The 144,179-nt window shown below is 40.5% G+C and overlaps 1 protein-coding gene and 1 long non-coding RNA gene across 2 annotated transcripts; one reads left to right on the forward strand and one right to left on the reverse strand.

The window, feature by feature from the left end:
- Positions 1–27,381: 27,381 nt before the first annotated feature.
- ACTR3 (actin related protein 3) lies at positions 27,382–88,506 on the reverse strand. The gene is made up of 12 exons (XM_062185529.1): positions 88,245–88,506; positions 64,704–64,759; positions 59,106–59,230; positions 55,600–55,710; positions 53,869–53,964; positions 51,593–51,700; positions 48,340–48,483; positions 45,894–46,067; positions 32,512–32,604; positions 32,208–32,333; positions 29,325–29,408; positions 27,382–28,222 (listed from the first exon to the last, which is right to left on the reverse strand). The coding sequence occupies exons 1-12, from the start codon at positions 88,286–88,288 to the stop codon at positions 28,127–28,129; spliced, it is 1,257 nt and encodes a 418-aa protein (XP_062041513.1). The 5' UTR covers positions 88,289–88,506; the 3' UTR covers positions 27,382–28,126.
- Positions 87,581–118,374, forward strand: LOC133755472 (uncharacterized). Its single transcript, XR_009865410.1, has 3 exons — positions 87,581–87,666; positions 92,172–92,260; positions 117,726–118,374. It is a non-coding gene; the product is annotated as an uncharacterized LOC133755472 (long non-coding RNA).
- Positions 118,375–144,179: the final 25,805 nt, after the last annotated feature.

The raw sequence follows: 144,179 nt of genomic DNA on the forward strand, positions 1-144,179 counted from the left end.
GATTTTTATTCATTTGAAAGGCAGAGCAACAAAGAGAAGAACAGAGAGAGAGAGAAAGAGAGTCCATACCCTAGTTCACCCCCCAAATGTCTGCAACATCCAGGGCTGGACCAAGGAGCTTGGAATTCCATTCAGGTCTCCCATGTGGGTGGTAGGGACTCAGGTACCATCATTGGCTGTCTCCAGGGTGCACATTAGCAGGAAGCTGGATCGGAAAGGGAGGTGGAACTGGTGGAGCCCAGGCCCTCCTGGGTTGCAGGCATCCTAAGTGACAGCTTAATGCACTGTGCTGCAATGTTCACCCCCAAACTTACCTTTTAATTCTGATTCCCATGCACTTATTGAAATACCCTTGTTCTTGACCAGCAAATAGGGCAAGGAGATCTAGTTAGAAAATATCACAAATAAGACATTAATAACGGGGCCAGTGCTGTGGGGTAGTGGGAAAAGCTGCCTCCTGAAGTGCTGGCAGCTCATATGAGCACTGGTTCAAGTCCTGGCCACTCACTTCCAATCCAGCTCTCTGCTATGGCTGGGAAAGCAGCGGAGGACAGCCCAAGTCCTTGGGCCCCTGCACCCGCGTGGGAGACCCAGAGGAGGCTCCTGGCTCCTGGCTTCAGATCAGCCCAGCTCCTGCCGTTTTGGCCATTTGGGGAGTGAATCAGTGGATGGAAGACTTTCTATCTTGCTCTTGCTCTCACTCTGCCTCTCTGTAACTCTATCTTTCAAATAAATAAATAAATCTTTTAAAAAAGAAATCAATAACTTGAAAATAATCTGCCACCCCCCCAAGTTGTTCAGTTCACTGAGCATGTGTGAGACTCTAGCTTTGTCCCCTGTGTGTACAGGCTAGTGAGGAGGATCGGTCAACACCTTGTCTAGATTTGCTTTACCTCTGGAGCTAGAAGCGGAAAAGAAGCCATCCAACCAGGACACGAAGGTCACCCTACTGCAAACTGTAGTTATCTCCCCAGTCCCAAAGGACAAACAACCTGGGGAAATTGTGAAGATTGTGGCCCAGGATTAGGATCCGAAAGGTTGAACATGAAGTGTCTCTGCGAAGATGCCATTTCCAGAGTAACTGGCTACCGTTTCAGAAAACTTGTGCAGCACTGTACAGACCCACAAGGCATGTGACAACCTGCCAATTGTCAGCTTAAGGCGTCATAGGGGATCCTGTGGCCCTCTCAGGAGCTGGCATCATGGTCTTTCCCTCCCTCCTGGCCTTTTCGATGTCTCTACAACTCAACACAAAAAGGACACTTTAAATAAATCCTGTTTCATATTCTGGAGATTCAAAATGTTACAGGAACTTTTTCTGTGGCAGCTTTTTCCCCCTTTGACTGTAGCCAGGACAGGCATCTAAATTCTGTAGCTTATCTGTGGAGTGGTAAAACAATTTGGATTTCCACCGTCTGAAACCCAATTCGTGGTAGGAAGGTACCATCTGGTGGATGTTTGTGAAACTGCTCGCAGCCTGTGTTTGAACGGGCAGCTTACCTATCAGAATGCACATGGAAATGTGACTCCAGGGACCAGTGAGAGGGCAGCATTCAGTACACACTGAGTCCCTTAAATATGGGACTCCGTGTGCCAACATTTCTTCTTAGAAACAGTGAGCAGCCTCAAGCAGTGTCTTCGCTGATTGCAGTGTGTCCATTTCACCATCAATTCAAGTTGCCATGCATTGTCTATTCTCTTCCTCTCTTGTTCCTCTATGTAAGGCATGTTTACCCATAGACAAGGGTTACCTCTTGAGAAATCAGGGGAGCCGTTCCTCATTCAAAGACTTCTCCATGGATGACACATTCACCCACTGTCACTGACACTTTGTGGTCCTCAGCTCAGCTCACCCCAACCCCTGTCTCAGATTCTGCACATACAATGGAGGCTAGGGGAGTCTTCCTTTTCTGTGCCAGAAGTTCACCCATGGCTGCTGGAGTAGAGATGCTCATCCTACCCAAGCTCTCCTGGGATTTGGAGCTAGGTTTTAGAAACCACAAACTAGCGCAGCTAGAACTCAGTGTGGTGGACTCCTGCACTCAGGGGCAGGTGCTTCTGCTGGGTAAACAGGGAGGAAGCAAAGCCAGGCTGCAGAGCGTGGCACCCACTTGGACAGAGGGAGCAAGAGAGACCTTTCTGCCAGAGCTCTGGAGCATTCTGTGCCCCCAAGCTGCATTTTGGACCTTGGACTTCATGAGTCACTGTGTGTCATGACTGTACTGCTGGAGCAGACTCCAGGATGACTCACGGTCACACACACACACACACACACACAGTCTAAATGCAGATGATATAGCCTGACTAGCCAAAGCTCACAGAAATGAGAAGTCTCTTCTAAACAAAACTTGCTAGGGACTTCATGCTCTACATAGCATCTTCAGTCAACGATGAGATTAAATCAAGTTGCCCTGAGCCAGATTGAAGATTCTGGCAAGGGAGGTGGCTAACCCTCTTCCCCAGTGCAACAAGAAACAGTCATTTTCAATGGGAAACTTCATCTTCCAGGAAGCAAACAGCTTGAGGAGCATGAGGCATGGGGCTGAGGGAAGGAGGCCCTCTGCCTCTCAAAATTGTTGGAGAATAGTGGCATGGAAAAGGAGGTGTCCAGAGGTGGTCTCCACAATTCTGGCTGGTTTGGTAGACAGGATGTTTATTGGGGAGTGCCCTGGGGATACATCCCTGTGGAAAGAACAGGAAAGAGCAGGGGTGTGGGTGGAGAGAGAAGTCCAGTTGTGATACAGCCAAGAGCAGCTGAGGCCAACCCCATGGGGACTGGTGTTTTAATGGTCTGGCAGGGCTGCCCATGCGGGGCTAAAATCATCTGGCCTTTATCCTTCTGTGACTGTCACTGAATGTGGGTCACCCCACAAAGGCCAGGACATTGGACTAGGAGGATCTCTTGTGCGCTTCTTTTTTTTAAAAGATTTATTTATTTATTTATTTGAGAGGTAGTTACATCAGAAAGAGAGAGAGACAGAGAGAGAGGTCTTCCATCTGCTGGTTCACTCCCCAAATGGTCACAATAGCCAGAGAGAGGTCTCTCGGAAGCCAGGAGCCAGGAGCTTCTGCTAGGTCTCCCACATGGGTGCAGAGGCCCAAGCACCTGGGCCATCTTCTGCTGCTTTCCCAGGCTATTAGTAAGGAACTGGATCAGAAGTGAAGCAGGAGGGATTTGAACAGGCACCCATATGGAATGTTGGCACTGCAGGTAAGGTTAGCCTACTACGCCATAGCACCGGCACCAAGGAGGATCTCTTGAAGGCTGTGGGCTGACAGGGGTCCTGGCAGGGACGTGACAAGTCCTCCCCTGCCCGAGTCCTCAAGCTGGTCTCACAGTGTTATCTGTCTGCCTTGTGAAGGTCTCATTCCCAATAGGAGATGGCATCTTTCTCATTCTCTTTCTTCTTGCCCTTATTCAATGAGAAATGAACACTGACATTCACCAAAGGTAAATTAAACTGCCCCCCACAAAGTAAGGACTATGATAACTTAGTATATTTGTCTGGCTTCTAGTTTGACATTTTTGCCCCTTTCTTTTACCATACAAGGGGACTTCAACAAGTTCATGGGAAGATGGAATTGAAATATGTTTACTTTGGTACAAAAAAATTGAAATTCATACATACTTTTTAATGTCTATTTTCCAAAAACTTCTGATATATCCTCATACTATTCACCCCACCTGTCTGTTGTTTTCTATCCTCTCTCCATTCCCTTTGTCAAAGTTTTTCTTTTACCTGAGGATAAGCAAAGGACCAACTACAAAGTAAATGATTCATACTATAGAGTAAATGATCGCCAAGCAATCATTCTAGTCCAATGCAATAGTCTCCATTCATGCTGCAGTCTGGCTGTTCACCTTAACGGGACAGTTCTACCCTGCCTCCCTTCTCCATGTTGTCTCTAGTCCCCTCTGACCACAGAAGCTACTCCAGGTCTCTTTAAGTATCACTTCTGTTATGTCACTCCCTTGTTCAGGGGCATACAGTGTCTCCTCGACCCCACACATGTCCAGTTCAAGGACAAGCAGCTCTGGGCAGGATTTGGAAACCTGAGCAGCAGTGTAGATCAGAGGTTAAGAGCACAGGCCAGGACCAGAGCTGTAGTGTAGCAGGTAAAGCCATTGCCTGCAGTGCCAGCATCCCATATGAGCGCCGGTTCAAAACTCAGCTGCCCCTCTTCTGATCCAGCTCTCTGCTATGGCCTGGGAAAGCAATAGAAGATGGCCCAAGTCCTTGGGCCCCTATACCTTCATGGGAGACCTGGAAGAATCTCCTGTCTTCAGATTGGCCCAGCTCCGGCCATTGTGGCCATTTGGGGAGTGAACCAGCAGCTGGAAGACCTTTCTCTCTCTGCCCCTGCTTCTGCCTCTCTCTAACTCTGCCTTTCAAATAAATCTTTAAAAAAAGAAAACACAGGCCCTGGAGCCCAACTGCCTGTGTGACTTTGGCCAAAGAATGTGTCCTCTTCTGCCTCAGTTTCTCCATCTATGAAGCAGAGGTGAGAACAACATAACCTGCTGTGAGGATCACATAGTCACTATGCCTACAGCAGTTAGAATAGTGGCCCACGCTAGTAAGTGCTTGATAGTCTTAGCCTATTCTTAAGTACTGAGTACCAAATACCTGAGTGACCTTGATCTTGGACAAATCACTTGATCTTGCTGGAGAGCAGTCTGACTTTCTGCGTCTTTAAGTTAGGGAATTACCTCAATCATGGCTAGCCTCCCCACCTGCTCCAGGATTCAGCCTCTCCCACCCTCATCCACCATTCAAGGCTCACCTATCAACATGCATTTCCACACTGGGCTAATTCCACATGGTGTCTATAATTTGGGTGCCTTTGTTCTTACTCCCTCCTAGTCTAGAACTCTCCCTGCTGCCCTTTGTGTGCCGTCAGTGTGACTGGGTTATAGGCAGAATGCAGGTCGTTCATCTATGTGTGAGCCTACAGGGTCCAGGACAGCTTCTTCTATGTAGGTTTTTACAAAGAGTTCACAGACCAAATCAATGTTGAGCATGGACAGTTGCTGGTTGCTTTCCTGCTATTTATCTTCCCAGACTCTCCCTCTCTGGAATTGCTCCTCCAGAGAGGCCCCAAAAACACTCTGGCTTTTTCAATTGCCAGTGTAATTTGCCACCATCTGTCATAGCATGTGAGTTCCCAGAGGCCTGGAGCACATCTCCTCCCAGGGGGTTAGTGCTGTGCCCTATCTGACTCTAGGCAGAGGTAGTTAACATACAAAAAAGACCAAGATCAAATGGGAAGAGAGAAAGGAGACTGAAATGGAAGAATTGTGGCAGCCTCCAGTTTCTAAAATACTCCTCAAACCCACTTTGCATTGTGAGAATTTTAGGAATAGATTTTTTTTTTTTTTTTTTTTGACAGGCAGAGTGGACAGTGAGAGAGAGAGACAGAGAGAAAGGTCTTCCTTTGCTGTTGGTTCACCCTCCAATGGCTGCCGCGGCCGGCGCGCTGCGGCCGGCGCACCGCGCTAATCCGATGGCAGGAGCCAGGTGCTTCTCCTGGTCTCCCATGCGGGTGCAGGGCCCAAGCACTTGGGCCATCCTCCACTGCACTCCTGGGCCACAGCGGAGAGCTGGCCTGGAAGAGGGGCAACCGGGACAGAATCCGGTGCCCCGACCAGGACTAGAACCCGGTGTGCCGGCGCCGCAAGGCAGAGGATTAGCCTAGTGAGCCGCGGCGCCGGCAGGAATAGATTTCTAAACATTTTGAAAAGGTAGCATCCTTGAGTACACCAGTCTTCCAGAAAACGAAAAGCCTCTTGGATATATTGTTTATTCTTTTGTATGTTAACATCTATCCTGCCCACTAAACGTAGTTTTGAAGATAATCCTCTGCCTGCGGCGCCGGCACACCGGGTTCTAGTCCCAGTCAGGGCACCGGATTTTGTCCCGGTTGCTCCTCTTCCAGGCCAGCTCTCTGCTATGGCCCGGGAGTGCAGTGGAGGATGGCCCAAGTCCTTGGGCCCTGCACCCGCATGGGAGACCAGGAGAAGCACCTGGCTCCTGGCTTCGGATCAGCGTGGTGCGCCGGCCGCAGCAGCCATTGAGGGGTGAACCAACGGAAAAGGAAGATCTTTCTCTTTGTCTCTCTCTCTCTCTCTCTCTCTCACTGTCCACTCTGCCTGTCAAAAAAAAAAAAAAGATAAGGAAGGAACAAAAAAAATTCCACAAGATCCCAGTAATGGGAAAAGGAGGTGAACAGTGACATTTCTTCCTAGAGTTACAAACGATAAAAGCTGTAATACTGAACTAAAGCAGTCACTACAATGCGAAGGTGTAGGGCAGCCCTGGAGCATCCCCCTCTACCTAAAAAGTCAGCAGATGCACCTGTACTCGTTTCCATTGGGGTATTTTGGGCCTGTTACGTGGAGATGCTAAGAACACTTGCTGGAGTTTTAAAGAGCTATAACATCCCTTTAAGAGGTAACCACACTTCTGATGATTTCAAGCCTCCAGAGACAACAAATATCGTAGAGATCAGGCGAGAACATCACAGCATCACTGCCTCCCTCTACCACCAACTGCAGTGCACCCAAGGGGCAGAGGATAATTCTAGTCTGAGCAAACCGTATGCTCACAAGCATGCTGTTAATTCAGAAGCCAATTCAATCAGTCTGGAGTCCCCTTTGTGCTGCAGATATAATTCTGAAAATGAATGCAAATAAGAGCTGCTTCTGAATTCCAAGTCTGGCATCTCCCAGTTTGGCCTTGCCAACCTACCCAGCCAATGCTAATCTCAATTGTTAATGCCCTGTGGTTCAGTCCCTGATTAGTCTGATCAAAGATCAGAGCCCAGTTTTCTTGTTAACACATCCTAGTTTGGGTCGTACTCTACGGCTTGCTGCTACTTGCCAGAAACACAACAGCAGAGTTACAGATGGCCTCAGGGGGTGGAGGGGGAGATGCCCTCCACCAGCCAGCCTGGGGCTGCTCGGAAAGGCCTCCTGTATGTGTGCAGCTTTTGGTCCTTCATAAGGTTCATACAGGCAGAGTAAATACAGCAAAGACATCTCTTGAGGAGTCATGGCCATGCTGAGACAACTGGAGCTGGGAATCCTTCTGTCCCCACCCCCGAGCCCTGAACGTCTCAACCATCCTCTCCTCTGTGACTCTCCCAAAAGAGAACAGACCCCTTCAGTTTCTCAGAACTAAGCCACCCCTCTCTCAGCCCATCAGCTCTTACCTATTCTGAGAAACTGAGTCAAAATCAGTCCACAGGCATGTTCAAAGCATCCCATGTAAACAAACTCCGGGAACTTGTTTCAAACCTTTGCCACAGCCAATGAGCTCTTTCTTTTTTAAGTATACATTTCTTGACAAAAAAAAAAAAGATTTGCAATGATTGCATCTGTCTCAACACCCTGTCATACAGCTCCTTGCAATCTGCTTTAAAAAAAAAAAAAAGACAGTGGAATACTTTTGTTCCTTAAAGATTTATTTACTTATTTATTCAAAATACAGAGTGATACAGAGAGGGAGAGGGAGAGAGAAAGAGAATTTCCAACCTCAGGGCTGAGTCAGGACAAAGCCTAGAAGTCCATCTGGGTCTCCCACACGGATTGCAGGGGTCCAAGTACTGGGTCATGTTCTGCTGCTTTCCCAGGCACATTAGCCGGAAGTTGGATCAGAAATGGAGCTGCCAAAATTCAAACTTGTGTTCTGATATGGGATGTTGGCATCCCAAGCAGTGGCTTAACCTGCAGTGGCACAAAGCCAGACCCTGCAAACTGCTTTAGTCCCATTTCCCTTCTAAAGTTGATGTCTCAAAGGTCATCAGTGATCTTCCAGTTGGGAAATGGAATGACCTTTTAGTCAGCCTCTCGTCTGTCAGTGCTGAAGCCGTTGGCATTCCTGCGAGGTATTTCCTTAATACCCTTTGCTCTCAAGACATTTCACTCTGATTCTCATCCTAATTCAAGACCTTCCCCTTCTTCCTCCTTGGACTCTTCTGTGCACCACTGGAAGGCATTCTCCAAAGCCCTGTCATTGGCTTATTTCTCTCCTTTACCATTATTTCCTGCCCCAAGTTTTGGTGTATAACTTAATCTTCACTTTCAGTTCTGAAAATGCTATGGATCTGGCAATCTCTATGTGCACCTGCTGAGTGGAGAGTTGTATTGTTATCTTATAAACACCCTTCAAAGTCCACAGGTAGCAAACAACTTATCATTTCCCCTCCTAAACATGCTGCTCTTCCTATTACTGCTACTGAGCCCAATATCCATCTCACCTTCACCACATTCCTCGCAGTCATCATGCAGGCTAAACAGCATGGTCCTTCCTCCACTGCCTTTCCCCAGGCCTCATGAGGTACCAAATTCCATCATTCTCCCTGCCCCCTTGCTCCATTCTATTTTTGTTTGTGTTTCTTTTTTAAGATTTTTTTTTATTTATTTGAAAGGCAGAGAGAGAGAGAGAGGTATCTTCTATCCACTGATTCACTCCCCAAATGGCTGCAACAACCAGAACTGGGCCAATCCAAAGCCAGGAGCGTTTTCTGGGTCTCCCATGCGGGTGCAGGGGCCCAAACACTCGGCCATCTTCTACTGCTTTCCCAGGCCATAGCAGAGAGCTGGATGGGAAGTGGAGCAACTGAGACTCGAGCCGGCACCCATATGGAATGCTGGCACTGCAGGTGGCAGCTATACCTCCCACTCCACAGCACCAGCACCTCCATGTTCCATTCTAAGGGTCTCTTCTTGGAATGACCACGTGGCAGCCAGTTTACTGAGATGCTAACTTGTTTCCCATGTTATCTTTTCCCTCCTCTATTCCAGGTGAAACACCCTGTGCATCCTTAGTTTCAGGAAAAGACGTCCTGGCTTTTATTGAAGAAAGCACACTTAGTGCCCTTAGTGCCTTTGAAGGCAGCAAGAGGAGAGAGAAGACACCTTTAAAGGAAAGAGGAGGAGAGGGAAAGACTTACAAATGAGGTAAGTGGAAAAACATTCAGGATGAAAAGGTGATACTAAACAACCAAGTGAAATGCATAATTGATTACAGCAATGTGGGTATGTCTTGCACATGAAGGCACTTCAGAAAGTTTGTGGGATATGGAATTAAATAAGTGCATTTTGGTGTAAAGCCTGTGACCCATGCAGATTTTTTTTTATTTTTTATTTTTGACAGGCAGAGTGGACAGTGAGAGAGATATAGAGACAAAGGTCTTCCTTTGCCGTTGGTTCATCCTCCAATGGCCGCTGCGGCCGGCACACCGCGCCGATCCGAAGCCAGGAGCCAGGTGCTTCTCCTGGTCTCCCATGCGGGTGCAGGGCCCAAGCACTTGAGCCATCCTCCACTGCACTCCCAGGCCACAGCAGAGAGCTGGCCTGGAAGAGGAGCAACCGGGACAGAATCCAGCGCCCCGACCGGGACTAGAACCCGGTGTGCCAGCACTGCAGGCGGAGGATTAGCCTAGTGAGCCGCAGCGTCAGCCGATGCAGATTTTTTTATAACATGCACGTTTCACGGACTTTTTGAAGCTCCTTCCTATAAAATGTTGGGTAAAAGAAGTGCATGGAAAGAATACTATGGCACCAGTTTTTTTTTTTTTTAAGGTTTATTCATTTACTTTGAAGGAGAGAGAAAGAGAGAGAGAGAGAGAGAATCTTCTATCTGCTGGTTCACTCTCCAAATGGCCACAATGGCTGGGCTGGACCAGGCTGAAGCCAGGATCCAGGATCCAGGAGCTTCATCGGGGTCTCCCACATGAGTTCAGGAGCCCAAGGACTTGGGCTATCTTCTGCTGCTTTCCCAAGCACATTAGCAGGGAGCTGGATTGGAAATGGAGCAGCCAAGACTCAAACCGGCACCATATGGGATGCTGGCACTGCAGGCAGAGGCTTTACCAATAATGCCTCGATGCCGGCCCCAGCATCAACTTTTGAGAAAACAAAGACTTTAGGGGAGACATTGGCTTAGTGGTTAAGCTGCTGCTTGTGATGTCCACATTCTCTATCAGAGGGCTTGTTCAAGTCACAGCTCTGTTTCTGAGTACAACCTCCTGCTAATGCATGCCTTGGAAGGCAGCACATAATGGCTCAAGTAGTTGAGCCTCTGCCACTCACAAAGGAGAACTGGATTGTGTCCCCAGCAGCCTGCTTCAGCCTGTCCAGCCCCAGCTGTTGTAGAAACGTTTATTGCCAGATCTATCATTAAGGAGACAGGAAGTAAGGCTCCAATCTGTCCCCTCCGCCTAGGTCTCAGGCAGGTTTCATGTATTAATGAGGACAATGGTTAATGAGTGGAAGCACTGTCAGAGCAAGTTCTGAATGGGGAAATTAGCCCTGGTTCTTCCTGGCGAACTTCTGAAAGGGCTGCGGTGTTCAGGTTTGGGCCATGCTCTGGTCTTCTTGGTTCTACAGGAAGCAAAGAGTGTTTATTTAAACTTAAACGTTTCCTCCTCTGCACATGCACAAGTTATCCAGAGGGTTAGTCCAAAGCTGGTCATCACTGGGTGGGAGAGCCGCACTCCACCTGCTATTAACAGAGTAGGACCAAATTTGAGCAACACATCTGGTCTTAAAAATTGGAAGCACTCCCTGGAAAAAGACTGGGCCAGGCAGAACTTGGCCCTTTGTGTAGAAACAGACCTAGCTAGCCAGGAAGAACAGCACCCCGGAGACATTCGGGAATCAGAATCATGAAACTCTGGTAGCAGACCCCTGAGATGGTCATCTATAGAGCAGTGGCTCTCAGCTCGGGGCGGAAACAAAGCCAGCTGCGGAGGAAGAGCCTGTCACCACCTCGCAAGGATTTCTTCTCGACAACGTGGTTTCCCTCTCCCTTTTCTCTGGACAGAAAGAAGTGTTCAGTTTGTCCCTAAACTCTCAAGAGGACCTCAAAAGAATAGTTCCTGAAGTTTGCAGATGTCTCCATCCTATCCCTCATGTGTGTGTCTGGTTACCCTGAGTTGACGACACTGGGACTTTGTAGACTCATGGGGCTGCCACAGCAGGAGCACACATGTGCCAGCTGCCTCTCCCAGCAGCTCACCATCAGAGAAGCAGGCTCCTTGTCAGTAGGGACCCCCTAATTGGCCATGACAAACTGACAGGATCAAGATCGAGATTGTCAGCAACATCTCATAGAAGACAGGACAGCAAATTCCCCAAGCTCTCACCCCTAAGGAGGCAGGAACTTGGAGCAGGAAAGACAGGTGAGGCTTTGGTTTGAGCCTCTTAGCCCCAGGTTGCTGGAGCAACTCCACCTAATCTGAATTTGTGGAGAATGGCAGGAGTTATGAAGACCTGAGATGCAACTTGAATAACTAATCAGATTACAGCAAATTTAACAGAGGAGGCTGGGGCTTACTCCCTCCTGGGGCCTTCTTGAGTTGTGGGGGCTGGCAATAAAACTGCTCTGTGTTTATCTTACTTGGGTGCCATGACTTCATCAAATCAGTTAGAACATGGGAGATATGAGAGATACTTTTACCTGTATTCCTGTCCATTTTTACTGGCTCAAAACATAGTGACATTGGTTAAAAGCCAAATTCCAGGCAATATAGCTTCAGAATTGCACCACCAAATGAGCAAGAACTGGGAGGCTCTGTGTGTGGAAATGCTAGGCAGGCATATAGAATAAAATTGATCAGAAGAGCACAGGCTAATTCAGAATATGGACTTTATCAAATCCTTTTGTGGGCAAGTCAAAAGGCTTTCTCTATTACTTTCTCTTTCTGCGGGTTTTATGAATAGATGCGCTCACTGCATACCTAACTTTCAAGTATGGAAAAAATGTCACCATGGGTTATCATGGTCAATGACACAGATCCCCCATTAGCCACTGGGAGGCAGACTTCTGCTTCCACATAAGGGACGTGGCCCATCTGAAAGGCACATTTAGTAGATCAAAGCTGCTTTCTGCATGCTGCTACATTGAGATCCATTGATTTCTTCAGTGGCTTTCCTGAGCTACTTTAAATTGAGGTTTATTTCATCATGCTTTAATCAAAGTAGATGTACAAAGGTAAACATGCAAAGACTTGAAAAACAAATTGGGTTGGGATGAGGAATCCTGCATTTACTTCTGCACATTTTCAACTGCAAATGACAGCCTGCATTTCCTAAGAGTGCAATCTGACAGTTTATCACCTCTTTCAGTTCCTGTGGGTCTATTTCACGTCTAATGATACTACTAATGGGAGTTTACTTGCATTTGCCACACATTATGACAAACACGGCTACCCATTGACATTTAGGGGACTGCAGACAAATGGGCTATAAAAAAACTTGAATTGCACAGCGCCTCATTGCCTAGGGGTAATTTGTGCTTTATTAGGCAGAGGTGGGGTTGTGATGAAGAGGCCACCACAGACAATCTGTTAGGCTTCAAACCTGGGGAATGTCTCAAAGAAATGGTTAAGACAGAAGCCTGGTTGACTTAATGTGGAAAGTATTATGGGACATCTACTGCATGCCTAACGCTGGCCAAGACAATGAAAAATAATTAAGTGAAATTTAAGTAGGAACTCCACCCTCCAGGAACAGCTATTACTTTGTGGAAGAAAAATGCCTTTACATAAGACCACTAAAAGTGACAAAACAGGATATAGTACAGGAGTATATGTACATTATGTGTGTGTTATATATATACACATATGTGTAAATATACACAATATATATTTAAGGTTAAATTGAAAATTAAAAAATGGAAAAATCAATACAGACCACTTTGGTCTCACGTATGCAATGTTAAATAAGCTTAGAAATGGTGACAATGTGTTAATATAACTGACTTCAAGAAGTGTTTCTGAACACTCAGGTAAAATCAGTTTCTTCATTCTTTTGTACTTTATACACACAATGCTCTATCCTAGCCCAATTAGCCTAAGACATCCCAGGGAGAAACTGTAGTCTGACAAAAATCAAGTTTATTGACCCATTACTATGAAGGAGACTGTATATGAAGGAATCATGGAAAGTGTACGATTTGAAGAAGGGTAAAATCTACATGAATTGCATTTCATAGGCTCAGAACCAACAGGACTGTGTACCAGGTCCTGTGTCCTTGGACTATAAAGTTTAGATGTAGAATGTCGTTTCCAAGAACTTCTACCGAAAGTTCTGCATTTCCTTTGGAATTAGAGACCACTTCTCTGTGTCAAAGTGAATTATGTAAACAGATGTTTTCTTCTTACTAATTTCAAAGAGCAAAATTTCTCTGATAGTCTGTAATTTTGGAGAATAAAATTTCTCAGTGACTAAGAAAGGAAGGAAGTGGAGACAAGTTATAGGGGCCAGCATTGTGGTGCAGCTGGTTAAGCCACTGCCTGCGATGCCAGCACCCTGTAACAGAAAGCGGGGTTCAAGTCCCAGCTGCTCCACTTCTGATCCAGCTCCCTGCTAATGTGCTTGGGAAGGCTGCAGAAAACAGTCTAAGTATCTGGGCCTCTGCCACAATGTGGGAGACTCAGATGGAGTTTCGAGTCCCTGGTTTTGGTTTCCTGGCTGTTGCAGCCATTTGGGGAATCAGTGGACACAGGATTCATTTTTTTCTCTGTCTTTCCCCCTCCTTCTGTGTCACTCTGCCTTTCAAATAAATTAATTAAAAAACTTAAAAAAAGAGACAAGTTATAGTTGCCAGATGTCCTTCAAAGAAATTTTGTGTCCTGTTAATTCTGCAGCTGGCCTTAACTATGTCTGATGAAAGACAGGAAGATTGATACCTTCTCATTCTGAGCTAGCTTTTATTTTCTCACCTCCATCACAACATGAAACACACGGCCATGTGTTGTGGTTAGCAACGGTCAGAACTGTCTCCAAGCTAGGCTATAAATACAAACTGCTCTGTCTCCCCACCAAGGTCTAGTACAATCTCCCACCATTGGTGGATGCTCAAAACATTTCTTGGACTGAATCTGATTACTAAGCAAAACCAGGGTTTCAAGTTCGTCAAAGGCCCATCAAACCCAAGAAAAACTACGATAAGGCCAAGTGGCAGATGAGGGGTTCTTCTAAACAAAAAGTTGTTTGTTGTAAAAGAACTCCCTACTTGCTAGACTGAAGTATGCCACTCTTTCTCAGCTGGAAGAAACATTATTTTAACAGGATTTCCATAGGAAACCATTCAACAAAGCTGTTCCTATTAAGGGAATTTTTCAAAGGACACAGCTATGCACACAGGAGAGCTTTCTGTGTAAATCCTGCTCACACAAACAATAGACTTTCAAAGTTGGATCCTTCAGACTTTCTCCTTTTTGTGGGTGGTGACAACCAAGACTTTTCTGTCTTATCCTTCCCTATGCATACATTAATTGCTTAAAAAGGCACAGCCCGTTGTTTTTATTGCTCAAATAATGTATGTTCAATAATCTCAGTTTAAGTATGTCATCATTAAACAATCACATCCATTATAGAGAACATAATGCAACCATTTGTGCTGGAAAATTGTTGTTAACCCCACAGTACCCCTTAAGTAAAGGGCTTTTGTGTCACAGGAACACTTTCTACTCGATCACAACATGAAAGGTTAACACACTGCAAGGAGTTGTTTGTAAATGGTCTGGTGGGTGTCAACCACACCACAGATAGTACAAAAAGCTGTTGTTCACGACTGGAAGACATGAGACCAGAATTTCTCTATGTACTTCATGATTCTGCGGTAAACTCACACTGGGTTTAGCAAAAATGAGATGCAACTTCCCATCTGATAGCCTAGTTGCACTGTGCACCAAACTGTAATCAAGAGTTCACCAGCCAATGTTTGTGTGACTAAATGAAAACTTAGACGACTTGGGCCGGCATCGTGGCTCACTTGGTTAATCCTCCGCCTGCCATGCCAGCATCCCATATGGGCGCCGGGTTCTAGTCCTGATTGCTCCTCTTCCAGTCCAGCTCTCTGCTGTGGCCCGGAAGGGCAGTGGAGGATGGCCCAAGTGCTTGGGCTCCTGCACCCGCATGGGAGACCAGGAGGAAGCACCCAGCTCCTGGCTTCGGATCAGCACAGCGCGCCGGCCATAGCAGACATTTGTGGGGTGAACCAACGGAAGGAAGGCCTTTCTCTCTATCTCTCTCTCTCACTGTGTAACTTTATCTGTCAAATAAAAAAAATTTTTTTTAAAAAAAGAAAACTTAGGCCGGCGCCGTGGCTTAACAGGCTAATCCTCCGTCTTGCGGCACCGGCACACCAGGTTCTAGTCCCGGTCGGGGCGCTGGATTCTATCCCAGTTGCCCCTCTTCCAGGCCAGCTCTCTGCTGTGGCCCAGGAGTGCAGTGGAGGATGGCCCAAGTGCTTGGGCCCTGCACCCCATGGGAGACCAGGAAAAGCACCTGGCTCCTGGCTTCGGATCAGTGAGATGCGCTGGCCGCAGCGGCCATTGGAGGGTGAACCAACGGCAAAAGGAAGACCTTTCTCTCTGTCTCTCTCTCTTACTATCCACTCTGCCTGTCAAAAAAAAAAAAAAAAAAAAAAAAGAAAGAAAAGAAAACTTAGATGACTAAATGAAAACCATTATAAAGACCATTCCTTACTGAGTGCTGGACCGTGTCTTATTCATCAGCTATGGTGAAACTGGCCTTCATCTTGTAGATGACACATCAAGCACAAACTCAGAGAGCAGTGATGACAACTTTTTTTTTTCAATGTGTGGATCCCCTTAAAGCCAGGGGTCTACCACGTCTTAGAGCAAGAGTCTCACTTGGTAAAATGTGAGCAGCAGAGGGAAAGCATGTGACATGCTTTTGCATTGTCAGACACCACACTCTATTTCCTTTTTTTTTTTTTTTTTTTTAAGATTTATTTATTTGAAAGTCAGAGTTACACAAAGAGAGGAGAGGCAGAGAGAGGTCTTCCATCCAATGGTTCATTCCCCAGTTGGCTGCACTGGCCAGAGCTGCACAGATCCGAAGCCAGGAGGCAGAAGCTTCTTAGGGGTCTCCCTTGTGGGTGCAGGGGCCCAAGCACTTGGGCCATCTTCTACTGCTTTCCCAGGCTATAGCAGAGAGCTGGATTGGAAGTGGAGCAGCCAGGACTTGAACTGGCACCCATATGGGATGCCAGCAGTGCAGGCGGCAGCTTTACCCATTATACCACAGCGCTGGCCCCACCACACTCTATTTTCAAAATCCTTAGAAGTCCTCATTTGTATTAACCCGAGGCAGCTTTTATCTCAATCTGAAATGCTATCCTCTACCCTCAAAGAAAGCCTGGAAGGGGGATATTCCTTCAGTGAGAGCTTTAGGCTTGAGTTATGTATTTTGAGTCCATTTCACAGATTTTATCAGAATACTCTGGAAGGAAGAAAAATCAGCATGCGCAGGAAAGAAAAATCTTTCTTTTCTGATAAATGGTAACTTCAGCTCATTCTTTCATTGTGACTTAGGCTAAAATGGCCCACAATCATGCACTTCAATTGTAACCACTTCCTTCTGCTAAGGTTGTTCATTTCTGAGCTTAAAGTATCTTAGCAGCAGAACTATGTGGAAATGGAAAATTACTCAAAGTCATAAGTAACAGAGTGTACAATGCCTGGATCTCAGAACACACATATTCTGAGTAAGTTCTTGGTGTAATTTTATGCATTTGCTCAGTTAGAAAAAGTTTCTGATATTTTTCTGTGGGAAATAAGTAATTTAAACAATTAGAATACAAAGAAAGATACATTGTGAGTGAATATATTGCAGGGCACAAAACCAAAATCACAATCCTCTTCCATGCTAAAGCTCACCCTTAGAAAAGTATTTCAGGGGGCTGAAAATGTGGCAAAGCACCTCCTGTGACGCCAATATCTCATATGGGTGCAGGCTCATGTCCTGGATGTTCCACTTCCCATTCAGCTCCTTGCTAATAGCCTGGGAAAAGCAGCCGAAGACGGCCTAAGTGTTTGGGGCCTGCCACTCACGTTGGAGACTTGGATGGAGCTCCTTGCTTCTGGTGAGTGAACCAACAGATGGAAGATCTCTGTCTCTCCCTCTCTCTTTAAATCTTTCAAAATAAACACATCTTCACACACACACAAAAAAGTTATTTTAGGGTTAGGATATCAATGATCAGTTCTGTGCTAAAATATTAACAGCAACCAGTTAAACCAATCTGTTGGTTCACCTATGACTCAGTTCAACTCATGTAAGAAACGCCATACTTTGTTCTCAATCCCATGTTGAAAATACGGAGTTTCTCAACAGTTTCCAGGGAAGAAACCTTCATTTACACTACATATAGTATCAATGAAAGAATATGGGACTGGAGACTATGGGTGCCTCAAATTTATATCGTGAATTAAAGATGATTATCATGTCCATGTCCCTTAACATTAAGAGAAAGAAACTTATCCTACATTTAGTTTACTTTGCAATTTACTATGTATCTTGTCAATTATCTATATCATTAGAAAAATACACACAGGCAGATTATAAAGAAATGTAGAGAACACTAGAAAATACTGTAAAAACCCTTGCTTTAAGAATGACCAAAAAAACCCACAGAATTACCCAATCCTTTACCTCTCATGCCATTCCTTAATGCAAGAATGTAAATGATTTGGGTTCTGATTTTTAAATTTTAACATATTTTGTACTGATTTGAAATACCACTTTAAAGTTTCCTGCTATGGATTGAACAGGATCTGGTCTGATTTCATACAAAACTTTAAACCCCAAAGTCTTAAGGTGGGTCCAACATTGAGTTCCTATGGAGGTCCCTAGAGGTGTGCCTTGGAAGGTAGTTCACCCCAAGGTTGAGTTATAAAAACCAAGTAGGCTTCCTGACAATATGATCGTTTCACACACTGGGTCTCCCACAAGGGTGGCAGAGGCCCAAGTATTTGCACCATCTTCTGCTGCTTTCCTAGGTGCATTACCAGGGAGGTGGATCAGAAGTGGAGCAGTCAGGACTCCAATTGATGTTCATATATGATGTGGGTGTTGCAGGTGGCAGCTTAACCCCCTGCACAATGCACAATGCACAACCCTGGATGAAAAATCGTTGTACTTTAAAGTCGTCATTTCCTTCTCCTTGAGAAAAAAAAAGTACATAATTTTATTTATGCTTCCAGTGCCCTGAGGGACACTGTCCACAGTTTCAACTTTTTATAAAGGTGAAGCGAAATGAGAAAAAAGCAGTCCTGTTCATCCCAAATAACCGTATCTCTCTGGAGATATACCAATAGCATGTGAACCCAGACATAAAATTCAAATGTAATCTCAACATCACTAGCACATTTTTGGTCCTGAGCCTGTTAAAATATATCTACAGTTTAAGACCTGATTCATTTTCTGAAGGACCATATAGATGAATAAATTTTAAGACACCATAAACAGATGTGCAAACAGAATTTCAATTTGTACCAAATATGTGACCTATTTTAAAAAGAGACATCACTCTGACTGATTTCTAAGTATTCTTTAAAAATACAGGATAAAGAATGATAGGATGAGAAATACTATTCCCCCAAGTCCTTTTTGATCCAGGTAATTTTATTCAACAAATATTTGAGCATCTGCCACATGCCAAACATTGTGCATTATCACAGCTTCGTTGTGTTGTAAAAAAGTTTTCCAAGTCTTTAAAGGGGCTGGTGCTGTGCCGTAGTGGGTGAAGCCACCACGTGCAGTACTGGCACCCCATATGGGCACCGGTTCGAGTCCTGGCTGCTCCACTTCTGATCTAGCTTCCTGCTAATGTGCCTAACAAAGCAGTGGAGGATGGCCCAAGTGCTTGGGCCGCAGCATCCACGTGGGAGACCCTGAAGAAGCTCCTGGTTCCTAGCTTCAGATTGGTCCAGTTCCAGCTGTTGTGGCCATTTGGGGAGGGAAACAACAGAAGGAAGAGATCGATCAATCTCTCTGTAACTCTTTCAAATAAATAAATCTTAAGAAAAGCCACTTACAATACTTTTTTAAAAAACTGAGGGGTAGGCTTCAATGCAGTGGTTAAGATGCCACTTGGGATGGCCAGATTGCACACTGGAGTGCCTGTGTTCAGTCTCACCTCTGCTCCCAGTCCTATTTCCTGATAATGTAAACCTCAATAGGCAGCAAGTACTTTGGGCCCCTCCCCAAAAACTCATTTCCATGGGAATCCTGGAGTTCTGGGCTTCTGGCTTAAGTGTGACCCAGCTTTGGCTGTTGCAGGCTTTGTTTTTTTTTTTTTTTTTTAAAGATTTATTTATTCATTTGAAAGTCGGTGTTACATAGAGAGAAGAGAGGTGTGTGTGTGTGGAGAGAGAGAGAGAGAGAGAGAGAGAGAGAGAGAGAGAGAGAGGCCTTCCATCTGCTGGTTCACTCCCCAACTGGCTCCAACGGCCGGAGCTGCGTTGATCCGAAGCCAGGAGCCTGGAGCTTCTTCCGGGTCTCCCACGCGGGTGCAGGGGCCCAAGCACTTTAGCCATCTTCCACTGCTTTCCCAGGCCATAGCAAAGAGCTGGATTGGAAGGGGAGCAGCCAGGACTCGAACCGGGGCCCATATGGGATGCAGGCACTGCAGGCGGTGGCCTTAACTGCTACGCCACAGCGCCAGCTCTGTTGCAGGCTTTTGAGAAGTGAACCAGATCTCTTTCTACTTTTAAAATATATTTTTAAAATTTTAACTCTTAGAAGTTCAAAACTTTAAATAAAGTCATTTGAAAGGCCGAGAGAGAGAGAAAGAGAGAGAATGAATCAATCTTCCATTTGCTGGTTCACCTGACCCACCCCATGCCTGCAACAGCTGGGATCGAAGCTGAGGTGGGACTCAATTCAAGTCTCCCAGACGAGTGGCAGAAACCTACTTAAGTGAGGCATCATTGCTCCATTTCAGGGTAGGCAGGAACGTGGAGTCAGGAGCTGGAGCCAGGTATTAAACCCAGATACCCCAAAATGGGATGTGGGTGTCTTAATCACTACACTAAATGTCTGCTCCTGAAAAATTTCCTAGTTCATAGAAGATCCAGTCATGTCACTGGAGTTAAATTTCCAATAGTAGTGAGATGTGAAATGAGGCCAACTTAGTACCAATTTGTAGATAGATAAAAAATGTGAGAGTGTCCAAATATGACCCTTGGTCTCACTTGGGCAGTTGGAAATCCAAAAGATTATTCTGACTATAGTATTTTTTTTAAAGATCCTCACCTCATAAAGTGTAATCCGAGTTTTGGGGTGTTGTTAACACTTTAGCCTGGTAATTATAGTCTCACACACGACTCGGTCATTCGATACTTCAGTCTACCAATGTCTAGCACATTCATATTATCAGCCTTCCCAACAGAATGGGTCAGAGTTAGAAATGTTGACAAATCAGATTTATCCAAAAAATCCCTAATATTAATAAACCACATGCTATTCAGTATAAAACATAAAGAATCATTACCAGTAAGTCCGTTTCTGCCATTACTTACATGGCCTTTGGCCAAGTCATTTAAAATATTTAAAATATCACATTCTCTCACTGTAAAATGTGAGGTAGACTAAATCAAAATCTAAAAATTCCACAATGTTATTGATGCCAACTCTGTGCATATGTGATTTCAATCTTATTACATCAATTTTCAAGTTTCTCAGCCACTGAGAGTGACAGATACCCTCCAATCTTACCGTTCACTCTTCTAAAAACCACAAGTTCACCCCTACTACAATTACTAATTGTCACTCAGGCTGCTGCTCCCTCTCTTAAACATCTCTACATACTCCCCACCTACCAAAATCTCTAACTTTCAAGATAGATCTTGGGTTGAGAGGAAGGTTATTTCAGCAGAAATTGCCCTTTAAAGTGCATGTAGTCCAACCATGAATATGGCACCAAAATACAAGCCTCAGAATTTCTTACTGCCTAACCTTCTGAACAGTGGATTCGTAAGAACTTGGAGATCCCATGCACCTCCAATAAGAAAAAGGATATATCTTCCAGGTCCAGTTACCAACTTTCTTACAAAGTCTCAAGATCAACAATCTACTATATCATTGGACCTCTTGTTCAAAATTGAGAAATTATGAAGCATGATGAAAGAAAATAAAAATTGAGGCTGACATTCTGGCATATTGTGATAAGCCACTGCCTGAGATGCCAGCACCCCATTATGAGCTTAAGGCCCAGTTGCTCCACTTCCAATCCAGTTCCCTGCTAATGCTCCTGGCAAGCAGCAGATGGCCCAAATGGTTGGGTCCCTGCTACTCATGGGGGAGACTCAGATCAGAGTTCCAGGCTCTGGGTGTCTGCCTAAACTTTGTGTCTGCCTAGGCCACTGCGGCCATTTGAGAAGTGAACCGGCAGATGGAAAATCTGTCCCTCCCCCTGTCACTTTCTCAAGTGTATTTTTAAAAATCAAAATTGGCCAGCGCCGTGGCTCAATTGGCTAATCCTCCACCTTGTGGCGCCGGCACACTGGGATCTAGTCCCGGTCAGGGTGCCGGATTCTGTCCCGGTTGCCCCTCTTCCAGGCCAGCTCTCTGCTGTGGCCCGGGAGTGCAGTGGAGGATGGCCCAAGTGCTTGGGCCCTGCACCCGCATGGGCGACCAGGAGAAGCACCTGGCTCCTGCCATCGGATCAGTGCGGTGCGCCGGCTGCAGCGTGCTGGCCGCGGCAGCCATTGGAGGGTGAACCAACGGCAAAGGAAATCCTTTCTCTCTGTCTCTCTCTCACTGTCCACTCTGCCTGTCAAAAAATAAAATAAAATAAAAATAAAAATTGACAATAGCCAGAGGTATAAATCAGTAGTGTTTCCAGGCCTAATACTGAATGCTACAAATTTTGGAGCATGTCAATTATCTGTACAATGCTCTTACAGTACCAACAATTTATACTACGGAGATTTCAAAATAAATGAAAACTTAGACTAATACCTACTTCAAAAAGTTATAATCACTTAATCTCTATTTTACATAGAATGTCACTAATTTTTACTTTTAAGGCAAAAATTAGTCTTAACAGAAAAAATGAGTATTTTAAAGGAAAAATATTGTATACTGACACCTGATTCCAAAATAAAAAATAAATTTCATTCATTCACTTATTAAATACAACTACTAAACTACTATTGTATGCTGGAGAATATGTAAGGCACTAATTATATAAAATAAGACAGCCCTGATTCTACAAGTTGGGTATAACATTTATCATTAAGAAAGAACTTCAGAGGGCTGATGCTATGGCATAGCAGGTACAGCTGGCGTCTGCCCTGCTGGCATCTAATATGGGTGCTAGTGAGTCCAGGTTGCTCCACTTCTGATCCAGCTATTTGCTAATGGCCTGAAAAAGCAGTAGAAAATGTCTACTTGGGCCTTGGGACCCTGCACCTGCGTGGGAGACCCAGAAGAAGCTCCTGGCTTCGAACTGGCCCAGCTCCAGCCATTGCAACCATCCGGGGAGTGAACCAACGGATGGAAGACTCTCTCTGCCTCTCTGTAACTCTACCTTTCAAATAAATAAATAAATCTTAAAAAAAAAAAAAAATTTCAGGAGCACTCAAAATGCTAATTTTAAACCAAAGCCCTTTCCTTAACCTAGCTGGGGTTCTCCCAAACCACCACATTTATGAAGAGAAATCTTACTAAAATCTCTCTCAAATCCTATTCAGGCAAAATATACCTCATTCCTCTGACAGTGCCTTTTCCATACACTAGCCTCTAAGCTCAGAACGAAATGTTCATTTACCTTTATGTATAGTGCTTGAACTACACAGTAGGTAGTCACTACAGACCCAAAACTTGATGCAATATACACAGCAGTATAATATTTACTATTTTAATAAAAGTGAAACCTAACCATGATTCAATCTTTTAGTGTAATGCATAAAAGTAAATAAAAAATGATGGAACACTATAAACCAGTAATAATCATTGCTAAATCGAAATAAACAGAGTAATACTCTTCTCCTTTCACCTTTTCAGTTGCCTTTTCTCCTAAATCACTTATTTCTGTATTGTTCCTTGTCCACTGCCACTGTGACCACTGGAACAACATTAATACAATCCTTAAACAGGTTTCATTTTTCAGCTTCCAAGTTCCAAATGTGTAACAGTTCTGTTGGGTTTTGGCAGGGAAAATACCCAAGATAACAACTAACAAGACTACAGAAGTTATAATAAAAGTTCTGGTATACTAGGTTACAAATTACATAGAAAAGGGATATTTAATAAGTATTGAGGAATTATCAACAGTAAGCAGCAGAAATCCTTTTTCATTGATGTATAAAAAAATTCCCGACTTCCAGATCTACAAATTCTTGTCAATTCACATTCAGACCTAACACAAAAACAGGTATTCACTTTCAGGATTTGCTGTGAAAGTTCCACATCACATCTTGCTAAGAACTCTGTTCTTGGCCATCTGCTCTGCTATTATACTGAAATATGCTCCAAGACAGAGTCCAATCTGAATGGAAGAATGCTTGTCTCCAAGAGTTTGCACACATTTTGGGGTGCATGTATTCTAGTCCTTATGCTCGGTAGCCACTGACCTGAGGTAGAGATTTCAGAGGGCAATCTAGAGGTACTCCTGCATAGTGATATGATCTACAGAAGTTCAGGGAATAGCTATGGGTCACAGGAGTCAAAGCTGGACTGTCAAGAACAGAGAACACTAGGCTATATTACGGACAGATTAGCCCAGTGTGAAGAGGTACAACGTTCCTTATGATGAAATAAACAAGCTTTTATATAATACAAGTAATTTCTTCAATAATTTTGTAGGTGCTTTGGATGTCATCTTTAGAGTTATATGAAAGAAGTTTCCATTTATCTTTGAGGGTACCTAAAAAGTTCATGGAAAACAATTCAAAGGTGAGTTTACCGTACTGCAAATTTTGAAATTCATGCATACATAGGTATTCTCTGCAACATCTCTGTAGAAACTAAGTGAAATAATATATTATATATCATATATAATTATATATTAAAATTAGTATATTATATAAATATATATTATATAATAAATATTATCCCTATATTCCATATTATTTTAGTATTTCCAGAAATATCAGGAAGAACTATTATTTTGTTTAAATAGCTTTAAAAACAAGCTAACAAATTGTATTAGGGACCCAAATAGATAACCACCCTCTCTATCATCATAAGGTGATAACTTGCAATATATACTATAGGTTAATGTTCAAGAGTTAAGGTGTGAAAGTTTTTTTTTTTTTTAAAGATTTATTTTATTTATTTGAAAGACAGAGTTACAGAGAGAGGTCTTCCATCCGATGGTTCACTCCCCAGATAGCCTCCAAGGCTGGAGCTGCGCCGATCCGAAGCCAGGAGCTTCTTTCGGGTCTCCCACATGGGTGCAGGGGCCCAAGGACTCGGGCCATCTTCTACTGCTTCCCCAGGCCATTGCAGAGAGCTGGATCAGAAGAGGAGCAGCTGGGACTAGAACCAGTGCCCATATGGGATGCCGGCACTTTAGGCCAGGGCTTTAACAGGTTGCACTACAGCGCCGGCCCAGTTTGTTTAGCTTTTAAAAAGTAGGTATCAAGTTAGAAAATGATCATCTCTTATTTTTGTCCATTACTGCTTCCCAATTAGTCCTGCCTATTAAAAAAAAAGGAGACATGGTATATTTGCTCACAAATAATCAGTAAAAAAAGGCTACATTCTTACAACTCATAGAAATTGCTGCTAATCTAACCTAACACCTTGACCTTATAAATAAATTGAACTGAAGCCCAAAAAGTTTAAAGAATGTCAAAAATTAGATATATTTTCCTAATTTTTTTTAAAGATTTATTTAAAAGTCAAGAGTTACACAGAGAGAGGAGAGGCAGAGAGAGAGAGGTCTTCCATCTGATGGTTCACTCCCCAGTTGGCCGCAATGGCCAGAGGTCAGCCAATTCTAAGCCAGGAGCCAGGAGCTTCTTACGGGTCTTCCATGCAGGTGCAGGGGCCCAAGGGCTTGGGCCATCTTCTACTGCTTTCCCAGGCCATAGCAGACAGATGGACCGGAAGTGGAGCACTCAGGTCTCGAACTGGCGCCCATATGGGATGCTGGCACTTCAGGCCAGGGCATTGACCCGCTGTGCCACAGTGTTGGCCCCCCAAATTTTAATATAAAATTTTAATCATTGGCTCAGCTTGGTGCTTTTCCAATGTACTATGCATAGGATGCTTGACAATGAATCAATGTTACAAATCTGCAACTGAAATTAGTATAACTGAAGAAATGGTCTGTAAGTATAGGAGGGATATTTAGGAAACAAAAGTATTGCTTCTAAAAACTGAGCAAAATGACTACCAAGAAATACTCACGAAAGGTCAGAATTTTCTTGTTTCTCCATGTATGTATAATCTTGAAGATATTTTTTAAGGTTTTTATTTAATGAATAAAAATTTCATATTTTTTAGGAATATAGTGTTTCTTCCCCTCATTCCTGTCTTCCCACCCCCACTCCCATCCCACCTGCTACTCCCTCTCCCATTCTATTTTTCATTAAGATTTGTTTTCAATTCACTTTATATACAGAAGATCAACTCTATACTAAGTAGAGATTTCTACTGTTTGCACCCACATAGACACACAAAGTACAGTTTGAAGACAGGTTTTATCATTAATTCTCATAGAGCACCTCATTAAGGACAGAGGCCCAACATGGGGAGTAAGTGCACAGTGACTCCTGTTGTTGATTTAACAATTAACACTCTTATTTTTGACGACCACCTGAGGCTCTTGACAGGAGCTGCCAAAGCTATGGAAGCCTTTTGAGTCCGCAAACTCCTTTGGTATTTAGACAGGGCCATAAGCAAAGTGGAAGTTCTTGCCTCTCTTCAGAGAAAAGTATACCCTTCTTTGATAGCACCCTTGAAGGTTTTTGCCCTTCATACTTTCATATCAAATAGCAAAGCACAACTTCATACAAATATGCCTGAGGTTGTAATCAAACAAGTTTATAAACCTTTCTAGCTTATTCATATATAACTCTTGCATCCCAAGTGGAAAAGACGTACTTAGGAACAATGCTAACAGTGTTTTATTGGTCCAGGGGAACAGAATCTTTACTGCCTATCAAGGTACTTCTATACCAAAAGTTCTTTGAAAAAGCAAGGTATAGAATACTATGTGCAATAAGTTCCTGTTCGTGTAAAACAAGGAAGCACTATTTCTATATGCAAAGAAAATGACTAGGACACATGAGACAGGTGACGGTGGGAGAGAAACCTATGTTCATCATCTACTCCTTGATACTGACTGAATAGTTTTTTGCAATGCTCATGAAACACTTTTCCAAATTGAGGGAAAAAAAAAAAAAACAACTTTGATACTAATACTGCTGATATTACTACTATAAGATATATTGTTTCTTTACTTCCATATAGAGAATTTAAATTCACATAAATGACTAAGAAAATGTTAAATATCCAAATTTACTCTAAATACAAACTAATATTTACTCTCAACTTTTTTTTAAGATTTATTTTATTTATTTAAAATATTGAGTTACAGACGGAGAGAGGTCTTCCATCCGCTGGGTTCACTCCCCAAATGGCTGCAATGGCCACAGCTGAGCCGATCCGAAGCCAAGAGCCAGGAGCTTCTTCCAGGTCTCCCAGGTGCGTGCAAGGGCCCAAGGACTTGGGCCATCCTCTGCTGCTTTCCCAGGCCATTAACAAGGAGCTGGATTGGAAGTGGAACACCCAGGACTCAAAATGGCATCCCTTATGGGATGCTGGCACTGCAGGCTGGGGCTTTAACCCACTGTACCACAGCACTGGCCCCCCTCAGCTTCTATCTTTATAAGAAAAATAAACAAAAACTTCAATGTTCTGTAACTTTGGGACAGAGGCATTGTAAGCCATATATTATTTTCATAAATAACAGTTTCCTTGATACTACTGCTTATATTCTAAAAAGCCAATAAAACCTTTTCCATTTTATCCTATAAATAACTGGTAAAATTTTAAGTTCACAAGAAATCTTTTAACATACACATTATAGAGATTTCAATCTCTATATAATCATTTCAATAGAAATGATATCAAAAACATGTAGACAAAGTATAGTTACATTGTTTAAAAAGAAAACATATTAGAAAAGGTAATTCAATTTTAATTTATTTTCAACACTTTTTCTTCATGATCCAGATATTTTAAAATGCAAAGAAATTAACTTTCCATGATATGTCAGGGACAGGCACTAAAAAAAATTTTTTTCAGACTGCAAATGAGTTATACAAATGAAAATATCAAATGGAGATCCAGTTATCAAAACGAATGCACTCAACATATTAAAAGTTCACAATTTTTTGTACAGAGCACATAAAAAAGTCAGCTTTGCTAACCAACTGTTGTGTTTTAAAGAACTGTTGCAGAAGTTTGAAGAAAATAGATGCATTAGTTAACTTATAAAGAGATTAAAGAGCTTGAAACAAATATTAAAAAGAAGTTTGTGCCTTTATTAGAATTGTGTTAGGCTTTAAATATACCAATTGTTGTAATCAAATTATTGTGGGTTTGGGTGTTTTTTTGGGGGTGGGAGTAAGAAATGACACTAGAGAACTGCAACACTGGTCCAACAGTCTTGTCTTTACTTTTCTTTTAAGCAAGAAACAGAATGCAAGTATCAGAAAGCACTAGCAGGCATCAGTTAATCCAAGATACAGCTTCTTAGTTCCAAAAGCACTTGCAAAGAAAACCACTGGTAGGGAGGGAAGGGAAAAGGAGAGGGGAGCAATTTGTAATAACTGGAATCCCATGAGTGTGTACACCAAGTCTCATGAGGTTATTTTTTAAATTTATCCTTTACTTGGTCACTTTTTTCCTCAAATACTACAGTTTTTCTTTGACTTTTTTTCCTCAAAGTATAAAAAGTATGAAATATAAACAAGCTCTTGCATTGTACATTTAGAAGTGTACAATTCAAGCATTATAGAGCTATCTACATACCGATAAATCCCATCAAATCTTGGATAATTCAATAATATACAAAATATCAGGGCACAGAAAGAACTAAAACCCACTTCTTTTGTTACACATAAGAGTCAAATATTCAATCTAAAGAAAAACACTTAATCATTTTGGCTCTCTTCTACATGTGCATGTTGATACACTTATTAAAATATTCCTGTATAATCATGTTTGGTCTTAACTATTTCAAGTCAGGTTTAAAACCTCAAAATCAGCCATCCAGACAAAACAGGTAATCAGAAAGATTATCTCTTCTCCACCTCCCTAACCCCAAGAACTATGAAGTCAATTTTACGACATGACTCCAAACACTGGATTGTGACGACAAATGCTAGGTCCAATTTCTTCATAATCCTTTTTGGTATGGCATACTTGGTAGAACTCAGGCTGAAAACAAAAATACATATTTTCATAAAGATCAAAAACCGACCATCTTTCAATATGTTTTAAAAGAGATGCTTAAAACAGATGCTAAATCTAAATCTAAAATATTTATTTATCCATTCATGGTACTTCAACAAAACTTAGAAATTCTAGCAACCATGATTTAAAAGTCAGCTGTAAATCTTCATCAGAATTGAAAAGGAGCAATTAACTCATGTCTCCCAAACCTCCTGCCCAATAACTGTTCCTACAAAGATTTTGAAATTTTGAGGAATGGCAGGTTGAGTGTCAAATGTTCAGTCTGTTCACTGTACACTGACCCAATAATCTACAGAAGCAGTATTAGCCTAAGATACAGATACACTTTCTAATCATACAAACACATTTCTAGATCTTCCTGCCTTCCTCACTCAAGGTCTGGTAAATACAGACTGCCAATGCTCTCTGTTACCTCATTCTTAAAGAGCAAAGTCAAAAACTCAATTAGGTCATATGCAAAAATTGAAGATGATTAAAGTTACAAAAGAAAATGTTTGATTGTCTTTTTAAAAATTTTTAATTCTTTTTTAAATGTTCCTATTTTTAAATGATTTTAAGTCTGAAATTGTACAGTTATTCATTAATTTAAATAAGCTCCTTTCAACAAGACAAAATGCCATATTTACAAGGTTAATGGTATTAGAACATCTTTTAAAGGACTCCAAAGAATTCTGATTTGGGGATAGGGTTTTATAAAGTTCATTTACTCCGTTTAGGTCATCACACTTCCTATGCAATAAAACAGAACTTTTTCCTTAATGTTTCTAAATATCTGCCCAAAAAAATGACCTTCTTCTGATGACTATACATATTACCAGAGGCTTAAGAAAATTTTTCCTACAGAAATTTAAAATATGGTATATAAAATGCCCATTCCTCAACAATGACTAGCAAGCTTAAAACTACTCGAACATTAGTTGAAATGATTTTCAGTTTTTAAAAGAGTATGTGCATATTTTTAAAGTCTCTTACACTATACCTAAAGGATTGTTTTTCTTCTATAAATACTGACAAATTCTTCTATTTAAAAAAATCAAAATTTAAGAATAAGCTTCATCACACTCACTGTGGAAGCCAGCATCGATCCTCCAAACCAAACTGCATATCGTTGCATGTGGTGTGTAATGACTTGTACATCAATAGGTTTTGGCTTGAAAAAAAAAAAAAAAACCAGCAAAATTATTGTGATAGTAAATTCAAATAATAATTTCTGTATTATTTAACCTTAAATGTACATACACAAAAATAACGTTATCTACAAAGGACCGGGAACACTGTGGAAGGGGAAGGATAGGGTAGAATATAAGGAGAGGAAAGAATGAGCATTCATTTTATACAGTTCTGATTTTTAGAATCATGTTAATGTTTCACATAACTCAAAAATGAATAAAAATCTTAAAGTAGAGAATTGCATGGAGCAAGACAAAGTACAACATAAACAGGAATAATCGTATTTTTAAATAACATAACCCAGCTGAAATGAGGAAAGGGACAGTATCTCCTGAACAGACAGTTTTGATACTACACCCTCAGGCTAAAGATAAAAATCAAGCAAATATTGAACTTCAGTCAATAGGCCTATTTTTCACAATGGTATGGTTGAACAATTCCGAAGCTATTACAAATAAATTCCAGGACTGAGCAAAAAAAAAAAAAAACAGATTGTGGATAGCAGCAGTCAAGTTTCTCACTGTCAGAAAATGGCAGTACAAACAGGGGAAAGTAGAAAGCTAGAATGGGGGCCGGGCACCATGGCTCACATGGCTAATCCTCTGCCTGCGGCGCCGGCATCCAATATGGGCACCAGGTTCTAGACCCGGTGGCTCCTCTTCCAGACCAGCTCTCTGCTGTGGCCTGGGAGGGCAGTGGAGAATGGCCCAAGTGCTTGGGTCCCTGCACCCACATGGGAGACCAGGAAGAAGCTGCTGGCTTCGGATTGGCATAGCACCAGCCGTGGCAGCCATTTGCGGGGTGAACCAACGGAAGGAAGACCTTTCTCTCTCTCTGTCTCTCTCACTATCTATATCTCTACCTGTCAAATAAAAATAAAAATAAAAATAAAGCTAGAATGAATCCTCCCTCTGGTATTCTGGAACTGAAGGGTGTACTCATCACCCATGCACACATTCTAGCTCTGACCACTAAGATGGCCTAGATGTAGTATTCCACTAAAAGCTACCTCAGTGATTACCACTAGCCAGACATGAGAAAATTCAGCATCAAAATTAATGTATTAACATTTTATCACAACATTAATGATATAGCCCATAAAACAATGAAAAACCTAGAGTTTCTATAAGTGAATGAATGAATAAATGAGGGAAGAAGAGAGGAGGGCACTTTATAGCAAAATGAGACTAAAATACATAGAAGGAATGATAGAATTTGCTAAATACCATTTGGCAACTACTATATTAACAAGTATTTCAGGAAGGTTCATAATAGATGCCAACACCAGTGGTTAAAAGTTTGATGAGCAACAGGAATAATCTGAAAGTGTTTTCCCATAAGATTATTATTTAAATACAGAGAAAAAATAGTATGAAGAAATCTGGTAGTAACTTTAACCAAAGTAGCCAAAGTTAACACATGGAACAAATCACGTTTCTACTGATACACTGCACTAAAAATGATACAACATAACTTCTGCAGTATTACTAAAGTGCATAATCCAAACCCAATCGCATGAAAACATTAGACAAACCAAAACATGATATTCTACAAAATAAACAGACTGTAATACTCAAAATTGTTAAGGTCATGAAAGACCAAAAACTTGAGTAACTTTCAGATTGAAGGAGCACAATAATTAAATCAAACATGTGATCCTAGACCAGAGAGAAAAAAAGCCTGTTTACCTTTGGCTGTAGGACATTAGTGACACAATTGTTAACATCTGATTTAGATTCACAATCAATGTAACTGGCATGACTCCCATTATAGAGAACTTAAAATTATACTTGTAAAATTGAGCAATTTCTTAGCTTTTGTTTTTGTAGGTAGATAGGTGGAAGGGTGGATGAGTAGATAATAGATGGGGGATAGATGTATTGGTTAGTAAGGAAGAGGGTACAAACAAGTCAACATTGTGAAAAATCTACTACATGAGCAGACTGAAATGTGAAATCAGGCCACTATTAGTGACAGAACTTAAAACATACTTTTTATTACATTCCAAGGGATAGGTTTCTTTAAGTTTTATAGGAGTGGGAAACGTCTGGCCTACAGGCCAGGTAAGGCCCATGAAATCACTTGTATGACCCTGCTAAGATGACCACAGGAGGGACTCAAAATTCAATAAATCAGGAGCCCACATTGTGATCTTAAGGGTAGCCTGTGAAGCTGGCATCCCATATGGATAACAACAGTTCATGTCCTGGCTACTCCACTTCCAATCCAGCTCCTTGCTATTGTCCTGGGAAAGGCAGCAGAAGATGGCCCAAGTCCTAAGGCCCCTGAATCCACACAGGAGACCTGGATGAGCTTCTGGTTTTGGCCTGGCCCAGCCCTGCCTGTTGTGGCCATTTGGGGAATGAACCAGTGGATGAAAGATTTCTCTTCTCTTCTCTGTCTTGGCCTCTCCCTCTCTGTAACTCAACCTTTCAAATAAACAAATGAATCTTAAAAAAAAAAAAAAAAATTGTGGTCCCATAATGAATTCTGCTTCTGGAATATGCAGAGAAACCTACTATATAAGCTATCTGTGAAACAAAAATGTTAAAAATAAAACAGAAGGAACAAAAACACCAAAGCTTTCAGAAATGCAGACACTAAGACTCAAATGACCCAGAACATCATGGATATGAATGCACGATATTAATCACTTTCCACTAGAATACTTTAATAGGTACCCTTATTTTTCTTAAATAAAAGTTGGAAAGCATTTTTCATCCTCATTATAATAACCAAGGCACCCTTAACTTTCCCACCAATAATTAAGAAAACCAACCTTCAATCTACCGCCACTCAATTCTTCACTCAACTTCAGCCTGGCATCTACAGTTCTTTTCAAATCTCTTTGCAAACGACGTCCAAAGTCCCTGAACATGGTTGAACCTCCAGAGAGGACAATATTCTGTATTAATGGGGAAAAAAATGACTTTTATTTTAAAAGAAAAAATTAAGGATCAAAAACCCAGTTAATAGTAAAACTATTATATCCTTTTAAAGACATGTTTAATAATCAATAATGGGCAGAAAATAAGGAAGTATTTTAAAACTGTGATCCTGAGTAACAATTTTGCTATAAATACCTTGTAGAGAGGACGTCTAACATCAATAGGACAATTCTGAATTACTTCATCTACAACTTCTGAGATAGGCTGCGTAAAGTCTGGATTAGCAAACTGAAAAATAAGTTGTAGAGAGATCAGATCAGAGCACAAATGAAATCCAAGTGAAGCGTCTCATAATGTGCATATTCCAAAAACTTTGATGACCCTTCATAGGCAAACATTTCAAAATATTATGCACCAAAATAAACTTATTTTAATTCTATTTGATATAAACTTTTTGTAGTACCTTTTGTATATTATAATAAGCACTCTTTAAACAGAGGTGCATATAAGGGGCCAGGGCTGTGGCGTAGAGGGTAAAGCCACCACCTGCAGTGCTGGCATCCCATATGAGTGCCAGTTCATGTCCCGGCTGCTCCCCTTCCAATCCAGATCTCTGCTATAGCCTGGGAAAGCAGCGGAAGATGCCCCAAGTCCTTGGACCCCTGCACCCACATGAGAAGACCCAGATAAACTCCTGGCTCCTGGCTTCAGATTGGCACAGCTCTGGCCGTTGCAGCCAATTAGGCAGTGAACCATCAGATGGAAGATCTCTCTCTCTCTCTCTCTCTCTCTTTGCTTCCCCTTCTCTCTCTGTAACTCTTTCAAATAAATAAATTAATTTTTTTAAAAAGTGCACATAAAACAAGGTTATATACTGATGAGATGATGAAAATGTGACCAGTCTTGCAGGAACCTGATACCATATTTCTCCAGGTAACAATGGTTCAAAATTAACCAATTTAAGGTCCTCAGTAACTTACTGAAATATTTACTCTGAATAATGAGAATCAACTGTCTATTTCTATGATGATCTACCATAACTAAAACAAAACTATTTTAAAGGAGATGATACTCAAAGGCAAAACTTGTTTTTTAGAATTGTAAAAAAAAAAAAAAAAATTGAATGATTCATCTTTTAAAATATGCATCTCTTAGGGGCCGGCGCTGTGGCGCAGCGGGTTAAAGCCCTGGCCTGAAGCGCCAGCATCCCATTTGAGCACCAGTTCTAGTCCTGGCTGCTCCTCTTCCGATCCAGCTCTCTGCTATGGCCTGGGAAAGCAGTAGAAGATGGTCCAAGTCATTGGGCCCCTGCACCCACGTGGGAGACCCGGAAGAAGCTCCTGGCTTCGGATCGGCACAGCTCCAGCCACTGCGGCCATCTGGGGAGTGAACCATCAGATGGAAAACCTCTCTATGTCTCTACCTCTCTCTGTAACTCTTTCAAATAAGTAAAATAAATCTTTAAAAAAATATGCACCTCTTGAAAGTAGGTACAGGAAAAAAACATGGACTGGCTATACATTAAATTAATTTTCTTTAGGAGAAAAAGGGAAAAAGGATGAGAAGCAGAGAAAAGAGAGGGTCTGAGTAGGATACTCTTTCTAGATTTTAGTTCTCAAAAAAATTCTGAATATGATACATGTCTTAATATTAGGATGTATTTGAAGTGAAAGGTACATGCGTGTCATACAGCATATTTTCCAGATTTTTTTTTCAAGCAGATTTGGTAGGTAGGTAGGGAGATTTGAGATGAAGGAAAGGTATTTGGACAAAACAGTTATGGAATGGAAATAAGAGCTTAAAAATAACTTTTAAAACTTAAAATTAATGGATAACATTAATACATATAACAAAGAGGCCTTATGCACAGAGACATAAAATTAGAGAAGGCCTCCTTTCTTCCTGATCATTTATTTGTGTGTGTGTGCGTGTGTGTATATATATACCTTATGCCTCTCCTAAACGATCCTGTGTATTTTCTGGTAGAAAGTACAAAAAGGAAGACATGGTTTTCAAATGCTAGCTCTGATAATTAAGCTTATATTCTGAAACAAAGATCTAACTCTAATGAAACTTTTCAAAATTACTTAAGTGACCACATATTACTCTTTACAAAGTAAAAAGGAAATTCTAGCAGAGTTTTCCTAGTTTAAAAATAAAAGGGTGAAATCTAGTTCTAATTAAAAAATAAACAAATTTACTTTATTAAAATGAATGAAATTTGAAATATTTTCCACCTCTCTTGGCTTCTCATTTATGAATTAGGTTGACCAAATGAGACAGCATTCCTTTATTTACTAAACCAATTCTATAATTGAATAGATGATTTTTAAACTTTGTGTCAATGTTTTCTAGTTTTCAAGATTTTTAAATTATTTAGAGCCTGGGTAAACAATGAGGAGAGATTTAATGTTAATGATGACACAAAATCCATTAATTTAGATAAACTAAAACATTAACAAGAAAGATTCTACTGATCTCTATTATCATAGTAAGAGAAAAGACTGGCAGCCAAAATCTGTGTGAAACAAGCTAGGAATTTACAAAAGGAATTCTAAGAAGGACACAGAAATGGAATATAGTGGTTCATACTGAGCCTGTACAGACCAACTACAACTAAGGTGTTTTCTCTCTCAAGAGTAGCCCATATTGTATTACAAGAAGAAACCAGGAAATATAGCACAACTCAGATGACTCTCATTTAAAGACAAGTTCACATGCCAACACAGAATGGCTTAGTAAATGATTAAGTAGAATGTGCAGCATAATTGGAATATTGAAAATTTTATTTTCCATGATCACATCTGTAATACTGGACAACCTCTCTTGGTCTGTGAACTCTCCAAAAAACTTTTAGTTCTCGAAACATTATGCTCTTTATGATCCCTTAGCAATACTTTAACCTTAAAACATGTCATTTGCTCTAACTATAAAAAAAGAGATCTAATTCCCCCAAATTTGGACAAATATTAACAATTTGACAAAAGTTTCCTATTAATTCATTTTTAAAAGTATTAAGTTGATAATGTAAAACTTGCCAATTCTTTAATTGTCCCTTTGTTAGTCATATCCTTCAGTGTTTACCAAAAACAGTAATACACACACACACACACACAAAATTAACCTGTCCATATTCCTTTCTCTACTTTTAAGACAAGTTTGCCTACTGTATGTCTGTAGACTTTCCATAATGGTTTTTATTCAATACCCAAAACAAAAAAACTTAAATATCCTTTCATCAAATCCTGAATATGCCCACAGAAATTCTGATGTAGAAAGAAATGAAGGGGTTGGCATCTGGCCTAGCAATTAAGATGCCTGCATTCCATACCTAGGTTGGATTCATGGTTTTAGTTCTCTACTTCAGCTTCCAGCTAATGCAAACTCTGGGACACAGTGGGGATGGCTCAAGTAGTTGGGTTACTACCACCCAATGTGTGAGACCTGGAATAAGTTCCTAGTTCCAGTCTCTTGCCCCAGGATCAGACCTGTCTGGTGAGGGCATCTGGGGAGTTAACTAGAGGATGGGTGCTCTGTGTACCTTGTGGGAAATCCAGAAACATATACTGAGTTCCCAGCTCAGGGCTCTGGCATCCAGGCAGGTGTCAGCATTTGGGGAATGAATTCTGCCTATCTCTATCTCATATGAATTTTTTAAAAAGAAGAAAGGTGGAAGGCACTGTTCAGATGAAATCTTTCTATTAGATCTCTCTTTAACAACAACAACAAAACAGAGGTGCTAGTGCTGCAGCACAGCAGGTTAAGTTACCACCTGCAACTAGCATTCCAAACTGGAGTGCTGGTTCAAGTCCTGCCTACTCTGTTTCCAATTCCACTTCCTGCTAATGCATCTGGGAAAGCAATAGAAGATGGTCCAAGCACATGGGCCCCTTCCACCCACAAGGGAGATCCAGATGGAGTTCCTAGCTCCTAGCTTCAGCCTGGCCCAGACATGGGTGTTGTGGACATTTGGACAGTGACCCAAATGGAAGATAGAAGATTGATCTCTCTGCCTCTCCTACAAATAAATCTTAAAAAAATAAATAAATAAATAAATAAAAAATAAAAAAAAAATTGGGCATGTGAATTATATTGAAGATGAAATATATTGAAGAATAAGGAAATATATTTTTGAACTGAGCTCATCATAAACACTAGAAAGAACTATTCAGCACTTTCTTCTTAATGAAATTAAAATTTTAAAATCTTCCAGGGCCTAGTGGGTTAAATCGGTGCCTGAGACACCAGCATCCCCTATGGGTTCCAGTTGGATTCCCAGATGCTCCACCTCAGATCAGCTCTCTGCTAATGAGCCTGGGAAAGTAGCAGAAGATGGCCCAAGTGTCTGGGCCTGGACAAACCACAGGAGAGAACCGATACAGCTGCTGGCTTCTGGCTTCTGCCTGGCCCAGCCATAGCCATCGCAGAGTTGGGGGAGTAAAACAATGTATGGAAGCTCTTTTTCTTTCTCTGTTCCTCCTCCTCTAACTCCAACTTTCAAATAAATATATCTTTAAAAACATCTTCCTAGGTTTTAAAATCTGTATAATAAAGTTCAAGGTATAGGAAAAATTTGGACTACTGTGTTTACCTGGGTATGTTTGCTATTCTCTATATTTTTTGAAGAAGAGTAAAGATATTCCTTCCTTAACAACATCTTCTAATGTCCTCAACAATGGTATCTTAACATATGATTAAAGAGCCAGAGATAAGCAGTCATGAAACAGTAACAAGGTAGCAAAAATATTCAAAAGCAGGTGAGGAGGAGCTCTTGAAAATTAAAGACACTTTCAGAAATTTTAAAAATTAAATAGAAAGCTCAGTGGATAAAGCTGAAAAAGTCACCTAGAGAATAAAACAAAAGGACAAGGAAAATAGCACACCAAAACATCAGAGGACAAAGGGAAGATCCTACAAATATCTGTAGAGGAAAAAACAGTTCCTATACCCAGAAATCAGAACTATTTTTTTTAACTTCAAGTTATAATAAAAAACAGTGGTTTCAAAATGCTAAAGGAAGATGATTTTTGATCTAGGATTCTACACTCAAACTATCAAAAAAGTATACACACAAAATGAATACACTTCAGACACGTAAGATGTTGTAATTTTCATCACCTTTTATCAGGAACCTATTGGTAGATGATCTCCAATACAATAAAGTAGACAATGAGAATAAAAAACGTTCCGGATATCGGAAAAAGAATTCCCAGAATGATGAGGGAAGAATAGAGAACCTCAATATCAGATGTAAAAAAAAAGTGGTTTCATATTGGGAGATATCACATAATCCAGATATTTAAATTGATGGAAAAACAACAAAATCTTTGCATCTGAATATTCTATGAAGAGATTTATAAAACTAGTAGAGAATCTGGAAGCCAATGAGTGATATTTTTAAACTATAAAAACTTAATAACTCTATGAAAAATAAATATAGGACAAGAAGAGATTTCATGGCTAACTATAAAGCTCCTATCTGAACAGAAGTAACAAAAAGTATAAATACTTCCCCTAAGTAAGCAAAATGTAACCACAGGAGTTAAGATAGATACTACTGTGCTGGGAATAGAAGCAGAGAAAAGGCAATCCTCCTCTTCCATACCTGGAAATTGATAGAAAATACCTAACACTGATAAACAAAGTTGCATAATAACCAAGCAATTCTTAGGTATAAATGCCATCATAAAAAAATCTCAACTAAGCAGAGTCTGAAGTAGTTACCTCTAGCAACAGAAAATAGGGAAAGAAACACACAGGATAAATCTGTTTTAGATTTTGCAGAACAAGGACCTCAAAAAAAAAAAGATTTACTTATTTGTTTATTCAAAAGGCAGAGCAGGGGTGTTGGTATAGAGAGTGAGCAAACTATGTTCCATCTGCAGGTTCATTCCCCAAATAGCCACAACAACCAGGGATGATGGGCCAGGCTGAAGCTATGAACTCCATCCCAGTTTCCCACACAGGTGGCAGGGTCAGGTAATTAGCAGAAGTTGAATATCTTTTTATGATGGCATTTATACCTATGATAGGAAGCAGAGCTATCTGGGACTTGAACTGGCACTCAGATATGGGATGCCAAAAATCACAAGTGGTGACTTAACCCACTGTGCCATAACCAGCCCAAAACCAGGACTTTTAAACACTATGCATATACGTAACTGACTTTAACGCAGAAAATATTGGCATGCAAATAAAGGTTATTTAAAGTAAAAACTGATATATGAAAACATGAGCAAGACAAATTTTAATTCAAATAAATATCCATTCCTTTCCAAAGGAATATTCCCAACCCAAATTTAATTCATTTACCTATCTAAAGTTTCAGTGTTTTTAAGACATCTAAGACACTAACTAAACAAATTTTTTTTAATAGTCCACTAGGGGTGGGTGTTGAGGTGCAGAGGCTTCAGTTACCACTTGGGATGCCCACATACCATATCAGAGTGCTGGTTTGAGTCCTGGCTACCCTGCTTCCAATCCAGCTTCCTGCTAATGTGCCTGGGAAGCAGAGGATGATGGCTTACGTATTTGCATTCCTGCCACCCTAGAGACCTGGATGGAGTTGCTGGCTCCTGGCTTCAGCCTGGCCCAACCTTGGTTATGATGGGAATTTGGGGAATGAAGTACCAGATGGAAGATCTCTCTTTCCCTCTGTCTCTGTCACTTTGCCTTTCAAACAAAAATCAATCAATCAATATTAAAAAGGCAATCCACTCAAATGGAAGAACAGATATCTCCTACTTCCCATGCAATGCTATTATCTATCCTGGAGAGGATTCTATTCATCTAGGCCTCTGGATCAGGATTTTCCACAATTCTCTAGTTACTGTTCTCAACTTAGGGTTTTAATCTTTCTCCAACATTTTCTTTCTTTCTTTCTTTCTTTTTTTTTTTAAGATTGTTTATTTATTTGAGAGGTAGAGCCACAGACAGCAAGAGGGAGAGACAGAGAGAAAGATCTTCCATCCGCCATTTCACTCCTCAAATGGCTACAACGGCTAGAGTTGAGCCAATCCAAAGCCAGGAGCCAGGAGCTTCCACCAGGCCTCCTGTATGGGCATAGGGGCCCAAGTGTTTGAGCCATCTTATACTGTTTTCCCAGTCCATAGCAGAGAGCTAGATCAGAAAAGGAGTGGCCAGGACTAGAACCAGTGCCCATATGGGATGCTGGCACAGCAAGTGGAGGATTAACCCACTGAACCACAGCATTAGCCCATCTCCAACATTTTCAACTTCAACACAACTGATATTTCCTAATTCAAGTGATCCTTAATCCACTTCTGTTTCAGCCACTTACATATACCTGACCCCACAGATAGATCTGCCTCAACATCCAGCCACATGTGGTTATTTATTCACCCTCTTGAATCTCCATCAAAAGAATAACAACAAAATTATAAGAAAAAGTAAACGTCCAAGGACAAAAAGGAAATACCACATCCTAAGTTCCACCAGAAGGGCATAGTGTTAAGAATGAAATCACTTCACATTGCAGTGTAGAACACTCCAAAGTCTCAGGAACTGACAAAATAAAGGTAGACTCATAAGCAGAGGTAAAACCAGCTTTAAAAAAGGGAAACAAATTTTTCTATATGGAATGAGACACTCCAGATTTCCTTCCAGGTTTTGTACAACCAAGCAGTTAATTCCAACCTAAATACACAGAAAATGAAGGATTTGAAACAAGACAAAAGTTTATGAAAAGGTGAATTTTAAGAGAAGAAATCATATTATACTAACCTGCCTCAAAAGTGAACAATAACCACAGGTATGATACTGTAATACTACTGATTTACCTAACAATAAACTAATATGTGGGAAGGCTGGGAAGAAAGAAACTCTAGATAAAAATTAACCAAGAGGTTAGACGAACTATCAAACATTAGCATATCAATACATAGCACGAATAAGTACAGTATTTTGGAAATCTAGAGATGATTATTCAAGAGCAATTTACAATAGCTATTGGCTGCTCTGTAGGACACAAAGGGGAGTAGAAGGTTATTTGACCTTTTAAAATTGTGCTGTAGTAGGCATTTGGCATAGCATTAAAGACTCTGCTTGGAATGCCCATATTCCATATCTGAGAGCCTGGGTTCGAGTCTTGGCCTCACTTCCAATTCCAGCTTCCTACTAATGTACATCCTGGGAGGCAGTAGTGATAACTTAAGTTCTTGGGTCCCGATTACCCACATAGGAAACCCGGATGGAATTCCAGGATCCTTGCTTCAGCCAGGCCCAGCCACATCTATTGCAGGCATTTGGTGAGTAAACCAATGGATAGAAGATCTTGCTGTCTCTGCCACTCTGTCTCCCAAATAAACAAGGTTTTATTACTTTCAATGAAAAACAAAACAAAAAAACAAAACTATGTGTATACTTCAATTTTTATTCTTTTTATTTTTAAAGAAATTACAAAAATTTGTGCCACTTAAAACCTTAAATCCAGTAAACTAGTAAAACCACAAGTACTATCTTTCTGTTACTCAACTCCTCTGCCACCAGTTTTTAACTATATACCAATTCATCATGATCTATAATCCATGCCTGCATTCCTCATTATTGCTAAATATTTGACTTTCTGTATTCACTCCATCCTCTACCCTATTAACAATATAACTTTTTTGCCTTGTCAAAACCTTTTGTTATTCACCCACAAATGCCTAGAAAAAAGTCTACTATGAGCCAAGTAAGTTTTAAGCATCTAACATCACTGCTGTGGGTAGAAAATGGATGCCCCACTACTATTAATTAGATACTCCTTAGTGACTAGAAGTCATTATTCTCCAGGCAGGGTCTTCAAAAAGTTCACAGGAAAGCATGTATTATGAAGAAACTATTAATAGATTTAAAAAAATAAACTGGTACTAACCTGTTACAACATGTCTGAGTAGGATCTAGTTTAAGGCTGGAAGTAGGATGATGCCAGTTTAAAAAGTTTAAGGTTGCCCCTATCAGAGCAACATGAATACTGCTAAAATGGAAGCAAGAACAAACACCAAACTTATGGTGAAGCTTGGGTGGAAGAATGGTGAAATCACTGATGATTTACAAAAAGTTATGGGTACCACACTCCAAAGAAATCAGCAATTTACAAGTGGATAATTCATTTTAAGAAGGGACAAGAAAATGATAAAAATTAAGTACACAGAAGATCACCTACATCAATTTGCAAGGCAAAAACTAATCTTGTTTGAAAATTGCCAACAACTGACAGCATACACAACAGCCAACACGACAGGCATCTCAACTGGTTCAATTCACATAGTTCTGAGTGAAAAATAATAGGAGAACAATTTTCTGCCAAAACTATGCATGCAGATCAATTACAGACTAGAGAAAACTGTCAATGGAAATTTTAAACAAATGCAATCAAGATACTGAAGCATTTCCTCAAATAATTGGAAAAGGGGATAAAACACAGTTTTTTCGGTATGATCCTCAAGACAAAGCAATGTTGAAACAAGAGGTGGAAGTGATCCAGTCAAAGCAGAAGTGGACTAGTCTAGACCAAAGGTCATGGCAACACATTTTGGGGATGCTCAAGGCATGTTGTTGACTTTCTGGAGAGTCAAAGAACCACAATATGTGCTTACTAGGAGAGCATTTTGAGAAAGCTGGCCAAATATTTAGCAGCAAAATTTAACCAGAGTCCTTCTCTACCACAATGCACCTGCTCATCTTTCTCATCAAACAGGTCAATCTGGCCAAATACTTCTATGGAAAATCACTAAGTATCCCCTTTAGTCATTGATTCCTTCTGACAGCATTTTTTTTCCCCTAATCTTAAGAAAATCACTTGGCCAGTGCCATGGCTTAACAGGCTAATCCTCTGCCTTGCGGCACCGGCACACCGGGTTCTAGTCCCGGTCGGGGCGCCGGATTCTATCCCGGTTGCCCCTCTTCCAGGCCAGCTCTCTGCTATGGCCCGGGAAGGCAGTGGAGGATGGCCCAAGTCCTTGGGCCCTGCACCCCATGGGAGACCAGGAGAAGCACTTGGCTCCTGGCTTCAGATCAGCGAGATGCGCCGGCTGCAGCAGCCATTGGAGGGTGAACCAATGGCAAAAAGGAAGACCTTTCTCTCTGTCTCTCTCTCTCTCACTATCCACTCTGCCTGTCCCAAAAAAAAAAAAATCACTCAAGGGCACCCATTTTCCTTCATTCAATAATATAAAAGACTACATTGGCATGGTTAAATTCCCAAGATTCTCAATTCTTTAGGGATGAATTAAAATGGCTAGTGTGGTTTACAGAAATGTCTTGAATTTGATGGTGTTTATACTGTGAAATATCTTATAGTTTTTAATTCTAATTACATTTTCCACAAACTCTTTGAAGTCCCCTCATGCAACCAACTTTATGCCTAATACCTTCCCCCCAACACATCAGCAAGATTCTCCTTTGTGAAAAAAATTTAAGAATTATAAATGATGAACATGCTTAACTACTTCCTTACCCCTCTGTCCTTCCCAGTTCTGAAGACTACCCATATTAACTTGTAATTTCCTGTCACTGGAGTAACCTATCTTTAAAATAAAAACTATCCTCAGCCTTACTCTTGCAACTGACTTCTTACCAGTTCCAGCAGGTACTACTCTTTCACAGACCCAGGATGCTCATATTGGCAATTTCTAAACTTTTACTTCTCATTGAGGTGTCAAGCTGCCTCTATCATACCATTCCACTGAAACTACGCCCTTAGGATCACCAATAACCTGATGTTGAAACACCCACGAGTGCTTCCCAGGTTTTTTCTAACACAGCTCCACTGCAGCAACTGGCACTGCTTAACGTCCTCCTTAAAACATTCACGTATCTCCCAATTTTATGGCCATAATCATTTCTGTAATCTTTCATTTTCTTCTTACTTACAGTCTTTCTATTCTGTCCAGTGTTCATGTCCACTAAGGCCTGATTTTTTTCTTTAACCTTCATTTCACTCTACAGCCTCTCCCTGGCCAATTTCTTCTTTTGCCACACATAGGATGATGACTTTACACCCATCTTCACTCTAGGACACTTACCCCAGACAAAAACTTAGAAACAAAGTGTCTGTTTCTGAACCTTTATAGACACACATATAGCATAAACTCATTTGTTTCTCCTCCCCTCCAGAATTTCTAATTTTGCTGGCTGGCACATCTGTTTGCTCATGTTACAAACCAGGGAATCATCTCAGATTCCTGGTTTTCTTACTGCCCCTCCACATCTAGGCAATTACTAAGTCACGTTAAGTCTATTATTTTTCATTCACCTCTTTTCTCGTTATTCATTTTTAATCCAAAAAACTGTAATAAACCCACCTTTCCAACATAATACTCCCCTGTCCCAATCCATCCAACCCCGTGCTGCTGCTAATCTTTCTGAAACCTTTACATCCATCCATGTCACTTACAAGCTGAAAGCTTCTGCATGTCTTTCTTGGGAATCCAACCAATGCCCTTCTATAGTGTGTCTGTCATTCATGAGCTGGCCCTTGAATACCTATCTGGATCTATCTCCTGCCACTCCTTTAACACACGTCTGTCAAGCTTATCTCCTCTGCCAAAAATATATTCCCCTAACACACCTGCCTGACACATACCCATTCATCCTTTAAGTCTCAGTTTAACTGATATCTCTAAGTTTCCTGGTACTCCCAAGCAGACTTAGATGCTTTTTGCTCCCATGTCCTCACCAGACACATGCATTCATTGCAGCACTTATACCTATTTTAAATATGTGTATCTCTTTTTCAAAACTGAATTTTTATTTACTTATTTGAATGGTTGAGACACACCTATGCATGCGCGCACACACACACACACACATACATAGAAAAAGAGGGAGGGAGGGGGGAGAGGGAAGGAGAAAGAGAGATTTCAAAGGCGGAGTGACAGAAAGAGAAGAAGACAGATCTTCCATTCACTGGTTCACTCCCTAAATGCCTGCAATAGCCAATGTAGGTCCAGGTCGAAGCCAGGAGCCCGGAATTCCCATCCAGGTCTCCCACATGAGAAGCAAGTGACCCAAGTACTTGAGTCATTACCTGCTGCTTACTAGGAAGAGCATTAGCAGGAAGTTGGACTGAAAGCAGAGCCAGGACTAGAATTTAGGAACTCCAATATGAAATGTGGGCAATTTAATCACTGCACCAAACCCTTTCTTACTGTTTGAGCTTGATAAGAACAAGATAAAATAATTTTTAATCTTCAAATACTCAGTACTTTAAGTGAGACCATAGGGACTGGCATTGTGGTACAGCAGGTTAAGCCACTGCTTGGGACATCTACATCCTGTATCAGAGAGGCAGTTGGCATCCTGGCTCTTCTGCCTTCAATCCAGCTTCCTATTAATACTACATAGCAGCAGATAACAGTTCAAGTATCTGTGTTCCTGTCACACATGTAGGAGATCTGGATGAGTTTCTGGGTCCTGGATTCAGCCTGGCCTAGCCTAAGCTATTGTGCCCATTTGGAGAGTGACCGATATTGGAAGATATTTGTTCCTGTCACTCTGCTATAAATAAATAAATCTTAAAAAAAAAAAAAAGAAAGAAAGAAAGAAAGAAACCTGATGCACTGACGCTGTGGTGCAGCAGATTAAAGCCCCAGCCTGCAGCACTGGCATCCAATATGGGCGCCAGTTTGAGTCCTGACTGCTTCACTTCTGATCTAGCTCTCTGCTAATGCACGTGGGAAAGCAGCAGAAGATGGTCCAAGTGCTTTGCACCCCTGCACCCACATGTGAGACCTGTTAGAAGTTCCGAGCTCCTGGCTTTGGCATAGCCCAACCCTGGTTGTTACAGCCATTTGCAGAGTGAACCAACAGGTAGAAGACCTCTTTCTCTCTCTCTAATTCTGCCTTTCAATTAAATAAAATAAATCTTAAAGAAAAAACACCCGAGACCTAGGGCAGGTGTATGGCATAGAAGGTACCATAGCCGGAAACAGAGGCATACTATATGGGATATGAAAAATCTCTTTTTCAAATAAATAAATCTTAAAAAAAAAAAAAAGCACTAAGACCGTGAAAATTGTATCAATATTTCTTAGTGAATAAACAATATGAAAAAATAACTTTCTAACTGAGCAGGAATTTAACACTAGTAACATTATTAAGTTAAACTTCTGATACTAAATCACTGTAAGAACTGTGCATAATTAATAGTAGGCATTTTGATAATATAACAATTTTTATGTTGCTAAAATTTCATATAAATAGAAAATTATTTTGCTACTAGTCAAATATGCTATGGTCAATTGAAGGAAAGTTCTTTGTATCATGATCATTTTACATGGACACAGAAGTTGGGACTTGCTAGAGCTTTCCCAAAATATTTTACACAATCATTAATTTTAAGGGCCCCTCTCTTCCCATTATTCCCCATAATTCACAAATATTCAAGAAACATGTTTCATTTTTCTAAATGCATAAAACATATTAACAGTTAGCCTGTTTTAGCAAAAGCAGTTTTTCCCTTGAAATATTACTATGGCATTTTAGTATACTAAAGAATGTTTCTGAGATCCTCCTGAAGATCTTCAAGTTCATACTTTCTGCTGAATATTTCAAAAACATAAAAAAATGCTTACCTCTGGATGAAAAAAGATTTCAGGTCCTAGGAATCTCTCATAACCAACATCAATGGAAAATTCTTTCTTAGAGATAGCATTGATTCCAGTATACTGCTTAATCCACTTTGACCCATCTGTGTCATACTTGTTAAATTCCTTTACTAAATCTGGGCAGACATAACTATAGCGCTCCTAAAAAAAAATAAAGAAAAAAGAAACAAAAGAAGGGAAGTAAATAAAGATGGCATATTATCAGTAAACTAGAATGGAATTTAAAAATGTCTTCAGAAAAGTAAAAATAAAACCAGGAGAAAATTTAACATCAGGATACTGTCATATATGTAATACAAATAAACTGCTCAACTGTACATAATTCCCTCTTCATATATGAACAGAATTGAGATTTGAAAGACCAAATGGTCATTTTCTACTACTTAATGTTACTTTCTCAAAACATTAATGTTCTCTAACAATTTTCTACTGTTTTAGTAAAGAATTTTTATGTCCTAGAAAGAAGAAAGCATAAATTACAGAGAAGTTAAAAATAAAAAACAGTGACACAACCACACAAATTACTCCTTAAACCTATCTGGAATAAAATCAACTATGGTCTAAATAAATGAGCAAAGAAAAAAAGCTAAAAATGTAAGTTACTTTATTATCCTAAATAAAAATTTTCATAAAAATGTAATTTGGGGTGGGAGTTTGACTTACAGAGTATGATGCCACTGGGGATACCCACAACCTATACTGGAGTGCCTGGTTCAAGTATGAGCTCTGCCTGCAGTTCCAGCTTCCTGCTACTGCTTGGGAGGCAGCAGATGATGGCTTAAGTACTGTCACCCACACTGGAGGTAGGAGGCCCAGACTGAGTGCCAGGTTCCTGGCTTTAGCCTGGTATAATCCCCACTCTTCTGGGCACTTAGGGAATGAACCAGTAGATAGAAGATCCCTTTCTGCCTGTCTCTTGGCCTTCCAAGTCAATAATGTAAATAAATAAAAGTGAAATATATACATAATTCAAAAATGTTATAGGTTATACTATTCTTTTTGCAATTTATGGACTCCTGACTTTCCAGCCTCTTCTTTCCCTATTAAGAAAAATGGGGGTGGGGGGGGGGTGGACGGGACAGCATCATGCTGTAGCGAATAAAGCCATTGTCTGTGAAGCCAGCATCCCATGTGGGCGCTGATTCATGTCCCAGCTGTTCAACTTCTATCCAGTTCCCTTCTAATGGCCTCAGAAAAGCAGTGGAAGATGCTTAAGTGTTTAGGCCCCTCACCCATGTGTGGAGAACAGGATGAAGTCTTCCCTGGAATGTTTATATCCCTAGTACTGTTTTCTTTCAATTCTACAGATTTCTCAGAGAAACTGAAATAGTAGTATTCCATTAATTTTTAACATATTTAATTTTCATGCCAGCAAGTTAGGGTAACTTTTGTCAACCCTTTAGTACTTTCTTAACTACCTAGGAAGCAGTCCATTTGTCTTTATTCTTAAGCTTTGAAGGGAAAGGAAAACCCTATAAACATTCAAAGGCAAACAAATAAATTGTGATTATAGCAAGTTAACCCACTGCTTGTGATACCAGCATCCCGTATCAGAGTACTATTTGAGTGCCAGCTGCTCTGCCTCCAATCCAGTTTTCTGCTATGCCTAAAAGGCAGCAGAAAAGTACTTGGGACACACCTGAGACCAGGATAGAGTTCCTGGCTCCGGGCTTTGGCCTGGTCCAGAACTTACTGTTGTAGTCATTTGTGCGATGAACTAGTAGATGAAAGATCTCTCTCCACTCTTTCAAATGAAAGAATGTTTAAAAAAATAAAATGCAATTTTTTTATATATATTCAAAACACTATCACTGAAACCCTTTAGTAATGGTGGCAAATGATAAATTTGAAAAGTAATTTTAAATATTTTGATAGTTTATATTATGCACAAAAATAATAAAGAGCTACATGCATGGCAGGAAACTAAATACCTAACAATCTCTTCACATTTTTCTTCTATTGACGTACATTTGAATCAAATATTCCCTCTTTACTATGGCACAATGAATCAATTACATCAAAATAATTATAACAAAAAATTTTAGAATTAAAATAATTCACTGAAGAAACTGAGAGCCAAGTACTATCTAGTGCAATAATCACAATAATCACTGCAACAATCATTTCTTGTTAATAAAGTGAACAATCACAAAAATATATGTTGAAGTCTTTTGATAAAATGTTTTTGTTAGTCCTCTCAAATGTGAAATACAGAGAGAAAATATGCAAAGGGTTGACTTTCATCAGTAATTTCTTTGCAAGAAATACAGAGGAAAAAAATAAGAGTAATGATTTATAACTGGGAAACAAGAGACCTTATGTATTTTTCTTCACTTAAGAATTGTTTACATATAAACATTTTAAATGTGGTTTTAATTTTTAACTGAATTCCACTTCTATCACCACTTTTTACCTTTACTGCCTTAGCAGTTTCCAGGGATTGTTCTGGAGGGATTCCTACTTCTCGGTCTCTCAGCAGTTGCTGAATAAAGTATGTTATATCTCGTCCTGCGATTGGAATGTGTTTAATACAGCTGCCGATCACATACCCTTCAGCCTATGTGGGGGTAAAAAAAGGTGCCAAATTTATTTTCATTGTTTTGAAAATTAATATAATCTTAAAAAGAAACATTTAACCATCATTATCTCAAGTTAGTATAGCTGTATTCTCAAATATTGCTTTATTCCAGGAGAATGCTTCATGTTTTTCCTGCAATTGTACGCCTCATATTGTACTTATCACAGAACTCATAAAATCATAGACAAAGTATGAACAGCAATGGCCAGAAACGTAACATTTATTCTCCCACTGTCAGTAGTTTGTAACGATGACTAAAATGACTGAACATAGAAATAATGAATTTTAAAAGATATGCATCAAATCACAGATTTTACAGAAAATAAGGTATTTTTGCTATCTTTTATAATTTCAGTTAAAATTTCAAACTGCATAAGAAATCTGTTTACAAATAAGAAATTAGTTTACAAAATGGTTTTCATTTTCCTAATGAAGTAGGTACCAACTGACAAGACTGACATATTCCATGTACAATCACAATGCCAAAATAACTAAATTCTGTAGAATGGAAACATGAAAAAATCATGTAGCAAAATTAACTTTATTAAGAAATAATACTAAAGACATTTTCACATGACCAGCAGTATAAGAAATGATAAAGAATATCATTTAGGTAGAAAGAAAATCATACTAGAAGGAAATCTGGACCTTTACAAAGAAATACAAAATACTAGATATGGTTATGGGTAGGGTATAAAAAAAATTATCTTTTTTAAAATCTATTTGAAAGATTATTATTATGGACTGAATTGTGTCCTTCTCCAACCTCAAATTCAAGTCCTGTCCTTAATATTTCAGAATGTGATAGTATTTGGAGATACAGTCTTTTTTTTTTTTTTTTTTTTTTTAAAAAAAAAGGTTTATTTTATGGGTCCAGCACTGAGGTATAGAAGGTTAAGCCACTGATTGCAATACCAGCATCCCATACAGGGTCCTGGCTGCTCCACTTTCTATCCAGCTAATGTGCCTGGGAAAGCAGTGGAAGATGGTGCAAGTGTTTGGGTCCCTGTACCCACGTGGGAGACCCAAAAGAAGCTCCTGGCTCCTGGCTTCAGCCTAGCTCAGCCCTGGTGGTTGAACAAGCGAATGGAAGACACCTCTCTTTCTAACTCTGCCTGTCAAGTAAATAAATAAATCTTAAAAAAAAAAAAAAAACTTTTATTTATTTGAAGGGCAGAATTAGAGAGAGAGAGAGAGAGGAAAAGGCAGAGAAAGATCTTTCATCTTCTGGTTCACCTCCCAAATGGCCGTCATGGCCAGTTCTGGGCCAGGAGAAAGCCAGGAGCTGGAGCTCCATCTGGATCCTCCATGTGGAAGGACTTGGGCCATCTTCTGCTGCTTTCCCAGGCACATTAGCAGGGAGCTAGATCAGAAGTGGAGCAGCAAGGACTCAAACCAGCACCCATGTGGGATATCAGAGTTGCAGGCAGTGGCTTAACCTGTTTTGCCACAATGCCAGCTCCAGGAGATAGTCTTTTAGGGGGTAATTAAGTTAAAATGAAATCATTAAGGGCATTTTCCTTAATCCAATATGACCTAAAAGACTAAGACACAGACACACAGGAAAGACCATGTGCAGGCAGAGAAAGAAGATGGCCATCTACAAACCAGAGAGAGAGAGGACACAAGAAATCAACCCTGCCAACACCTTGATCTTAGACTTCTAGCCTCCAGGCTTATGAGAAAACAAAATTCTATTATTGCTTAGTTGTGAAAAATGTTCAGGAAAAATCAGAGTCAGGCAAAGTGAGTTCAAATTCTGTTGTTTTATTTGCTGACCTTACAGAAGTTGTTTATTTGCATTTTATTAATGAGTAAACTGAGGTGCTCAAAAAAATAATCTACATCACAAAGGGGTTTTGAGGTTTAAATGAAAATTTTAAAGTTAACAATTATTTTATGCATTACTAAGAAAAATAAGTTGCCAAATAAACTATAAAAGAAGCTAACAAATGTTGAACACATCCTAATTTCATTATATTAACATATCTCCTAATGGCTAAATCAAATGCTCGTACAATGAAATGCTATTTGGCAATAAATATAAATGAAGTATTATACATGCTACAATATATATAAATCTTAAAAATGTTAGCCTAAATTTTTTAAGTCAGTAGACCACATAGTCTGTATGATTAATTTACATGAAATGGCTGGGACATGCAAATCTACACAGATAAAAATACACTAGTTGTTGTCAGGAGCTGAAGATAAAGGAGGGGAAATGAGGAATGACTATCAATGGACACAGGATCTATATTTTGGGTAATGAAAATTGACTATGGTAATAGATGCACTTGTGAAGATATTAAAAGCCAATGAATTGTATGTTCTAAATTGGTGAGTGATATGGTATGTTAATTATTTCTCAATAAAGCTATCATTTAAAAAATGGTAGTTATTACTACAATTATTCTGGTCTATCAGAAGAGTAGGAATGATAGAGAGGAATCAGGACACTCTAATCCAAAGCAGTCACCCTGAGGATGAAACTCTCAAGAGGTTACCTGATATATTAAAATTAGGTGTGAGAATAATGAAGAACTGAAAGTTCCAAAATAATTTCATTCCTTATATGTTATTCAGTATAATATAAAACATAAAAATGTAATATAACTCATTTTAAAAGATAAACCTCTCTAAGCAGAAAAATCCTGTCTCTGACACATCTTTCTTATTAATGTGCTTTAACTATACCATAAAGCACAATCATTAACTTTTTTACTCAATAATAGATGCCCAAAAGCCATTACAGTTCATGTGCTTACAACTTTTGTAGTTAACATAAACATATATACCCAACTATAAAACAGACTTATATATTTAAGAAAAGACAGTCATAATATATTTCCTTTCCAGAAATCAGAATTCATAATTATCCTCATTGCACTGCAAACCTGCAGCAAAAAAAATTTAGAATTTTTAACATTTTAATAATTTGAGAAAAATGCAGCTGTAAAATGGCCAAATTGCCATATAATTTTAAGGTCTAATGCTTAAAGTTTTTTCAAAATAGTATTAATTAATATAAATAAGTTTTCCAAATGTGAAATTCGGGCTTTGTTCAGTAATGTTAAAATATCCTTACCACAGGAATGACATGAGTGACACCATCTCCACTGTCTATTACCGTACCAGTCAATGTCCGTTCTCCTACTTGTCTTGAGGTCCAGGATGCCGCTAAGGCAAGAACAGCCTTGAAAGATAAATATGACAAGCAAACAATGAAAAAAGAGTCAGTATCTATGGTAAGAAAGTACCCAAAATTAATTTTGTATGTCCAACAAAAATGTTTACTTTCTACATTTTATATATATGTATATGTTATACATTTTAGTGAGGACTATTTTTCTCATAAAGTCAAAAAACTGTGGAAGAGTAACATGAAACACTATTGTATTAAATGACTAGAACTTAAATTATATCCACTTGGGCTGGTCTGCTGCAAACCACAAAGTTAGGTAAAAAGTACAAAACCACCCAACAACCAGTTAGTACACAGGTGGTTATAAAACAGTATCACTCTTAAAAACGTAAGCTTCAATTTGTTTAAATGGAACATGTATTTAGGACTATGTAACAAGTACTTTTGCACACTTCCAAATATTACTACTGACTAATTAGGAAGCGAAGTTGATGAAAATCATATTTTTCAATAGAAAAAATCTTGGTGTATGATAATTTTTTAAGTTTAAACATTAAAAAATTAACAATTCATTTTTTTAAAAAAGATTTATTTATCTGAAAGGGAGGGTTACATAGAGACAGAGAGATCTTCCACCTGCTGCTTCTCTCCCCAGAGGGCCACAATGGCCAGAGTTGGGCCAGGATGAAGCCAGGAGTCAAGAGCTCTATCTGGTTCTCCCATGTAGGTGGCAGGGGTCTAAACCCTCAGGCTATCTTCTGTTGCTTTCCCAGGCCATTAGCAGGTAGCTGGATTGGAAGTGGAGCAGCTGGGGCAGGAACTAGCACCAACATGGGATGCTAGTGTTACAGGTGGCAGCTTAACCCACCACACAACACTGAACCCAACACAGTTCATTTTTTAAAAACTAAAGTTTCTTACAATCCAAGCCTCCAAAGAAGGTATATGACTATTAATTTAAAACAGAGCTAACCTGGCTTTATTTTATCTACCTGAAATGCAATAATAGCTGAAAGGGATCTATAAAGATATGTAGGCCATCTTCCTAATTTATATAAGATCACTTTAACACAATGACTACATATCCACTGTAATAGCGCTAAAGAAATTATACAGTATTTTGAAGGTACTACAATGAAAACTTCCATACTAATATTAGTTTTTTTGAAAAAAACTCCTTTTAAAAGGGCTGGCATTATGGTGTAACTGTGGGTCAACCCACCACCTGTAGTGCCATATGGGTGCTGGTTTGAATCCCAGCTGCTCCATTTCCGATCCAACACCCTGCTAATGCACATAGGGAAGCAGCAGAAGATGGTCCAAGTACATGGGCCTTGGTCACCCACATGGGAGACCCAAACAGAGTTCCAGGATCCTGGCTTCAGCCTGGCCCAGTCGTCACCACTGCATCCCTATCAGAGCCAAAGCCAAAGCAAAGGCAGTCCTAAAAGAAGTACTAAAAAGAAGGCAATACTAAAAGGTGCCCAAAACCACAAAAAACCATCTGCACATCACCCACATTTTGGTAGCCTGTGGCAGCAGGCCAAATATCCTCAGAAAAGTGCCCCCAGGAGAAACAAGCTTGACCAGCATGCAATCATCAAATTCACCCTGACCATTAAGTCTGCCATGAAGAAGACAAAAGACAACAATACACTCATGTTCATTGCAAATGTCAAGGCCAACGAGCACCAGATCAAACAGGCTGTAAAGAAACTATGACATTGATGTGGCCAAAGTCAATACCCTGATCAGGCCTCATGGAGACAAGGAGTATGGTTTGACTGGCTCCTGATTATGATGCTTTGGATGTTACCAACAAAACTGGGATCATCTACACTGAGTGCGGCTAACTAATTCTAAATACATGTTTTTTCACCACAATTTTTTTTAAAGGCTGCTCATTTAGGCAAGTGATATATTAACTGTGAAGGTCTTGGCATGGAGTAAGCATTCAATAAATGTCAGTTTCTTTATTTTTGTCCCATGAAAGCCCTTGAAATATCTACAGGCCATTAACTTCCTTAATATTTCTCTGACTAAATTATCCCCCAATTCCTCTAATACTGTATCTATAGTCTCAGTTCAGGGGAGAATTATGATATGCTTTGAAGCTATGTTTTAAACCTTTATGGAAAAATAAAAGCTTTCATGTGTTAGATGCAAATTAAGCCAGATTAAAACTTAAAATTAAGCTTAAATAAATAGAACTTGCTTACCTGTACAGCAATGTACAAGCCTGGAACATTGAAAGACTCAAACATTATTTCAGCAGTATATTCCCTGTTTTCTGGAGTATTCAGTGGAGGTTCAGTCTATTGAATAATAATTTTAAATAGATAAAATCAGACTATTTTGATAAATTTTTAAAAATAAACCATTTATTCAAATATTGTATTTAAAAGGCATTAAACTAAACAGGTACAAAGACAATGACCAAAAAAGTCAAACAGATCTATACATACTTAAAAACAATATAACTATTCACAATATAATTATTTATAGACAAAAACTGAAACTTTGTATCACACTACTCATCTGGATTAAAAATTGAGAAAGAGAATGCAGGGGGAGGAAGAAGTGAGAGCGAAATGATGATCCAATCAACCCATCTTACACTTGTGAAGACAGGTGTCCAGGCAAACACACCAATAGCACTTTTGCTATAGGAGAATTCTCATCTAAGTAATGTTTTCAGCAGGATGTTCTTAGTTTGGGGATGATTATAATAAATAACTCAAGATTGGATGGATGTAATTGGATAACCTCCTAGAAAATTTAAGTTATACGATGGCTAAAGGAATAAAAAAGACAGTCACACAACTCTCTTCTACTTTAGCTATGTGATGGTAAATATCACTTAGAAACCTCATAGGTTAAGTCTGGGTCAGAACACATCTACGGAGGTGAAGTAAGGACCTAGGCAACACCAAAGGCAACCCTAGACTTCATGTTTCACTTATGCCTCATGATCACTTAAAGTGGTTTACATAAACCCTGACACTAGTAAGACCTTGAATTCTTATGAGTCTGATCTGACAATCCAAACCTCTGTGGTATCTCAAATACGTTTAAGTGAAAGGCAAGGACAAACTGCATTATCTTTTGACCTTCAAAAAAGGAATGATTCCTTAAACACTGATTGATGACATGCATGCTAAAGTATTTAGGGGTGCAATGACTGCCATCTGCAACTTACTTTGAAATGACACAGAAAATAAAATGAGGTGACAGATGGATTAAACACAGATAGATGTCATAAAGCAATTATAGTACAATGTTCATTGTGGAATCTAGGTTGCAGGTGTATGAGCATTCATTGTACAGTTCTTTCAACTTCATAGTGCAGCCATAAACACTCATAAATCACCGTAACAAAAGACAATAAACATTTTAATTCAAATAAATAAAATACAGAATGTTGGTTTATTCAAAAATTGTAATATCACTATAAGGCAGGGAGGGTGAAAAGATAGCCATTTTATGTTGAAGGAGAAAAAGGAAATCATCATTTTTCCCACTAGAAAACTAGTAGAAAGTGTATAATGTTAAAAAACAAGAAATAGAAGAAACATATTATTTAAATTTATGAACTATCAGGAGAAACTTAAAAACTGAAAAGGCTTTTCATCTGGGGACTATAAATCAAGGGCTGGGAGAGGTAAAAAGTATCAGAGTTTTCTAACTTTTGAAAAATATTACTCTCCTTATCATAAATATTACATATTAATTATCAAAAGCTCCTCTTTGATGCTAACACTTTGCTACTTCAACATACCACTACTCTACTGTCTTAAAGACAATACAGCTTTATTACAAAGTCTTTTAGGTATATGACAATTTAATATACAATAAAGTATGCCCTAGCGAATACAGGTATGATGAAAATGTTCATTAGGTTTCTTCTTCCTAACAAAAATTTCCTCAGCAAAATTATAATTTATACTTACCAAAAGAAAATAATGGTCTTCAGGTTCTGCCCTTAAATATTTAAAGATCACTTGTTCCATAAACCTTTCCATCAAATCCCAATCTTCAACTATACCATGGCGAATTGGCCACTATTAAAACAAATTTTAAAAAATTAATTTCACTAAATATAAAAAATAAGTAAAAATACCCACAAAAAAGCCCACAAAAACAGAGAATGTTAGATCTTTAGTGGATATTAGACAAGTATACATTTTCTTAGGAGTGACAATGATAATGTGCCTGTCTTTAGAGATATATAAAATTATTTCTACAGCAAATTTTCAGATGTATCAATAAGATATCAAAATTTTACAAATTGTTAAATGTAGATTTAACTTTTTCAGACTTCTTAAAACTTTGTAATGAGGAAACCTGACCAATTAAGTCTATGAAAAAAATTTATCACAATTTTAATTTATTAGCTCTTTTAACAAGTATTTGTGCTAAGTCTTTCTAAGAAAAGTTGTATAAATTTATACAGAACTGTGTTCCCAAAACTGTGTACCAAGGGTAAATATTTGTACAAAAACATGCTTCCAAAACTGTGCCAAGGTACTCCAATGTGGTAAAGAAAATTCATATGGATATCACAAATATTTTAAAATTTCCAGGGATACTCAATCATCAGTTGGACACTGCATGATCTGCTGTCGTAAGGTAGTTCATTTTCAACATCAGATCATACTGTACTCCCTTCAATGACAGCATTTATCTGAAAAGCTGGGTTGTGTGCCATTTGTGGGTGTAGCACACAAACAAAATCCAAGTAAAATTAGTAATAATAAAGGTAGAAATGTTTAATTGGATTCTAGTTTTGAACACTTGTGCTGTGTCTATCAGGTATATAAGCATCCTGATAATAATTATTCACTAATAAATTAAAGGAATTTTTTTTAATGTGTCATTTTTTTCAAGCAGCAACTGGACTATTTAATAAAAAAAAATTGTTAGATATGAGTATACTTCAAGAAGTTCATGGAAAAACAGAATTAAAAGATAAGTTTAGGGCTGGTATTGTGGCACAAGGGGTTAAGCCACCATATGGAACACTGGCATCCCATATGAGCCCCAGTTCTAGTTCTAGCTGCTCTACTTCCAATCCAGTTGCCTGTTAATGCACCTGGGAAAGCAGTGGAGGACGGTCCAAGTACTAGGGCCCCTGCACCCACCCACATGGGAGACCCAGAAAAAGTTACTGCCTCCTGGTTTCAGTGTGCCCTGATAATGCAGCCATTTGGGGAGTGAACCAGTGGATGGAAGATCTCTCTTTCTCCCTGTCTCTCCCTTTCTCTATAACTCAGCCTTTGAAGTAAAAAATAAAACATAACAAAAAAGGAAGTTTACTTTGGGGCCAAAAACCCTGAAATCCACGTATGTATTTTTTCTTTATATATACCAAAATAAACTTATCTTTTAATTCCATTTTCCATGAACTTTTTAAAGTACCATCTTGTATTAAACTCAAGAGCCAGGGACTAAGCCAATGACAGGCAGCTGGATTGGAAGAAGAGATCTAGATTGTGGATAAAAAGATTGTAGAGAAAGAAGAAATAAGATTATCTAGAGAAAAAATTTTAAGAGAGAACTCAGGACAGTACCTAAGAAACACTAACAAATGAGTAGTGAGTAAAGTATTGGAAGAACAACCAGTGACAATAGGAAAAAATACAAAGAATCTATATTGGGAAGAAAACCAACAGAGTAATCACATGATATAGCAGGATAAATCAACAAGGATAAAGACTGTTATATAGAACTGGATTTAACAAATAGCATTTTGAATAATCTCAAACTCAGTAAAAAGTTTTGTTCTAAAAGGAATGAGGAAATAAAATAACAACTAGTTTGCTGAAAACAGAAGGTAGAAATAAAGACTGAGAGATGTTGTGCTATTTAGGTTTGCTGTACCTGGAAGACTTGAAAATTATTTAAGATGAGAACAGAATCAACGGAACAGAACCCTGGCCTCTTAACTCACCAACTTTATCACCTTGGATGATTTCTCTTTTCTATTTTGGCCAGTTTAGGTATTATCATCACTTCATTTCTACATCCCTAAAATGCAGGTATGCTCCTCTCTAATCATAACCTCTTATTTTTCTAACTTATTCTACCACTTCATTATTCCTTTTTTTGATCACAATAATTTTAAGTCCACTAACTTCTAATTATCCTCCAGCCAACAACACATAGTTTAGATTTTATGCCCCATCGCTTTGACTATTCACATTTCCTTTTGCCACCCCATCTACCAAAATTCAACTCAGCATGACCCCACCCTAACCTTGCCTATATACAGAATGCTGACTGAAGAAACAGATGTTAACTGGGTTGATCAAACTAAAAATTCAGTTCTTTCAGGGATGGTATCTAGAGGCATTCAGAATCCAACATTTTATATGCCATTGTAGGCTTTCCTCCTCAAACTCTTCCATTAAGGTTTACAAATGATCTCTGTGTAGCCAAAGACAGCAAATTATCTTTATGCTTCCAGTGATTTACTCCTTGGGGCCAGCCTTGTGCTGCAGCAAGTTAGAGTTAAGCCAAGGCATCCCACAATGGAGCACCGATTCAAATTCCAGGGGCTCTGCATCTGATGCAGCTCCCTGCCAAAGTGCCTGCAAAAGCAGCAGATAATGAATGACTCAGGTATCTGGGCCGCTCCCTGGTACTTATATGGAGTTTCAGGGTGCTTGCTTCAGCCTGGCCAAATCCCAGGTGTTGCAGCCATTTGAGGAGTAAGCCAGAAGATGGAAGATATAGACAGAGATGTATCTGTCACTTTGCATTCAAATAAATATATCTTAAAAAAAAAAACTGACTTTTCAAGTACTTTCTCGAATCACAAACTATGATGGCTACTTCTGTGATATACGCCCCAAGTATCCTGCGCTTTCCACCCCGGGTTCTAATCCCGGTTGGGGCGTCAGATTCTGTCCCGGTTGCTCCTCTTCCAGTCCAGCTCTCTGCTGGGGCCCGGGAAGACAGTGGAGGATAGCCCAAGTGCTTGGGCCCTGCACCCGCATGGGAGACCAGGAGGAAGCACCTGGCTCCCGGCTTCGGATCGGTGCAGCGCGCCATGGCCAGCTGTAGTGGCCATTTGGGGGGTGAACCAACAGAAAAGGAAGACCTTTCTCTTTCTCTCTCTCTCTGTCTAACTCTGCCTGTCAAAAATAAATAAATAAAAATAAAAATAGGAGTGAAATGTCTCTATATATGAAAATGTGAAGACAAGACAAGTCCAATCCCTCTGAAATCTTCGGAGCTAATGGAATGGAAAAGTAAATAATGTCCAACTGGAATAAAATTTTCCTGCTGGGGGGAAAAGAGGCAGAGTTAAAGTAACAAGGAAGAAGAAATTTCTATTGTGAAGAAGTTAGGCACATTAGGTCTATAATAAAGTGAAATTTCAGAAAGCACAATCATTGAACAAACTTGTTTTTTGAAAGACAAGTTATGTATTTATACAAATCATAAAACATACCTTTGTTGCATATGTAGGTTTTTCTATTGCTTCATCACCAATGAAGAAGTCTAGGTCATCAACACCTTTCATCACCCTCCTTTGAGCTTGATCACCGACTTTTGCTGACTCCTTAATAGCAATACCTTTAAAATAAGATATTTAGACATGTCAAAAACTTCATTTCCTTCATAGAAAGCAAACTTTTAACTTACACTCTTCCACTATGAAACAAAATATGAACTACTATATTTAAATTGTCAAGCCAGGAGCTGGCATTGTAGTGTAGTGGGTAAAGCCACTGCCTGTGACGTCAGCATCCCTATGGGTGCCATTTCATGTCCTGGCTTCTCCACTTCCAATCCAGCTCCTGTTAATGGCCTGGGAAAAAAGTGGAAGATGGCCCAAGTGTTTGGACCCGTGCCACCCATATGGTAAAAACTGATGGAGCTCCTGGACCAGCCTCTGGAGTTAAACAGCAGAAAGAAGACATTTCTCTCACTCTCTCTTTCCCTCTCTCCCTTCCTCATCTCCCACCACGTTCTGATTGTTCCTCTCTCCCTCTGCCTTTCCAATACATACAAACATACACAAATCTTTTAAAAATAACCAAAATAAGGCCACAAAAGTACTTCATTTTTTGCTTTTTGCATTTAAGATATTTCTTTGAATAGCGATTGAGATTTTATTGTGTAAAATGAATTGTCACAGGTTTCTTATGGGACTCATAAATACCTGAATCATCATCTGCTGCTTCCCATGTGTATCAGAATGATGGATCTGAAGGGAAACAGTTGGGACTTGAACTGGCACTTTGATAAGGGATATAGGCATCCCAAGCATCAGTTTAACCCACCATACCACAACATCTGCCCTCCCTCAATTACAGTTTTAAAAACTAAGCTCTATTTTGAGCTAAATAAAACTACAATCTCACCAAATCTACACATGCTTAAAAAACAACCAAACAGGAAAAACTGAAAAACACTAACAAAAGGTGAGGAAAATTACAAGGTAATTTTTAAAAAACCAACTTTTTTCATGTTTCTACCCTATTCACTACTATGATCTAGTAATTTAAATATAATAAGTATCTATTAAATTTTAATCACATACACAAGATAACTTCATTCATTAGATAAAACCCACACCAATCCCCTTTTAAATTATTCAACCATCCAGGATCTGGTTCCAGGGATAAAACCCTTTATGTATTTATAATTAAGTTATACATTTCTGAATCCTTCAAGTTAAGCAGTTCTTAATTCAAAATAATTATCTAAATACACTGAACTTAATCTGGTATTCAATTATTAATTTCACATAAAACAGTTATTATTCTCAATGTAGGCAGATGCAGCTCAATTCACAATAGCTAAGATATGCAATCAACCCAGATGTATATCAACTGAAGACTAGAAAAAGAAATTATGGGGGCAATGCTGTGGTATAGCGGGTAAAGCTGACACCTAAGTTCTGGTATCCCCTATGGGCGCCAGTTTGAGTCCTGGCTGCTCCACTTCCAATCCAGCTCTCTGCTATGCCCTGAGAAAGCAGTGGAAGATAGCTCAAGTCCTTGGGCCCCTGTACCCACGTGGGAAACCCAGAAGAAGCTCCTGGCTTCGGATGGGCCCTGCTGCGGCCATTGCGGCCATTTGGAGTGAAACAGTGGATGGAAGATCTCTCTCTTACTCTTTCTACCTCTCTGTAACTCTGCCTTTCAAATAAATAAATAAATCTTAAATAAAATCCTGTCGTTCGCAATAAAATGGATGAAACTGGAAAACATACTTAGTGAAATAAGCCAGTCCCAAAAAGATAAATACTATATGTTCTTCCTGATCTGTGGTAACAACAGAGTACCTAAAAAGTAATCTATGGAAGTGAAACAGACACTTTAAAACGCGATAACTGAATGGCCCATATCTCGACTGCTGAGGAACAGTTGTTTGTTTGATACTACTTGTTAAACTCTTTACTTAGTATAGAGTTAATCTTATATGTATAGTTAACTTAAAATAGATCTTAGTAAAAAAAAATAAAAATGGGAATAGGAGGGAGGAGGAAGAAGGGTAGGAGTGCAGGTGGGAGGGATGGCAGTATGGGAAGTATCACTATGTTCCTAAATCTGTATATATGAAATGCATCAAGTCTGTATACCTTAAGTAAGTTTCTAGGTTAAAAAAAAAAAAAGCAGGCAGAAAACAACTGAAGGAAAAATGGTTTAAGTTTATAGTTCACACTTTCTAAATGTTAGAAATTTTCTTTGGCAATTTATTTACAATATGGACATATATCCAGATGGCTTACTATTAATTTCCTGGAAAATAAAGATACAAACCAAATCTGTAAGCTTGCCAGGTCAAATATCTATATTCGTCATAAGAAAATGGCAATGTACCTACCAGTTATAAATACAACATCTTCAAAACTGCATCAAAATTGAATGAGTAAAAAATTCAAAACTCAAAAGTCTTGCAGTAGATAAATATATTTTTTTAACTTATAAATATTTGTTTTTCTTTTTTTAATAAATAATTTTTTAAATTTTTTTAAATTTATAAATAAATTTAATAATTTATTAGACAGTGAGAGACAGAAACAGAGAGAAAAGTCTTCCTTCCGTTGGTTCACTCCCCAAATGGCCACTACGGCCAGCACTGTGCCGATCGGAGCCAGGAGCCAGACGCTTCTTCCTGGTCTCCCATGTGGGTGCAGGGGCCCAAGGACCCGGACCATCCTCCACTGCCCTCCCAGGCCACAGCAGAGAGCTGGACTGGAAGAGGAGCAATTGGGACTAGAACCGGCGCCCATATAAGATGCTGGCACTGCAGGCGGAGGATGAACCAAGTGAGCCATGGTGCTGGCCCTGGTAAATGTATTTCTAACACACTATAGCTACTCATAAAAAAAGACAATGAAAACAAAAACTGTCTATTTTTCAGAGTTGAAATAAAGAATAAATTCAATGGTGATCAGATCTTAAGGTTCAAAACATAAAGACTCATATGGGTGTCCAACAGAGATTTAATATAGCCCTTTAAGATATAAGCAAAACCAAATTTTGCAAAGATGGCAATAATGTTTCCAGTCTCTTAAAATAAGCAATCATAACATAATGGGTTACAAGAAACCACATAATTAGCACTGTTATGGGTTAAGCTGCCTCTTAAAAATAAAAATAAAAAAAGAAGAAGAAGACAGAAAGTTGAAGTCCTACCATGTCCCTCAACCTCAAATTGTGACCTTGTATGGAAATGGGTGTTTCAAATTAAAATGCAGTTATCAGCTTACTTCCATATGACTGGTAACCTTACAAAAAGGAAAAATTTGGACACACAGGGATAGGCAGAAAACAAAGATGAGAGGCCAGCACTGTGGCGTAGCAGATAAAGCGGCTGCCTGCAGTGTTGGCATCCCATATGGTCGCTGGTTCGAGACCCGGCTGCTCCATTTCCAATCCAGCTCTCTGCTATGGCCTGGGAAAGCAGTAGAAAATGGCCCAAGTCTTTTGGCCAGTTATAAATACAACATCTCCAAAACTGCATCAAAATTGAATGAGTAAAAAATTCAAAACTCAAAAATCTTGCAGTAGGTAAATATATTTCTAACACACTATAGCTACTCATAAAAAAGACAATGAAAACCAAAACTGTCTATTTTGCAGAGTTGTACCCACATGGAAGGCCTGGAGGAAGCTCCCGCCTGGCTCCCGGCCTAGGATTGGTGCAGCTCCAGCCATTGCAGCCAATTGGGGAGTGAACCAGTGGATGGAAGACTGCTCTCTCTCTCTCTCTCTCTCTCTCTCTCTCTCTCTGCCTCTCCTCCTCTCTCTGTGTAACTCTGACTTTCAAATAAATAATTAAAAAACAATTATGTGAAGATACAAAGCAAGACAGCCCTGTAACAGAAGTGATCAATCTATCAGCCAAGAAATATCTAAGACCATTTGCATGTTAGAATCAAAAAGAAGCATATAGAAGAATCTAGAAGAAGCAAGGAATATTTCTCCCCTAAACCATCAGCAAGAGCATGGCCCTACTGACATTATGTACTTCTGGAGCACAGAGTTGTTAAGTTTATGTTGTTTTTAAGATACTTAGTCTTCAAAACTTTATTATTGCATTTTAGGAAACTACTATGAGCATAAACAATGGGTTTAACGTTAAATTAAAATATAACTAAGTACTAGTCTTTTGAAGAATCTCTACATAAGCAACAGTCAACATTTGTCACCAATTTTTTTTTTTTTTTAAATTTTTGACAGGCAGAGTGGACAGTGAGAGAGAGAGACAGAGAGAAAGGTCTTCCTTTGCTGTTGGTTCACCCTCCAATGGCCACTGCGGCCAGCGCGCTGCAGCCGGCGCACCACGCTGATCCGATGGCAGGAGCCAGGTGCTTCTCCTGGTCTCCCATAGGGTGCAGGGCCCAAGTACTTGGGCCATCCTCCACTGCACTCCCAGGCCATAGCAGAGAGCTGGCCTGGAAGAGGGGCAACCGGGACAGAATCCGGCGCCCCGATCAGGACTAGAACCTGGTGTGCCAGCGCCGCAAGGCGGAGGATTAGCCTGTTGAGCCACGGCACCGGCCACCAAATTCTTTTTTAAAGATTTATTTATTTATTTGAAAGTCAGAGTTACACAGAAAGAGAAGGAGAGACAGAGAGAGAGAGAGAGAGAGAGGTCTCCCATCCACTAGTTAACTTTCCAATTGGGTGCAACAGCCAGAGCTGTGCCAATCCAAAGCCTGGAGCCAGGAGCTTCTTCCGGGTCTCTTATGTGGGTACTGGGGCCCAGGGACTTTCTCAGGCCATAGCAGAGAGCAGGATTGGAAGTGGAGCATCCCAGACTCAAGCTGGCACCCATAAAGGATGCTGGCAATGCAGGCGGCGGCTTTACCCGCTACACCACAGCACTGACCCCACCAAATTCTTAAAACAGAACAAAAACTAATCAATGTAGCAACATATAAATGTGGGAGGAAATATTAAAAAAAAAAAAAAAAAAAGCAAACCAGTTCGTCACTGTAGATAATAAGTATGTATGAACAGGGAGCCATGATGGCTAACACAAATAGGAAAGAACAGAATAGGAAAAAACCAAAACTATAGGAAAGAACAAAACTACCTGAAGACATAATGTATAAAAACAGTATGACTGCAGGATATTTATTAGAAACAACTGGTATCAGCATTTCTAAAACTGAGATAACCAACCTTATTTTGCAACATGAATGGTCACTGGAGATGTCAACAGGCACAGGCCATACAAACAGTCACATTCACAATCTAAAAGTCAGTCTCAGATGTGTGTTATGGAGGATGCAATCATTAGTTATACACCTACGCAGCAATACCCTCAAAGCAAGCTGTTTCATTAACAACTTATTCATCTTTTTCCTTAAAAATACATGCTTGATGGATTAGGCAAAGAGAGAGCTGAACTGAGAGCTGAAATGAAAGGTCAAACGGACAGAAATGAGGCCAGAGAAAGACCTTGAAAAAACATGTTTTTAAAGAACTAAACCTTATAGAATGTCAGAATTGAATGCTTAATTGCTAAAGAAGAGTTCTTTAATTTATGAGAGATCTTTAACTTATGACCTAAAAGAAATACTTACAGGAAGGGATGATAAACTGTGGTTCTGTATTTCCAGCATATCCTAGTTTTGTATACCTGCAAACCAAAAAGAAAGAAATTATAAAGATTTCGCTAATATCTCAGCAAATATAAGTTTAATTCCTAGATCTCTATTTGTTATGAATCATGATTCCACCGCTGGCAAATAATAAACAAAATTCCAGTTTGAGTTTATTTAACATCTCTACTTTCAGAACAATATCAAAATTTCAAGAGCCCAGTTTTTTAAGAGAAATTTTACTTTAAGAAATAGATCCTAGAGGCTGGCATTATTAGAAATAACCCTAAATATAAATCAAATAAAAAACTAGCTAATATGCTAAATTTATACTAGAGAACATTATTCAGTTATAAAAAAGTGTCTGAGAAAGCTTTTTATATACAGATACAGAACAGCCTCCAAAATGTTAACTGAAAAAACCAAGGTACAGAATAATTTGTCAAGTATGGTACATTTGTATAAAAGTAGAGATAGGGGTAAGAACATATGAGAAGTATTTAATAAAGGCCAGTGCTGTGGTGGAGTAAAGCTACCACCTGTGATGCCAGCATCCCATGTGAGCCACCAGTTTGACTCCCAGCTGCTCCACTTCTGATCCAGCTCCCTGTGAATGTGCCTGGGAAGGCAGCAGAGGATAGCCCCAGTGCTTGGGCCCTTGCACCCAAGTAGAAGACCCAGAAGAGGCTCCTAGCTCCCAGCTTCCATCTGGCCTACCTCTGACCATTATTGCAACCATTTGAGGAATGAACCAGTAGATGGAAGATCTCTCTGTCTCACCCTCTCTTTTGTAACTCTGTTTTTCAAATAAATAAAATAAATCTTTAAATATATATATATGTATGTATACATATATATATATATATATATATATAGAGAGAGAGAGAGAGAGAGAGAGAGAGACAGACAGACCGACTAGCACCGCGGTTCACTTGGCTAATCCTCCGCCTGTGGCACCTGCACCCCGGGTTCTAGTCCCGGCTGGGGCGCCGGATTCTGTCCCGGTTGCTCCTCTTCCAGTCCAGTTCTCTACTGTGGCCCAGGAAGGCAGTGGAGGATGGCCCAGGTCCTTGGGCCCTGCACCCGCATGGGAGACCAGGAGGAAACACTTGGCTCCTGGCTCCAGATCAGCGCAGCGCACTGGCCACAGTGGCCATTTGGGGGGTGAACCAACAGAAAAGGAAGACCTTTCTCTCTGTCTCTCTAACTCTGCCTGTAAAAAAAAAAAAAAAAAATGTATGTGTGTATATATATATATATATATATACATAAAATTGTATAGACACAAAGTATCTCTCAAAGAATATATAGAAAAAGCAATAATTTTGGCTGTCTACAGGGAAGGGAACTGGGTTTGTAATAGGAATGAGAGGGAGATTTTTTTGTTATACACATTACCACACCATTTGAATGCATTACTATTTAAAAGTATTTTTTTTAAGTTTTATTGCCATTCTCAACAAAACAATGAAAACGATCACTATAAGGCAGGCATTAGGTACAACAGGTTCAGTTGCTGCTTAAATCACCCACATCCCACGTTAGAGTGCCTGCGTTCCAGTTCTAGCTCTACCTCCATTCCAGTTTCCTATTAATGTGCACTTTGGGAGGCAGTAATTGATATCTCAAGTAGTTGGGTTCCTCATATCCACTTTCAAGACTGACTTCCTGATTTTTAACTGGCTTCTATGTGGCCCAGCTCTGGATGGTACTGACATCTGGGCAATGAACCACCAGATGAGTGGTGTGTGTGTGTGTGTGTATCTTTGTTTTTGTCTCTTTCAAATAAAATTTAAAAATTTCTAAAGTACAATGATAAGTAGAAAACATAAAAAGCTGAGCACTGAAAAGCAACATGTTGTGGCTATTAAAGGTGGAGACTTTTTGGCTATTTAGGAAAAACTAATGACTGTGAGCAGATTTCAAAGAGAAATAATATATTATTCCATATTCAAACCCACCGCTAAACACAGGGCAGGTAAATTGCTATGGCATTACTGGACTCAAATAGCATCTACAGGGGCCGGCAATGTGGAGCAGCAGGTTAACACCCTGGCCTGACGCGCTGGCATCCCATATGGGCACCGGTTCAAGACCTGGTTGCTCCACTTCCAATTCAGCTCTCTGCTGTGACCTGAGAAAGCAGTGAAAGATGGCCCAAATCCTTGGGCCCCCACACCCACGTGGGAGACCCAGAAGAGGCTCCTGGCTCCTGATCGTTGCAGCTCCAGCTGTTAAGGCCAACTAGAGAGTGAACCATCGAATGAAGACCTCTCTCTCTCTCTCTCTGTAACCCTCTCAAATATATAAATCTTTGAAAAAAAAAAAAAGCAAATAGCACCTACAGAAATCTTTTCTAATATATAAAGGGGAAAAAAACCTCTTTTGGAAGATATTTTATTCCCAAAACCAAGTTAAAAAATTGTATATGCCAAATGGATTAAATAATTACAAATGAGGAGAAAACAAACTTTTCAAAATGTGATAGCACTCTAACTAAATCCCTTCAAAAATTCCCCAGTGGCCATCCTAAAAAAACTAATTTTTTTTATTTTATGTGGCGTAGTGGGTAAAGCTGCCACCTGCAGTGCTGGTATCCCATATGGGCACTGGCTGCTCCACTTCCAATCCAGCTCTCTGCTATGGCCTGGGAAAGAAGCAGCAGATGGTCCAGGGGCTTGGGCCCCTGCACCCACGTGGGAGACTTGGAAGAAGCTCCTGGCTCCTGGCTTTGGATCAGCGCAGCTTCGGCTATTGAAGCCAATTGGGGAGTGAACCAGCAGATGGAAGACCTACCTCTCTCTCTCTCTCTGCCTCTCTGTAACTCTGTCTTTTAAATAAATAAATAAATAAATCCTAAAAATAAATAAATAAAACAAAATAAATACTTTCCTTGCAAGGCACCCAATACAGTCCCTTTAATATTTGGCCCCTAACAGTTACCTCTCAGAGCATCCCCGACACATTTTACGCCTTAGTCATAAAAACTGCAGTTTCTCAATAGTCCAACTTGTTTCATTCCACTGAGTCACTATTAGCACTGTTCTACATATGATGCTCTCTTCCCAACACTGAATGTAACTGCTAAGTTCTTACTCATCCGGCAAAATTCAGGTTAAGTATCAACTGAATTGATATTAGCAATTTCATAACCTCTCAGATAGCTGATTACTACCATCCTTTGAACAAGCATTATTTAATAATAGTACCTGAGTATTAATTCCCTTATCCATAAAAATAGTTAATATATTTCAGAGTACCAGGCAAGATAACAAGATAAAGCATTTGACACAGTATCTGGCACCCAGTGCACACTCACAATGTCAACTCTATTTTACTTTTCATCTACTGCCTCCAAATTTTCCATGCCTTCCATAATCACATAGAGGCCATGCATACACCTGAAAATGCTTATAGTTGTGATAAATTATCTCTTTATCTATAAACAAAGGTCAGTATAGTATATTGAAGACCATCAGATTTTAGCTTGTATCTAATATATTTTTAAGATTTATTTACTTATTTGAAAGTCAGAGTTACACACAGAGAGAAGGAGAGGCAGAGAGAAAGAGAGGTCTTCCATCCATTGGTTCACTCCCCAATTGGCCGAAAAGGCCAGAGCTGCGCCCTTCCAATGCTCAGTTATTGTTTTTGCTTATTTTCTGATCCAGTCTCTTTTTAATATAAAGCCATCAAGTGTGGAAAAAACAGAACTCTGGTAAAACATGGAGGTCTGCATGACTCAACAGCTCAAACTCTACTGACCATGAGATAGAAAAATCAGAATTACTGAAATGCATTTGGAGCTGGCATTGTGGTACTGCAGGTTAAGCTGCTTTCTGCAATGCTAGCATCCTATACGAGTGCCAATTTAAGTCCTGGCTGCCCACTTCTGATCCAGCTCCCTGCTAATGTGCTTAAGAAAGCAATGGAAGAGGGTCTAGTACTTAGGCCCCTGCCACCTACATGGAGATCCAGATGGAGTTCCAGGCTCCTACCTTCAGCCTGGCCTAATCCTAGCAGGTCTGGCCATTTGGGAAGTGAGCAGTGGATGAAAGATATGTTGCTCTCACTCTCTGTAATTCTGCCTTTCAAATAAATAAATAATTTTTTTAAAAAATAATTACTTAAATGCACAAAACCATTATCAACTGGTGTCAATGTCTGTCCCCAATGAATTTGCTCAAACTGACTATAATACAGCTTAAATAAGAATGCAGAATCAAGATTAATCAGTAATTTAAAAAGTGCTGCTTATTGCTACACCAACAGGAACTGCCCAGTGAACAAGGGGAACTGAATATATCATTACTAAAACATTCACTTGTTTTTTTTTAAAGATTTATTTATTTCAAAGTCAGTTACACAGGGAGAGCCAGAGAGAGGCAGAGAGAGAGAGAGAGAGAGAGAGAAAGAGAGAGAGATCTTCCATCCAATGGTTCACTCCTCAATTGGCTGCAATGGCCGGAGCTGCGCCAATCCACAGCCAGGAGCCAGGAGCTTCTTTCAGGACTCCCCATGTGGGTGTAGGGGCTCAAGGACTTGGGCCATCTTCTACTGCTTTTCCAGGCCATAGCAGAGAGGTGGATGGGAAGTGGAGTGACTCGAACTGGCGCCCATATGGGATGCCGGTGCTTCAGGCCAGGGCGTTAACCCACTGCCCTACAGCGCCGGCCTCTAAAACATACACTTCTTTAAACAAGACAATGGAGTGGCCATTTGGCCTAGTAGTTAAGATGCCTATGTCCTATACAAGTGTGCCTGACCTCAATCCTTTTGTTTGCCTCCAGATTCCAACTTTATGCTAATAATAACCCTCTGCAGGTGGTGGTGGGGCAGCTGTGATGCCTCAAGTGACTGGGCTCTTGGACACAGGTGGGAGACCTGGATTGCATTGCAATCTGCCCAACCCTGTCTTCTGACAACATTTGGAGGGTGAACTGACAGACGGAAGCTCCATCTCCATGCCTTTCAAATAAATAGAAGTTTAAATAAATAAATCAAACAAGGCAGTCCAAAGTTTTCTGAAGCAGAACACTACATAAAAGCCCACCGTCTGATCAATATTTGTGGAAAATTAACATCTAATCTATCCGTACATAATACAAAAACAAGGGGCCTACATTGTGGGGCAGCAGGTTAAACTGCCTCCTGCAGCACTGGCATCCCATATGGGTGCTGGTTTGAATCCCAGCAGCTCCCTGTTAATATGCCCTGGAGAGCAGAGGAAGATGGCCCAAGTACCTGGGTCCCTGGCACCCATGTGGCAGACCTGCAAAAAGCTCCTGCTTCCTGGCTTTGGTGTGGCCCAGCCCCAGTCATTGTGGCCATTTGGAGAGTGAACCAGCAGATGGAAGATTTCTCTCTCTCTCTCCTTGTAACTCTTTCAAATAAACAAATCTTTAAAAAAAATTACAAAACATCACATATGACTTTTATAAGATATAAATTACCAAATTTTTAATGAAATTCTACAAATTAACTTCAATGCTTCTCCCATAATATCTCATGTCTCTACTTAATAGTTTTCTTCATACCATGTCAAAGCTCAAAAAAGGTAATTTGCTGTTAGGGACATAAAGAACAAAAATATAGTATCCGATTCACAGGAAAATCTGCCAAGTAAGACAAGACAACATTAGCTACAAAGGTGAATGATAATTGTTTAAAAAGCTTTACCAATTTCCTCCAATGTTTTTCTCATTAGATGCAAATAAACACTTAACCTGACATAAAAAAAAAGACTGATAAACTGTTGAATAAAAAAAGCTGGACTCCTTTGTGGCAACAGAAACAACAGTCATTCAGTCCTCTCAAGCCTAAACCTTAGAATGCAACTACTTTTCATGAATAGAGAGAAAATGAGGACCCTAGAATCAAAAAGCTGTGAGTGAGGAGAAGGGGACTGGTCTAATCTTGCATCCCATAAGCATCCTATATCAGTGCCTGGGTACCGTACCCACCTCTATCTGTAACTCCTGACTCCAGCTTCCAGCTCATGCTGACCCTGGGAGGTGGCAGTAATGACTCAAATAGTAAGTCTGTGCCACCCAAATGGAGAGCCAGATTGAGCTCCTGGCTCCTGACTGGCCTGGCCCAACCCCTAGTTATTGTGTACATTTGGAGAGCAAATCTGAGCAAATGGGCGATCTCTCATATATACCTCTCTCTCAAAATATAATTTTTTTAAAAGATTTATTTTATTTATTTGAAAGTCAGAATTACAGAGAGGGAGAGACAGAGAGAAAGAGAGATCTTCCATCTGCTGGTTCACCTCCCAAAAATGGCCACAATGGCCAGGGCTGGGCCAGGCCAAGGCCAGGAGCCTGGAGCTTCATCTGGGTCACCCACAGGGTGCAGGGGCCCAAGCACTTGGGCCATTTCCACTGCCTTCCCAGGTGCATTAGCAGGGAGCTGAACTGGAAGTAGAGCAGTTGGGACTTGAACCAGAGCCTATATGGGATGCCAGCACAGCAGGCAGCAGCTTTACCTACTATGCCACAGCACCAGCACCTCAAATAAATTAATTTAAAAGAGAAAATGACATGAATGAAAATGCTTCTTCCACCATTTATTAGCCTGTGATCCTATGATTCTAAAAACAGGTCTATGATCACAGACAGAGATTCCTAATGCTTAAGTTACTACACTAAATTCACAAAGTGATTATACAGATTAAGCATTAACAATGGATGGCAGTCAATAATTATTTAGTAAACATTTCCTCCCCCAGATAATTTTCCTTTATCCATAGGCCTCCTTTTATCCCTCTTCCATTCCTGTAATTATCCTTTCAAAGTTTCTTAACAATATTTCCCTAACTCCTCATTACTACACAAGTCCAATATTACCACTGAATGCATACACTACAGCAGTGGATACTTGCCCTATGAAATAAAACAGTCAGAAAGGCCACAAATTATATGATTCTATTTATGTAATATGACCAAATTAGGCAAATCCACAAAAATGGAAAGTAAATCAGTGTCTGCCAAAGGAGTGAGGATATAGAGAATGGAGAATGACAGAGAGTGCTTAATGAGAATAGGATTTCTTTCTGGAGTGATGAAGATACCTTATTATTTATCATGAATGCTAGAATCCAATTAATTATATACCATATATACACATACCATAAATTCTATCTCAATAAAGTTATTTAAAACAGAATACTAGACTCAAACACTGCATAAATTTTTGTGACTCTAGTTCTCAATGATCTAAGCAACCTACTACTGTCCATCAAATTAATTCAAATCAATGTAATTCCAAACCATTCCTCCCTACTAAAATCCTTCTGAAATAGAGCAAGATATGAATAAATAAAATAAGCTACTTGCTATTCCACAGTTTCCAAAAGAAATATCTCAATCTTGAACAGGGTAATTTCCTAACTGACCCTTCCCCCAAAGGTGAAACTCTTTCTGACTTCCCCTCACCAGTGAAATATTTACTGGGCATCATTCAATGTTATACACTAACATGGAGAAAGAATGAACAAGAGAATTCCCACCAGCATAGAGACTTCACTTTAGCTCATGTATCTCATATTGACAAAGTCTTCCTTGCCTTATATCTGTCATTTCCTCATGTTTGTGCTTTTCCAAGGATTTCACTTAGTTCCTTCATAAACTATCCTCCAAATAATACATAGCTTCTCCAAACAATTAAACATCAAGAAGTCATCCTTAATCATTTCTGCAACTAAACAGTAAGTTTAGTTTTATTTCTGGAACTAAACAGTAAGCCTCAAGTATGAAATCATACCTTATTTTCTTTTTTTTTTTAACTTTTATTTAATGAATATAAATTTCCAGTGTACAGCTTATGGATTACAATGGCTTCCCCCTCCCACCCGCAACCCTCCCCTCTCCCGCTCCCTCTCCCCTTCCATTTGCATCAAGATTCATTTTCAATTCTCTTTATATACAGAAGATCAATTTAGTATAAAGATTTCAACAGTTTGCACCCACATAGAAACACAAAGTGAAACATACTGTTTGAGTACTAGTTATAGCATTAAATCAAAATGTACAGCACATTAAGGACAGAGATCCCACATGAGGAGCAAGTGCACAGTGGCTCCTGTTGTTGACCCAACAAATTGACACTCTAGTTTATGGTGCCAGTAACCACCCTAGGCTGTCGTCATGAGTTGCCAAGGCTATGGAAATCATACCTTATTTTCTATATATACCATAGTTCAGCAGAGAATTGCGCATACTGTTGAGCATATAACACGAATGAAAGAAGTAACTTGGGGGTCAGCACTGTGCCATAGTAGGTTAAGACTCTGCCTGTGGTGCTGGCATGCCATATGGGCGCCAGTTAGAGTCCCACCTGCTCTACTTCCAATCCAGCTCCCTACTAATGCTCTGGGAAAGCAATGTAAGATGGCCCAAGTTCTTGGGCCCTGCACCCATGTGGGAGACCTGGACGAAGCACCTGCCTCCTGGCTTCGGACTGGCCCAACCCCAGTCATTGAGATCAATTGGGAAGTGAACCTGTGGATGGAATACCTCTCTATGTCTCTCCCTCTATTAACTCAGCCTCTCAAACAAATAAATAAATCTAAAAAAAAAAAAAAAAGGTAACTGATCGCTTTCAATAACTGCATATAATTTTAAGTGTAACTAACATTAACTGCTTTTAAATACCAATTATTTTGCTATGAGCTTTATATTATCTCTAATGTTCATCAAAACCTTGCAAAATGAATATTCTGTCCCTACACACTGGGAATCTGTAGCTCAGAGAAACAGTAAATATTCAAAGAAATAGTAAAGCTAGATTCAATCTCAAGTATCAATCAACCTACAAAAATCAGTGTTTTCATAGTATCTGCTTTGTAGTGATGAGTGATTACATCCAAAATAAAACCAAGGTAAGAACTGATAGCATAGTTTATACATGATCTCTGACAAGCAATTTACACTTTGTGCCACGGTAAAAAGGGACAACAGGAATTCCTCTTTCCTCCCAATGTTCTTTTATCTGGTTCAGTAGTTTTTTCCTATCCATTCATACTTTAATCATCCCTAACTAGAACAGTAGCTAGCATTAATATATACTAGGTGATGTTGGCTATTATTTTATCAGCACAAATCACTAGAATGAAGTAATCAGATATTCCTCCTACTCTAGAAAGTCTGGTTTACAACACATCATGGCTTCATGACCACATTGAGTGTAGAATTCAAGGACTTTCAAATCTCCATAGACCAGTTCCAACAGGTTGCTTTAATTATAATAACTACCAAATATCAGGTTCTATCACTACTTCACTGTACCATATCTAACATGCCAGTCATGCATGGCATCCCCAGATTCAACCTTCACTTCTCCAACTGCACTTTCTTTCCTTCCACTGTTCTGTTATCTGGTACACTAGTCTTATTTCTACCTATTCATACTTTACTCATCCCTACTGGCCCTCCTCCTATCTCCCCCAGGAAACTTGTTTTCATCCTTCTTGGGAAACACATATTCCTTAATCTATTATTCCAAAAAGTCTGGTGTCAGAGCACTTACCATATTATAATGTGTACACGTCAGCTTCATTAAGGTAGGCACTATTTCCTATACATCTTTATATTCCTCATAGCAACTACCATAAGTATTCATTTACATATTTGATTCTTATTTCTTATTTATGAAAACTTCTCCAACTATAAACACTCTGAATGCATAAACTACTTCCTGCTCCCACTTTTACACACATATGTAAAATAACTACTACCTACCTATGTATCTAGAGATACCATTATCTATGTATATATCTCATATCTATCTAGATAGATCATTATCTATATATCTATGTAGATACCCCATCTTCTAGGAAAAAAATTAAGTACAGCTCAAGTTCTTTATATACTAGCTTATATCTTTAATATTTTTAATTGCCTATTATACAATAGGTTCTGTTCTACTTAATGAAAATGTTCCATAATCCCAAAATTACTTGTTATACCTGTCCTAATGAAAAATCCTATGTTATTACATTATCAATCATTCTTTAAAAAAAAAAAAAAACAAAAAAAAAACACTGCTTTGTAAGGTATTCAGAATGAATACTTTGTGAAACTCACAGGAGTTTTTGTGGCTTTGGAAAACTGTGTTAATGTAAACTGATAATAAGAAATAAATCAAGCAGTTATAAAAAGGAGATAAATTGTAGTGATGTAAAGAAAAATGGGTATCCCATCCCCATCTTTTCTCTTTCAGTGAACTCTAATTCCTGCTCCTAGTCTGAGGGACTCACCAATAATTAAGTCTTAGTAGAGTGCAAAACCAGACAGCTCTGTGTAAGATGAAACTGACAATAATTCATCAGACTGCTGTCAGTTACCATGTAACACATGGTGTGTGTCCAGCCCATCTGAGTTTAAGTCAGAACTTCTGAACGAGCAATTATATGATGAAGAGACAGCTTTGGGCCGGCACCGTGGCTTAACAGGCTAATCCTCCACCTTGAGGCGCCGGCACACCAGGTTCTAGTCCCAGTCAGGGCGCTGGATTCTAACCCGGTTGCCCCTCTTCCAGGCCAGTTCTCTGCTATGGCCGGGAAGGCAGTGGAGGATGGCCCAAGTCCTTGGGCCCTGCACCCTCATGAGAGACCAGGAGAAGCACCTGGCTCCTGGCTTCAGATCAGCGAGATGCGCTGGCCGCAGCAGCCATTGGAGGGTGAACCATCGGCAAAAAGGAAGACCTTTCTCTCTGTCTCTCTCTCACTATCTACTCTGCCTGTCAAAAAAAAAAAAAAGAGACAGCTTTGAATTAATATTGCTAGTCCAGTCTGCAGCACAACTTTGGGGGTGAACTCTTGCCATCTACCTTCATTATTTACTATTCCTTTTCTAAGAGTCTTAAGTGTTCCTGTCTATGATCTATACCACAGCCTTTCAATAATCCTTCTTTTTTCTTTTTGGCTTTATTAGCTGAAATAATTTTATTGGTGTTGTCTACATAAGTCATAAGTTACATTTCTCTCATTTCTACTTCTCAGAGAGTCTTCTTATGAATTTTAAAATCTATTCTTTCAAAGAATCGAAGTTTTATTTCTTGATTTAAGTAACTTTCTTAACAACAAGGCAAAGTGAAACAAGTTAGGCAAGTTATTCACAGATTTTAAATGGCAATCAAGGAGCATCTTCATCTTTTAGCAAGAATTTCTAAACCCAAATAGCTAAAACACCTGTGAAAGGCACTTCAGAAGCAATAAAATTCTCAATCTTTTATATAAATAACAAATTAGCCAAAATAGGAAAATGCCCCCCCCCCAAAAGTCCCTTTCCTTTGCTCTATCACTTCTATATTTTTATTATAAAGCAAAATAGTTTTAAAAGACTTTCAAACAAGAAGCATATACACTTTCACTACAACTTTGTGTGCTGGGCCCAGCATTTTGGTGTAGTGAGTAAAGCTGTCACCTGTGATGTCGGCATCCCAGACAGGCACCAGTTCGAATCCTGCTGTTCCACTTCCAATCCAGCTCCCTGCTTATAGCATGGGAAAAGCAGTGGAGGATGGCCCAAGTGTCTGGGCACCTGCCACCCATGTGGAAGATGTGGATGCAGTTCTTGGCTTCAACTTGGCCCAGAGCAGGCAGATACAGCCATCTGAGGAGTGAACCAGCAGACAGGAGATCCCTCTCCCTCTGCTTTTCAAAGGAAACACTCCCAAACTGGTTATATACTCCAGATAACAAACTCTTTCATTCTAATTTAGAATATATCTACTTTCTAGTAACACCAATATAGTAATTATCTTCAGATTCAAATGCCAAATTTAAGTCATCTAATAAAAAATGTTTCCTTTTTCAAGGGTATCTGTTTTCTTAAGTAATTCTATTTTTGATTTTTCATTTGTGTCTTATGCAGTCATTAATGAGAGGAATGACTTTTTTCATGCATCAGCAGAGATTCACTTTCAAATTGCATCTTCAAATATATGTATGCCTTCATTTTCACCTAGAATGAAATTAGACATTATGTCTTTAATTCAGCCTCAATCATCAACAATAATCAAAAAACTGGTTTACTAAGACCTCCCTATATATGCTACTTTTGTACTAAAAATTAGTAGTCCTAAAAACAGATTTTTAAGTATGTATGTTTGAGAGGATTACGCAAAAACTAGATTAACAATTTAACCACTCTTACTGACTACAGTACATCCCAACTAGGAACAGTGTAACAATGGGCTCTGGAATAAGACTGCTAGAGGGCTCAAATTCTAGAACTACTATTTAAGTACACTTCAATTTCCTCACCTTTAAAATAGAGATTATACAACAGTACCTACTTCATCAAGTTTTTATAAAGGCAGTTACTTATCTCAACAACTAAATTTGTAGGACATATATAAAGAACTTGAAATGGCTGATATGTTCACATTCTATTTTTTTTTAAAGATTTATTTATTTAAAGACAAAATGACAGAGAGAAAGAGGGAGAAACAGAGACATCTTCCACCCACTGTTTCACTCTCCAAATGGCTACAACAGTCAGGGGCTGGCCAGGCTACAGCCAGGAGTCATAAGTTCTATTCTGGTCTCATAGCAGTGACACAGGTCCAAGTACTTGGGCCATCCTTCCACCACCTTCCCAGGTACAGTTTCAGGAAGCTGGATCAGAAGCATAGCAGCCATGACTCAAACCTGCCAGTATGGGATGCCAGCACTGTTGCATGTCGTCAGCTTAACCCACTGTGCTATAACACTGACCGCTGTACACATTTAATTTAGTATATATCTGGATAACTAAAATTCAAGGTTTAAATCTCTGAAACATTTAAAAAGCATATTTCTTCAGAAGAGCATTTATTTTATGAAAGTAGTTTGTCGGGCCATCAAAGAAGGAGGTACCTTTCTCTGAAGGGAGGAGAGAACTTCCACTTTGACTATGACCTTGTCTAAATATGATCAGAGTCGGTGAACTCAAAAGGCTTCCATAGCCTTGGCAACTCATGACAAGACCCTAGGGAGATTACTGATGCCATAAACAAGAGTGTCAATTTGTTAGGTCAACAACAGGAGTCACTGTGCACTTACTCCTCATGTAGGATCTCTGTCCTTAATGTGTTGTACAATGTGAATTAAGGCTATAACTAGTACTCAAACAGTACTTTACACTTTATGTTTCGGTGTGGGTGCAAACTATTGAAATCTTTACTTAATTTATACTAAATTGATCTTCTGTATATAAAGATAATTGAAAATGAATCTTGATGTGAATGGAATGGGAGAGGGAGCAGGAGATGGGAGGGTTGCAGGTAGGAGAGAAGTTATGGGGGGGGGAAAGCCATTGTAATCCATAAACTGTACTTTGGAAATTTATATTTATTAAATAAAAGTTAAAAAAAATGAGAAAAAAAAAAAAAAAGGCCGGCGCCGCAGCTCAATAGGCTAATCCTCCGCCTGCGGGGCTGGCACCCAGGGTTCTAGTCCCAGTCGGGGCACCAGATTCTGTCCCGGTTGCCTCTCTTCCAGGCCATCTCTCTGCTGTGGCCCGGGAGTGCAGTAGAGGATGGCCCAAGTCCTTGGGCCATGCACCCGCATGGGAGACCAGGAGAAGCACCTGGCTCCTGCCTTCGGATCAGGAGAGGAGAGGGGAGGGGAGGGGAGGGGAGGGGAAAAAGAAAGAAAATGAAGAAAAAAAAAAAAAAAAGAAAGAAAGTAGTTTGTCAGGGGCTGGCGCTGTAGCTTAGTAGGTTAAGCCTCCATCTGCAGTGCCAGCATCCTGTATGGATGCTGGTTCGAGTCCCAGCTGCCCCGTTTCCAATCCAACTCATTGCTGATGGCCTGGGACAGCAGCAGAGGATGGCCTGTGTGGTCCTTGGGCCCCTGCACACACATGGGAAACCAGGAAGAAGCTCATGGCTCCTGACTTTGGACTGGCCCAGCTCCAGCCATTGCAGCCATCTGGGGAGTGAACCAGCAGTTGGAAGACCTCTCTCTGTCTGTAAATAACTCTGCCTCTCAGATAAATAAATAAATCTTTAAAAAAAGAAGAAAGAAAGAAAGAATTTTGTCATGGTATCTATAAAGTATACCTGCAGAAAAAAAAAATTTCTAGATGGCTCAAGTCCTTGGCCCCCTGCACCCACGTGGGAGACCTGGAAGAAGCTCCTGGCTCCTGGCTTCAGATCGGCACAGCTCTGGCTGTTGCGGCCAATTGGGGAGTGAACTAATGGATGGAAGACCTCTCTCTTTCTTTCTCTCTCTCTCTCTCTCTGTGTAACTCTGCCTTTCAAATAAATAATAAATCAATCTTTTTTTAAAAAAAGTTTCTAAACTTAGTTTAAAATGGCAGTTGTAGAAAACTATAGTTTTTCATTTATGTCCTGCAGTATGCTTCTGCATTACAACAAAACACTAAAGAATTCTGATGCATGTACTGTATCAGGCCTATTTTAACTATTTAACTATAAATAACACACATTATGTTGTTCTTTTTTAAAATTATTTTTTCATTTTCTTAAATGCTTATTCATTTTTATTTACTTGAAAGGTATAGCAACAGGGCTGGTGTGGTGCCATAGCAGGAAACTCGCTGTCTACCATACCAGCATCCCATGCAGCCTTCAGTTCATGCCCTGGCTGCTCCACTTCCCATCCAACTCTATGCTGGTGGCCTGAGAAGAGCATCGGAGGATGGCCCAGTGCTTGAGACCCAACATCCACGTGGGAGAACCAGATGAAGCTCCTGGCTCCTGGCTTCTGCCTGGCTCAGTTCTAGCCATTGCAGCCATCTAGGAAGTGAACCAGCTGATGGAAGATCTCTAATTCTTTCAAATAAATAAACAAATCTTTTTTAAAAGGTAGGGAGGGGAAAGGGTAGAAGAGCAAGAGAGATAGAGTAAGCTGCTTTTCATCCAGTTTCACTTTCCAAATGCACACAATAAGTAGGGCTGGTTAGGCCAAAACCAAGAGCCAGTAACTCCATCCAGGTCTCCCATGTGGATGGCAGAGACTGCTGCTTCCCAAGTGCCATTAGCAGGAAGGAGCTGCATGTGGGTGTCTCAACAGGCAGCTTAACCAACTATACCACAACATCTACCCCTACATTACGTTATTCTAACTACCAAAAGCAAATTTCAATTACTGTAACTCATATATGTGAATTCATAAGAAAATTTAAGAGAATATAACTGTACTAGCAAGTAGTAAGCAGGAACAGGGTCAGGTTTGGTACAGAAATTAAGCCATTGCTTGGCATACCCACATTCCAGATCACAGTGCCTGGGTATTTGAGTATAGACTCTGTTATCCAGTTCTCCTTCCTGGTAATGCGTCACCGGGAGACAGCAGATAATGGTTCAAGTAGTTGGGTCCCTGCCACTCACGTAGGAGACCCAGAGTGAGTTCCAAGCTCTTGGCTTGAGCTCGGCCCAGCTCTGGTTGTTGAGGGCATCTGGGGAGTGAACCAATAGATGGGAGATCTCTTTCTGGGGTTTTCAGATAAATAAATTGATTAATAACTAACTAGTAACATTCCTAAAGACATTTCTCAACTCTGAGCCTGTTTAGTCTGTATATGAAGAGTGGTTTAAATTATTTTTCAAAGTCTTTTTCAGCTCTGTAATTCTACATGAATCATTAAGTATTTCCTTTAATTCACTAACGCAAGTTTCAAAAATACACATTAAAAGCTATTTTTGTCTCAAAGTAAATTAGTTTTAGAAATGCATACATCGGAAGAAAAACACACTAAATTTAATTACAATTCTCAAAAACTTAAGCCAATACTTGTGTTCTATCACAGACCATTACTAAAATCATTGTTTCCATATTTACAGTTTCAAGTCAACTCTAAACAGTAAGGTCTTCTACACCTTGTCTTTTAAGACATTTATTATCCTCACTGCAACCCCTAATTCACACTAAATATTGAAAAATATCCAAAGACATCCTTTCTCAGGACTACTGCATTTTCACAAAAGGCAAGAAGAGCAAAGAGAGAATGCTTACAGATGGAATATTTAGCAGCGTAACAGATGAATATTCTTCTGAGGCATGTATCAGGGTTGGGGACAAGAAGGAGTAGAAAAATAAAATACACACATTATACAAATTCAAGGATATTCCTTTCCTGGTTGTAGGGAACATGTTTGGAAAGGATTTTGAAAAAAAATGATTAAAATTTCACAAAATAATCCTTTAGAAAAATTAAGATACTGTCTTTACTGTGGTATTAGTCAATTACATAATAGTTATGTTTTATGATAGAAAATCCTACATAAAATTGTAAAACAAGCAAAGAGACATAATCACTATCTTAGAGAACCAAATCTAAAACACTAATTCAATAACATCACCTTATCTTGCATTAATAATTCATGAATGTTGTAAGTGCTTGGTAAGCTACCGCACACATTTTTGTAGTATAACCACTTAATTGCTTTGCTCTTCTTTATGTTTGCTGTTATTACAGATAGATAATATCATAAAAAAAGATACAAGTTCTGAAAGAATTACAGGAGAGTATTCAAATGCTTTTATTATAATGGAATCCTATTGCTGAAAATATATTACTTAGAGCCACGTTCTAACCACTCCACACTTCTGACCCTAGTCTAAGCACTTAGGTGTTTCCACCTGTTGGGACAGGTACAGCTTGCTGGACAAGGGAAATTTAACACTACCCTGAGCTAAACTTTCCTGCTTAAGGATTTCACTCTTAAAAAGTAGACTGAAGGGCTGGTGCTTTGATGCAGCAGATTAAAGCCCTGGCCGGTAATACCAGCATTCCATATGGGCGCCGGTTCCAGTCCAAACTTCTTCACTTCCAATCCGGTTCCCAGTTAATACACCTGGGAGAGCAATGGAGGATGGCCCAAGAACTTGGGCCCCTGCACCCACATGGGAGACCTGGAAGAAAGCTCTGGGCTCCTGGCTTCGGATTTGCCAGCTCTGGTCGTTGCGGGCATTTGGGAAGTGAACCAGCAGACTGAAGAACTCTCTATCTCTACCTCTTTCTCTCTGTTTCTACTTGTCTCTCTAACTCTTTCAAATAAAAAAATAAATATTTTTTAAAAAATGAAAAGAAAGTAGACTGAGACCAGAGAAGACTGACAATCAGCATAACTGATGACGCTTCACAGCCACATGTACTCCCTCACTCATCCTTGTGATGCTCAAGAAGCAGGACCACATAGCCACAGTGTTTTAAATGTTCTTTTCTCTCTATTCTTTCATTATTTTACATTCAATTTTATTAATTATTATGATTCCCAAATATTCACCTTCACTCTGTAAGTTTTTTTATTTTTTTAAGGTTTTATTTACTTATTTGAAAGGCAGAGTTATAGAAAGGCAGAGGCATAATAGAGTTCTTCCATCCAGTGATTCACTCCTCAGATGGCCACAATGGCTGGAGCTGCACCGATCCAAAGCCAGAAGTCAGGCAGGAGCTTCCTCTGGGCCTCCCACATGGATGCAGGGGCCCAAGGACTTGGGCCATCTTCTACTGCTTTCCCAGGCCATAGCAGAGAGCTGGGTTGGAAGTGGAGCAGCCAGGACCCAAACCAGTGCCCACCAGCGCTTTACCTACTACACCACAGTGCCGGCCCCCATTCCCAAGTTTTTAACTTCCTCTAGCACACTTCCAATTACAGATCATCATTAAAAATTCAACAACAAATTCCAATTTTATCCATTTACTTAAAACAAACTCCATTATTGTCCCAGTCACTCAACCTCTCAATCTTGAAATCTTCATTGATGCCTACTTATAATCCATTGGAATCAACTGCCAGGTCCTAGCTACACACTCACAATCTCTCAAATCACAAAACATTCTGATTGCAAAGACCTGTTCAGTTCTTCTGCAAGGAAATGAGGTAGGTAAGCCAAGACCTGCAAGAGGTAAGAAAATAAGGCTAAAACAGTGTTCCTCTCCTTAGGATAACTCATGCTTAAAATAATTGCAACATATTATGTTCTTACTATGTGCCAGGCACTATGCTGAGGCATCTTATTATTTAAAAAAAAAAAAGCCATAATTTGACCTTCAGATTAGATGGGAGTAAGACAAAAAACAGCTAACTAAAAAAGCCCTTTCAGGCTGTAAGTGAACAACACAAAATAACTGCCAGAAGCAAAGTACAAACAAGAGGCTGGTGTGTGGTACAGCAGGTTAAGTCACCGTTTATGACACTGGCATCCTATATCAGAGTTCTGGTTCAAGTCTTGGCTACTCTGCTTCCAATCCAGCTTCCTGCTAATGCACCTGGGAAGACAACTGAGGATGGCCCAAATGCTAAGGTCCCTGCCACCCACTTGGGAGACCCAGATGCAGTTCCTGGCTCTTGGCTTCATTCCAGACCTGGCTGTTGCAGCCATCTGGGGAGTGAACCAATAGATGGAAGACTGAAGATTGCTCTCTCATGCTCTCTCTCTCTGCCTCTCAAATAAATAAATCTTAAAAAAGTAAGAAAAAAAAGCAGTATTTTCCTAATGTGTATCTTCTCTATTTTCACCACCAATATCCTATGGCAGAATTTTTACAAGGTTGGAACTGAGTAGTTGCTTAAGAATTATGTAAAAAGCCCACTTAAATAGGCCCAATCCTTGAGATTCTAGATATGAGACATTTCTGATTATTCCTAATTCCTATTTTCATTTATCACTTCAACAAGGATCTGAGTTTTTACTATGCAGCAAGCTCCATAACTTCATTCCAAATATCTCATGTACAACTGATCCTACAGCATTCTACAAATATACCAAAAGCCCTATTTTCAATATCTCATACCTCTATTTGAAGATTTTATCCTCTACCAAGCAAAACTTTTTTGCAATCAAAGCCTTGCTGACATAGGAATACCTGATACAGAAGAGGCACAACAAATGCTAGTTCCCTTTCACATTATATAATTCAGATCCACATGTTATTACATAGTACTCAATTCATATTGGAGGGGTGCAGCCCAACGTCATGCTAAAAGTGCTCAACACAAGAAGCAGCCACTCTTTCCTTTTGTCTTTTCCTTCTCATTTGCAAAATACTGTCCTGTATCCATCCAAATTCTTAAAAAAAGACAGCTCAATTCTGACATAAAGTTTGCTTAACTTCTAAACACAAAAATCTCCTTCTTTCCGTACAATCTAGATAGCCACCACTGTCAAAAAAAACACATATCCTAACATTTGATTAAATGTAATTGTCTACCATCCTTTTTTTTTTTTTTTTTTTTTAATGATTTTAGGTTGTTCAATTAACGTTCCTGGAAGTAGACTGTAAAATTTTCATTATAATTCCAAGAGTGCCTAGCCTGCTACTAAGTACATGGTAAGCCTCAATTTGACAATATCTTCCAACCTGTGTAAGTCATCCTTAAGTCACTAAAAATGTTTATCTTTACAACATTACAAGGTGTTCCTCGAAAAAAAAAAGTAAAAATATTTAAAAGCTCAAAATATCCAAAGGATCCCCCTCCACATAAGTGTGACATAGTGTAGTAGCTCTGCCACACTTACTTGCTATAATACTCTGGGCAAATAGCTTAACTTCTTCAGACCTAAATTTCCTTTAACTCTAAATCAGAGATAATACATCTCAGGTTGCTGTGAAAAGTTAATGAGATAATACTCATAAAGCATTTAGCATAAGCTTTTACACATACTTCTTGATAAATGCCAGCTATAATTATTTCCTTAAAAACAAAACCCAAAGAGTGTATTTTCTAAAATTACTTTAAGTAGGAATGAGTTAACTTTATCAACAATAAAGCAAATGTACATAGTTCCAAAAAGGGGCTCAGGAGTACCTGCAGTTAACAGAACACAGGACTTAAATACAGAAGAATTTAGGTCCAAATAACAGCTCAAACAACTACATGATACTAGAAGAGTTATTTAAATTCTTTAATGCTGTTTTCTTGTACAATGAAGCAAAAATAGATCATGTAAAAAGCCTGGCCAGCAGGTCTTCTACTCACAGTGGATCTTTCCCTCCTGTACTTAAAAATTCTCAACTGCATTTTACAGTAAGGCTGGAAAGTTCACCAGATACAATAATTTAAGATCAATAGAGGTATTTAAACACAAAATTGGCAGGCAGGAAAAAATACTGGCAGGAAAAGAGAAAGATTTTAGCTAAGTCTAAGAAACTGACTTCTCAACAGGAGCAAGGCTGCTGTATCTCCTTCAAACAGCATGTAAAAATGTTCTATCGAGGATTAAGGATTTTAATTAATGCTTTTTGGTTAACAAGATACTTCGAATATATCAACCCTGTGGCTAGAGAAAATACATTATTATTAAACATGGGTACAGATTTCATGGAAGAAACATGTACTTCCCACTTAAGTCTTCCCTCATCCACCCAGCTCTTCCTCACTGCTTTCAAACAAGATCATGCTTTATCTACATAATTTCTGGAATGTGGCAAGATGAATTAAATAAACTCATCATTCACTGACTTCTACAAAATATGCTACATTTTAAGATTGTAAGAAGCTAAAGTCAATTAGGGAAATTTCTTAATTCACTCTAGATCTGAATATACCTTTTATAACAAGCTGTATTAACCTCTACTATCGTAATCACCAGAAATAATTTACCAATGTAGTGTTTAGGAGTCAGAGGGGGACATAAAAGGGAAAAGGAAAATCACAAAGTAAAGCTCTATAAACACGCTAGACCATAGCAGGACAGCAGGAGTTCCCTTATTTGACTTGAATATTGCAGAAATATGAGTGAAAACATGCCAAAAAACAAAAAAAAAGGAACCCACTTGGGATAACCTTAACCTTCACAAATATTACAATGTTTTACAAAATTTGCTAATGTTTTTCTCATCACTAATGACAAATTTGAGTTCTGTAATTCAGTTTTATTTAAACAACCAGCTCCATCAATGGGAATCTGTGTGTCCAAATTTTATTCTACAATGCTTTTCCAATACAGACCAGGAAGTGTGTAGATAAGGTATAAATATGAAGGAAGTATTTCTAAATGTTTTTGAAAATGAGTATTTTTGCTTATGACCTTAAGTCTAGGTCATTCTTATTTTGAGGAAGATGCCTAATTTAAAATCTAGAGGTTGAGTTTCATGATTACTAACTCTCACAACATTTATCATCTAAGACCACCAAGTTTCATAGACGGTCACTTTTTTGGTCACCTTTTGCTTAACTTACATAATGAAATGGAATGAGCAACCTGATTCAGGATATAATTTTTCACTTATACTGAGTGGGTAATTTTAATTAGAGACCCAAGAGGTGAATGCATTCTTTAAGCATAAAGAAGTATACAAATTATACAAGTGGTTTGCATTTGGGGACCACAGTATCTTAGAACCCAAAACTCCCTGTTAAGGCTATCCTTAGAGATGCTTTTTTATCTGACCCAACCTCAAGGACTTACCTCTACGTGCTAAAAATAAAGCTGAAGGTGTTAACTTTCCAGGAGTGGCATTTAATAGGCAACTGGAAAGACCAAAAAAACCTTTTGAGGCCCAAAATAAAAGAAACTGTAATCAGTTCTATTCCAGTCATGAGCATCCAGTTAATAACCTCTCTTTATGAGGTAAGATCAGTGTAATAACGTATTAATTGAAATATTAAAACAAATACTATAGGTATAGATTTAACCCCTCTCTTCATTCCTCCTGATCACTCAGCAAAAAAATCCAAGGTTGGTCTTTCAGAAAAGAGGTCACTTAAAGACAGTTAACCTCAATAAGATAACCTAATATAATAATTCAAAAGTAACCAAAACTGTAACATAAATGGAAAGAAAGATTAACACCCTATTTAGATTACCAAGTTATTTATTAGTTTGACAATTATCGACACTACTTTTATGGGTAATCCAGTAATATCTAAAGCATTAGGCATTCATCTAGCAGCAATATTTGTCACTTTAACAAAACACACCTGAAAAGTCCTACTCAGGCCACATTTAATTTTAAAACCGACCCTCAACACAAATTACTCAGCAATTAGATTAACAGAGAAATGTTTAAAAAACACTAATTCAGGGAAACAAGACTGCAAGAAGAAACTAATAAGATATCCATCAAAATACATACATACATACATACATACATATATTCCAAAGCTAAGCGAAGAGTGGTTCCCAAGGAAAAACATTAAGAAGTCAATTGTTTCCTTCTGCCTTACTGGGACTTCAGAAACTGTCACTCTAGCATCAAGTTTTGAGAACTAAGCCTAGGGAAATTTTAAATAGAGTATATAAAGAAGCAGATGTCACATTTTAAGTAACAATAATATGGTGAATAATAAAAGGGGAGAAAAGGCTATCAACAGCTCCCTTCCCCTCAAAAAAACTGGAAGGTTTTAGGGATTAAACAGATATGATCAGCATGGGCCAAAAAGAAAACTAAACTCCCGCTTCCAATACACCAACATAAAACAGTCATTCAACATTAAAACATAAGCAGTTTATTCTCTCTGTGAGGATACAGCACGTACCGTAACTCTCTACATGTCTATATTAATGCAAAAGGAAAGACTACTTTCAAGTCATTCTCTATTTTCGTAAAGGGCGCTACAGCTCTATGACAAACGACTCCCAGCCAAGGAAGCACATTCCTATATACACCTTCCCCCTGGCTTTAAGATCCCGTCACGGAAAAGACACCTCGGTTTCTGTTCCAGGGTGTTTCCCTTCTCCCTTCCCCTAAACTGCTATCTAGCACTGCCAATCCAAGTGTCTCTGGAACCTGGTTAAATCTGAAAGTTCTAGTAAGATGTGTTCAGGTTGGAAACGAAAAACTACCTTATAAGGGTATAAAAGACTGAAAGCAGGAAGCGGCTTTGACAAAACTAAGGAAGTTGCAGCGCGCTTGCTCACTGGGGGACTTTTTTGAGGCAAGAGAAGTAACACATGACATTTTGGTCTCGAGTTAAGATGTGACTTGGTTCACCGGTAAAAACCCACTGGGAGATGGAAAAGACCGGGAGTGGACACGAGGTGGGTGGTCGAACCAAAGCCCCGTGCCAGCTTCCCATTTTCCGAGTCCCATTCTTCCCTCTCCCCACCCACACCCGGGGCGGTGTTGTCACAGCAGTCTTGCAAAACCCCACAAGGAGCGCTTCTCGTTTCTCGCCCTCTGCCAGGCTGGTCCCTGCGCTCGCGCCCCCGGCTCCCCAAGCCCCACGGGCAGGAAGCGGCGCGGCGAGGGGGGAAGGAAGCCAGGTGGGCTGGGTTAGGCTGGGCGACCACCCCCAGAGTGACTGCGGCCCCCGGGGAGGCGAACGTTCCCACCTAGATCTCCTTGGGCGGCGCTGCCCACCGCGGGGAAGGAAGCGCTGGAAGGGGTCGCGCGAACGAAGCCGCGCCCGGGGGGGTTCTCGGCCCCGCGCCCCTGCCCCAGTCCCAGCCCCACGAGGGTGAAGCGAGGGGACGAGGGAGGCGCTGGCTGCGGGCCCCACCCCTTGCAAGCCGGCGGCTGCAGCTCGCCGCACCATTCATCTCCCGGCCTCCTCCCTCCCCCGCCATTTTCCTTCCTCCGCCTCAGTTTCCCTACCCCCGCCCGTGAGCCCCCTTACCCCGTGCCACAGTCCACCACACAGGCCGGCAGCCGTCCCGCCATCTTCCTCCTCGCCTGCTGCTGCCGCTGCCGCCGCCGTCTGCTCCGTGCTGGTTGGGGCCAGGGATTGGCGGCAGGAGATGGGAACTATCTGACCATCCACAGCCGGGCCGCCCTCTCCGTCCGGGGGGGAAGCTGGCAAGCCGAAGCAGTAGCAAAAAGCAGCAGGCTCGGTCAGCGGCTACCACTTCCGCAACCCAGGCAGCCAGGCAGTCCCCGCCCTGCCCCGCCGCGGCCTCCTCCCCCTCTCTCTCTTCCCTCCTCCTCACTCCGGCCCCCACCCTACAACTTCTCCCCCTCACGCCGCCTTTCCCCAGGAAGCCAAGATGGCCGCCGGTGCCGACGCCCGGGCCAGGCCAGGCCCAGGCCCCGAGCGCTCCCCCTTCCGGCTCCGAGCGGGAGGGGCGAGGGAGCATGCGCAGTGAGGTGCGACCGCCGGCCGAGGCTCCTGTCCAGACGTGGACGCGATCCGTTTCGGGTTTTGCGAAAAGGTGAAAACGGAGAACGCAGCCCCAGCCTCCTCCAGTTCTCTTTTTGAAGCTTTTCGGTGCAACCCTTTGGTTTAGTTTCAGTTATTTCTGTGCGAGTTTGAGGGAAGAATGGAAGCGCATCCTGCAGCTACGCGTATCTCCAGTGCCCCGGGGGAAAACGGACTCATTGAAAACGGCGTTCGTGGCCTGCAGCCATAGTTGGAACTTGAATGGCTGCTTTTCTGGGTGGGAAAGAGCCCTCCTGCGAACGTGGGTGCGCATTCGGGAAACGGAAGAACAAAGGCTCGCACGGTGGCCCTCTGGCTTTTGTTCCACGCTTCTGTTCAGCTACACTTGGGCATTGCCACACTGTAGACTGCAGGCCCCCCAGCGGGCAGGCCCCTGTCAACCAGGAGGGCCTGCCTTCCAGGATATTATAGGGCACATACTTTATACAAATGCCTTTATGCAAGGCTTTTGGATTGTGGAGGAACATTTCCTTCTGAAATAGAAAGATTCTACCATCAGAATAACTACCAGGATTAAGGGTCAAAATAATATTTTTAAATTTAAAACTGAAAAACCTAAAGCAAGGGTTTTCACGGTTTTCTGTGTGTGATAATCACCTGGAAGGCTTGCTATAATAGCTGAGTTTTCTGATTAATTGATCTAAAGAGAACCCTGAGAATTTGCATTTCTCACGAATTACTGGGTTTCCACTTAAAGAATGCAGAAGGTTAATAGCTTTTCTCTCTGCCAGGCGTTGTATCTTCTGATAAACCATCCTGAGCTTGTTTATATGAGGCTAAAATTAAAATAGTTTTCATAAGAAAGTGTCTTATTCAGTCCAGAAGATCATGTAGTGTGATGTTGAGCTGGCCCGGGGAATGAAATATGGGTTTTTCATTCATTCGTTTGGCAAAAAAAAAATATTGTTCACCTACTCTGTTCTGGCAGAGACTGTGCTGACTCTGAATATTCAGTGTGTTGCAAAAGATACAAGATCTCTGCTCTTCCAGAGTTTACAGACAGATTGTGTTAAAGGCAGTGGAAGGAAGAGAGCAGGGAGCTGTTAGAAATAGGAGTGGGAGTTTGGGAAGGGGATAAGAAAGGCTTCTCTGACCTGGAAATATTTTAAAACTGAAGCCTGAGAGGAAGGGGAGTCCCCCCAGGAAGTGGGAACAGCAAGAATCAAGGACCTGAGGCCAGAACAAGCTTGACCTCCTCCACAAATTCAAGGACCAAAGTGAAGTGAGCCAGGGAACACGCAATGGGAAGTGAAATATTGGAAGGTGAAGCCTGAGAGAGAAGGGAGAGTCAAACAATGCAAGAATCTTGGCTGCTGTAAGCATTTTAAAGTCTATCCTAAAAGCAACTTGAGACTGTCCAAGGGATGTGGGCAAGCAAATGTTGTGACTGCCTTGTAGAGAATGGGTCCAGCTAAATCCAGAGTGAATCATGGATTGTGTGATGGAGTTCAGAAGGCCAGTAGTCACATGAGAGCCAACACGTGCAGAAGACGCTCCCCAAGGGGTATCATCATCAATTAGTGTGCAACAAATTCATAGCTATTCATACTAAATAAACCTAAAGCAAGGCTTTTCTAAGAGTTTGTCTTCAACGAAGTCAAACAGAGATGGTTCTTTCAAATGCATTGACACTGGTTTTTCCATTACATTTTAGAAGAAGATTCTAGATGGGGATTGGTTGCTGCCACTTCCACAAATAATCAGGAGCATCTGGGGGAGCATATACTTGAAAATTGCTGTTAGAAGAGACAGATGTGACTCGGTAGGGGTAGAGTGAATGTTGTTTCCAGCTGTTACAGGTAGTAAGAGATCACAAAGGGATCACAAGGACAGAGATTAGGACCTTGAAGATGTCACTCAGGGTAGCCCACACTGGTCTTTGGTGGTTGTCATGGAAGTAGTTACATCAAGTGTCAGAAAGTGAGTGTTTTCAGGTCCAGACAAGGTAAGGTTACAAGTTAAGGGGGTCATGGGGCAGGTATGACAACATGGATAACCCTTCCCTGACGGCAGACAACTGTTGCTGTGGAGAAATTCAGGCCTGGTGTTAGCAGAGCCTATTGTTTTTTGTTTTTGTTTTTGTTTTTTAACAAGAGAAATCTGAAATCTGTTTTTGTCTTTGGTAGCTGCTGTGGTTTGACTGTGTCCCCCAAAGTTCATGTTTTGGAAATTTAATCCCCAATGCAGTAGTGTTAAGAGATGGAACCTTTAAGAGCTCTAGGCTTACAAAAAGATTAGTGCCATTATCACAGGAGTGGATTCATTATTATTATCATGGAAGTAGGTCCCTTATCAAAGGATGAGTGCAGGCTCCCCCACCCCGCCATGTGCTACCTTCTGCCAAGGGATAATGCATCAGAAGACCCTCACTAAGTGCTGGACCCTCAATCTTGGACTTACCAGCTTCTAGAACTATGAGAAATAGATTAAATATTCTTTATAAGATACCGAGTCCCTGGTATTCTGTTACAGCAGCACAAAAAAATACAGTAACTAATTTTCTTCAGGCCTTATCTGACTTGTGGGCTTTCATTTTATAACTTTGGCTTTGTAGTTTAGTGGTGTGTTCTTTCAAATAGGAAGACATGTCAGTACTAGGTGCCTCTTATCTCATAGGCATCTATCACAGTCTCACATAAGGCATAGTAGCCTATGTTTGTAAAGGCAGTAACTGCTGGAAGCATTTGGAAACTTCTAATGCTTGTTGGAAATGTCATTTGTGCTTGTTCTTCATAATCTATTGACCTAAACTTTGCTTGCTTAAGAGCCCTTCTACTTCCTGTTTGCTGTATGCAAAACTGGTCAGCTACTGGTGTGGCGAGCAGCACAGAACCTGCAGATACACACCTGGCAAAAGCGCTTCTAGTGACCCTGTTTGCATATGCACTGCTCCTGCTCATCTTCTTCAAACAAAGAAGCAGAGCACACCAAAGTTAAAGGGCCAATTAGAGATTATCTTATTCAAAGTGAAAAGGAAAGCAATGTTTGGCTACGGTACATCAATTTCTCCCTAACAGCACCTGTTTTTCTTTTTCTTTTTTTTTTTTGACAGGCAGAGTGGACAGTGAGAGAGAGACAGAGAGAAAGGTCTTCCTTTTGCCGTTGGTTCACCCTCCAATGGCCACCGCAGTAGGCGCGCTGCGGCCGGCGCACCGCGCTGATCCGATGGCAGGAGCCAGGTGCTTCTCCTGGTCTCCCATGGGGTGCAGGGCCCAAGGACTTGAGCCATCCTCCACTGCACTCCCTGGCCACGGCAGAGAGCTGGCCTGGAAGAGGGGCAACCGGGACAGGATCGGTGCCCTGACCGGGACTAGAACCCGGTGTGCCGGCGCCGCAAGGCGGAGGATTAGCCTAGTGAGCCGCGGCGCCAGCCTGTTTTTCTTTTAGTTCAGATCAACCAGACGCTTGGTTCTTGTCCATATCCAAGCCTGATTCTCAACTTTTCAAACATTGGTATGTCTTGAAGTATCTTTCCAGTAAGTATCCTTTGGCTTAAGTTAGCCGTGACCAATCCCCATTACTTGCATTAAATTTAAGAACTCTGAGTGATATTGGAGCCCACAGAATTTAAATTATTTTCCCAATATATTAAACTAGAGAACAGAGTAAACCATAATTTCAACCCCATTTCAGGGATCTTTCATGGTAATGCCATAAACATTATTTCATTTTGAGAGATACACTGGTTACCAATCATCCTAAGATTGTCTAGGTTATTCCTGTGCATTACAGCCCACTTACCACATGTCTTTGGATCTTAAAACATATCCAGAAAATTCATATGTCATTTGATCTCTATTTTTTTTTAAATGAGAACAAGGTGGGTGTTAAGGCGGGTTAAGATGTTTGAGACGCCTGCATCCCATATGGAAGTGCTAGTTCTAGTCCCAGCACCTCTGCTTCCCATCTAGCTTCCTGCTAGCGCAAGTAGGAAGGCAATGAATGATGGCCCAAGTATCTGGGGCCCTGCCACAACATGAGAGATTCAGATGGAGTGCTGAGCTCCTGGCTTCAGTCTGGTCCACCTAGCTGTTGTAGGCTAGTACTGAAGGGCATAGCTTTACTTATCCATAGTCATCATTTATTTTTTGAAAGATTTATTTGAAAGGTAGAGTGACAGAGGAGGGACACACACACACACACACACACAGCATTGATTAAGAACAGATAGACAACTCACCAAAGTGTCCATGGAAAACAATCAGAACAGAACAATCACAAAAGATAAAACAAACAAAATAAAAAGTCCATGAAACCCAGTCATCAGAAATGGGCTATAAATCCTGGCTTCATCCTTCTGAAGCTTTGTATTCTTAGACAGCTAACCTGGTATATCAAGAGAGCAATGATTTTTTTTAAAAAGAAACTTTAGAGTTGTGCAGGAAGTCTTTCTTTCAGTCTGTTCCTTCATCTATAAAACTGGTAGGGAGACTAAACCTATAGAGTGGTTATAAAGGTTGAATTTTTTCCCCTCAGGTTGGTTTTTATTCTGGATTAAAGGACCCCAGCTCCCACCGTGGGGAGAGCCATCCACTCCCCTGGGCCAGTGTAGCCGTCAAACCCCAGATATGCCATTCCATAGGGAGCTCAGCAAAATCTTAGCCTCTTGCCTCTCCCCCATCCTCTGAGCTTATCAAGATGACAAATGCGTACAGGTTGGGAATGTGGGGAGTGGGCAGGCAGTGTTCAGGTTGTAGGCCTTTGAATTTTTTTTAAAAGCATATTATGAATTATAGAATGATTACAGAAAGATTAAGAATAATATGGTTTAACTGTAAAGAAATTGCTCTTTTCCTCGTTACTTAAACATACAGACTTTAGCATACTGAAACTTGCCCATCACTTCTCCAACATTATCTTGGTGCCCATGTGCTACCATTGTGCAAATTACTTGTAGAAGTGCTCCTTCAGGCTTGCCTTCAAAATAGTCCTTTTATTTTAAAGATATATTTATTCATTTATTTGAAAGGCAGAATTACAGAGAGGGGGGGGGGGATAGACAGATAGACAGATCTTCCATCTGCTGGTTCACTTCCCAAATAGTTGCAACTGGTGAGGCTGGGGCAGGCTGAAGCCAGGAGCCAGGAACTGTATCTGAGTCTCCCACGACAGTGGCAGGGCTCCAAAGACTTGAACCATCTTCCACTGCTTCACAGGAATGTTAGCTCGGAGATGGATCAGCAGTGGGGCAGCCAGGACTCGAACCAGTGGTCATATGGGATGACAGCACCACAGGAGGTGGCTTAACCTGCTGTGCCACAAGGCTGGCCTCATGACATTGCTTTCAGTGTCTTCATTGGTGGGTTATCTTGCCCTTTTTAGGGTAGATTTAATTTTTGGGATTGGTCAAAAGTAATTTCTTCAGGGTCAAGTCCCAGGAGTAAAATGGCTAGTCCTCTAGGGCTGTATTTTTGGTCCAAAATGTTATATGATTGTAAATAAAGCTGATTTTCATGTGCGATTTATAAACTGCTGCTATCATGGTTTTACAATGAAGTTCTAGGAAGACTTTATTCAAGGGACACATCCTTTAGTACTATAGACTGAAAGCGTCCCCATTAAGGTGATGATGTTAGAGGTGGGACTTTTGACGGGTGATTAGGTTATGAGGGCAGAGCCCTCTTTGAGTGCAATTAGGGCCCTTATAGAAGGGAACCCAAAAAACTCCCTCACCCTTCCCACTATGTGAGGACACAGCAAGAACTGGGAAGCTGACCCACACCAGACATGGAACCTGTCCACACCTTGATCTTGGACTTTCGAACCTACTGAATTGTGAGAAATAATAGTCTGTTGTTTATAAACATATGGTATTTTGTTACGGCAGCCTCACCTAAGACACTAGGGTGAAAATATTCATTAAAGGGGCAAAAATTTGGTGCAGCAGTTAAGATAACTTGAAATATCCATATCCCATATCAGAGTGCCTGGATTCAAATACCAACTGATTCCAGTATCCCATGATTATGCACTCTGGGAGGGGCCCGCACTGTGACATAATGGGTAAAGCGACCACCTGCTGCCAGCATCCCACATGGGCACTGGTTTAAGTCCTAGCTGCTCCAATTCCTATCCAGCTCTCTGCTAAGACCTGGGAAAGTAGCAGAAGATGGCTCAAGTCCTTGCATCCCTGCACCCGTGTGGGAGACCCAGAAGAAGCTCCTGCTCCTGGCTTCAGATAGGCCCAGCTCTGTGGCCGTTGCTGCCATTTGTGGAGTGAACCAAAAGATGGAAGACCTCTCTCTCTCTCTCTCTCTCTCTCTCTGCCTCTGCCTCTGCCTCTCTGTAACTCTGCCTTTCAAGTAAATAAATAAATCTTTAAAAAAATATGCACTTTGGGAGGCAGGAGATGATGGCTCAAGTACCTGGGTGTCATCCCAGATTTAATTTCTGGCTCATAGCCGCAGCCTGGTCCAGCCCTGGATACTGCAGGCATTTGGGAGTGAACCAGCAGATAAAAGATCTCTATCTCTCTGTATCTCCCTTTCTTTCTGTCTCTCTGCCTTTCAAATAAATTTAAAAAAAATAAAATTAAAAAAAAAACAAACCTCACTCTTTATGAGGCAGGCATAATGACAAAGCAGGTTAAACCATCACTTGGGATGCCCGTATCTCATAATGGAGTGTCAGTTCAAATCCAGGCTATACCACTTCCAATCCAACTTCTTGCTAATGCCTTCTGGGAGGCAGCAGATAATAGCACAAGTGCTTGGGCCCCTATCACCCACATAGGAAAACCAGATTGAGTTTTGGGGTCCTGTTTTCAGCCCTGGCTGTTGTAGGTGTTTAGGGAATAAACCAGCAGAGGGAAAATTTTCTCTCTCTCTCTCTCTCACTCTCTCTTTCTCTTTCCCTCTCTGCCTTTCAAGATGAAAATGAACATTGTTAAAAACATTGATTATATTTTTAATATCAACTGAAAATATATTTCCTAGAATGTTTGGAATTAGGTAAGATTGTGTAACACCCTGGACTCTTCATTCCTGCAAAGAATAATTTATTTAAAATGCAACATTTAATTTGAATCTGAATAAAAAAATTGTAGATGCAGTAAAAACTCCCTTGTATGGTAAACTTGGCACTGCTTCTTGTGGTCTGCAAAGTCCTGAGTTTCGTGGTAGCCACCTCCCTCTCCAGCTGGTCTCTTCCCCTGATGGGTTAGCCACGTGAGCCTTGTTGCTGCTGGTCACACACATCAAGCCAGTCCCACCTGTACCTTCCTTAGTTGTTCTGGAATCAGTTACCGTTCAGGCAAGCCTTTCTGTCCACCCAGTCTAAGGTGGCCTGCCTAGCTTTCTAGCCTGTCTATATTCCCTCAGGGAAATGTCTTAGTAGTTTTGGGTTCATTTGTTTAGTCTCTCAGCCAGAAAATGCTCCCATGAGAATTTGATGAGATCTTGGCATATAATAAGTGTTCAATAAATATTTATTGATTGAGTCAATAAGTTGCATTAAGTAAAACAAAACTATAAATATATCAGAAGAAAATTTGGGAAAATATTTGAATTTTCAATGTCTAAAAGTATAAAAGTATAGCTTTAAGCTATAGAATAGGAAGAAAATACTTGGAGAAAAATTCCAAATTGATAAATGTATGGGAAAGTGGACATGCTAAGAATGTAGATCACCACACCCTCCTGGAAGGTTATATAGCAATAATTATTACAATATTTTTAAAAATTTATTTATGGCCAGCGCCGCAGCTCACTAGGCTAATCCTCTGCCTGCGGCGCCAGTACACCGGGTTCTAGACCCGGTTGGGGCTCCAGATTCTGTCCCGGTTGCTCCTCTTCCAGTCCAGCTCTCTGCTGTGGCCTGAGAAGGCAGTGGAGGATGGCCCAAATGCTTGGGCCCTGCACCCGCATGGGAGACCAGGAGGAAGCACCTGGCTCCTGGCTTTGGATCGGCACAGCACACAGGCTGCAGTGCGCCGGCCTTAGCGGCCATTTGGGGGGTGAACCAACGGAAGGAAGACCTTTTTCTCTGTCTCTCTCTCTCTCACTAACTCTGCTTGTCAAAAAAAAAAAAAAGATTTATTTATTTGAAAGGCAGAGTTACAGAGAGGCATAGAGAGAAGGGGGTCTTCCATCCACTGGTTCATTCCTCAAATGACTGTAATGGCCAGAGCTGGGCTGATCCAAAGCCAGGAGCCAGGAGCTTCTTCTGGGTCTCCCATATAGGTGTAAGGGTCCAAGGATTTGGGCCACCTTCTGCTGCTTTCCCAGGACATAGCAGAGAGCTGATCAGAAGCAGAGCAGCCTGAATTGGAAACCAGCGACCATATGGGATGCCAGCACTGCTTGGGGCAGCTTTACCCACTATGCCATAGTGCTGGCCCCATTGCAATTTAAAATTCACATGCACAAGAAGGCTTGACAATAGAAGATGGCCCAAGTCCTTAGGCCCCTGCCCCCACGTGGGAGACCCAGAGGAAGCTCCTGGCTCCTGGCTTCAGATCGGCATAGCTCCAGCCATTGCAGCCAATTGGAGAGTGAACTAGTAGATGGAAGACCTCTCTCTCTGCCTCTCCTTCTCTCTGTGTAGCCCTGACTTTCAAATAAATAAATCAATCTTTAAAAAAAAAGACTTGAAAAAGTTTGTGGAAATTGAATTAAAAGATCAATTAATTTTAGTGCAAAGAATGTTTAAATCCATGCCTAGACTTTTCATAGTATTCATTTTTCCATGAACTTTTTGAAGCCCTCTTACTATTGAACCTGAAAACCTAATTTGAGTGAATCCTAAAGAAATAAAAATATTGATGTCAGAGAGAAAGAAGACTATGATGTAGAAGAGTTATTTTAAAAATCAGGTTTAGAAATACACCTTTTATTCCAAATGCTACCATAGCCAGGTAAATCTCAAGGAGCTCTCTGAGCACTGAAGGGCAAGACTGACTCTTGAAGTGCAACTAGCAATCTTTCCCATATGTCTATATTAACCTAGAGGGAGCAGAGACTGATCCTTCCACTTCTTCCTTAGTAACAGTACCTGGATTTTGTTCAGATGCTACGTGCCCAGCCAAAATACATGTCTAAATCCCCATAGCAGCTGGGTGTGGCTGTGTGATTAAGTTCTGGCCAGTAAATTATAAGCAAAAGTATTTGGTAGAACTTCTGGAAAATATCTTTAAGTTGACTCAATTAGGTGGTGCCTCATTTTTTCCCCTCCACCTTTCTTTGTGCCTGAAATACAGATGAGTAAACAGAACTTCTCAGCCATTAAGCAGCATGTCCTGAGGAAAGTCAAAAGAAGGAGCCGTGGACCCTCATGACCCTGGAGTGCCATATTAGCCTTAGACTACTCACCTCCAGGCTTATTTTAAATGAGAAAAAAAAAAATGAACCCTTAATGTTTAAGGCACTGAAGTTTGGCATGTTAGGTTGTATGCAACTGAATCTAATTCTCATTGATAATACATGATATAATGGCAAATGCAAAAAATAAGTGGCTAAATAATATCCTAACACTATAAGCTCAAATATTTATGGTTGGTAGGCCAGTAATATAGAAAGGTGGATTAGGGAAGGTATAAAAAGCAGGGGATGGAGAGGACAGGTGAGCAAGGAAAACCCATCAGCATCAATATTAGCATCACCATGTAGGCCTGAGGATTGAGAGCTTTCAGCTTCTCGTGTTAAATTTCCCCCAACATTCCACAAAAAACAAAAAACTTCCCTGCTGTATGTAGACTGTAGGCTACCAGTCTATGACCTTTGAAGCATGATCTAACACTTGGAAAACTACACTGAAAGGGGTGGGGACAGAGATAAGAGAGGGAGGAAGGAAAGGTGGGCCCGGCATGTGTATATGTATATGTGGTATAAGCTTAGAGATGCTACGGAAGATTGTGCACTAAACAGTGGGAACCTGGAAGGATGAGATTGGAGCTGGACATTATTACCTTTCTCACTATAACTCTGTATTATTAAAATGAACATACATTAATTTTGTAACCTGAAGAAAATCTAATGAGGTAGGGAGGAAATTGCTGAGAAGTTGTGCAGACTGAAAATCCAGTGCAAATGTCATAACTTAAATACTTACAGTTATAGGATAATTCAGCCTGAACAAATCCAGTCTATGTTAGGAACAGGCCATTTATTTAAGTGTCAATATCTAAAACTTGAAAATGTGGACATGAGAGAGAAGACACAAACAGTAAGTTGCAGTGCCTTTCAGTAGTTGTAAGTGTACTGGAAGTCAGGCATTAGCCTTGCAACCTTGCCAACTTGAAGGGAAAAAAGTATTCCAAGAAAGAGTATCTTGATTATTTTTCAAAGAGAGAAAGAGAAAGAAGTTCATTCATAGTTGTTTGAGATTACAGTGTGGCCCTATGTACACATTTCATTTGGTATAGCAAATCCTATTGTTCTTATTAAAACTATTTCTACTTTTAAAACAGTCCAAATTTTAAAATAGTCATTTTTCCCCCTACTTCTGCTTCAGGCATTGCCATTCTCTTCAAAACACACATTTGAACAATGTTCAGCCTTCTCATTTCAATCTGAGACTGTGCAGTTGGTCCTGGTCTGAGGAGAAGAAAGTGAACTGGGAGTACATTTTGCCTGACGCATCTGTTTTCATCCTTTGGTAACTTTGACGACTGTGACACTTCTCACATGTCTGAAATAAGTGTTCCAATTATAGAAGAAGCTGAAAATTATAATAAGATAAATTATATTTTTTTTTACTTTTTTCATTTATCTAAAATGAAAATTATCAAACTTTCTCCTCCTACTTCCTTCCCCCACCCAAGCTGCTGACACACAACCTGTGCTATTACAGCATTTGCCTAGGGAATTACAATCTTTAAATAGCAGCTGATTGTCTAATACTGTATCAGATATTCTAGAGTATTTCACAAAACAATAGTTTTGCAGAAGGGACATTATAGCTCCCTCATTTAGCAAACAGGGTAATTGGCACTCAGAGGAGTGATTTAGGATCTGACAACAAACTAAAATTCATAGAAGGTAAAAGCTACAGTGAAAATCCACATAATTCTTCTGGAAAATAGCAAATTCAAGGATGGCATAATGTCCCAGTGGTCTTTTGCTAATCCATGAGAGAAACCAAACTCAAACCAGGATAAGAATAAAAAGGAACGTTCTTCTTTCGAATGAGTGGAGCTCTGATAAGTGTAAATTCTAAGGGACACATTGGATCCGGGAATAGATAGATACAAAGGCTCAAAACAATGTCATCAGAATCTGTCTCTCTTTGTCCCTTGACTTTGCTTGCTTCTGTGTCGGCTTCATTCTTGGGCAGCGCTGCTCAAGTGCTGGTGATCATGTTTTGTATTTGAACAGTCGAACAAACCCAGGGAAAAGGGTACCCCTTTCTCACAGATCCCAATGAAGATCTAGGGTCTAACTCATTGGCTGAATTGAATCAGGTGCCCATCCTGAGCATAACACTGTGTGTCTCGTTGACCAAGCTTGGATCACATGTCCCATCCTTTTTCATTTTTTTTTTTTAAAGATTTATTTATGTATTTGAAAGTCAGAGTTACAGAGAGGGCAAGGCAGAGGCAGAGAGAGAAAGAGAGAGAGAGAGAGAGAGAGAGAGAGAGGTCTTCCATCCACTGGTTCACTCCCCAGTTGTTTGCAACGGCCGGAGCTGCACCGATCCGAAGCCAGGAGCCAGGAGCTTCCTCCGGGTCTTCCACGTGCATGCAGGGGCCCAAGGACTTGAGCCATCTTCTACTGCCTTCCCAGGCCATAGCAGAGAGATGGACCAGAAGTGGAGCAGCCAGGACTCGAACCCATGCCAATATGGGATGCTGGCACTGTAGGCGGCAGCTCCACCCACTATGCCACAGTGCCAGCCCCAACATGTCCCATCCTTATCACAAACTCCACCTCTGAAAAGAACCACATGAACAGAGAGCACATTCACAAAACAGAAAGTAGGTGTTAAGTACCCAAGAAGGGTAATGAATGTAAGGCAAACAAGAAAAAAAATAGGTATATTAAAAATTCCACTTACATTTACCTTATACTGTAAAGTGATACAACTAAACAATTTCTTGCTTAGTAGGGGTTCGCATTTTTATTTAAAAAACTACCAACATTAAGGAAGAGGATACTGTAAATACATTAAACAAAGAAATGCACTGAAAAAAAATCACTGTCTGAAAAAAATGATGTGCTATTATGTGTGTGTTTTAATGTCAGACCACAAATGATCAGAAAGGTAAATGAAAAATAAAAACATTGGAAATCTGCCAAACTTTGCATTAATCTAAATGTTTAATGATTCAATCAGTCCTTCACTGGAAAAAGAAATCATTACTTTTTTTTGCAGTAGCATTTGTTTATTTTAGCTTGCATTTTATCTCAATTGCTGATGAGCTTGTACAATCTATAATAATATTTTAATGGAAGGTATATAATTATTCAGTTCATAAAGAAAAATGGCCCATACATAGCTAATTCTTTATCATGATTTAACTAGGACTCTGTTCATTCATTTATTAATTATATGTGCCAGTTATGAACCAGGAACATAGATGGACTCCTGAGATTAAAGAGATGAGTAATTTACAGTCCCACCCCTTAAAGGAGTCAAAGTGCAGTAAGGGAAATAGACAAGTGAAAAACCAAAGTACACCATGAGAAAGCTGTAGAAGCAGAGGAGGACTGTCAACTCAGAGATTAGGGAAGGCTTCAAAGAAGAAGACATGGGGAATGCTTTTCAGGGTAGTAAAGGAGATGAAAGGCCCTTCTGGAGAGAAGAACAGGTGCAGTGACACAGGATTAAAACAAAAAACTCTGGGTATTTAAGACATGGGTGTGTACCAGGGAAGAATGACTTTGTGTGCTTGGATTTTACCTTGTAATTTCAAAACCCTGGTCCCTCGACTAGAACCAGACTGACAGGAAAGAGCCACCAGGAAAACTTGTTAGAAATTTAGATTGCCCCAGCTCTACTTCTGGAGATTTTGGCTCATGAGGAATCTGTGTTTAAAAACTTCCCCAGCTAACTCCGGAGCCCAGCCAACTTTGAGAACCATTGTATGCAGACAAGCAGTACCCATCACAGAGTACTGGAAAAGAGAACAACCGTTTTGTTTTTGGTCTTTTGTTTGCTGCTGGATCATTGTAGTAGAGCAAATCAAATCAGGAGATGTAGAGGGGTGGTCATTTGATATGCTTAAGATGCCACCTGGGGGAAGGGCAGCAGTACTGTGGCGGAGCAGGTAAAGTCACCATTTGCGGTGTCAGCATTCCATATGACTGCCAGTTCGAGTCCTGGCTGCTCCACTTCCAATCCAGCTCTTTTGTGGCCTGGGAAAGCAGTGAAAGATGGCCCAAGCGCATGGGCCCATGCACCCCTGTGGGAGATCCAGAGGAAGATCCTGGCTCCTGGCTTCAGATCAGCCCAGCTCTAGCCATTGTGGCCATTTGGGGAGTGAACCAGTGGATGGAAGACCTTTCTCTATGTCTCTCACATTGTCTGTTTGTAACTCTGTCTCTCAAAAAAATACATAAAATCTTAAAAAAGAAAAAAAAAAAAAAGATTCTGCTTGAGCATTTTGGGTGTGAACCAGAGGGTAGAAGATCTCTGCCTCTCCCCTGCCTTGCCTCCCCATCACTCTGCCTTTTGAATGAAATAAATAAATCTTTATAAGAAAAAAAGAATAAGAAATGTAATTAACAGGACTACATAGTCTTTTGATGTGGGAAAAGAAGTGGGAAGTAGAGTATATTCCAGCTCATAAAGGGTGCCCTTGAGACCTGGGAGTCAGTGGTAAGCAGGAGGTGTGGCTATGTATACAACAGCACGATATTGGCTCAAGAGGGGAGACCAGGCTGGAACTGGCCATGGGCAAGAAGCCAAAGGTTGGGGCTAGGCTAGCCAAGATCCAGAGTCTCAGATCTGGGAACTCTGAGTTTGGAGGCTTGCTAGCCACCCCTTGCCCAGGGACACCTTGCCTTTGTGCTATTTATGGCTGCCTGCTAGTGGTCATCTCTCATAGACCTATTGTTAGATTTTCTTTATATATAACCCCCTGAAGCCAGAAACTATGGTTTATCTGTATGTTCTTAGAGCCTAACCTAATATCTGCACATATTTGATCCTCACTAACAATTTCTAGGTGAACGGATTTTATCTATTACCTAAATAATCACAGCTACAGCACCTCGTTATATCTGAATAGCCCTTTGGCCTCATTTTTGTGATAATTATATACACTTGTATTTCTGTAATTCTACATGCCTCCATTATTACTTTCCAAAAAGCACATTTTTGTGATAAATGAGAGAGTAAGCAAAATACATTCCTTTCTTTCAAACATTAATTATTGCACGACGACTGTGTTATTGGTGAAAGAGGCTTCTCTTACACATATTAATTTAAATCCCACCAAAAGGCACTTGATTAGTAAAAATTATTTTAAAATTTTTCAATGGATTTAATTAAAGGCAAGGGATAATTTTCAGCATAGTTATCTAAATAAGCTTCTGCGGATTCATAGAGGTTGTTTTTAAATGGATTGTTATAATAATTTTTTTCATTTTTTAACGATTTTTTTATCTTTATCTTTGAATATATCTTTATCTTTTATCTTTATCTTTGAAAGTCAGAAAGAGAGAGATCTTCCATCACTGATGGAACTGATTTCAACTCCCCAAATGCATGCAATAGTTAGAGCTGGGTCAGGCCAAAGCTAGGAGGCAGACACTCCATCCGGGTCTCCCACTTGGGTGGTAGCAACCCAAGCACTTGAGCCATTATCTGTTGCCTTCCCAGGTGTATCAGCAGGAAGCTAGATCAGAAACAGAGGATTTGGAACTTGAAACTGCACTCCAATATATGGTATGCAGACATCCCAAATGGCAGCTTAATCCACTGCCCCACAATGCCCACCCTTCTTTTTCTCTTGAATTGACTCATAATAATTGCAATCACTTCTAAAGTATCTATGTATATTTTTTTCGTATGATGTTACATGGAATAAATAAGAAAGAATTTACTCAAGCGCCAAAATAGTTACTACCATGAATGACACACAAATAATATAAGAAAGAAAATGTAAGAGAGGGGCCAGCGTTGTGGCATAGTGGGTTAAGCTGCCACCTGTGATGCCAGCATCCTACATGCGTGCCATTTTGTGTCTCCAATCCAGCTCCTTGCTAATGGCCTGGGAAAGTAGTGGAAAATAGCCCAAGTGTTTGGGCCCCTGCCCTCCATGTGGGAGACCCAGATGTAGCTCCTAGCTTCAGCCTAGCTTATCACTGGCCCTTACAGTTATACGGTGAATGAACCAAGGATGGAAGATCTCTCTCTCTCCCCCAACCCCGTCTCTCCCCACCTTCTCTGTAACTCTGACTTTCAAGATAAATACATCTTTAAAAAAATTTTGACAAGTTTGTAATTTGTATCAGTCTATGTGTATGGTTTAATTCTGTTCATGGATTTAATAATTCCTGCTTTTGTTTATTCTCTATCAGCTTTGCCTTCTTGGCAAATAAGTGCCTTCTGAGCATCAGATAGGAATATCCTATTTTGAGATTTCAGATCATCAAAAAATTAAAATAGCTGTCACTTTTCTTTATAATCTCAAGAGAAAGAGTAGTGACAATAAGCTAACATCCACAATTTCAAAACAAAATTTCCAAAAAAATGTTGAAGTTAACTTGGGATGTTCAAAAAAATGTAAAATGGGAGGTAGACACTAGGTAGGCCCAGTGGTTAAGATGCTACTTGGGAGGCCGGCGCCGGGGCTCAATAGGCTAATCCTCCGCCTTGCGGCACTGGCACACCGGGTTCTAGTCCCGGTCGGGGTGCCGGATTCTGTCCCGGTTGCCCCTCTTCCAGGCCAGCTCTATGCTGTGGCCAGGGAGTGCAGTGGAGGATGGCCCAAGTACTTGGGCCCTGCACCCCATGGGAGAGCAGGAGAAGCACATGGCTCCTGCCATCGGATCAGCGCGGTGCGCCAGCCGCAGCGCACCAACCGCGGCGGCCATTGGAGGGTGAACCAACGGCAAAAGGAAGACCTTTCTCTCTGTCTCTCTCTCTCTCACTGTCCACTCTGCCTGTCAAAAATAAAAAAAAAAAAGATGCTACTTGGGACTCTTGCACCCCATTTTGAAGTGCATGGGTTTGAGCCCCTGCTTTGGATCCTGGTTCTGGCTTCCTGGTAATGCATACACTGGGTAGCAGGCAATGACTCCACTACTTTGGTCTCTGTCTCCCATGTAGGAGACCTGGATTGAGTTCCTTTTTCCTTCTTTTGGTTTGGCCCAGCCCCAGCTATTCTAGGCACTTGAGGATGAACCAGTAGATGGGAGATCTCTATCTGTTTCTCTCTCCCAACATTATTTATTTCAAATAAAATAAATAACTTATTAAAAAATTAATGTAAACAGCAAGGGTATTGGTAAAAACTAAAAGCAAATTTTTACAGTCTCATGCCTACATTTCTAATTATTTGCAAGGAATATGAGTAATGAATTGTACCTCTGGAAGTCTGTTACTTCCTTGTATGTGTGGATGTTCATCTCTAATTATCCTGAAAATCTACAACATCTTTTTCCCTCTGATCTACAGAAGACTGTTTTATGATTCTCTATATATAATTTATGGTGTGTATGTGCTAGTCTCCTCTACTGACACCACTCCTGTGTATGACTCTCTGCTTTGTATGCAATGCTCTTAGACCTTACTGACCTTGTCCAGACCTGGTTTTGGCTTTCCAGACCTGCTTTGATCTTTTGCTGCCCCAAACCCAAAATACTCATAACATCTTGCACAAGCTTTACACTTGCCTCCTTGATCCCAGTTCCATTCATCACTTGCCATTCTCTGGTTCTAAGGGGCAGGAAGTTGAGTTCTGCTAGCTGCCTTTCCTAGACTCATTTGCCCATGGCTAAAAGGAGTTAGGACAGTACAGTAAAGATAAAAAGATAAAGTAGAATCATGGGTAGAAGAATAAAAGAAGAATCTAACATCCATCTCCCCTGTTTAATTCCAGCAACTTCTCCAAGAAGGTTACTATTCCTCTATAGTTATTGTTCTTCTTCCAGCCATAGGCAGTGGCTCCCTGGCTCTGTTAACCTACCTCCTCTTTCAACCTCTTCAGCCCCATAGATGAATAATAGAGGCTTACTACTATTGCTACTATCTGGGGTGACAGGAAAGACTTCCTTTCCACATTTGGCTCCCGGCCCTTCCTTCTTAGTATGAAATGCCTCAACCGAACCAACTGACGTGGGCCCTGATTTCTTGCTGAACCCCATCCCACACAGTGAGGTGACAACACTTGGCAAGTTGTTATGCAAAGAGCACAATAATCATCATAATCATAGAATTCATGTAGGTATTGCAAGGATCACTTTCAAGAAATGTCCAGTGGAGAAGTAAAATAACTCATGAACATGTTATTGAAAGTATATAGTTCAATGGAGATAGAATCTTTTGAATTTTCTTTAAAGCTACTTTCATTTAGTTCTTATCTTTGTTCTTTAGCAATTTCCCATCAATAGGGAAACCATGGGGATGAAGCAGAGTACAAAGAATGATGCCCACGCTAAGCCCAAAATAGTTCCAAATGGATTTGCTTGCACAAGAGAAAGAAAGCTGTAATTAGAACCCAGAGTAGGTAACAAAATGCATTCAACACTACACTTTCTCTGAAGATCCCTGCTGCTCTCCCACCAGAACTCACTCTCTCTTTCTCTCCCTGCTTTAATTTGGCAATTCCCAAGACACAACAGCATGCAATACATCAAGTGATATAAGCTTATTATATGGAAAATTCCAGTACAGTAGTCTGTGACTTAAATGGCCTGGGAATGACCCATCCTTTGTAAGAGGTTTTGAAGAATCAGATTTGTTTGTGTTTGTGAAACATTTAGGCTGTAGTTTCATGGTCTTGGGCAACATTTGGTTCATCATGGCTAGCTTCTAAGCAAATATTTTTTTGATTTTGTGGGAATAGAGCAGAACAAGAAGCCACAGTGAGGGTTCATTTTATTCTTTAACCAATGATGAACTGTGTACTTGATTGCTAAGAATGCTATAACCAAGTGGCCCACATTGGATGGCTTTAAATCACAGACATTTATTATCTTACAGTTCCAGAGCCTAGAAGTCCTAGGTCAAGGTGTAGGTAGAGCTGGTTTTTTCTGAGAACCATGAAGGAGAATCTGCGCCATGCTCATCCCCAGTTTCTAGTGGTTTGCTGTTAACTTTTGGCCTTCCTGGGCTCCTGCTGCATTACCACGACCTATGCCTGCATGGTCACTTGCCATTCTCCCTGTGCTTGTGTCTGTTTCTGTGTCTAGTCATAATGGATTGCAGCCTATCCCAATGATCATATTTTTATTTGATTTCCTCTGTGAAGATACTATCTCCACGTAAAGCCATTTTCTGAAGTACTGAGGGTTAAGACTTCAACAGATCATTTTTGGGAGGAGGATGTAATTCAGCCCATAACAGGCAGTTTGGACTAAATGATTAGCCTATCATCTCTTTATGAACTCTTGTGTATACCCACTGAGCCATATTCCTCCGTCATCCTCTTTTGGTAGAACCTGTATGATCAGGAAAACATCTGGCCAACACATTCACACTGAGGTCTAAGAAGCCAAAGTTTCCTTTGTCTACAATGGTCCAAAAGGGTATAAAGTGATGATAAGGAACTGGTTAATGTTGATATGTTGACCTTCTTGAAAATATATGCTTTTAAACAGACACAAAGGATTATACCCATTCTTAAGTATCAATATATGGTGGCAAAACTTGGTATTTTGAGTAAAAACTTGTCAAGCAAGCTTTGATTTTCTTTGTAATTAACACAAAAGCTGTATTTTCTGACTGTTAAAATAGAGATCCAAGTTGGTGATACAGTTATATGTACTCAAAATTATCTACTGATAACTTTTAAATATTTTCTTGAATACTAATGAAAGGTAGAAGTATTCCTGAAGAAACTTCAAATCCTGGTAGTTACTCATATATCATCGATGTTACCTCATGAGTGAGTCAGAGGCTATGCAGTTAGCAAAATATTTAAGCCACAGAGAGCAACAACAGTTTCTGCTTAGGTACCTCTCCAAATATGCACTTAGGAGCCATTTTTGCACCCTGTAAAATATGTAGTTTATTTTAAAATAATTATTTTTATTTATTTGAAAGGCAGAGTGACAGTGAGAGAGGAAGAAAGAGAGAGAAGGAGATAGAAAGAGAGATATCTTCCATCTGCTGGTTCACTCCCCAAGTAGCCACAATAGCTGCTGCTGGGCCAGGCCAAAGTCAGGAGCATGGAACTCCATCCAGTGTTCAATAAGGGTGGCAGGAGCACAAGAACTTGGGTCATCTTCCACTACTTTCCCAGGCACATTAGCAGGGAGCTGGATTAGAAATGGAACTGCCGGACTCAAACCGGTGCTGTGATATGGGATGCCAGTATTGCAGGTGGCAGATTAACCTGCTATGTTACAACAGTAGCCCCCAAATACAGTTTTTATCTCGAGAATACAGGATATGATAGCACAACTCTCATATTTAAGGAAAAGTTAAACACACCAAAAACTAAAAGACATAATGGGAGAATTTGAATTCATGTCTTCTCTCTAAAATATAGCCAGTCTTCATTATTCATGGTAGTTATGTAGTATGAGGTTATTCCAAACTTGAATTCATAGTGCTAAGCTATTACTCCTAGAGGAAATAAAAGGTTAGATTCCTGGGGCCAAAGTTGTGGCTAAGCTGATGCCCACAAAGCAGGCATCTCATACTAGCACTGGTTCAAGTCCTGGCTGCTCTACTTCTGATCCAGCTCCTTTCTAATGCACCTGGGAAAGCAGCAGCAGATGACCCAAGTATTTGGGCTCCTATCTCTCTTAAGGGACCCATATTGAGTTCTAGGCTCCTGGCTTTGCCCTGGCCCAGGCCCAAACTATTGTGACCATTTGGAGAGTAAATCAGCTGATAGATGATCTCTCCTTTTAACTCTGCCTTTCAAATAAATAAATAAATCTTAAAACTAAACATGGAACTCAGAGCTAACAGCATGATAACTCATGTGTAGATGAAACTTATCTAACATATATTTTCTCCTTAAGCCTTGCTGTGCTTAGGAAAACTATACAGCACTTGGCATGATGCTTGGAGGCCATTTTAGGTAGCACTATCATCCAAAAAAGAGCAAAACTATGAGAAACATGGCAGTAAATAGATGGAAGAAGGACTCTTGTATACAGTGTGCAGGCTGAATCAAGAAGGCTGAATGTTGTCTTCAAGCTCGGCTGGAAATGTGTGCAATGAGCAACTCAAGTGTTTTGCCCTTATGCATATGTTTGCAAATGATTGCAAAAGTGCTAGACATTGATTTTGGGATTATGAAAACTTTTTTTAAAGAGTTATTTATTTATTTCAAAGGCAGAGTTACAGAGAGGCAGAGGCAAAGAGAGAGAGAGAGGTCTTCCATCCGCTGGTTCACTCCCCAAATGGTTGCAATGGCCAGAGCTGGGCCAATCTGAAGCCAGGCTCCAGTAGCTTCTTCCAGGTCTTCCACGCAGGTGCAGGGGCTCAAGGACTAATAGAACTGATTCTAACTCCACCTGGCTTCTATGCCCATAAAGCAGAAATGGGGGAATGGGTGGGCTTTGCTTGCATAACAAACAAGGTTTTATAACTTTTGCCTTAGACTAATTTTTTTTTTTTTTGACAGGCAGAGTGGATAGTGAGAGAGAGAGAGAGAGACAGAGAGAAAGGTCTTCCTTTTGCCGTTGGTTCACCCTCCAATGGCTGCCGCAGCCGGCGCACTGCGCTGATCCGAAGCCAGGAGCCAGGTGCTTCTCCTGGTCTCCCATGTGGGTGCAGGGCCCAAGCACTTGGGCCATCCTCCACTGCACTCGCTGGCCACAGCAGAGAGCTGGCCTGGAAGAGGGGCAACCCAGACAGAATCCGGTGCCCCGACCGGGACTAGAACCCAGTGTGCCGGCGCCGCAAGGTGGAGGATTAGCCTATTGAGCCGCGGCCCCAGCCACCTTAGACTATTAAATGTGAGACCCCATAGACTGTTGGACAAGTGTAATTAATATTCAAGCCCTTCTACTAATTCTCTGAGTGCCTTTGGCAAAGAGACTGAATCTGTGGGTCTTAGCTTATTTTTCATAAACTGATAGTTTTGGAACCCAGATTTTATATATGTTAAATACATAGTATTTAATATATAGATTTTAAATTATTTTTAGAGCTTATAATGTTCACACTTAAATATGTTTAAATATTAGAAAAATGTATGTAAAAAATAGTACCTTAGAGAGATGGAGAGCATTGATCTTCTGGGAGATTTTGCAGTATTTCTTTGTATACTTCTTGGTTTTTAAACCATGAGAAATTATTTTAAAAAGTTAAGCTTTAAAAAGAAGGACAAAGATAAGAAAAAGAAGAAAACTGATAGGCGGACTTTAAAATGTATTTATTTTTAACATTTATTTATTGAGAGAGAGAGAGAGAGAGGGAGAGAGAAAGAAAATCATCCATCTGGACTCACTCCTCAATGGCTGCAACTGCCAGTACTGGCTAGGCCAGGGTTGCAAACCCTGAGTTCAGTCTGGGTCTTTCACATGGATGGCAGGGGCCCAAGTACTTGAGCCATCAGCTGCTGCCTCCCAGGGTGTGCATCAGCAGGCAGCTGGATCAGAACCCAGAACCAGGACTTGAAATAGGTGCTACACTATAGGATGCAGGCATTCCAAGCAGCCTCTTAACCACTACACCAAATGTAGTGGCCACCACCTCAATCACATGTTAATGTCCCCATTTTATTGATGAGGAACCCAAGACTCACAAAAACTGGGCATGTATTTGACAAAAGAAATGCTTGACTGGAGACTCTTGTAAGGGGGCACTCCACCAAAACAGCACAAGTGATCCAAGGAGAGTCAAGCAAACTGCTGCAGTGCTCCATGTACATCGCGAAGGAGAGGAAATGGGCTGGAAAACGGTGTAATTAGAGACAGTTTAAACTCTCTAGTTGGAGGAACAGCAAAATATTCTAGATTTAAAACTGTGAAAGCTTGAATTTCTAAGGTTGTAGGGGTATGGATAAAGGAACAAGCAGAAGGGAAGAATAAAGGGCAGAAGGCACAATGTGTTCTCAGACACACAGGGAAGGTACAAGAGTACTTCAAAATCTTTATGGGAAAGTGGAAAAAGTAAATTGATTTCAGTGGAAAATTTTTAAATTCATGTATAGTTTTTTCAAAGTAGGCATTTCTATGAAATTTTGGAAAGTCACACATGATTTCAAATTTTTGAACCGAAGTAAATTTATCTTTTAATTCCACTTTTTCACAAACTTTTAAAAGAACCACATGTTTTATCAGATTTTGTAAAGGATCAAAGATATAGTTTAGGAGAAAAGAATGGTAAAATAACAATTATTCTAATTAGTGCAAGGAGAGATGACAAGTTGGAAAGAAAAAGAATGAGAGAAGATGGAAATAGATGGAATATCTACAAAAGATCAAACAACAGGGGCCAGCGCTGTGGTGTAGTGGATAAGGCCACTGCCTGCAGTGCCAGCATCCCATATGGCCACTGGTTCAAGTTCCAGCTGCTCCTCTTTCAATCCAGCTCTCTGTTATGGACTGGGAAAGTAGTAGAGGATGGCCCAGGTCCTTGGGCCCCTGCATCCACGTGGGAAACCAGGAAGAAGCTCCTGGCTCCTGGCCTTGGATCGGCGCAGCTCAGATCATTGCAGCTAATTGGGGAGTGAACCAGCGGATGAAAGACCTCTCTCTCTCTCTCCCTCTGCCTCTGCCTCTCTGTAACTCTGACTTTCAAGTAAACAAATAAAATCTTAAAAAAAAAGATCAAACAACAATTGATTATTTTTAGGGGTTGCCCTTGTGGTGCAGCAGACCACCTCTTGAAATATGAGCATCCCATTTCAGAACGCTAGTTCCAGTCCCAGCTGCTCGGCTTCCCATCCAACTCCCTGTTAATGCACCTGGGAAAGCAGCAGAAAGCAGCCCAAGTATTTGGGCACTTGGCATGCATGTGGGAGACCCAAATGGAGTTCTGGGCTCCTAGTTTTTGTCTCCTGGCTTTTGGCTTCAGCCTGGCCCATCCCCTACTGTTGCAGCCATTTGGGGGATGAACCAGAGGATGGAAAATTTCTTTCTCTGTTTCTCCCTCTTTCTCTGTCACTCTGCCTTCAAATAAATACTTTTTAAAAATTGATTTTTTAGGTAAAAATATTTCACTAGTTCCAAGTACTCTAGTATACTCTCAAGTAGTCTAGGCATATTATTTATGTTTAATTTAGATTGCATCTAAATTATCATACTTTTTTTTTTTTTTCAAATTATCCCTAAAATTTGCTATCCAATCTTCTTGGCCACAGCTCAGAGAAAGGTAAAGGAACCTCATATACTCTATGACTTTCTTCTCCTACAGGCAATTTTGTTGTTTAATTTTGATCCTGCCAAATAGAAAATAAATGAGTTATTTCTTCAACAAAAAGCAAGTCTCAAAATGGCTCCAGTTCTTCAAGAGGCAAAAATACCACCGAAGTTTCAAGTTTTTCTTATAAAAACTTTCTTCTTTCATGAATAATCCCTTACAGCTATATAACACTTTATACTTTTTTTTTCATTTTTTTTAACTTTTATTTAATGAATATAAATTTCCAATGTACAGCTTATGGATTACAATGGCTTCCCCCTCCCATACTTTTAAAGCATATCAGATGCATTACCTCATTTGAATCTCAGTGAATTTTCAGCATAAAGAGCATTTTTGTACCCTTTTCCCACCAACAAAGCATCCAACATGGCTAGTGTCTTTAACCTCAATATTTTCAGCCTTCCACTGTTTCCTCTTTAGTTTTTCCTTCCTCTTTCCTCCTCATTCGAGAGTACTTTATGCTGCTGGTCCATTCTATTGACTCTGACAAATTGCTATTCTTTCAATCTAATTAACTAACACAAGATCTGTCAGACCTAGAAGAAGTCTGGGTTGGGATAACATCCAGCCCTCTATGTCATAGCCAGCTGCCCAGCTCATCAATTGGTAGTAAGAGAGCCACTGAGCCCTTTGAAGGTGTTGACAGGCTTTAGGGGCTCTCTACTAAGTTTGTAATGCCAGATTAGACCAGACTGTGAACCCTGGGTTTACCATCTAATAGCTGTGTGGCATCTGCTGCAAGTGGTGATAGCCAATTAATGTCATTTGTAAAGTTTCTCTAAACACAGTAGAGTTCCTAGCATAGCAAGCATTGAATGAGAGTTCATTCCTCTTCTTTGCCTTGTGAAAGGAAGATTGCCAAAGGGAAGAGTCCCCCACAGTTCAGGAGACAAAGGCGGGTGTACCATCTTGTTAGGGACAGAAATGGAAGTTTCTGAACCCTAGGTTAATTGTGTGCAAGACTAACCTCTGATCAGACCATCAAGCCTGTGAAACCACGGTATCTTCTGACACCCAAGTAAATGATACAGTCCCCATTTGAGCAGGTCATGAGGTACATGTGCCCTACATGTGTACACCAGAACACCTCAACAGCTCTGAAATTATGCAACACCAAACCCAGACCTCACCAGCCAATCAACATCACTCAAGCATTTGACTTTCCTGGTATGGGATAGAGACAGTTGTAGTGGTTTGGCCTTAAAAGACTACCCCCTTTCTGTCTTCATAAATCTCTTCCTGTGCTCTGCCTGAGCCAGTTTCCCCATTTGGCAGTAAAAATTTTTTATTTAGTCTTAGTATTAGGTCTCTAATAGGCTTTATTATTTTCTTTAACATTACATAAGAAGAATTAGTGTCTTAACCTCAGTGGAAAAGGCATGTTATTTATTCCCTTATGGGAGAAAATATAGGAAAGTCCCTGTGAACTTGACAGAATAGCTGTTCAATCTCTGCCTAAAGGGGAAAAAGTGATTTTACAGCTGCATGAGAAGGCAGGGAGAGGTTGCTCCAACAGGATCTGTTTGTTACTGGCAGTGGTTTCACTTCAGCAAGATGTACCAAGTGCATACACTGGCCAAACACTGCACTGGATGCTAATGATATGAAGATGAGTGTTACAGATCGAACAGAACTTGACTCCTCCAACCAATGAAGATGTTTAAACTCTGAAGTTTCATGCTGAAGGTTGATGGAGCCACTTCTCTTAGTAGTATATTTGCTTGATTTCTCTTTCAACTTGTCTAAAGTTGTTCCTCCTTCACTTGCCTCTGAGCTGCACTGGTTCAAAGAAAAGAGATTCATCTTGCTCACCTTTTAACATGAAGAAAACTTGAAAAGTGTCACTTGATAAAAATTCCCCAATGAGGCCAAAAACTATTTTCCATGCTGTTCCAGCAAGCATCCTCCCTAGCTGCTGAAATTTATGTATTCGTCATTCCATACCCTTTTTGTGGTGGGGCAGTCCTGGCTGACAGTTACCTCACATCCCTTGTTATATGAGTACAGGCCACAAAAGCACTTTGCAAACTATAAAGCATCATATAGACGTAAAGTACTATTGCAATTATGTTAGATACAGCAACCCATTAAAGAGTAAATTCTTTCCTTATAAATTACACTCATCCCTCTTTACCATCATTTATGGGAACTATTTTAGGACTTGTTTTGTAATTCGTTGGTATCATTAAGAGGTTGCCCATGTGAGTGCAGAAGGGTACAAGGGAGACTTCTACTCTTCAAGAGTATTACTTATTTTTAAAAAACATGGAGCCAGCATTTGGGTCAGCAGTTAAGACACCACTTGGGGGCCGGCGCCATGGCTCAACAGGCTAATTCTCTGCCTGCGGCGCTGGCACACCGGGTTCTAGTCCTGGTCAGCGTGCCAGATTCTGTCCCGGTTGCCCCTCTTCCAGGCCAGCTCTCTGCTGTGGCCAGGGAGTGCAGTGGAGGATGGCCCAAGTGCTTGGGCCCTGCACCCACATGGGAGACCAGGAGAAGCACCTGGCTCCTGGCTTTGGATCAGTGCAGCATGCCGGCCGCAGCGGCCATTGGAGGGTGAACCAATGGTAAAAAGAAGACCTTTCTCTCTGTCTCTCTCTCTCACTATCCACTCTGTCAAAAAAAAAAAAAAAAAAAAAAAAGAAAGAAAGAAAAGAAAAGAAAAGAAAAAAGACAGCACTTGGAACACCCACATTCCATATCAGAGTCCCTGGGTTCAAGTTCTGGCTTCACATCGGATTTCAGCTTCATGCTAATGTGCACCCTGGGAGGCAGCAGGTAATGGCTCAAATAATTGGGTCCCTGCCACCCATGTGGGAGACCTGGATGAAGTTCCTGCATGATAACTTTGGCTTGGACCAATTCTAGCGGTTGTGGGCATTTGAGGAGTGAATACATTTGAGGTGTGAATACTCTCTGTCTCCCTGCTTTTCAAATAAAGTAAAATAAATAAATACATACAAATTTTAAAATGTAATGAACATTGATTAATTCTGGGTACATGTGTAATCTTATTATTATATATGGTTTTCTTTATTTGTAAACATCTCCAAATTAGAAAACCAAAATCCCCATGCACATAACTACATACCTACTAGATAACGCTAAAATATTTATAATTATGTACAAGAAACAGGACCCAATTCTATTGAATCAACCGTCTCTGTAAGGTAACTTCTAAATCTCTCACATTTACTTTTTTGGTTTAAAATTTTTATTTTTCAGGGATGGTGTTGTGGCATAGTGAGTAAAGCCAACCAACATTTGCGACATCATTGCATATGGGCAGCAGTTCCTGTCCCAGCTGCTCCACTTCCAATCCAGCTCCCTACTAATGGCCCAGGAAAAGTAGTGGAAGATGGCCCAAAATGCTTGTACCCCTGCACCCATGTGGGAGACCTGGATGAAGCTCCTTGTGTGTCCTGGCCATTATGGCCATATGTGGAGTGAACCAGCAGATGGAAAATCGCTTTCTGTCTCTTCCTCACTCTGTAACTCTGATGTTCAAATAAATAAAAATAGAATCTTTACTTTTTTTCTAATTTTCTCAGCATGCTCTCCCCTGTTTATGCTGAGAGTGCTCCCTATAGCATCATAATTTACAGTAGTAAGCCTGGGAATGATAGGCCCAATATCAAACAATCTTGAAACTCCCAAGTCTAATGGATGGATTTGGGTCAATAATCATGGTAAATTATTTTTAAATTATTTATTTTTTAATTTGAGAGACAGACAGCCAGAGAGCTCACATCTGTTGGTTCACTCCTTAAATGTCCTCAACAGCTGAGGCTGGGCCCAGGCCCAAAGATTCCCTGTAGGTGTCCGGAATCTACTGCTTGAGTCATCGCCACTGCCTCCCAGGGTCTGTATTAGCAGGAAGCTGGAGTTGAGAGCTGCAGTCAGGCATCAAACCAGGCTCTCTGATATGCTATGAGGCATCCAACTAGCATCTTACCCACCTGGTAAAATGGCTGCCCTTAAATGTGTTAAGATTTAAAGGTGGCATTCCACATTGTGTATTGTACTGCAATTAAAGCTAGATAGACATTGTGTACATCTCATGCACACAATGTAGTAGTAAATACATTGTAAATGTAATTGTAAATACAATGTAGTAGTAAATAGTAGAAAAAGGAGGATAAAATTTGAAAGGAATATGAAGGAACAATACTTACTAAACAGTAATGTGGGAATTATGGCTAACTACAAAAACTGCAAAGATGTTTGTCTATTTTGTAGTAAAGAAAAGTATGTTTAGATTTCTGTCTTCATGCCATTAAGCTTTCCTTTGCCCTTATTATTTTCATTTTGTGTTTTCATTTGTGACTCTTACTCCTTCTCTAGTCTATGTTCAAGTGTTTAAATGTCTAGAGTCAGACTCCTTCTAAGTTTTCTATTCTAGTTATAAAATTCTGCATAAGCTGAAGTGAGGTCACTATGCAAATCCTTGTTCCTTCTTCCTTAAATTTCATTTCTGTGAGGTGTGATCTGTTCTAGTCTGTACTTTTCTCTCCCTGACTCTCTATCCACTCGTGAATGTGGCGAGAAGACACTACTAGGTAACACCCTCTTCAATTTCTTTGCATGGATGACCCAATCTAAAATCTGTCTTGGTGCTAAATTAAAAATAATCTGTTGGAGTCCTTCTTTTGATGAGTCCCATACTTCTTAAGCCACAAAGTTATTCTTTCTTGCCTTTTTATGGTGTACTTTATGCCTGTGAGTCATGCTCTAGAAACTTTTTGCTTGCTTTGCAGTAAGATTTACAAAGGATAGCTGAGAATTTAGAAAGATTAGTGCTCACCAATTCCCAGAAGCTTCCAGATTATGCTTGAAAATGTCATTGTTGATGTATAATGTGTATAGATGGCAAAGTGTATATCAAAATATAAAATCATGTGGTAGAAGAGTAAATACTGGGTAATGAGAAAACTTTTGATGTCATGATAAATATTAAGGTAGAAGAGAAATAGAGTCATTCTGCAGCACACAGGTTGGCAATAAATCGACAATGGTTTCTGTTTTAAAAAATTCTTTTTAAGATTTATTTTATTCATCTGAAAGGCAGAGGTACAGAAAGAGAGAGAGAGAGAGAGAGAGAGAGAGAGAGAGAGAATCTCCCACCAACTACCTGTAGTGGTCAGGGATGGGCCAGGTTGAAGCCAGGAACCAGGAACTCCATCTGAATCTCCCACCTGGGTGGTCGGGACCCAAGTCCTTGAGCCACATCTGCTACCTCCCAGGATCTCATCAGCAGGAAACTGGATCAAAAGCAGAGGAGCTGGGACTCAAACCAGGCACTGTTGTATGGGATACTGGCATCCCAAGCATCAACTTAACCGCTACATCATCAAGCATCTAATGCTTTCTTTTTTTAAAGGGGAGCAAATATGTTACAATGTTAAGATTTTTAAAAAGCTAAATGGTGGATGAATATGTGTTCCTATATCAATTTCTATTCTTCCCTGTGTGCATGAACTATTTCACAATTTTTAAAAATATTTACAGAGCCAGTGCTGTGGCATAGCAGGTAATGCCACCACGGCAGCGTCGGCATCCCATATGAGCACCCTGCTCCATTTCCAATTCATTTTCCTGCTAATGCACCTGGGAAAGCAGCAGAAGATGGCCCAAGTGCTCGAGCCCCTGCACCCACGTGGGAGACCTGAATGAAGCTCCTGGATCCTGGCTTCAGCCCGGCTCAGCCAGGAGAGTGAACCAGTGAATGAAGATTCTCTCTCTCTCTCTCTCTCTCTCTCTCTATCTATCTCTGCCTCCTGCCTCTCCCTCTCCATAACTCTGACCTTCAAATAAATAAATAAATATTTTTTAAAAAGTTTGATACACAATATTATACATGTTGAAAACATCCAGCAGTTTATACATGTTGAAAACATCCAGCAGTTTTCTTCTTTTTTGAAATAAAGATTACATTTTCATTATCTATAGTCACCTCTATGAGCAATTGAACACCAGAACGTCTTTCTCCTATCTAACTGTAACTTAGTATCTGTTAATCAATTTTTCCCATCTTTTCTCCTTTTCTTCCCAGCCTCTGATAACCACCATCCTATTGTCAACCTCTAAAAATTCAACTATTGTAGATTCTGCATATGAGTCAGATCGTGCAGTATCTGTCTTTCTTTGCCTGGCTTATTTCACTTAGCATAATAACTCTCAGTTCCATCCATGTTGTTGCAAATGAGGTGATTTCACTGTTTATGGTGGAATAGTGTTCCATTGTGTGTATCTTCATTTTTTTTTATCTATCAGTAGATGGACACTTGGGTTGTTTCCATCCTTTGATTTTCATTTCACAACTTTTAAAAAACGTCACTGTTAAACTTCCTAAACAACTGTGACTGTCAACATTTTTATATACATTATCAAAAACTTACAGAAAATAGTAGTGAGAGAATTTTAGAAGTAGAAGGGGAGGGGACCTATACAAAGAGGAGAGTTAAGAAATACAGCTTATAGTTAACTGAATATGAAACAAGGACACAAACACACACACAAAATAAACTTACAAGTTACAAAGAAAACCTAAAGTAAGATAAAATGACAACAGGGGAAGTAAAAATTACAAGACATTCATGTTGGGGGGAGGAAAATATGAGAACTAATCTCATCAGAACAGGAAGTCCACAGATAAAGTCTGCCTGTTGGATAAATAAAGAAGTGGTGATATGACTATATTATTAGAGATAGGGAAGTAACCACTAGAAAAAATGCTTTTTTTAAAAGCTCTTAAAAATTAGACTTTGTCTAGGGTGTGGGTAGCAGGCAAAATGTAGAGTAGGTACAAGATGTAGCAGCGAAATAGTCTCTGCTTTTATAACTAGCTTGTCAGATCATTGGCTTTTTGTAATCATGTTGCATGTACTGCTTTGCTTAAAAAAAGGTGGTTTTTTTTAAGATAATACAAATTAGTAAGACTATCAGACCCAAGCAAATGTTCCTGTCTTCATAAATCTAATCAAGTTACTACTCAATGTTTGAACATGCTTGCTTATAAATTATTTACATCTCCTTTTTAAAATTGGTATTCAGGAGTTATTTTTTGTTTTCCTTTGTTATTTATTCATTGCCCTCTTAAGCTGTTTTAGATTTATGCTTTTTCCATACAAAAATGTGAGGGTGATTTATCCATTTGTGGAAAGCTTGCTTCTGATAGAATGTTACATGAAACAAGATAGGCTCCTACAATTCAGCTGGATTGAAGACATACCTATGATAAATACACAGAGACAGAAAATAAAGCCAGGGTGGAAGGAAGGGGAATGGAGAGAAACTGCTGGTGGGTTTCCATTATTTTGTGAAGAGGAGGTAGTGAAAATGTTTTGGAACTAGACAATGTTGATAGTTACAAATTTTTGTGAACGCACTAAAATTCACTAGGTTGTACATTTTAAGGGAGTGAGTTTTATGATAGGTATAATATAATAATATAAAATATTGCAAGAAAATAAACTGACAATCATTATGTTAAATGCTATTTTTTCTATCTTCTATTTTCCTAACATTATGGAGCTGTGATATTACTTTCATAATTTAAGAACTATTTTAGCTGGCGCCATGGCTCATTAGGCACCCCGGGTTCTAGTCCCAGTCTGGGCGCTGGATTCTGTCCCGGTCGCTCCTCTTCCAGTCCAGCTCTCTGCTGTAGCCCGGGAGTGCAGTGGAGGATGGCCCAGGTCCTTGGGCCCTGCACCCGCATGGGAGACCAGGAGGAAGCACCTGGCTCCTGGCTTCAGATCGGTGCAGCGCACCGGCCGCAACACGCAGACTGTAATGGCCCCTTGGGGGGTGAACCAACGGAAAAAGGAAGACGTTTCTCTCTCTCTCTCTCTCTCTCTCTCTCACTGTCTAACTCTGCCTGTCAAAAAAATTTAAAAAAAAAAGAACTATTTTAAAGTAACATCATTAGCTTCCATGTATCTTTTCCTCTACTCTCTCACATACTCTAGAGTACATAATTGTTCACATTTTTTAATGAATTAATTTCACTTTAATTTTTATTTATTTGAATGGCAGAGAGAAAGAGAGAAGAAGGAGATCTCTTATTCATTGGCTCACTCCCCAAATCCCCACAACAGTGATGGGTGGGCCAGGCTGAAGCCAGGAGGGAATAAGCATGAAATTCAAATACTAGAGAAGTTTCATGTTTATATTTGTATTTTTATGTTTACATATTTACCACTAGTAGATTTTCCTTGTGTATTGGCCATTTTTGTTAAAATTTCTTTTCTGAATTTCATGTTCATTTCCTTTTCCTGCTTTTCTATTGTGTTACATGTTGTGTGGAATTCTTGATTTGTAGCATTCTCCTATATATTATAGCTAATGATTCTTTCTAATAACATTTATTTATTCTACAAAGAGACAAAGAAACTCCACACAACAAAACAAACAACCCACTTAATAGATGGGCCAAGGACCTAAATAGACATTTTTCCAAAGAGGCAATCCAAATGGCCAACAGACACATGAAAAAATGTTCAAGATCACTAGCAATCAGGGAAATGCAAATTAAAACCATAATGAGCTTTCACCTCACCCCGGTTAGAATGGCTCACATTCAGAAATCTACCAACAGCAGATGCTAGAGAGGATGTGGGGAAAAAGGGACACTAACCCACTGTTGGTGGGAATGCAAACTGGTTAAGCCACTATGGAAGTCAGTCTGAAGATTCCTCAGAAACCTGAATATAACCCTACCATACAAGCTAGCCATACCACTCCTTGGAATTTACCCAAAGGAAATTAAATTGGCAAACAAAAAAGCTGTCTGCACATTAATGTTTATTGCAGCTCAATTCACAATAGCTAAGACCTGGAACCAACCCAAATGCCCATCAACAGTAAACTGGATAAAGAAATTATGGGACATGTACTCTATAGAATACTATACAGCAGTAAAAAACAAAGAAATCCAGTCATTTGCAACAAAATGGAGGAATCTGGAACACATCATGCTGAGTGAATTAAGCCAATCCCAAAAAGACAAACATCATATGTTCTCCCTGATCGGTGACAACTAACCGAGCACCGAAAAGAAAACCTGTTGAAATGAAATGGACACTATGAGCAAGTGACTTGATTGGCCCTTGTCCTGACTGTTGATGTACAACTTAACACTTTATCCTTTTTAGTATTTTTTTTTTTGTTCTACTTAATACTATTGGTTGAACTCTGTAATTAACACACAATTATTCTTAGGTGTTTAAATTTAACTGAAAAGTGATCCCTGTTAAATATAAGAGTGGGAATAAGAGAGAGAGGAGATGTACAATTTGGGACATGCTCAAGCTGACTTTCCCCAAATGGTAAAGTTAGAAATGTGCCAGGGGATTCCAATTCAATCCCATCAAGGTGGCATGTACCAATGCCATCTCACTAGTCCAAGTGATCAATTTCAGATCACAATTGATCACACTGATAGGTCTAAGTGTCAAAGGGATCACACAAACAAAACTAGTGTCTGCTAATACTAACTTATTGAATAAAAAAGGGAGAGAACGAGCCCACATGGGAAGCAGGATACACAGCAGACTCATAGAATGGCAGATGCCCTAAATAGCTCTCTGGCCTCAGAATCAGCCCTTAAGGCATTCGGATCTGGCTGAAGAACCCATGAGAGTATTTTAGGCATGGAAAGCCAAGACACTCTGGCAAAGAAAAAAAACAAAACAAAACAAAACAAAACACACAGACACCTAAATGAAAGATCTCTGCAAGTGAGATCCTGGTGGAAAGAATGGGCCATCAAAGAAGGAGGTACCTTTCTCTGAAGGGAGGAGAGAACTTCCACTTTGACTATGACCTTGTCTAAATAAGATTAGAGTCAGCGAACTCAAAAGGCTTCCATAGCCTTGGCAACTCATGACAGGAGCCTCGGGTGATTACTGACGCCATAAACAAGAGTGTCAATTTGTTAAGTCAACAACAGGAGACACTGTGCACTTACTACTCATGTAGGATCTCTGTCCCAAATGTGCTGTACATTGTGATTTAATGCTCTAACTAGTACTCAAACAGTATTTTACACTTTATGTTCTGTGTGGATGCAAACTGTTGAAATTTCTACTGGATATTTATTAAATTGATCTTCTGTATATAAAGATAATTGAAAATGAATCTTGATGCGAATGGAATGGGAGAGGGAGCAGGAGAGGGGAGGGTTGCGGGCAGGAGGGAAGTTATGGGGGGAAAAAGCCATTGTAATCCATAAGCTGTACATTGGAAATTTATATTTGCTAAATAAAAGTTAAAAAAAAAGAATATTTATTTATTTATTTGACAGGTAGAGTGATGAGAGAGAGAGTTCTTCCATCCACTGATCCACTCCCCAAGTGCATGCAATGGCTAGGGCTGGACCAGCCTGAAGCCAGGAGCCAGGAACTCCACCCAGACTTTCCACGAGGGTGACAAGGGCCCAAGAACTTGCACTGTTAGCAAGGAGCTGGATGAGAAGCACAGCAGCCAGGACTGGAACCTGAGTTCCAATAGGTGATGCTGGGATTACAGGCTTCACTTGCTATGCCACAATACCAGCCTCATGGTTCTTTATCTTCTGTGTTTTAATTATCATTTCCTAGTTGTCATTTACCTCCCAGGTTTGTTTGCAGTGCTTGAAAATGTCAAACTGTTATGATTGTTCTTCATTTTAATCTATTTTCTTTATAGTTTTGGCATTGTTGCTATGCTTAGAAAGGATTTCATCATGTTGTGATTGTAAAAACATTTCTGTCATTCCTAATAGTTTTATAATTTAATTTTTTATTTATTTTAAATATTTTTATTCAAATCCTTGATCTATCTGGATTTAGGTTGATATATAATATGAGAGATAATTAACATTAATCTTTTTCCTAATCAGTAGCCATTTGTTATAAATTAATTCTTTTTATTTTATATACTGATTTTGTATAATACCTGTGTGGAATACTAAATACACAAACAGATACACACACACACAAAGAGAGAAAGAGACAGAGAGAGAGAGAGAGAGAGAGAGAGAGAGAGAGAGAGAGACAGGGAGGGAGGCCCCTTTTCTAGTCCCCATTGGTTTATGGCATAAACCAGCACCAAGCTATTATTATTACTATTATTATTTTGTTTGGTAGAGTGAATGTCATCTTGCAATATCTTCTAAATAAGCAAACAAAAGATCTCACAAATAAATAAATGAATAAAATTGGCACCCAAAGATCTAAATGACTTGCTCAAATTCATGCATCATTTAGAAGCAGACTCCAGAAGCTAAGTCCCTTGAGTTTGATCACACATTCCTTTTGTTTCAGAGGTTTTTACTGAGCACCTGCCTACTATGGGCTGGAGGCTGCTCCAACTTCTAAATACTCACAAGCAGCTATGCCCTCATGGAGTTAGCATATATTCAGCATTATTATTCTTTTCAAATGAATGTATCCTCTATATGTACTTCTGCAGAATTTCCTAATTTTTGAGGAATAAATCTTCATTATTACCTCAGCATAATTGGAAAAATTATAATCTTATACTCTATATTTCAGGACCTCTTTTTCTTGCATATGATTTTTATAACTCTTTAGTTTCATTTCTCTTTTAAATTCAAAGTAGTCTCTCTTCTTCATACAAATTTAATTTCTTTTTTTTTTTTAAAGATTTATTTATTTATTTGAAAGTCAGAGTTACACAGAGAGAGGAGAGGCAGATAGAGAGGTCTTCCATGCGCTAGTTCACTCCCCAGTTGGCCGCAACAGCCGGAGCTGCGCCAATCTGAAGTCAGGAGCTTCTTCTGGGTCTCCCATTAGGGTGCAAGGGCCCAAGGACTTGGACCATCTTCTACTGCTTTCCCAGGCCATAGCAGAGAGCCAGATATTGGAAGTGGAGCAGCCAGGACTCGAACCAGCACCCACATGGGATGCCGGCACTGGAGTTGGTGGCTTTACCTGCTATACCAGAGTGCTGGCCCCTACAAATTTAATTTCTAAAAACTGCTATGTAGAAGAACTCATTGTTAAAGAGCTTAAGACTTATGAATTAGAATGACAGATGTCCTAAACAGTACTCTGGCCTCAGAATCAGCCCTTAAGGCATTCAGATCTGGCTAAAAAGCCCAAGAGAGTATTTCAGGCATGGAAAGCCAACAGGCCATCAAAAAAGGAGATACCTTTCTCTGAAGGAAGGAGAGAACTTTCACTTTGACTATGACCTTGTCTAAATAAGATCGGAATCGGCAAACTCAAGAGGCTTCCATAGCCTTGGCAACTCATGACAAGAGCCTTGGGTGATCACTGATGCCATAAATAAGAGTGTCAACTGTTAAATCAACAACAGGAGTCACTGTGCACTTACTCTCCATGTAGGATCTCTGTATAACTAGTACTCAAACAGTATTTATACTTTGTGCTTCTGTGTGGGTGCAAACTGTTGAAATCTTTACTTGGTATATACTAAATTGATCTTCTGTATATAAAGATAATTGAAAATGAATGTTGATGTGAATGGGATGGGAGAGGGAGCGGGAGATGGGATGGTTGTGGGTGGGAAAGAGGTTATGGGGGTGGAAATCCACTATAATCCAAAAGCTGTACTTTGGAAATTTATATTTATTAAATAAAAGTTAAAAAAATACTTATGAGTAAAATTAGTTAAGGGAAATTAAGGTCACAAATAAACTAGAAAAGTACATATTTTCCTTAAACAGTTATTAACATAAGTAATATACCTTGAATATATTATGCATTTCGAATTAGTTATTAATTTCCATTCATCATTCTTGCAATGGAGGAATCTTCCAGAACTTCTCCTTTACAAAGATTCAGCAAGATGCACGATTATTTCATTAAATTACAATACTCGTGATGAGTCTTTTTTCCCCTCATTTCTGTTGTAACTTAAAGTACTTGGATTCACTGTCTACTCCCAAAATGAACCCCAAGAAACAGAGTAACGTGATAGTAGTTAAACGTTTGGCTTAGAAATGGTGCAGATCTGCTTTGGATCTGGCTCTGTGGCAGAATGTGCAGCTTTGGGCAAGCAAGGGAACCTCCTTTCAAGCTTTTCCCGTCCACCAGGTGGTGTGAATAATAGTGCCTACGTCTTAGATCATTTTGTACTGCTGTAACGGAACACTATAAGCTGTATAACATATGAAGGACACAAATGTGCTTCTCACAGTTCTGGAGGCTGAGATGTCCAAAGGCAAGGCTCCAGCAGCTTTGGCGTCTGCTCAGGACTCACCTGTTTCCAAGTCAGCATGTGGGTGCAGTGTCCTCCAGAGAGGAGGAATACTGTGTCCTCGCAGGGCAGAAGAGTAGAAGCAGAGCACTCCTGAAGGCTTATTGTGTAATGGCATTAATCCAGTCCCTCATGACTGAACACCTCTCGTTAGACTCTGTCTCCCAACACTGTTGCACTGGGGATTGGGCTTCCAAAGCATGAATTTGGAGAAGACGCAATCATTCAAACCATAGCAAACTGCTGCAAAGGGACTTTGAGAAAGTTGAATGAGCCAGAACATGTGACATGAACAGCCCAATGCTTTGCACATAATATGAGAGTACTTCAAAAAGTTAGTGGAAAATGAAATTAAAAGATGTTTTTACTTTGGTGCAAAAAAATTATTTATTTATTTTTATTTGAAAGTCAGAGTTACTCAGAGAGGAGAGGCAGAGAGAGAGATCTTCCATCTGATGGTTCACTTCCCAATTGGCCACAACGGTCGGAGCCGCGCCGATCCAAAGCCAGGAGCCAGGAGCCTCCTCTGGGTCTCCCGCAAGGGTGCAGGGGCCCAAGGACTTGGGCCGTCCTCTACTGCTTTTCCAGGCCATAGCAAAGAGCTGGATCAGAAGTGGAGAAGCTGGGACTAGAACCAGCGTCCATATAGGATGCCGCACTTCAGGCCAGGGCATTAACCCACTGCGCCACAGTGCCTGCCCTGGTGAAAAAAATTTTTGCAATTCATGCATAATTTTTATATAATACACACTTTCCATAGACTCTTTAAAGACCTTTTGTACCTTTCCACTTATGTGGGGGATCCATGGTGGAATTCCAGGCTCCTGGCTTTGGCCTGGATCAGCTCTGGCTTTTGGGGCCTTTTGGAAAGTAAACTAATGAGTGGAAGATGGATCTCTCTCCCCCTCTTTCTCTCTCTCTCTCCCTCCCTACCTCCCCCCTCTCTATCTCTCTGTCTCTGTCTCTATCTCTATGTCTATCTCTATCTCTCCCCCTCTCTTTCGGTCACTCTGACTTTCAAAATGAACAGATAAATAAAACCTTTTTCATAAAAATGAAGATAAGTGAAGTGAAGATGAACCACACCTACCCCTCTTTGAATTTGCATTATACCTGGCACAACACTTTGCATGTAATACATCACCTTGTCACTCAATGCAGAAAAAAAGATAAAATGGAAGTGCTCTGGTTTATTCAGTGGCCTACCTGTAAAGATGGATTTGTTTTCATCAAAGGAGCTGGATGGAGTTGCTATATGAAATACCTCAAAGGTTCAAGTTGCCTGTGGTTAAACAGCTTTAGAGACAGGCAGTCTAAACGATTGGTCAGTGATATAAATCAGTCAATATATTTCTAACATAAACAGAGAACATTAGCTTTTGATACATGATGTGTCCTGTAAATATTAACTGAAAGATGATTTATAAAACAGGAGAAATGTGAGGGTTAGCTGTAGTCAATCTCAAGCTTGGTTAATCAAAAAGACTTCAGGAGGCCTGTGACAATTATGTTGAACGTTGACAAATGGAAGACAAAGGGATGATTTAATTTTATTTTCATTTAAAAATTATTTTTAAGAGCTTATTTTAAAACAAATGGTTTATTTATTTTATTTTATTATTATTTTTTGACAGACAGAGTGGATAGTGAGAGAGAGAGAGACAGAGAGAAAGGTCTTCCTTTTTGCCGTTGGTTCACCCTCCAATGGCCGTTGCGGCCGGTGCATCTCGCTGATCCAAAGCCAGGAGCCAGGTGCTTCTCCTGGTCTCCCATGCGGGTGCAGGGCCCAAGCACTTGGGCCATCCTCCACTGCCTTCCCGGGCCATAGCAGAGAGCTGGCCTGGAAGAGGCGCAACCGGGATAGAATCCAGTGCCCCAACCAGGACTAGAACCCGGTGTGCTGGTGCCGCAAGGCGGAGGATTAGCCTGTTAAGCCATGGCGCCGGCCAAAACAAATGGTTTAAAAATCATTGGATAGGGGCCAGCGTTTTGGCATAGTGGGTTAAGCCATGGCCTGTGTTGCCAGCATTCCATATTGGAGCACTGGTTAGAGTCAGTGCTACTGTACTTCCAATCTAGTTTTGCCTGGGAATGAAGCAGAAGATGGCCCAAGAATCTGGGTCTCTGCCACGCATGTGGGATATCCAGATGGAGTTCCTGGCCTGGGCTTGGCCCAGACCTGGCTGTTGCTGCCATTTAGAGAATAAACCAGTGATTAGAAGATCTCTGTCTCTCTCTGTCCCCCACCTCATCTTCTCTCTTCCCGCCCCACCCTTCTTCCTCTCCCCTCCCCTCCCCCTCCCCCCACCCCCCTCTCTCCTTGTTATTCTGCATGTCAAATAAATAAACAAATAAACCTTTAAAAAATTGGATACTTTTAGAAGGAGGGCCTGGCTTTGAATACAGACAGGTCAGGATTTGAACCCCAGCACTACCACTTAACTCACAGTAACCCTGGGTGCCTTGTGTAACTTTTCTGAGTCTCACCTTATCAGTATACAGCAAAAAAACAATGCCAAGTTTGGAGGTAGTTTTAACTCCTTGAGCTCATTGTTGTACTCCTAGTCACTGGCAATTAGTCATTGCTCAGAACTCAAGTTACTGAATGATCCAATACCTTATATGGAAACTGGATAGCACAGCACCTGTTATACAAGAGAATTAGTGTTGTTGTTACTGTGAGCTTTTCCTCCCATTTTTGCTTTTGGCATCATGGTCAAATATTGTAAGTATTTGTAATTCAGTTTCCAGAAAAAGATAAATTGGGGAAGGTGTTGAGATTTGGGTAGAGGACAGTTGTGAAATGGTGAAAGAAGACTTGATCTTGACCTGTGCATGTAATAATTTATGCAAGGAAAATATATTCATGTATTAAGTGGTCAATTAAAAAATTTAAAAACTAAGCTCAAAGCCACCCTACTATCAACGTCATGAGTGCTCTGCCAGTCAACTTAGGGGTTTATCTTTGATTTTTCATTTATAATCAAGCTCCCTGCCATGGACATACACCTACCACAGACATTCAGCTTTCCATCTAACTAACATATTTCCCTTTCCATTAAATAAGCTGCCCTGAATTGCATAGCCTGTTTCTGTTGGAGAAATATGTATATGATTTCTTATTCAGCAGCTGCCTCTTTCTCTATCTTCTAAACCTCTTATCATGTTCAGAACCATTCTGATTAATTTATTTAAGCCTTTTATCTTATCTTGTTGTGAAAGACTCTGGTTACCACATCTCTTTTTCTCAGCTGATGCACACACAGGGTGTGCTATTGTATGCAGCCTGGACAGAGAGAGGCCTCTTAACTCTTAGTTCCCCTTTCGGTAGCCATCAGTCCCAACCTCTCTGCAGGGCCCACAAGACCCTCTGCTTGGTCTTCACTTGACCTAGCGCTCTCTTGTGGCCAGATGTAGACTCCTCAGCTTTGGTATACCATAAACTCAGTGGAACTTGAGTCCAAACTGTGTCTCCTTCGCCCAACACTGCCCTTGGTTATATTGGAAATGTTCCTGTTGAATGAATGAAGCTGCAGTTTTGGTTTCATATTTTTAAAAATTGAGTTAGCCTCAACTTTTTGTCCACCACAGATAGTGTGTTACCAGTGAATGGCAGGGTTCTTGTCTTCGCGCAAGAAAGGATTCAGGCATGAGACAGAGAGTAGTGGAAAGTAAAATAGCAAAGTTTATTAGGGAAGGGACACCCGTAAGAACGGATGGGCACCTCTCCAGACAGAACCTGAGACTAGACTGGGGGAAGAGCGAGGTTACATGGTCAAGTGGAATATACCTGGCCAGGCCAGTCAGGCGGCTCAGCATGGAGGCAGAGGACTGAGCGCGCAGTCCGGTTGAGGCCGGGGGTTTTTAAGGAGATGGGTCTTTTAAAATGTTTTTTAACTTTTATTTAATGAATATAAATTTCCAAAGTACAGCTTATAGATTACAATGGCTTCCCCCCCATAAGTTCCCTCCCACCTGCAACCCTCCCCTCTCCTGCTGCCTCTCCCCTTCCATTCACATCAAGATTCATTTTCAATTATCTTTATATACAGAAGATCAATTTAGTATATATTAAGTAACGATTTCAACAGTTTGCACCTACACAGAACATAAAGTGAAAAATACTGTTTGAGTACTAGTTAGAGCATTAAATCACAATGTACAGCACATTTAGGACAGAGATCCTACATAAGGAGTAAGTGCACAGTGACTCCTGTTGTTGACTAACAAACTGACACTCTCAGTCAGTAATCTTCCTAGGCTCTTATCACGAGTTGCCAAGGCTGTGGAAGCCTTTTGAGTTCGCTGACTCTGATCTTATTTAGACAAGGTCATAGTCAAAGTGGAAGTTCTCTCCTCCCTTGAGAGAAAGGTACCTCCTTCTTTGATGACCTGTTCCTTCCACCAGGATCTCAGTCACAGAGATCTTTCATTTAAGTTTTTTTTTTTGCCAGAGTGTCTTGGCTTTCCATGCCTGAAATACAAGGAGATGAGTCTTTGTCTTCACACATCTCCTCCTGAAACAAAGGACTTTATGGATGTAAATGCTAAAAACTCCTATCTGAGTTTTCCCCCTGAAGGTATCAGACAGGAGGAAACCTGGGTGGTGCCACCCTGAGTTAGAGGAAAGGTGAGCAAGACCCCCTGGAGGATCAGGATCTGGAGCAGGGTGTTTGAAATGCAGATACTGGGCTGCATCTGGAAGATTATCGAGCAGAAGGGGTGGGCACCCCAACCTGGCAGGTTATTGGGTAGAAGGGGGCAGGGCAGGATGCAAATACTGGGCTGCCCCTGAAATCTTATCGGGATGACTTTGAGATGCAGATGCTGGACATAGACGTCTTCTCCTTAGGCCTTTGTCACACACACATAAGCTCATATGTGACTTCCTACCTAACAGTTGCATCCAAGAAGCCACTTCCTCGTTTTATAACAAGTGCTTTCCAAATGTCTTCTATTTTTCAAGTTTTTTAAATGTTAAGGTTTTAACTTCTTTTTAGCCACATACTTAAACCTGTTGAATTCTACTGTGGGATGCCCTTTAGTTGATTCCCTTGCATTGATTTGGCTTAAAAAAACTTCTCTGTTTGCTGTTGCAGAATATGCTGATGTTATATTTTCAATGACTACACCTTCATTGGTTGTGAATTTCTTATTGGAGAAATTTCGACAACACTCAGGAAGACTTGCTTGTTTATTTGTAGGGTAGGTGGTGTTTAGTGAAGAACTTTGGCTTTGAAGTTAAACCTGAGTTTGAATTCTGCCTTTGCCATTTAGCAGTTGTGTGGCTGTGGACTATTTATTTTACTTTTCTAAGTCTTATTCTCTCACATATATAATACAGACTAGAGGAGTCGGCGCTGTGGCTCGGCAGGTTAAAACCACAGCCTGCAACACCAATATCCCATGTGGATACATGATGTGATCATCAGTTTGAGCCCTGACTGCTGTACTTCTGATCCAGCTCCTTGCTGATGTGCCTGGGAAAGCAGTGGAGGATGGCCCAAATCCTTGGGCCCAGGCATTCATGTGGGAGACCCGGAGGAAGCTCCTGGCTCCTGGGTTTGGCCTGGCCCAGCCCTGGTTATTGTGGCCATTTGGGGAGTGAGCCGGTAGATGGAAGATCTGTCTCTGTCTGCCTCTTCTTCTTTCTCTCTATAACTGTGCCTTTCAGATAAGCCTAAAAAAATACAGACTTGAAAAAAAAATAAATAAAATATGACTATTGTAAGGATTAGATGAGAAAATGAGGTTAAGGACAAACCAGAAAACAAAAATGATTTGGCTTCATCCAGCTTCTCCTCTATGTACATACATCTCTCTCCATGTGTTTTACTCTCCTCTATATTTATTCATGAAAATTATGCTGATATGAGTTATAAATACCAGCAGAATCCATGCATTTTTCTGTTAATCACTCAACCAACAAATCTTCAGTAAATATTCTCAATATAGGAAATTTATATGGACCATAGATGCACATGGAACAAAGATGAACTGTGCAATAATTAGAGAATACAAAGAGTACAAAGTTGTAGTCTACATATCAGTATTTCTCATCTGCTCTCAGCCAGGACACATCCAAGAGGTGATGATTCACAGCATACAGTCCGGTTAAGCTGGGTTTCTAGTGTGCTAGCAAATACAGTGTGCTCCCTTATTCTCATTCAACAAGATCACAAGAGCGAACGTATGGTGTTCTGATAGGGATACCGCAGGGTGCATCCTTTTTTTTCCCCCCTTTGGACATAAATTATTAGCAAATTTCAGCACTTTCACTGTTATTAAGGACAAATGATTTGGCTAAGTTGAGAAATACGGTCAACCATAAACCAAAATGCCTCCAGGGCCAGGGCAATAAATGAGTGAGGTAAGCTAAATGTGAAAACCCATGGGAAGTCATTGGGAAGACCCTGTGTGCCAGTGCACACACCTCCCTCCTCCTTCTAAACACACATGTGTCCATCCTCACCAGCAAATCACAGGACCAAAATTACCACTCCTAGCGTCTCAGAAGAGCCAGAAACTTGGCATTTTATGTGAAATCTCTAGATTTCAATGTTGATTCAAACAACACATCCACTATTTACAAGGCCTACCAGTTTGTCATTAAACTCCTAGAGACCATGTTTCTTTTCGATTGTATAACCTTTGTAAATAAATTTTGAACTTGCAATGTAGAAGATTATTTGTAAATTATATGCATTTACCAAAACCTGTGAATTGAATATGAAGAATGCCTTCCTCATTTCAGGAAAAGAATACTTATAATGAATGTTCTAACATTTCCTTTTCCACAATCTAAGGGCAGCTCCTGTGTGTGCAGCACTGTGGAGACCCATCGCTTGGATCCTGGATGCTATGGGAGGGGAAGACAGAAGACCTAGAGAAGTGAAAGTCAGTCATTCTCTCCTGATGTTTCACCCCTGGTATTCAAGTTCCCAGTTCCCTCCCCTAAAACAGCTGCTATAAATAGTTGACGTTTTCTTTCTTTTTTTTTAAGAGTTATTTATTTATTTGAAAGGCACAGTTACAGAGAGGCAGAGGCAGAGAGACAGAGAGAGAAGTCTTTCATCCGCTGGATCACTCCCCAGATATCTGCAAAGCCAGGAGCCAGGAGTTTCCTCCAGGTCTCCCACATGGGTGCAGGGGCCCAAGGACTTGGGCCATCTTCTATTGCTTTCCCAGGCCATAGAAGAGAGCTGGATAGGAGGTAGAACAACCAGGACTTGAACTGGTGCCCATATGGGATGCCGGCACTGCAGGTGACAGCTTTACCCCTTATGCCATAGCATCGGCCCCTTAACATTTTCTTTTCTGTAAAACATGGCAGGCCATTTTTTTCTCTGAAGAGGCATCAATTTCAAACCAGTGTGTATTTTCCATTGTTTATTCCTTTATTCAAAGAAATTTGTTCATTAATAACCACCATGTACAAGGTCCTGTTTTAAGAGCTTGAGATCAGCACAATAAACAAAATCAACAAATATGGCTGATAAACGCCGGCGCTGCGGCTCACTAGGCTAATCCTCCGCCTTGTGGTGCCGGCACACCGGGTTCTAGTCCCGGTCGGGGCACTGATCCTGTCCCGGTTGCTCCTCTTCCAGGCCAGCTCTCTGCTATGGCCAGGGAGTGCAGTGGAGGATGGCCCAAGTGCTTGGGCCCTGCACCCCATGGGAGACCAGGAGAAGCACCTGACTCCTGCCATCGGATTAGCGCGGTGCGCTGGCCGCAGCACATCAACCGCGGCGGCCATTGGAGGGTGAACCAACGGCAAAAGGAAGACCTTTCTCTCTGTCTCTCTCTCACTGTCCACTCTGCCTGTCAAAAAATAAAAAATAAATAAAAAATATGGCTGATAAATAACTAAATATTAACTACACAATGAAAGGGCATATGGTGAATAAATACTATGAAGAAGAATAAATCAAGGTGAGGTGATAAACAATGATGGGTACAAAGTGTGTGGGGCAGCAAGGGTGCACATAAAGGCCCTAGAAGAGGTCTCTCTGTAGAGATGGCAGTAGGGAAGAGGTGCAACCATGAGAGGCTGACCAGCAGACATCTGAGAAAGTATTACAGGCAGAGAGGATATGAGTTGCAAAGTCCCTGAGGCACATTCAAGCCCCAGCTGCTCCACTTCTGATCCAGCTCCCTTCAAATGTGCCTGAGCAAGTAACAGAGATGGCCCAAGGACTGGGGCTTCTGCTACCGATGTGGGAGACCTGCACGGAGTTCCAAGCTCTGGGCTTTGGCCCAGCCTTGCTGTTGTGGACATTTGGGGAATGAAGCAGCATATGGAAGATCTCTCTCTCTCTCTCTCTCTCTCTCTGTGTGTGTGTGTGTGTCTCCCTCTGTAACTCTGCCTTTCAAATAAAAAGTAATAATAAAAAAATGTGTTAGAAGTGTATGACATGAGTATGAGATCACTTGAGGCTATCGCAGTCCATCCCAGGAATTTGGTTTTATTTTATGTCTTGATGAAAAAAAAAAAAAAAAAAAAGAAAACCTCTAAGAGTTTTGAACAGGAGAGTGATGTGATTTGTTTGTGTTTAACTGTATTATTTGAGCTGCCTTATGCAGAAGGGCAGAAACAGGGAGGCAAGGGAAACAGTGAGGCTATGGGCCCAGTGTCAGCAAGAGAGGGTGGTGTTCTTAAGGGTGAGAGCGATGGAAGGGTGAGCTATGGTTGGATTGGGATTTATCTTGATGGCACACCCAAGAGAGCTTGCTGAGGACATTCTATGCATATAATCCTATATTTATGTTTCCCAGTCCCTCCATTTTAAAAACACAAATAATAGATTACTATATAAATTTTTCTGCTTTTTTGTTTTTCACTTAATATTACAGATCATAGCCTATCAGCCTGGATTAATAATGCTGACCATTTTCCTTTCTTTTTTTATTTTTTATTTTTATTTTTATTTTTAACTAAGTTAAAATGCAGATAGTTTTAAAGACAAATGGCCCTCCAAGGCTTACTGATAAAGACAGCAAGCTCTTGTCTCTTTCATTTGCCATTTCTGTCTGTGACCTTCACTTCTTTTACCTGAGAGTTGTGTCCCCATTTTCCTAGGTGACATCCTTCTTGGTTTTCTAGTTTTAGATGTGGCCTTTGATTTTCCACTCTGGAGAAGGAGAGGGAGTAGGACTCAGCTTTCTATTATCTTTCCTTCCCCATCATAGGCATCCTTTTTGCACCCCATCTTTCTCCTAATCTGGTCAAGTTGTAATTTGGGCTAGTCTAGTTGCTTTAGTCTTTTGGGGCTATTATAACAAAATACCTTAGGTTTAGTAATTTATAAACAACAGATATGCATTGTTCACAGTTCTGGAGCCTGGAAATTCCAAAATCAAGACATCAGCAGATTTGGTGTCTGGTGAGAGCCCACTCCTCAGAGCTGGGCCTTCTCTGTGTCCTCACATGGAGGGAGGGCAAACAGGCTCCTTTAAGCCTTTTTTTTTTTTTTTTAAGATTTATTTATTTATTTGAAAGGCAGAGTTACAGAGAGGCAGAGGGAGAGGTGTCTTCCATCTGATGGTTTACTCCCCAGATGAAGGCAACAGTTGGGGCTGAGCCAGGAGCCAGGAGCTTCTTCCAGGTCTCCCACATGGGTGGAAGAGCCTAAATACATGGGCCATCTTCTACTGTTTTCCCAGGCCATGGGCAGGGAGCTGAATCAGAAGTGGGAACAGAAGAGACTTGAACAGGTGACCATATGGGATTCCAGTATTGCAGGCAGCGACTTTATCCACTGGACCACAATGCTAGCCCCCTTAAGCCTCTTTTATAATGCACTAATCTCATTCATGAGGGCAGAGCCCTCCCGACCTATTACCTCCCAAAGCTCTACCTCTGATACTACCACCATGGGGATTAGGTCACAACATATGAATTTTGGAGGGACACAAACAATAATTACTGTTAACCGATTTATTTATGACTAAGTAAACACTACTACTGAGTCTGTCGCAAACTATGTTGCTTTTATTTCTTGAACAATGTTCTGTTATTTTTCCCCTTCACTTAGTCATCTTTATACAGGGGTACTTCAAGAAGTGTGTTGGAAAATGGAATTAAAAGATAAGTTTATTTTGGCACAAAATTTACATTTTCCACAACCAAAAGAGCTCTTGCATTTACCATGAATTCAATACCAAATGCTTTTGCAATTATCTAAATATTCCATCAGCATATTCAGATACATCAGGTGTATTTTACCAATTTCAATCTTAATAATGAGTTTTCAACTGGAGGCTTTTGAAGAGCTCTGTGGCAGACAAAATAATAATAACAAAAATGGCCAGCCCCAATTACCTTTTCTGTATCTATGTTCCCTTGTTCTGTAAATTTGGATGTTCCTTCACTGGACCATTTGACTTGCTTTGACCGCTGGAAAGTTATCGCATGTGATATTAATAGAGGCATAAAGCGTGCTTGTGCTTGGGCTCTTGGCCCCAGCTGTCCTATGATAAACCAGGATCACTTCCTGATGAGGAAACATTCACAACCCAGTCACCCCTCCCCACCCCAGTCAACACCAAGATCCCCATCAGGTATGAGTGAGGCCATCTGGAACAAATCAGCCTCAGCTGAACTGCAGATACTCTGGAGAACCTAGATAAGATCAGCCAGAAGACCTGCTCAGCAAAATTGTGAGCTAAACAGTTTTTTGTTTTTATTTAAGCCACACCATTTTGGGTTGGTTTGTTATGCATTGCTACATATCTGATACAAGCTGAATGTGAACTGGTTTGTGCTGGGCTATAGCTGTCATCATGGGTTCTCTTTTTATTGCCATCCTGTGGCTATTCTTTGATTTTTTTTTCTTACATAGAATCTCCTGTTTCTAGGAACCTGTATCTCCATCTTGCCTGAGTTCTTTCACTGACTTCCAAAGAAAGAGTGTATGAGAAATAAACTGTTGAGTGTTTGAAAACATCTTTTTCTGTTATATTTGAATGATAGTTTTGTTAGGTAGAGAACTCTAGTTTATTAATTATGTTCCTTTGGAATGTTGAAAGCTTTTCTCCATTGCTTTGTAGCTTCCAGTATTCACAATCAGAAGTTAAAAGTCCATCTATGTCAAAAGATGGTGAGACTACCACACATTATCTGAAATAAAAGGACAAAGCTGAATTTACTGCTTGCCATAGTATGGGAAAGCTATTGTGGTCAGGCAAGCAGAACAGACCGCTAAGTTTGTCTAGGGTTTTTAGGAAGCAGGAGGTCAGGGACTGTTAGAATTTTCGTGACTTGCCATCATCTATAGATTCACAGTTCCTGGTTGAAATCTTATTAATTGGCTGGCACTCAGAGCTGTATTTATTGAAGCAAGTTCATCCTGTACTGGCTGACTTTTCATAGGCAAGGGCCTGATGCTAATTAGTTGGCTTGCAAAAAAAAGTTCATTGATGGAGTTGTGCTGATCAATTAGATGATTTATTTGGTTAATGAAGGATAGCTCCAATGACAATAGGCTTACAGCAATCCTTACTTCCTTAAAAATATAGAATAGCAAAAATAATTCAGTACTAACCCAGTAAAGGGGAATACTTAATTATAAGTCAAGATTAATATGCCTTCTAATATTTTTCTAAGCATTATATATTGTGGCTAAAATGCAGATTGCATAATAACTTTAGTAAGAAAATTCCCAAGCCTGTGTAAACTTGTAGGAGGGTTGTAGTCATGCATAAGCTCACGCTAAAATCAGCCAAGACAGTGAGTACTATGGAATTTACAATTTCAGTTTTCATTCTACACAGTAGCCCAAACCTGAAACATATTCATGTATTTCTTCAAGTTAATCACTTTCCCCTGTTGCACCAAAAATTTAATACAGGCTTCTTAACAACCTGTTGCTAGAATAATCTGTTTCTCAATCATATGATAAGTCACAGTGGAGGTAAGATGCAGTTGTTTCCAAGTCAATGTTGTTCTATAATTACAGTCATGTTTTCCAGAGTTCCACCCTGCTGCAGCCTTCTAGGGATGGCTGGCTTCCATACCCGACAACACACTATAACAGTGCAAAACAAAAATACATGGGAAAGTACAGATAGGCATTTGGCAGCAATGGTGACTCAAATACTTGGGTCTCTGCCACCCACATGGAAGACCTGGATTGAGCTCCCAGCTCCTAACTTTTTTTTTTTTTTTTTTTTTTTAGATCTTTCTTTTTTCTTTTTTGACAGGCAGAGTGGATAGTGAGAGAGAGAGAGAGAGACAGAGAGAAAGGTCTTCCTTTTTGCCGTTGGTTCACCCTCCAATGGCCGCTGCGGCCAGCACATCTCGCTGATCCGAAGCCAGGAGCCAGGTGCTTCTCCTGGTCTCCCATACGGGTGCAGGGCCCAAGCACTTGGGCCATCCTCCACTGCCTTCCCGGGCCATAGCAGAGAGCTGGCCTGGAAGAGGGGCAACCGGGATAGAATCTGGCGCCCCAACCGGGACTAGAACCCGGTGTGCCGGCGCCGCAAGGCGGAGGATTAGCCTGTTAAGCCACTGCGCCGGCCCCAGCTCCTAACTTTAACCCCATCTCAGTTGTTGGTGGGGCATTTGGGGAGTGAACCAGCAAATGGGAGCTCTCAGTCTCTCGAATGAATAAACAAATAAACAGGACAGTATATGTAGTCAACTATTATATCTATTTCTGAAATGACTCCTAATTCTCTGATTGAAACCATAATCTGCTCCCTTCACCTTAAGAATGAGGCAAATGAGGAGATTAGGTTGGCGAATACAAAATGGCAGGTATCAGGATGAACGAGTCTATAGAGATCTAATACATAACACAAAGGTTTTCGTTAATAATATTGCACTGGGAGGGCCAGCGCTGTGGCATGGCGGGTAAAGCCACCGCCTGTGGTGCTGGCATCCCATGTGGGCGCCAGTTCGAGTCCTGGCTTCTCCTATTCTGATCTAGCTCTCTGCTATGGCCTGGGAAAGCAGTAGAAGATGGCCCAAGTCCTTGGGCCCCTGCACCCACGTGGGAGACCCGGAGGAAACTCCTGGCTCCTGACTTCAGATTGGCCTAGCTCTGGCAATTGCAGCCATTTGGGGAGTGAACCAGTGGAAGGAAGCTCTCTCTCTCTCTGCCTCTGCCTTTCTGTCTTTCAAATAAATAAATATATCTTTAAAAACAAATTGCACTGTCTATGGGATTCCTGCTAAATGAGTAGATTTTAACTGTTCTTACCACAAAAACAAAAACAAAATAGGTAATTATATGAGATTATGAATATGTTAATTTTCTTTATAACCTTATGACCATATATATGTCTCCATTTCATGGTATTGCATATCTTAAGTATATATAATGAAATTTAATTATTTTTATTAAAAGAGACTCTTCCCATTGTTGCTGCGGCTTAGCAGGTAAAGCTGCCGTGTGTGTAGTGCTGGCATCCCATGTGGGCGCCAGTTCGAGACCTGGCTATTCTACTTCCAGTCCAGCTCCCTGCTAATGTGCCTGGGAAAGGGCCCCTGCACCTATATAGGAGACCTGGCTCCTGGCTTCAGATTGGCCCAGCTCCAACCGTTGGGCCCATTTGGGAAGTGAATCAGCAGATGAAGATCTCTCTGTCTCTGCCTCTCTCTCTCTCTCTCTGTAACTCTGCCTTTCAAATAAAATAGATAAATCTTTAAAAGAAAGAGAGACAGAGAGACTCTTCCCTTGATTCTGCCACCTCTTGAAAAATGCCTTTGGAGCCAGGCATTTGGTAAAAATTGCTACTTGTGATGCTTGCATACCTTATCAGAGTGCCAGGTTTCAGCCTCAGCTACTCTGCTTTCATTTCAGCTCCCTGCTGATGCACACCATAGAAGGCAGCAGAGGGGGCCTAATGTGGTTGAGTTCTTGCCACCCATGTGGGAGACCCAGAACGACTTCTGGGCTCCTGACTTCAGCCTGGCCCAGCCTTGACTGTTGTGGGCTCTTTGGGAGAGTGAACAAGTAGATAGAAGATCTCTCTCTCTCTTCGTTCTCTCTCTCTCTCTCTCTCTCTTCATTCACTCTCTCTCTCACGCTCACTCTCACTCTCCATCTCTCCATTTCAGATAAAATGAAAAGAAATTAAAACAATTTTCAAAGGAAGAATATTGAAGACTTTCTGGTTGTCTTTTCTCACTTTTTTTTTTTTTAAGATTTATTTATTTACTTGAAAGTCAGTTACACACAGAGAGAAAGGGAGGCAGAGAGAGAGAGAGAGAGAGAGAGGTCCTCCATCCGAGAGAGAGAGAAAGAGAGAGAGAGAGAGAGAGAGAGAGAGGCTTTACCCACTATGCCACAGCGCAGGCCACTTTTCTCAAGTCTATCCTCTCATCCCTTGGCAGCACTTGCTAAGAGAGCTCCAACGCTCTTTTTACTGAGAGAAAATTTACAAAGCTACTTACGTATACTGAATGTCCATAGGAAAGCTTGATTTTTTTTTTGACAGGTAGAGTGGACAGTGAGAGAGAGAGACAGAGAGAAAGGTCTTCCTTTGCCGTTGGTTCATCCTCCAATGGCCGCTGCGGCCAGCGCACTGTGGCCGGCGCACTGTGCTGATCTGAAGGCAGGAGCCAGGTGCTTATCCTGGTCTCCCATGGGGTGCAGGGTCCAAGCACTTGGGCCATCCTCCACTGCACTCCCTGGCCACAGCAGAGAGCTGGCCTGGAAGAGGGGCAACTGGGACAGAATCCGGCGCCCCGAGAAAGCTCGATTTTCAACCTCAAACCCAAACCTTTCCTCCCTCCTTCAACCAGATCCTAACTGGTTATAATAAGAGCATATACCGAACAATTATTTAGATATTACGCTAAGTACTTTGTCTAAAAGTAACTTTTTATTCTCACAATAACCTTATGAAATGCAAGTTATTGTTTCCTATGTTTATATATAAGAAAACTGAATACAGAGAGTTTATGTCATTTGCTCAAGGACAAACGCTGGTCAGTGGCAGTCCTTGTGTGTAAATGGTACCACCCTTTATCCAGAAACCCAGGAATCAGAGCTGGTGTTTTGGAGTAGCAGGTAAAGTCACCATTTGCAGCACCAGCATCTCTGCTCCACTTCTGATACACTCGCTGCTAATGGCCTGGGAAAGTAGTTGAAGATGGCCCAGGTACTTGGGCCCCTTCATCCACGCTGGAGACCCAGAAGAAGCTCCTAGCTCCTGGCTTCGAATCAGCCTAGCTCTGGCTGTTGCAGCTTTTTGGAGGAATGAACCAGTAGATGACATCTCTCTCTCTGTCTCTCCTTCTCTCTCTCTCTAATTCTGCCTTTCAAACAAATAAATAAGTCTTTTTTTAAAAAAGTCAAAGACCTAGAAATCAGCATTAATTTCTCTCCCTTTCTTCTCACATTCTCAGTATCTTTGACCAGATTACCACCATTTCTTGCCTGCACCACTGTACCAATCTTCCTGCTATTTCTATCAATGTTGTTTGATAGACTATTCTCCATATACCCATATATTCCCCATTTTTTCATAATCATAATGAGAGATTTTTCACAAACCTCTTTTAGATACTGACCTCATGCAGACAAAATAATCATGTGGATAAAAAAGATTTCTTTTTCTTGTGGATAACACAATTAACAAACAAAACTTGATGGATATATGTGAAACACTAAACACACATATAGAGAATATGCTAAAGCACTTGGAACATTTACAAAAATTGACTTTGCCCTATGCCACAAATTGAGTCTCAACAAATACCAAGTAATCACTATTTTATAGAACATATTATTTGATCACAATATAATACAATTGCACATCCAGTAATAAAAAATTTGTTACCCCCATTCTCTTTTTCCCTTACTCTTCCTCCAATAAGGAGCTACAATTCCCAGGGTGCCTTGGCTCTGGACTCTTGGTAGGCTCCGCCAATGGGAAACAATGAACACAGTGATGACTGTGAATTGAAGAGGCAGATGGGAAGGCAGGATGTTCCCTACCTTCTGTGGATGGCCGCTTGTGGCTCCCATTCCAGTTGGGCATTCTCCACGTTGGCCTTAACTCATTCCAGATGGCCTTAGTTCAAAGTTCAAGACTATCTCCTTCCATTGTGGATTCAGACCAAAACTGGTAATGGCTTTCTGTTATTGCTAATATCTGGGTTCTAACATTGTGCTCTTTCTTCTCTATTATCTGTGGAATTATTCTCTATATTTAATTCTCCTCTAGTTGAATACACACACACACACATACATACATCATGATTAACACAATCTTATACATCTAGAAGTTAAATATAAAATTTCAAGAGAGTTTTAAAGATCTGTGATTGCTTTAAAATTTACTGTTTATGGGTGCAGTGTTCATCTTTCCATTTGATTATTGTATACAGCTTTTGCTTATATTAGCACTGAACCAGGATATTTTTACTTTTTACTTTCTGATCTCTTTATTTAGTGGAACATTAAACCCCTGACTGTAGTTTTAATTAAAAATATGCTATCTTGAAAACTAAAAAGGAAGGAAGGGACAAAGGAAGAAACAAAGAAAGAAACAAAGGAAGATTGGTTGAGGGAGGAAGAAAGTCAGAAAGGGAGGGAAAGGGTAGGAAGGGGATATCATTATATTCTTAGAATTGTATCTGAACTACATTGAATCCATTCTCTTTGTATTAATATTACTTAAAAAGAAAAAAAATTCAAGTTTCCATGTGTAGAGAGGAGCAACAAAATAAACTATATATAAACATTATGGGATACATGTAGAATATTCCTTATAGAATATTTTGTCTTTTTGTTCTTTTGAGATTTAAACAGATTTATTAGAGTCGAAGACCTCTAGCCAGAGAGGCATGGAGTAGGGCTTCCAAGAGAAGAAAAAACCCAAAGGACCCCATGGCCCTGGGATTTTTAAGTACAATTTTGAGGAAGAAACTGTCAATCAATAAGGTGAGGACAAACACAATGAAATATCTGATTTGCAACCCTTTATCCTATCTGGTTTGCTCATGATAAAACAAAAAACCATCCAGAAGGGTGGGATAGGAAACTTGTTTTTACCATAAACCATGAGCACAAGAGGATGAAATCACTCCCTTGCTATTCTCATGGTAAATTTGGAGATTCCTAAGGAAGGAGGGTAGGCATTTTGTTCTTGCTAAAGATAACCTTTTGGGGGGAAGCAAGCATTCTACGCCCCAAATTCCATTGGGACCACCCTGACTGCCTATTAACCCAACTGACTCTTCACATTGCCCCCTCAACAAGAATGGACCCTAACATCTGTTGGGGGACTGCATGATGATCACTCTGGATGCTTCATATTGAAAAGGGGCTTCATGTTGAAAGGGAGAGCCATTGGGAAGGGCAGTCAAGACAAGATTTAAAACCAAGGACAGAGTCATTATTAGAGGCCCTAAGAAAGGTGCTGTCTAAACCATGAGCAAGTTTTCCCATTGAGAGGCAAATAGGTACTTACAGAAGGGACCTGATAATAATCAAGTGGGCATTAAGGCCTTGCCAGGTATGAAATCCAGTTGTATTTATATCATCACATGGGTTATTCGAAGAGACATCATAAGGGAGGTGTGAACCTTTTTAGGGATAATACCCTGTTGACTATCATTACCTAGCTTGCCTGGGTGGAGAGCTGGCCAGGTAAAGGCAGGTGGCATCTCTAACAGGAAATTTATAGTTCTGCCTGCAATGTTGCTGACCCTTACTTGGCCATCCCCCCGACAGTAGTGGTTACTTTGGAAGCTGGGCTGAGTGAAGATTAGCTAAGAGCCACAAGGCCTGCAGCTCTGACCTGGAAGTCCTTCAACTCCAGGGCAGTTCCATTTCCAGTGACCCAACTCTTGACTGGCAGAGCTGCCAGGGCTCTTCATAAGCTGACTTCTGTGGAAGCCCTGGCTTTTCATGTCAAAAACCAGTGCAGTGGACTGGCCTGTTGTGTCTCCTTGATGGCAGATCACTGTGTAAAGCAACCATTAATTGGCCTGCCATCTATCTGTACATTGCTTCTGCAGCCTAGCTTCTCTTCCTCCTGGTTTTTGTTAAAACAGACCATAGGAAACCTTTAAGAGGATGCAAGTCAAGTTCTGATTTTGAGCCTCTTCCTAGGTTTTTTTCTTTGTAATATCTTTACCAGTTTGTCACCAATTCTGTATAATTTTATCACTAATTCTGTATAATTCTTTGATTTTGAAGCCTCTGTAGTTTTTTTTAAAGAGCCTCCACTCATGCTACCCTGTTATCCTTGAACATCACACCTTTATCCTTTGTGCCTACCTCATTCACTTTATGCTGTTACATGTACTCTATAATGTCTGTCTCTTGCTCTGACTTCTTTCTTAGTCTCCATTCCCATGTTTACAATTTTGTACTGGATATCTCCACTTTACATTTTCAGAATACCAAATTTAACATGGCTAAATTGAAATTCATCATCCTTCCCCTAACTTTCTACAATTTGTTGTTCCTGATGCTATGCCTGACCCTATCACATTTCCAAGCACCCATCCTTGAAAACTCAGACTGCCTTGCAGCAGTGATTATATCTTGTCTCTATTTGTTGTTTCAAGCACATAGCCTGACACATGATAGGTGTGTAATAAGCATTTTTTGAATGATTGTGAGACTCCTCCTTCTTTTCTAATCCTTATCTTTTCTATTTTTGTTTGCTCTGCAATGCTCTGTCAAACCTATTGTGATGAGTCCTCTTAGCCGTTCAGCCTTGGAAGCAGTGGGCATGGATGCAACTCTGAGTACTAAATTATAAGGAATAATC

The sequence above is a fragment of the Lepus europaeus genome, chromosome 1 (assembly GCF_033115175.1).
Source record: "Lepus europaeus isolate LE1 chromosome 1, mLepTim1.pri, whole genome shotgun sequence".
Lineage (NCBI taxonomy): Eukaryota > Metazoa > Chordata > Mammalia > Lagomorpha > Leporidae > Lepus > Lepus europaeus.

What these genes read in the sequence shown, in the direction of transcription:
- ACTR3 (XM_062185529.1), bottom strand. Translation starts at nt 88,288, where the DNA reads ATGGCGGGACGGCTGCCGGCCTGTGTGGTGGACTGTGGCACGGG. An exon ending in AACCTACATATGCAACAAAG is followed by an intron (nt 55,711 to 59,105) that starts GTATGTTTTATG and finishes TTGTTTTAATAG; the next exon opens with TGGCCAATTCGCCATGGTAT. An exon ending in GATCGATGCTGGCTTCCACA is followed by an intron (nt 28,223 to 29,324) that starts GTGAGTGTGATG and finishes TTTTGTTTTCAG; the next exon opens with CCTGAGTTCTACCAAGTATG.